Source organism: Mercenaria mercenaria, chromosome 14 (genome assembly GCF_021730395.1).
Source record: "Mercenaria mercenaria strain notata chromosome 14, MADL_Memer_1, whole genome shotgun sequence".
NCBI classification, from domain to species: domain Eukaryota; kingdom Metazoa; phylum Mollusca; class Bivalvia; order Venerida; family Veneridae; genus Mercenaria; species Mercenaria mercenaria.
The window spans coordinates 73,657,975-73,802,153 of NC_069374.1; the positions used below are offsets into that span (position 1 = coordinate 73,657,975).

Genomic DNA, 144,179 nt, shown 5'->3' on the forward strand with positions numbered 1-144,179 from the left:
TTCAAACTTGGCCTAGAAATCATCAAGATAAACATTCTGAAACATAAACATTCTGAACAAGTTTCATGAAGATAGGGTCATAAATGTGACCTGAAGAGTGTAAACAATCTTTTCCTTTGATTTGACCTTATAACCTAGTTTCTCACCCCATACAACCCAGTTTCAAACATGGCCTAGAAATCATAAAGATAAACATTCTGACCAAGTTTCATGAAGATAGGGTCATAAATGTGGCCTCTATGTTGTTGCTTTTCTTTTGATTTGACTAGTTTTTGACCCGACATGACCTAGTTTCAATCCAGGCCTAGAAATCACCAAGATAATCATTCTGTGCAAGTTTGTTTCATATTAAAGCATAAATGAAACCTCCATATGGCTGAAATGGCCAAAATAGAAAATTTTGCCGCTTTCAAGGGCAGTTACTCTAGAACCCATGATGGGATCTGGCCAGTTTTCGAAAAGAACTGAGAAATTATGCCAATACAATTAACAAAGTTAATTGCAAAATATGGTCTCTATCCTGTTCAAAAGCAAAAAATGGCAAATTTTGGCCCTTTAAGGGGCCATAACTCTGGAACCCATGACGGGATCTGGCCAGTTTTCGAAAGGAAATTGTTGATGGACGACAGACAGACGGACAACGGACAAAATTTTTTTTTATAGCTGTTAAATTAAACGCAACAAAATAAAATTAATTCAGACTTTAACAAATAGTTTTGGTCTTTTTTTATTATCTGTTAAGAAAACTACAACATAAATTGTATTGAGGGTGTTTTCACAATAAATGAATAAGTTTTTTCCAAATAATTTAGCTTTTACGATTTTTTTTCTAATCTTTTGAACAGTCCCTGTGCTGTCATTGATTATATACACACTGATTTAGTCCTTTTCAGATAGCTGTGGTTTTCATGAGATTATTGTTAAAGCAAACGCCATAAACATGCACCACAAAAGTAATGTACTTCATAATGTCAGTTCTGCAGCCAGTGTATTTTAGAGGTGCATTAAATATCACTCCATCTCTTCTACTCATAAGTCCGTTATACAAAAACAGCAGGCTTCACAAAAATCCTGGACAGACTGCCTAACATTCAGTCGGACAAACTTATTTTAGTCAGACTGAGAAAAACAAGAGGACCATGATGGTCCTGAATCGCTCACCTGTCCCCACATGACCCAGTTTTGAACTGAGTATGATGTGTTTTTTTCTATTATTTGACATAGTTTTGACCTAGTTTTTGAGCTCATGTGACCCAGTTTTGAACTTGACCTAGATATCATCAAGATAAAAATTCTAACCAATTTTCATGAAGATCCATTGAAAAATATGGCCTCTAGAGAGGTCACAAGGTTTTTTATTATTTGACGTAATGACCTAGTTTTTAAAGGCATGTGACCCAGTTTGAAACTTGACCTAGATATCATCAAGGTGAGCATTCTCATCAATTTTCATGAAGATCTCATGAAAAATATGGCCTCTAGTGAGGTCAAAAGGTTTTTCTATTTTTATACCTACTGACCTAATTTTTGACCGCACTTACCCAGTTTCAAATTTTATCTAGATATCATCAAGGTGAACATTCAGACCAACTTTCATGAAGATCCATTGAAATATATGGCCTCTAGAGAGGTCACAATGTTTTTCTATTTTTAGACCTACTGACCTAGATTTTGACCACAGTTGACCCAGTTTTGAAATTGATCTAGATATCATCAAGATGAACATTTAGACCAACTTTCATACAGATCCCATAAAAAATATGGCCTCTAGAGAGGTCACAAGGTTTTTCTTATTATTTGACCTACTGACCTAGTTTTTGATGGCATGTGAGCCAGTTTCGAACTTGACCTAGATATCATCAAGGTCAACATTCTGACCAATTTTCATGAAGATCCATTCAAAAGTATGGCCTCTAGAGAGGTCACAAGGTTTTTTTATTTTTAGACCTACTGACCTAGTTTTGGACCGCAGTTGACCCAGTTTCAAATCTGACCTAGATATCATCAAGATGAACATTCATACCAACTTTCATACAGATCCCGTAAAAAATATGGCCTCTAGAGAGGTCACAATGTTTTTTTATTATTTGACCTACTGACTTAGTTTTTGAAGGCACTCAAGATAAACATTCTGACTAACTTTCATGAAGATCCATTGAAAAGTATGGCCTCTAGAGAGGTCACAATGTTTTTCTATTTTTAGACCTACTGACCTAGTTTTAGACCGCACATGACCCAGTTTCAAACTTGACCTAGATATCATCAAGATGAACATTCTGACCAACTTTCATAAAGATCCCATGAAAAATGTGCCCTCTAGAGTGGTCACAAGCAAAAGTTTACGGACGGACGGACGACGGATGCTGCACGATCACAAAAGCTCACCTTGTCACTTTGTGACAGGTGAGCTAAAAATCGACAAAATGGGTAATGAGTTTAACCCGGGGCTAGAGGGCATGGATGGTAGCATGCATTTCCACTACCGTCCATGAACAGGCTCAATCAAACTGAGCCTGCAACATTTTCGTTTTTGTCGTGCTGAGCGACCGGTGAAGTTTCCCTTTTTTCTATTTCATCTATATGCAAGAAATTACAAAGTTATTAACAGTATTAAATAACTTTATTCTTCCACAAAACAATGACAGAATTATCCTTAGAGCAAAATATGACAAAAAAATTAAAAAGATTATAACAATTCTTAAAATGAAACAGAATGTTTTTACAAACTTTTAGCAGACTTTTAAACAAGGCAAATATCTTTGAAGACATTTAAGAACAAATGTGACTACTATTTTTCCCAAATACATTTAACCCTTACCCTGCTGAATTTCTATAATGAACTTGTCCATCTTTGTATTTGGACAGCACCATTAACTGTCAAAAGGGGTGCTAACCAAAAAGGTGCAGCCTGATCATGATCTACAGTGGTTACACAGGCAGAATCAATCGTGTCCAGCATGATAAGGGTTAAATTTCCATTGAAGCCCCCATTTATTTACAAGTATACAAAAAACCATAACCATGTTGAAAACTAAAAATATATCTGTTACATTCCCTGATCTTTTGGCCTACAACACCCACATGAACAAATATAGATAAGAAAGTTCTAAGTCTGTGTATTAAATCTATCCTTAAATCGATTCTACACTTCTTTCTTTTTTCATATTCTGATTTTATTTACTTATAAACAAACTAGATCTTTGACAAAAATCACATTTCAATGGCTTGAAAATGAACTTTGATCAACTTCAAAATATAAATGCATAATAGTAGTACACATCCAAACAACAATTATTTTATGCAAAGCAAATCACTGTTTGAGATATACTATTTCAATTCTAGCACATTCTCAAGGATTAATAAGTACATCCTTCACAAATCCCACCAAATGTTTGCCTGTTTTGTGTTGTTTTTTTTTCAACACTGATGTTTTATGCTTTTGCGTAATAATTGTGACATACAGTGCATTCTTGCATAATAACAAAAAATGTCCATAGCTGTATGCCGTCCAGTCTATTACTATTAAAATGTGATTGAAATTTGGGTCTAATATAATTATATTTAAGAGATCTGATCTGAATATATATGAAAGTATTCTACAAAATAATGATAAAAAGTAAAATAAAAATATACAATTTAAAGATTAGAAACATTAATGCTGATCAGTAAATATTCTGAAAATATTTTAAGTAGAATGAGTGAGTGAGTTGGGTTTTACAGCAAACCGACTCAAAATGGTCATATATCGCCAAAATATTTTAAGTAGAATGAAGAATGAAGACAAGTTTTAATACTGTGTTAATTGTAGGTGCTAAATTAAAATTCACAAAATCTTTTCCCATATACTTAGTATATACTAGTAATATTTAATAATGTATTCCCCATATATCTGGTGCTGTCAATCAAACTTGACTAATTTGCATATCAATGGCATGAATTGATTTTAAGTGCAAATCTCCGTCTACATATTTCTTTATATGTAGCACCTTGTAAAGTTGCTAACTAGGAATATTGATTTTCCAAAATAATAATTTCATATATGTTGTTGTCCTCCGACTACTGTATGCCATGCATCACCGATGACCATGTTAGAATGGATTTTTTTATATAAATTTGTATCAATATACAAACTGAGTGTTATGAATAAAATCTTGAAATTTTGAATCTTATTTGTCCTGCAGACTCTGAACTTGACCAGAATATGTAAAATTCACAGGTTAATATTATATTATATATAACCTGCAGAAACAGGTATCATAATACTCTTTGATATGCTTGTTCTATAAGCTGGTGATATATGTACGGTGTAAGTCTATAGAAGAAAACTATTTTGTGAACTTAAGCATGTAATTCTATTGTAAAAGCAGAAATTTTCGCGAGGGTTTAATTTTCACTATATTCGCGAGGCCCTACATCTCGGGCAAATTTATCCTCAGGTAAACATTTACAATTAGTACAACTCTATTTCAAGTATGATACCATTTTAACAATTTTGCGAAAATTAAACCTCGTGAACATACTCAAAATTTCAAATTCGCGAAACTTTGACCCAGCAAAAATATGTGCTTTTACAGAGTTTTATCATGCATAGAGACAAATAATACCCTACTTAGGTTTCTAAAGGCTAATGTTGAATGATCAACTCAAGTAATACTCATTGAAATGTTGTGATACATTTTCTGAGAATGTCAATGTTCTTAAATGAAAATGTATTAATATTTTAAGACAGCCTAACTGTATGGTGATATAACATGCAAAAAATTGTAAATAATATTAAGTACACATTTAACAAACAAACACCGGTTTCATATGTATTATTCATGTATGTAAAGTTGAGAGGTCAGTCATATAATTACAGTTTTGTTTTCTATTTCCTTCATACTGTTCAACTGACCCGATGTTACATACTTATGAAGTTGTTAACCTCTAAGCAACAAAATTATTAACTAATGGAATGGTAAACAGTCAACTAATGGAATGGTAAACAGTCAACTAATGGAATGGTAAACAGTCAACTAATGGAATGGTAAACAGTCATGTCACAACACGCTGTTAATATGGGCTAAATGTAAGATAGCATCTCACATGACATGGTGAAGTATGTAGGCAATTTGAGCCAAATGAGCAATGTGACATCTGGTATATTTCATGGGAACTGGAAAGCAATAAGAAAACATTTATGAAACAAATACATGTTTTCTTAGTACTATTTGCCTATGAAATGCACAGAGGCCAGTTATATAACTACAGTTTTCTTTTCCATTTCTGTCATATTGTTCTACATGACCCAAATGTTACATAGGTTTGAAGTTGTTAACTTCCGAAAAATGGAATGTTAATTAATGTCTGCTGTCAAAACAGCAAACTTTTTATTGTCGTGTCATAAACATATTATTTCAATAGGCAACATCTGCAAAAATGCAACTTATCAATCTCACATGACATGGTGAAGTATGTGAACCATTTGAACCAAATGAGCTTTGTGACCTCTGGCATGTTTCCCATACTGGGGTCACAGATTTCATTGGAATTTGGAATGCAGCACTAAATATAGCATAATGGAAAGAAACACATATGGAATGAAAACATAATGCTTAAAAATATAATGCTGGTGGCACAATTGTACAGAATATATATAAAGATTACATGTACAACATCTAGGTTATCTATAACTACAGTAGCATACTGTCTAGTGGAGACAAAATAAAATGAGTGTAGGTAAAAAATGAACAGTAAAATGAACATATATAAAATATCACAACATAAATAGAAACATACAAGGCCAATATGGTGGTTAAAATAAGCTGCCATTTTCTGCATGTACATGCATTTCTAGGCCAGCTTAAATATATATATACACAATCTAATGATGAAATTTGATGTGCTCCTTTGTCTAAACTCATTGAAATCATTTAATAAACTACATGTATTGTCCATGTTGCACAAACATTTCTTGCCAATGTGAACCTATTTTAGAACATGAATAAATAAATTTGAATGTGATGGCAAAGAAGGACTTCAAGTCTTTCAATAAAAATATAAGATTATTTTCATATCAAGTTCAAGTGCCACATACACATAAGTTTATATGTTGAATAGATGATGTAGGTTATGGTGTCATGTTAACCTTCAACTTAAACAATACAAGTTTAAGTGTCATGTTGAAATGTTTTATAACATTCGAGATCAGTGACAAAACAGCTACAAACCTTTGATTCTTGTTCAATTTTCTCATTACTAAACAATAAACTTTCAGTTAAAATTCCTTGTCAGGTTTAACAATTAAAATATACAAATTACTTTGTTCGCACAACATTTGGCACTAAATCTTACACTGGATTTCTCTCTAGGTTCCTCTATACAATTGGGGTTTGTAACAATAGAATAAATTAGTTTACATTTAAAAGTAATTTCTTAATACAGAACAATAACAAGAGCTCTGCAAAGCAGGACAATATAAGCTCAAATTTCTAGATCAAAAGAGGAAGCAAAATCAAAAGAAATTTTTCTAGGGTGTGTGTCTTCATGTGCTCTGTACATAGTCTCATTGCCGCTTACTTATATATTTATATACGTAAGTTTGAAGTCACTACCTTAAATCATTAAAGTTATGCTCTGGACACAAGAAATGACAGACATATTTGTCACAGGTGTGTCCTTGCTTTGACAAACAGAACTGTATAGTATTATTCCATCCTTCTTTTCTAAAATACATGTAATCTTGAACTTTTAATATTTCTCGTTATATGAACAATGAACAGTTTGTAGAGACAAGAACATTTTTATTTTGTGTTACAATATAACAGATTGTCAGTTGCTGTATTCTGTTGTGTCATGTTTTCTTGTGTAGTGAAGTATCTTGTTGTGTAGTGTAGTATCTTTTTGTGTTGTGTAGTGAAGTATCTTGTTGTGTAGTGTAGTATCTTGTTGTGTTGTGTAGTGTAGTGTAGTATCTGGTTGTGTAGTGAAGTTTCTTGTTGTGTAGTGAAGAATCCTGTTGTGTAGTGAATAATCTTGTTGTATAGAGAAACATCTTGTTGTGTAGAAAGCATCTTGTTGTGAACCATCTTCTTGTGTAGAGAAACATCTTGTTGTGTAGAGAAGCATCTTGTTGTGTAGTGAAGAATCTTGTTATGTAGAAAAGTATCTTGTTGTGAAGTATCGTGTTGTGAACCAAAGTATCATGTTGTGTAGTGTAGTATCTTGTTGTGTAGAAAAGTAATATAAAGTTGTGTTGTGACGACATCTTGTTGTATTAGGTATTATCTTGTTGTGTTGTGTTGTATCTTGTCCTTCAGTATTTTGTCATGTTGTGTAAAATATTGTTGTAATGCCTGTTGCCTTGTAGTGTTGAACATGTTCTGGCTATGGAGTGAAATATCTATGCTGTGTAGAAGTCATGTTATGCCATGTGTACTAAAATGTAAATGTTTTAGAGTATCTCCTCAACATCTTTGAACAACTTCCTGCCACCCCAGTATCTACATATATCCTCTATTGTTGTTGTTGTTGTTCTGATTTTGCTCAAAGTACATGAAGTCCTGGAAGACAATACAAATATTTATAAACACTGAACACAATTCCTTACTGGAAACAACATAAATGACAGCTTTTCTTAGCAAATACTGAATGTGCTATTCACGAAAATCTGAGAAAAAGACAGTAAAAACAATTCTATTATATACACCCATCCCTGATAAATGCTCTGCATCCTGTTTTTCCAATTATTTTTTTTAAAGTTTATTTAGGTCATAACTAACTAAATGTACCTGCAGTATGGAAGTGCTATATTTATTGTAAGTTGCATTTGTAGTTTACATTTACCTGTAAATGTACAGGTAAAAAAACAACATTTTAGAGCTCGATGTCCCCCTCCTAATGTTATGCTCCCAGGGGCATACATAAGAGAATATACGGTAATCGACTCGGTGATAATGAGGTAATGAAGTGTGCAACATTTCTCATGCCCCTTAACACTGGCTTAAGTGGAACACTAATTAATAAATGAACATTGAATGGAATCCATGATGACAAAGGACTAGAAATAATCACAAAACCATGTATGTGGTGTAAGGGTGGAGGTGTAAGGGTGGAGGACTTTTAAAGATTATATGTAACTGACATTCAGAATCTGTAATAATAAAGGCTATTAAGTAAATAATTATGCAGTTACATAGTTTCAATGTTAGCTCTAACATAACCAGGGTTTTCATCAATTATTGAAGTAAGAATGGATGTTATTGAAGGAGGTGGAAGTTGTCAAGTAGAGGTGGGGTCTGGGGGTCCTCCTGTTCAGAACTCAACTTGCTACAGGAAATACAGGAAAAGTAGCCAGGGCTCAGACGACTTGAGCAGGGTGAAAATCCCCGACACCTGCCCCTGATACCCCTGTATAAAACAAGAGCACCGCCTTGCGGGTGCTGACGCTCATCTGATTTTTTTTGTGTAATAGAAATATTGTCCTACCCATGATTTTCTAAGTCTAAAAAGGGCCATCATTCTTGCAAAAAGCAGAATAGAGTTATGTTTCTTGATGTACAGTGTCCACTTATGATGGTGAAAAACCATTGCAAGTTTCAAAGCAATAGCTTTGATAGTTTATGAGAAAAGTTGACTTAAACATAATACTTAACCAAGAAAATGATTTTCTAAGTCCAAAAGGGGCAATAATTATTGCAAAAAGCAGGATGGAGTTATGTTGCTTGCTGTACAGGGTCAGCTTATGATGGTGAACAAGTGTTGCAAGTTTCAAAGCAATAGCTTAGATAGTTTAAGAGAAAAAGTTGACCTAAACATAAAACTTAACCAAGAAATCTGATATTTTCTAAGTCCAAAAGGGGCCATAAATCTTGCAAAAAGCAGGATGGAGTTATGTTTCTTGCTGTACAGGGTCAACTTATGATGGTGAACAAGTGTTGCAAGTTTTAAAGCAATAGCTTTGATAGTTTAGGATAAAAGCTGACCTAAACATAAAACTTAACCAAGAAAACTGATTTTCTAAGTCCAAAAGGGGCAATAAATCTTGCAAAAAGCAAGATGGAGTTATGTTTCTTGATGTACAGGGTCTGCTTATGATGGTGAACAAGTATTCCAAGTTTCAAAGCAATAGCTTTGACAGTTTAGGAGAAAAGTTGACCTAAACATAAAACTTAACCAAGAAATCTGATATTTTCTAAGTACAAAAGGGGCCATAAATCTTGCAAAAAGCAAGATGGAGTTATGTTTCTTGCTAAACAGGGTCAGCTTATGATGGTGAACAAGTATTCCAAGTTTCAAAGCAATAGCTTTGATAGTTTAGGAGAAAAGCTGACCTAAACATAAAACTTAACCAGGCAACGCCGACGCCGACGCTGACGCCGACAACCGCTCAAGTGATGACAATAACTCATCATTTTTTTTCAAAAAATCAGATGAGCTAATAATCATTTTGTCAAGAGTCAGCAGCAGTCTACAAAAAGACACAAAAAAAAGACAGATGTAAAATGTGACTTACAATGAGGAAAACAGCTCCTAACATAACAGCTTTCATCTTGACGTCTAGATCCATCGGAACTGAAATTACAAAATCATAGACATCAGTAATCATGCACTGACACATTCTACATCCATCAGAGGGGAACCACAAAAACATTGGTATCATTAATTATACACTGGCACATCTAGATCAACAGAAACTGAAAATCACAAAATCACAGTTATCATGATCGGTCAAATGTATATTTTCCCTGATAGGTAGGCAAGAAAAATACATTAACTCTATGTAGACTAGACAATCTACTTCTTACAAATCTAAAATAGGATCTTATTCTCTCCTGTTCATGAAGCCAAAAGAAAGTTGGTGGCATGTTTGATACAAGAATTTTTTTTATTTTTTTGGGGTTGGGTTTAACGTCGCACCAACACAATTTAGGTCATAGGGCGACTTTCCAGCTTTGATGGTGGAGGAAGACCCCAGGTGCCCCTCCGTGCATTATTTCATCACGAGCGGGCACCTGGGTAGAACCACTAACCTTCCGTAAGCCAGCTGGATGGACAAGAAAAATAAATGATCATACAGACACACTGTAAAATGAACTATAATGTGAAACCTAAATTTAAAATGTTTCAGGAATGGCGGGCATCTATGTAAAGCCACCACCCTTCCATACACCAGATGGATTTCAAAGTTTTTAACCAATATCAGTGAGGGGAATGTGACTTAAAGTCAGCAACGTTAGCCAGTAGGCCCTGTCTGAGATAAAAAGTAAGAAATAATCTAAGGCTATGTTGCAATTCTTGCATGTAGCAAATGTTGTATTTCAGAGATAAAACATACATAACTTACATGAGATACCAAAATTGTCAGCATCAGTAAAATATTCCCTCAGTAGACCACTCCACTGTTTGCTGATCTTGCCTACTTCTGTCTGACCGTCTTTAGAATTTACCTGTCAAAAATACAATCAAATCTGCTAACAACTGGTACAATTATCTACACTTACTCCTTTACTCTAGCATAAAACTGCTGTTTTTGATGTTTTCTTCGGAGTCTGTGGTTGTTATAACACAAAACAACAGATGTGGAAATTCCCCAGAAAACAGGTTTTTCAAACACTTTCTTTTTTTATTCAACCATCAATCAAAACTTAAGTTATTGACTGGAAACTGTTTTTTTCTATTTTTATTTACAGTGACCTTCACTCCACTGACCCCAAATTCAATCCAGACCTTTGTCTTACTATAAGCTACTTATAGCCCAAGCTTCATTTCAATATCTCAAGCCAAACTAAAGTTACTGAACAAAAACCAAATCTTGACACAACCCATACATCTATCCTCCAATCCATCCATACATCCATCCTCCAATCCATCCAATCCATCCATCCATCCATCCATTCATTCATTGATCCAACCACCCAAAGACATCACCAATTTAATAAACAGGTTAGAAACATGTCTTATGTCAATTTAACCGTAGCTTAGAAATTCAACTTAAACAATTATCAAATCAACAGCAATACATTTCAATCACTGCGTTAAAGTACTGTATGAATAATACATTATTTGGTGGACGTGAAATTTCCTGTTTGATCAAAATGGGTAATTCACTGGGGTATGAATTTGTTTTGGGTTTAACGCCGTTTTTCAACAGTATTTCAGTTATGTAATGGCTGGCAGTTAACCTATCCAGAGTTCCTGGTTTCTGTACCAGTATAAACCTGTTCTTCACAAGTAACTGCAAACTTCCAAACATGAATCAGAGGAGGAGGACAAATGATTTCAGACACAAAATGTCTTTTATCAAATCGTCACGGGGAACATTCATCTTGCATGAGGGAAAAAAACTCACAACCATGCAATCCATAGGTCTGCACTCTCCCTAATGAGGTAAGCGGGGATATGAATTTGTGGATTTCAACTTTTGAACATAAAATGAATAGGAATTTTACTTGTCTGTTGAGATTTTAATTTTGCAGTAAGGCTCAACAATGAGTTAAAGTGGAAAATGCTGAGGTCGGAAATGCCTTACATATGACTGCAACATCGGTATCAACTGTAAGTACATACTAGTGTTTGTAAAATCTTACAATGAAATCCTGGTCCCAGGTACAACAAGGTCCTTGTATGATACAACATGGTCCGGTCATCGTAAACACCTCCTCATGCTCTGCATTCGTGATTATATAATATGGTTCTATACAACTCTGTCTGTAAAATACATATATCATGTATACAAAAATATAGCCACGTTAATACTTAAGAAATCAAGCAATACAGAAGGTATTTTAGTAGTTTTGTTCTAAATGTCTGCAGTTTAGACAAGTTTTATTGAAGATCCTGAATAACACATTTTTGCCCGTGAAAAAAATGTTTCTTCAGTTCCTATGTAATCGAACAGTTTACTCAAATAAAATCAAGTAGAAGAATAGAATAAACATGTAAGATTGTGCAACTGTCTGGGGAAGCAGCTTATGGAACTGCAATACTGTGATACACTCTATCTGAACAATGAAATTATATTGCAAGTCAAAATCAGAGAAAGTGTATATCGATTATATAGTAAGTGTTGAATATCATGAAACTGTAGACTCGGTCTGGTAAATAAAGTTGAACCTTCCTAAGGCGACATCTGTATAAAGCAGCCGCTTGTCTTAAGTTAGCTAACTTCTCAAACTGTCTCCATTCTTATCTTAACTTGTCTTAAGTTAGCTAACTTCTCAAACTGACTCCATTCTTATCTTAACTTGTCTTAAGGAGCCGCCTGCCCTAAGCAGCGTGACTGTATCATGATATCCCATTGGTTGGCTGCTAATTCAGGCTTAACTGTATGTAGTTTTGCAGTCAACAAAATTACCTATTGACTGAAATGTTAAGTCTAAATCTGTTACATTACATACTATGAAAACATTTTATTCCTAGACATGAAATGGTTTAGCCCAAAGTGGCTTTTTCGTGGGAATATGAATTTGTTGAGTTCAAAATTTGAAGAGAAACTGAATGGATTAAATTCTATGAACTGACTCAACCAAGAGATCCATGAAAATAGTCCCTCATGAATATTTATGATTACCTGGTACCCTTGATGTGACCAGGTTTCGACTACATAATGTATCTTTCTGTGTTGTTTCTGTTTTTACACTTTCTTTCATACCGTAATCATCTTCATATTTTTGATCAGACAAAAACAAATTATCATTAAATTTGGTAATTTCAGAGACTATTCTCTTTACTCAGTACAGCATTATATTTTCATGCCATAAAAACTACAGTGGGACAGTTGATATTTGTTTTTCCCTTAGTTTTTATTGGTTGTGATTGATGGACCCATAGGTACAGTATTCCCAGTCACTATACTGTGAAATCATTCAATTTCCCCGAGTATGGAATTTAGTGGTTTTGGGGATATGAATTTTTGGATTTCAAAATTTAAAGGGGAATGGAAAAATTATTTGTTCCTTGGGGTTAAATTTCATGGATTGAAACAACCTTGAAATTCACAAAAAATAAGTCCCTTACAAATAAACCCTTATTATTTATGACTGATTCTGCGTTTGTGACCAGTGTAGATTATGATCAGCTTGCACATCTGTGCAGTCTGACCATGATCTGCACTGTTCGCCGTTCAGTCAGTATCTTTTTGATAAGCACCCCTTTTAACAGTTAATGGTACTGTCCAAACTGAAGGATGGAAAAGTTCATTATAAAAATTTAGCAGGGTAATGGTTAAAATGATTTCACAGTATATTTGGATATAAATCAGACTACAGTCAGCCAATCTTTGAGCAAACAAATGATTTACTAAAACTTACCTTTGTTTAACATATCCAACAATTTGTCCCACAGGTGCTTCTATCTGAACAACATGAGCCCAGGAATCACTACATGCACACCATGGACATCCAACACAACATTTGAATTCACGAGTGACCCTTATCACTTCCTGATCAATAAATTCCATTTATTGTCATTTGTCAACAAAATCAAGTCATCTTAGAACAAAAATGTCTTGGATGCTTCTCTCTAATACTGAGAAAATTCAGTCTTTCAAACTGCATGTTATTATGTAGAAATAAAATACATATTATATGGACAATTACTTCAGTTAATAAGTTCTGGAAGAATAGTTAAAACTGTCTGGTAACAAAGAGCCAAAAGGCTGAGTACCAAATTTAACACAATGCCATTCCTATAATAATAACCTACTTTAATATGTTACATCTTGCCACCTAAGAAGATGTTTGGCATCCCCTATAAAAGATCACTGCAGCAAAACTAATTTAAACAGAACAGGGCTACATCCAAGTTCTCTTAATGAAATAACATGATTTCATGCTGTATTTTCTTACTTCATCTCTACATTTCAAAATATTTTCATACAGGGACATCAATACCTGCAGGTCAACTAATTCTAGCATTCTCCCTCCAACAACATAAACAACATACCTGACTTGACTAATTCTACCACTCTCCCTCCAACAACATAAACAACATACCTGACTTGACTAATTCTACCACTCTCCCTCCAACAACATAAACAACATACCTGACTTGACTAATTCTACCACTCTCCCTCCAAAACATAAACAACATACCTGACTTGACTAATTCTACCACTCTCCCTCCAACAACACATAAACAACATACCTGACTTGACTAATTCTACCACTCTCCCTCCAACAACATAAACAACATACCTGACTTGACTAATTCTACCACTCTCCCTCCAATAACATAAACAACATACCTGACTTGACTAATCCTACCACTCTCCCTCCAATAACATAAACAACATACCTGACTTGACTAATTCTACCACTCTCCCTCCAACAACATAAACAACATACCTGACTTGACTAATTCTAGCATTCTCCCTCCAACAACATAAACAACATACCTGACTTGACTAATTCTAGCATTCTCCCTCCAACAACATAAACAACATACCTGACTTGACTAATTCTACCACTCTCCCTCCAACAACATAAACAACATACCTGACTTGACTAATTCTACCACTCTCCCTCCAACAACATAAACAACATACCTGACTTGACTAATTCTACCACTCTCCCTCCAACAACATAAACAACATACCTGACTTGACTAATTCTACCACTCTCCCTCCAACAACATAAACAACATACCTGACTTGACTAATTCTACCACTCTCCCTCCAACAACATAAACAACATACCTGACTTGACTAATTCTACCACTCTCCCTCCAACAACATAAACAACATACCTGACTTGACTAATTCTACCACTCTCCCTCCAACAACATAAACAACATACCTGACTTGACTAATTCTACCACTCTCCCTCCAACAACATAAACAACATACCTGACTTGACTAATTCTACCACTCTCCCTCCAACAACATAAACAACATACCTGACTTGACTAATTCTACCACTCTCCCTCCAACAACATAAACAACATACCTGACTTGACTAATTCTACCACTCTCCCTCCAACAACATAAACAACATACCTGACTTGACTATTTCTACCACTCTCCCTCCAATAACATAAACAACTTACCTGACTTGACTACTTCTACCACTCTCCCTCCAATAACATAAACAACATACCTGACTTGACTAATTCTACCACTCTCCCTCCAACAACATAAACAACATACCTGACTTGACTAATTCTAGCATTCTCCCTCCAACAAGATAAACAACATACCTGACCAGCATTATCTGTGATGTGGATAGTGAAACCTCTCTGCGGACCACAACATTGTCTCATACACATATCAGATTCTGTAATGTTATAAAATATAGCTGGCTAAATACAAAACATTCTGGAACAGAACAAATATACTGTCTTTTCTCTTGCTTGAACAACATACAGTCAAACATCATTCGCTCGATCTCGGATAATTCGTACACCACCCTTCGCTCGAATTCACTGTCAAGTCTCGTTGATGGCTCAAACTACCAATAACTTGCACAAATTTTGCTAGTCCCGTCAAGTTAGAACGTATGAAGTTCAGCTGTTTGTGGTAGTAGTAATGTATCACTTACTCAATACATTCTCATTTATCTCATGTATACAATTTGAAATCCTAGCATTTATTTCCCAACAAACTAACAAAACTAAAAAAATTAATATGCTCATAAAATGATGTCACATTATTAATTCTGTATTTTAACTACATAATATAAGTTCTTTGACTGATACCTGTATTTCTAATTAATATCAGTTCTCATTTCAATGTTACAAAATTATGCCTAAAGGTATCAACTATAGTGTTATTAACAGAATAAATTATTAATGTAAGAGGCAAATCTGATTAAGGACTGGTGAAGAATGAATGTGCTTAAAGTGTTATCATAGTATTTCAAAGGCCAATTACACTGCCAAAAATTGTTCAACCAAAAACCTATGAAACCTATGTTACTAGGCTTGGTACAGATCAATCCTATGATGTTTTAACAGCAGTATTGGAGTAGTTCAGACAAACTTTAAACAAAATCATGAGATTGTTTTTCATGAAAAAACTTGTCTCCCACCACTTGCCATGCTGTAAAATGCCACAAATTAAGGGTCATAACTCCAGGGAAAATCACTTAACCATAACATTCATACGATATACATAACTAAGCTTAGCCTGTGAACTTTGGTGGAATTCCAACCAGCGGTAATTAGGAGAAGTAGGACAGACACTGAAGACAACTACACTTCATGCTAATCACTTGTGAGGTTTCTTGAAATTCAGTCCAATGTCATGCATTAAGTAGTGTAAATACCATAAAATATAACAAATCAAGGGCCATAACTCTGCTGAAAATCAATTAACAGGAACATGTAAATGATGTGCATATTAACATATATATACTTGGCAATGACAACTCCTTTAAAGTTTTGTGGAAATGTGCACAATGGAAGAGAAGTTGTCAAATATCATAAAATCTTACAGATAAAGGACCATAAGGCCCCTTAAAATCACAGAACAAGAACATGTAGACAATATGCATAATAAGACTTGGCATTGATCACTTCTGTAAGGTCTGGTGAAACTCTGTCCTAATCTTTAAGAGAAGTGGCCAAAACATCATAAAATTTGATGAATCAAGGGCCATAACTCTACAGAAAATCAACGATCAGGAAAATGCTGACGACATGCACAACAGTAAACAAGGCTTAGCAATGATCACTCTTGGAAAGATTGGTGTAAATCCACACAGTAAAGTTGAAGGAGTTGCATGGACAAACTTAGACATACAGAGAGACTGACAGGTGAAAAGTACTAAATCAAGTTGCTACCTCTACTATATGTGGAAGACATAATTACCTGGAAGGGGCCATAACTCTTCCAAATTTTTAGATGAAATGCAAAACTTGCCTTAATTCTGAATCTTCATATCAAGTTTGGTTGAAATCCAACCCATTGTTTCCGATGAATGGTCCAGGCAAACTTGACAGACAGACAGACAGACAGCACAAAGTCAATAAATCTGCATCGGAGGAGACAGAGTTATATAAACTTACCTTCAGCTGCAAAGTAAACCTGCTGACCCATACTGTTCTGTACTTTATACTTGTTCGATGTCTCAAAACCAGTAAAAGCTAGAAAAAAGTAATAAACCAATTTATTTATACCAAAATGATTTGTATATCTACATGTACATTTGTGTAAGTCTAGGAAGAAAAATGACAAATAACATTTGGAATAGTTTAGTGATTTCAGCCATCTCCAATTTGGGAGTTTCGTCCTTTAAAAGAGTCAATATTTAAAGTTTAGGTTTAGCAACTTTTCCATAATCAACATTATTAACTGGGCTATCAGTCATCCTTTGTATAATATATTCTGCAAATTGTGAAAAAAGGATCAGATTCTGTTTTCATGTATATCCTAAACTAAAATACAGTCTGCACTTCTTACAATAGTTTTCAAATGAGTAAATGAAAATGTACAAACAGTTTTTTCAGAGTGATCAAAATTCAGTCCCTTCAATAAAACTGAAATATTTTTCAGGCCTTGGTATGACTCAGTCATGGACTGAACCCATGACCTCCAGCACTAAAAGCAGGCACTCTACCACTACGCTACTGAGGCGGTGAACAACAAAGTCATGAATCGGGATATACCATTATGATTCTAAAATAACATCCATTGATACACTTGGCTGTTTTGTCATACTCCTTCCTTAACTGAGGGTAATGACTAAGGGTCAATTCATGGATGAGCCAATTTAATATGATGATAAAAACAAATATAAACTGAGTCATGTTAGAACCATACATAAACAAGTAAAATATCTTTGCAGGAATTGTCAACTTCTGTAAAACATGTTTCAAAGATACTGTACTGTATAAGACCTATACCCACCTTCGAGCAATTCCATTTGTTGTTTTACAAGAAGTTGATCAATCTGGCAGAGGTATTCGAGACCAGGAGGACAGCCAGGGATTCCCTGAGGTCTAGCCATCCACTGAGCAGCCACCGGTTGACCTTGCATCGGCATTCCTGTAGTAATTTAGTATTTGTCACTGATTATTTGTTGGGCAATAATTTTCATGTATTTTGACACTTTTAGATATGTGATACAAACTTTTATACCACTAATGCATATTTTGACTAAGACAAGGGCCCAACTCTTCAAATTAAATCCAAAAGAAAACTCAGGTGCACAAAGTCACATAAAGAAATAATACACTTACATGGTTTGATAAATCTAGGACAAATTTGTAAGATGTGCGTTCATGCTAAAAAACTACATAGTTACAAAGTTTGGTGAAATTCTGGCCAGTTATTTCAGAGGTAAATGTTAAACTGTATGATGCAAAATAATGGACACCAGACCTTCTATCTCGTGAACATACAGCATGTACATGTCAACTGGATGGAAACTTTAGATGGAGCTGAGTACACAATGTAGCCGTCAGTGTTTTAATAAATGGTAAAGCCTAAAAAGCATAACTCAAAAATTAATTATCTGACATCAAGCCGCCAGAAAATATGCAAATGTCCACTTGATTTTGATGACATACCGTATATAAATTTCCATTAAAATGGATAGAAACTATAGGAAAGAGTTGATTTTACAAGGATGGACGAAATGAAGGATGGACAGTTTAAACAATAAACATTTGTGTGTCTCCTGTATGTTCAACATCAAAGCCATAAAAAGAGGGTCACTGACTGTAAAACACTCACCTGTGTAAAAGGCTTCAAGTGTGTTTGTATAACACAATGGTACAGGTACAGAGTATGATTATATATATACCAAGGCTCCAGCTAATATGGATTCAGAAAAGAAGATAATCAAAGTTTCCTTTATATTAGCCTATATGATAATTATATAATACATGTAACACACACGGGCCATTTTTAACCTAGGGCAATAATTTGAACAATTACAGAAGACAGTCAATTCTTGATATCATAAGAAATTTTTGCGAAAAACTGTTTAAAGATAGGGCTGATAACTCCTTAATATGAATCAATGTAGTTGAATAAATGGCTGCAGACATGCTGTCTCTTGCAAAACTGCCTTGGACATTTCGCTTTGCCAGGATCAGCAGTCACTGGTTCATTTTAGCAAGACACCCGGTTTAACAAGACTGTGTGACAGTGTTTGTACATAAACGGTGTCTGTACATAAACAGGCAAAACAAGACTCTGTGACAGTGTCTGTACATAAACAGGCCAAACAGGACTGTGTGACAGTGTCTGTACATGAACAGGCCAAACAGGACTGTGTGACAGTGTCTGTTCATGAACAGGCCAAACAGGACTGTGTGACAGTGTCTGTACATGAACAGGCCAAACAGGACTGTGTGACAGTGTCTGTACATGAACAGGCCAAACAGGACTGTGTGACAGTGTCTGTACATAAACAGTGAGATTTTATAAACCGCATGAAAAAATTGATACAATAGCATTGCCAGACATACCTGGTGGAGCTCCATATGGTGCTTGTCCTAGAGGGGCTCCATAAGGTGCCTGGCCTGGAGGGGCTCCATAACCTGGTTGTGGCTGACCGTAGGTTGGTTGTCCATAGGCTGGCTGTCCGTAGGCTGGTTGCTGCGGAGCTCCTGTAATATAAATACAATAATAATACATATGTACTTCGAAAACAATTCATTTTGTAGAAATGAAAATTTGCTGTTTTGGCCAAAACGAAAATTTTGTGAGGCTATAAATGAATTTGTGGATATCATCTTTTGAAGATTATAATTCTGTCTGATCACTGTAGTTTCAATCAATCGTGTCCAGCATGATAAGGGTTAATATTATTTGGGGACTTATTTTCAATGATGTCATGGATGAATAAATTCACAAACTTAAATTTCAACAAAAAAGTAAAATTTCTGTTCATTTTATGTTCAAAGCTCAAAATCCACAATGTCCACATTCCCTTGAAACAGCTGTATTGTCCAGCAACAAAATTTTACACTCATGAAATTACGTGATTTCACAGTACTGTGTTATTATCACACGCTATAAAATATTTCATACTGGATTATATATAACATCCACTGACTTCTACAATTCTACAATGCTAAATTACTAAAGGCAATTTAATACCTAATTAAAAAAAAGAAAAACTTTTATAAAAACCTGAATCCATATTTAAGACAAAACAATATAACAATAACAATAAATGATGCACAGTCTAGTACTATTATGAACTTCCTGGACGGTCTTTATAATATAAAATACTATTTCAAAATCCCAATGACTCAGTCAGTTCACATGACCAAATCAATACATTGTTATCTATTACCAAGAGAGCTTTTCAATATTTTCAAACAGGGATCAGTATGATAAGATAACAGTTTAAAAGAAAATTTCAAATAAATTATGTCATTTATGTAATTCAAAACCTTTAACTGGAAGACTTGAAAATAATTCTTGAAACACTGCCAGTTAAAAGTATGTTAGACCAAACTTTCTGAAAACACGAACACTAACTACATAATTGTAGTTTATGTAAATTTATATAAAATGAACAAAAAAAGGCTATGCATTAGGTTTTAAACAGTAAACACTGTATACAAGTATAGCTAATTAAACATTGAATAAATGTGTACAGCCACTTAACACCGGAAGTTTTTTTTTAACAATCAACTGCTCAATCAACAATTAAATATGAAAGTAGCTCTACTCACACTATTAATTTACATTTTTAGTATGATAAATATACACTTGATGGTGATTTTTACATTTGAAGATACAATATTTTGTTGGATGATTGACACTGGATATCTCTAACTAAATCCGGTTCAGTACAAACATGTCCATGTTAGGTTTCTTGTAGACTTGCATCAGCCCTTATATCCTTTAAAAATAAACCTCCATTCCATAAATCCTCTCTAAGAACATTTTCTGAAAAATCTGTACAACATACCCTATGGCCATTCCATACTGATTACTAGTTCAATGGAAAATTTTCAAAATATTATGGAGCGAACATGCACAGTTATCATTTTTAATTTTTTTCATAATTTTGACTTTTTGAGGTGTGTACATTTTTAATGGAGCAAGTGGGATATTTCTTTAAAAAAAGATATTGTTATTTCAACTTTTCAAAATACCACTGTACATGACAAAGATAATACTTAACCACTTATTGTAGAGTAGCTTAGCCTTTAGCCTGCAGGCAGCATGAGATTTTGCCTTTGCAAACAGTGCAGACCAAGAACAGCCTATCCATGCAGTCTGATCATGGTCTGCACTGTTCGCTATACAGTATCAAATCTGCTGGTGCACAACTGCAATCATGTAATTTAAACTACAACATGGGTTGTGTAGTAAGCAAGTCTACAAGATAGATTAAGCTCCGCCTATGATATCATATTCCATTATTGTTTCTGTATGTAAGATATATACATATTTCTATAGAGAGAGTGTGAGTTTATACTTTGGATGCAACACACATATTAAATATATAAACCATCCTTCGGGTCTTGTTCTGTTTGTGTGTCAATAAGCCATCTCAATAAATTAATACATATATATTACAATGACGATATATATTACAATGGCGACGAGGATCGGATTATTTTAAAACTGAGGATTAAGTGATTTTGTGACAATGGAAAATTTACCTGCGTTTCCCAAATTTGATGTTTACGCTGACGAAAATTCCCTAGGTGTTCGGTGGGACAAATATGTAGATAAACTGGAGAATTTATTTGTTGGGCTAGGTATAAATACAAGGAAAAGGAAAAAGGCACTGTTACTGCACTATGCTGGAGATGATGTATATGACATTTATGATACGTTAAATCTACATGGAGAGAGTGAAAATTATGATGAAACAAAAGCTGGACTTACAAACTACTTCAAACCTAGAAAAAACACTCAGTTTGAAATTTTCGAATTCAGGAATATTAAACAGTTGCACGGTGAAACGATTGACCAATATGTGACTAGATTACGACAAAAAGCTAAAAACTGTGAATTTTCGGACACTGAGTCAGAAATTAAAAGCCAAATCATACAGGGTGTTTTTTTATTTCGCAAAAAATGAGAATGCGATGTTTGCAAGATTCAGAAAAATCACTTAATGACTTACTTACAATGATGAGAACAATGGAAATTTCGAAGACTCAAGCAACAAGTATGTCAAAGGACACTAGTAGTCAGCAGGTATTGCGTGTAAAAAGCAATCCATATTTTAGTCATATCAAAGGGATTCGTACCACAACGTTCGCAACAACGTTCTAGTTCATACCAAGGTTTACCCCAAGCAGGCTTGTCGTCGGGAAGGCGAATCAGTCCTCAACAAACTAGCAAGAAATGTCGTAACTGTGGAGGAAAATACCCACATATATCACGTTGCCCCGCGCTTGGAGCAGAATGTAATTATTGCCACAAGAAGAACCACTATATATCTGTTTGTAGAAAACGTAAGAAGCAGGTGACATTGATCGAGGATGAACAGCCGGATTTAGAAATTTTAACAGATGAATACGAGACGGATTGCAATTCGGATGAATGTGATGTGCTATTTGGATTCATATTAGATAGAAAGAAGGTGCAAAAGAAAAGAATAAAATTAAATGGTGTAGATGTGAATGTTTTGGTTGATAGCGGGTCATCGATCAATATTGTCAGTGAAATTGTCCTTAAGAAAATGAAAAAATCACCGGAAATCAAGAAAGCGACCACGAAAGCGTTCGCATTTGGACAGAAGTCTCCACTGCCATTCCAAGATAAATGTTCTTTGCTTGTTGAGTCAGACTCAAAATTCGTGACCAGAGATTTCCATATCGTTACGGGTAATAAAGAATCATTGATTAGTTATGAGCTGTCAGTAGAGCTTGGGATTTTACCGCAGATACAATCTGTTCAAACCAAAGACGAGTATGAAGGACTTATTGAGGAATACTCGCAAGTTTTCACTGGGTTAGGATGTCTGAAAAACAGAAAAGTTAAGTTTCACATTGATGAAAGTGTTGTGCCAGTAGCTCAGCCTCCTAGGAGAGTGCCATTTCATGTGCGTGAGCAAGTTGAGCAGGAACTTAAAAGTTTGGAGGATATGGATGTTATTGAAAAAGTGGAAGGTGTACCAACACCATGGGTATCGAACCTGGTAGCTGCTCCAAAACCAAATTCACCAAGAGAAGTAAGAGTGTGCATAGATATGAGGAAAGCCAACACCGCAATTAAAACAGAGAAAAATGTTAGTCCGACGGTGGATGATATAATCTTAACGTTGAACGGCGCAAAAGTGTTTTCACGTCTCGATCTGTACAAAGCATTCCATCAAATTGAACTGGATGAGTCATCACGTGCAATGACAACGTTTCAGACACATGTTGGACTTTTTCGATATAAACCATCCTTCGGGTCTTGTTCTGTTTGTGTGTCAATAAGCCATCTCAATAAATTAATACATATATATTACAATGACGATATATATTACAGGTTGTAAATGCGCAATCCAATTCCCACTGGGAATACGCTTAAAATGGGTTGCGCGACGTCCGGTGCTGGTGTTGTGCATCAATACATGTATATACAAAATTGAGGTAGGTGGTTTGGGTTTTTGTATGACACATTTACGAGTCTTTTCAAAAAAAAAGCAAAATGCTATACGACACAAAAATGAATAAAGATCATATGTGTGAAATACCAACTTATTAATTTAAGAATCAGCCCTGTTGTCACGAAAACACCACTAATCTAGCTCGAACTGTCAAAAAAGTATGGAATCATGAATAATGCGAATTTTCTAACTCTTGTGCCTTCTTTCTGGGAATGTGACGCTTCTAATGATCAAACACGTGCAAAACAGTCATGAATATTACATACTCTTTAATGAAATGTTGCTTTTGGGGGAAAGATTGGCAAAAAATAATCGGGAATGGGGTTGCGCGTATACATTATATACATTTGATGTACACGAGCAACTCCATTCCCGGTGCGCAACCCCATTCCCGATGACTTTTGTCAATTATGTCCACGTAAGCAGGATTTGAAGCAAGTAACTTTGATATTCGTTACTTTATAACAGTTGAGTTATCATAAAAAGCACCCGATGTCCTCAGATTAGGCATAAGAGGTCAAAAACTGCCATTTTGTTGATATCATACTTTCTTCACGTTTCATGTCGCCTTAGTTTTTGTGATAATACAGCCCAATCAAAAATTACAAACCAGATATTTTACATATAATTATGATGTATTATCATATTTGTGTCGAATAGCATTTTGCTTTTTTTTGAGGAAAATTATTCTTGTCTCATACTAAGCAAAATCATAACCTCACATACCGGGGTACCTCAATTTCGTCTTTTTTTTACGTGCAACACCAGCACCGGACGTCATGCATCCCATTTTAAGCATGTTCCCAGCGGGAATTGGATTGCGCGTTTACGATCCGTGTACAATAAAACTTCATCATGTTTGTTCGAATGTATCAGTATATTTTTTATTGGATGTAACAATTAAATTACAACAATTTCAACAAAGCCCTCACCTGTAACTTTGCTCTTAACTATTACCCTGCTAAATTTCTATGATGAACTTGTCCATCTTTCAACTTGGACAGTACCATTAACTGCAAAAAGGGTGCTGATAAAAAGGTACAGACTGAATGGCGAACAGTGCAGATCATGATCAGACTGCATGGATATGCAGGCTGATCATGATCTACCATGGCCACAAAGGCAGTGTCCAGCATTATAAGGGTTAAGATGTAATCTTAGGCTAAATATTTAGGTGCACTTATTCTTTCCTAACAAATATTTTCATTAAGTTCTGTTGTTACTTTTTGGATATACATTTGTGTTTTTCTAGAAATGTCTAAACAGAGTTGCAGTTACGTCAGCAGACATAAAACCTGTAAGCCTGTATGTGAATGGGAGAGCTAGTCAAAGTCAATTGCTTTAATCACCTGTTTGGCCATACAAAGTTTTGACATTATCCAGTGTAGTCTGATTGTAATTTGTATGCATTCGCCCTTTTTTCAAGTAACAAGTTTATCAATAAGGCCTAAAAAAAAAATTCTTTGTTTCCGGTAACATGCTAAAAAAATTAGGGTAGGTAGGTCAGAAAAATGTTTTTTTTTTATTAAGGGAGACTTTTCGAAAATTATTTTTGTGTAAAAAAATGAATACAAATAAGGGGGTTATGCCTTTAGAGCATCAGTTAGTTTATTTCTAACATCACTGACCATGTTTAAAGCATAAAAAGTGCAGTTTTATAACTTTTTGTCAAAAAGTTGAAAAAATTATCCTCCAAGGCCATAAAAACATTTAGGGTCGGGCCAAAAATTTAGGGTAGGTCGGGATACCGGAAACAAACAATTTTTTTTTAAGCCTAAACTTCAATTCTGTAAAATTATGATATCAAATGGGTACTAGTTTGCGCATAACATACCGTCTCATTATGGTAATATTTATGCCAAGTTATTTAAAAATCCCTTCATGGATGGCAGAGTTATGGACAGAACCCAAAACAGACCCTGTCAACGTATGACCTTGACCTTGGTGCTAGGGGTCTGGGTTATGCGCTTGACACGTCATCTCTTATGGTGAACATTTATCATGATTTATGCCAGTTTTTTTCAAAATTCCTTTATGGATGGCAAAGTTACAGCCCAGACAAGAATTTACATGGACACACGGATGGACAGTGCTATTTTAATATGCCCACCTTAGGGACCATAAAAAATAATATAACTCAAGGCTCTGTCATATTCAGTAAGTTTAATGTGGAAAGACTCAAAATCAGTATGAAAAATTTCAATCCAGATCAAAAATTCATAGCAATATAGGAAATATTGAAATTTTAAAGTTCTAGGATAAAACCTTACCATAAGCTGGTGGTTGTTGAGACATTTTTATCTTCTTTTACACACAATCTACGTATCTGAAAATACAGATGCTTCCAATTAAAACAAAGATATGAAAGAAACAGTTTTGGAAGTTTGCAGCATGCTGTAAATTTAGATTTTGATATTAATTATAAATGAACCCATTGATCCTGGCTTCTGTTAAAAACACGTACATATATCACCCGGGATCTGTAACCAGAGGCCAACAGCCAGTAATCTGTAATTTAAGTCATATAGGCTAAAATCTGTAAATGGAGGCATATTTCTAGATATCTCAATAAAAATTTGGAATGCTGCAAGATAAATCTATGCTGCATACGTCTGTGTTTTTTCTGTCAAATTCACTAACTATTGCCATACATAGATCAACAACACCTATTAACAGTGACATTCATTTTATTTCATTTTTTTTTTGGCCGAATGGACAAATGGATTGGACGCAATCATTAACAAGAGGCTGAGCTGTCACTAATGGTGACAAATGCCCCGCAGCGCCTTGACCTGGTGATCTTGACCTTTGACCTGGTGACCACAAAGTCAGTAGGGGTCGTGTACTCAATAAGTACTATCAGCATGTGAAGTTTGAAGGTCCTGGGTGCAGTGGTTTGCGAGTAAAGTGCCTTCATGTAAAAAGTTAACGTTGTGACGAACAAACGAACGAACTAACGAATGGATGGACAGTTGAAAACTAACATGCCTCCCTTCGGGGGCTTAAAAACCCTACAGGTGAAACTTTGATACAAGAAAAGTAAAATGTAGTGATTTTGATCGTTGAATGTAACCACAGACAGTGAGCTGAAATGTAAGGGGAGCAGTGTTCTATTGGTTAACCGTTAAGGTATCGCCCGCTCAACCCGGAGGTCAATAATGGATTCAAGCCCCACTGGGGTTACGACCATGCCTTTTCATATGACACTTAAGTACTGGTTTTTCCAAGAAGTGAACACAAGAGTGGTTCAAATAAGCTTGAATCTTTCATCATAATCGATCTAAAATAAATTAGTATAAACTAAACTAAAAGGAAGGCTAGGAGTCCAGTCAATAACGGCTAGATGCTTCCTTGAAGCTCAGGAGATCTTGGACTGTAGCTGGGTTGGTGGAAAGTAGTAGTTCTTGAGCACTGGTCACGTGTTCAGGTTGTGTAGAATCTGACAGGTTGTAGAGGAAATCAATTTTGACAGTCATGTTATTGTCTCTATCCCTGTCCACGACTGTCCTTTGCCCTCTGTCAAGGGCCCATGAAGAAACATCTTGAAACTTGTTGTTTTAACAATTTTTACCATAATTATGATGTTGTTAATTACAAGCATTGCAAGTGTCAAAGGCCAAGTGCATAGGTAGATTTTACCTGTAATTTCTCACATTTATTCACAGAGTATTGTTTTGCTAAGAGGTTAAAGTAAATAATAACTATTCTGTTCATGTGCCCTGTAAATATCTTTTCACTTCAGCTCACACTGAATAACAGTGAAACACTGTTTTTCACTTCAAACATAGTCTAATGTTCAAAATTTTACAAGACAAGCCCGATGGGCCTGCCTTAACAAATATACCTTCTGTTCTCTCTACATCTATGTTAATAAAAATCAATTTCAAATCCAAATTGAAATTTTCCTTCATCTTTAAATTGCCTTTTCAACCTAATACCAATAACTTTTCATCTTGTAGACTTGTGACACTTATCTACCAAATTCAAAAAGTGGCATCAAAAATGTATGAGCATCCTTATATAAACAACTCTAGCCAATAATATTTTTTTCATCAAACAACTAATCAGCGGTCGGGGTTCAAGAAGTTCGCTAAAAAACTTAATGACTGAAAGAAGAGTTGAGACTCGAGTCATACTTTCTGGTTCAGTTAATACCGGGGGTGGAATTTACCACTCAACCTTGCATGTAGCAGAAAAACACCCATGAAAATTGGCAGTGGCTAGGGATCCGGTGACCAGACCTCTAGACAATGCGTGAGGTCCGGTAATCAATATGAATACAGAGAATGGTATTTACAAAGAGAAGACATATTTTATCTTTAAAAACAGGAGATGATTTCTTAAGTTTGCTTTCGTATCCTCGTCGTTTACATTATAAGTGACAGGAAACATAAGTATTTTTAACTCTTTAGCTTCAAGGAAAATACGATCGCAAATTCGATCAATAATAAATAGCAATTTGTAATTAAAATAATAAACTTCATGTTTTCTTTAGTATGTGCTCGTGAATTGTTGAAATTGTTTTACTGCTTGATCGAGTAAATAAGTAACGGTGACTACCAGAAATCGCTGTTAAAATTTCACATTCTAATATATGCCTCGAACCAGAGTGAGAGCTAATTATAATATTTATAAAATATTTACAAAGAACGTGAGAACAGCTACTTTATGACAACTAATCATAATTTTTACCAGGAATTACTTTATAAACTTGCAATACAGTCTATAATACGTACACGTATATTAATTACTGGAAATAAATAATAAGACTCTGGGTCTAGGGGCGGCAAATTCAATTGTCGATATTGCCCAGGTTCTCCCAAAGCATGTACGGACAGGTGAAATTTGACCAGAATTTACTATATAACTATCATACAGACAAGTAAAAAATAGCAAATGACAAAAACAGACAAGCACACGTCTAAATCAGATTTCGCTGCCCCTGGTCTAGAGGTCCGGTTACCAGACCCCTAGCTACTTTCATGAAAATGTATCAGTAGATCCTAGTATGTTCAAAAAGTTAAAAACACAATTGCTTTGTCATTCATACATATAATCATCAGACTATTTCACGGTGTAGTGCGTAACATATGTCTGAAGGGAATGTCGAAGCTGAGGACGTGTCATATTTTTAAAAAAATGTCGGAACACTTCGCTCTTCACCGATTTACAGTCACCTTCCCTCGATGTCAAGAATGTCTACATATTGGATGTTGTCGAGTATCCCTATTGAAGTTGAAGATAATCAAGTCCAAAAGCATGATTTTCATCATATAATCAAAACTAAAAAAGTGGTGTCAGTTGCCAGCTGCAGGTTGGAAGCTAAAATTATAGGAAGTGGCTAGGGGTCCGGTAATCAAAATATATATACTGTTATATACTGTATTCCTTGTGTATAAGGTAATTGCTGGTAAAAGTTATGATTAGATATCATAAAGCTGCCATTATTACTTTTTTTTGTTTTTGCTTTTTTGTGTAAATATTTTATTTATAATTAATCTCAATTGGGTTCGAGGCTATTGAGATGGAATTCTAAAACAGCGATTTCAGGTAATCACCGTTATTTATTTACTCAAAACAATAAAACGAACTCATGAGCAAAATCCATGTCTTAAAAAAAAGAAGAAAACATTACTGTATAAGTTTATTATTTCATTTATCAGTCCCGAGAAAAACAATGAAAGCTTAATTAATTCCTACCACGGCGTACAAACTGCCATTGATTATTTTGCCAATTAGCGATCTTATTTTCTCGGAATTAAAGGATTATAAATACTTCTGTTTCCCGTGATTTACCATATTTAAAACAACAGGAAATATTATATGAGAACAAACCTTTGAAATCATCTCCCGTTTTTAAAATATAGTCTGCTGTTTGTAAATACAATTCTCGGTATTCATATTGATTACCGGAACTCTAGCCTGCCTCCGTGTCTAGAGGTCCGGTTACCGGACCCCTAGCCACTGCCAAAATTATACCAGGGTCCTGGGCGTAGCGCTGCAGTGACTAAGTGAGCACCCTGTTGAATTGCTTGAAATATAAGTTAGGCTTATACATTATTTATTTAATGGGATCATTCTATACCTTCCGTTTCGGTCTACTACCCTTCTGCTCAATAACCTAAATTACTGTAATAATATCCATTATCCCAACCGGCCTGCTTTCTAAAATAAATCTGACAATTTTAAGGCTTAAAATAAAATTAAGTTTGTTTGACCTTTACCTACCGACCCGATAAAATTGCCCCGACTCAAATAATTTTATTGCATTCCAGAGAAAAAAATTATTTTTATTTTCTTATCAGAGGGAAAACTGATTTTGGTGCTTGAAACAGGCGATTATTTTATTTAACAAATGCATAAATATTTATGGCAAGTGAGAAAGTAACCCGTGGTCAGCTAGTAGAAAACAGATAAAGCGGACTGTTTATTATCTCGTGTATTCCGAAAACGTGTCAACTTTGCCGATAACGTTGCCTAAGGCCATAGGATGCAGACGACAATCAAACCGCTTATAACCGGAAGGCAATCTGACAAAAGGACACAATTTTACAAATCTAGTATCTAATTTACCCACGAAACGTAAAGTATACCAAAACGTCATGCCGGTAATTTTCCATTCCACGAGCACGTGCGACCTATCGTAATATCTAATTTCCATAGCTCGACGTTACTTTTGTTTACACATACACAAAAAACGCGCGTAGTGCATTCATTTTTTAGCTCGACTATTCATAGAATAGTAGAGCTATTGGACTCGCCCATGCGTCGGCGTCCGCGTCCCGATTTGGTTAAGTTTTTGTATGTAAGCTGGTATCTCAGCAACCACTTGTGGGAATGGATTGAAACTTCACACACTTATTCACTGTGATAAACTAACTTACATTGCACAGGTTCAATAACTCTGTTTTGCTCTTTTACAAAATTATGCCCCTTTTTTGACTTAGAAATTTTTGGTTAAGGTTTTGTATGTAAGCTGGTAGCTCAGTAACCACTTGTGGGAATGTATTTAAACTTCACACACTTATTTACTGTGATAAACTGACTTACATTGCACAGGTTCCATAACTCTATTTTGCTTTTTTACAAAATTATGCCCCTTTTTCGACTTAGAATTTTTTGGTTAAGGTTTTGTATGTAAGCTGGTATCTCAGTACTCACTAATGGGAATGGATTGAAACTTCACACACTTGTTCACTGTCATGATCTGACATGCACAAAGCAGGTCCCATAACTTTATTTTGCTTTTTTACAAAATTATGCCCCTTTTTCAACATAGAAATTTTTGGTTAAGTTTTTGTATGTAAGCTGGTATCTCAGTATCCACTAATGGGAAAGGATTGAAACTTCACACACTAGTTCACTGTCATGATATGACATGCAGTGCAAAGGATCAATAACTCAACTTTGCATTTTACAAAATTATGCCCCTTTTTCAACTTAGGAGTTTTTGGGTTAAATTCTTATATGTAAGCTGGTATCTCAGTACCCACTAATGGGAATGGATTGAAACTTCATACACTTGTCCACTGTCATGAGCTGATAAGCACTTTGCAGGTTCCATAACCCTATTTTACTTTTTTACTAAATTATGCCCCTTTTTCGACTTTCTTATTCATTCAAGCGACAAGGCTGTTAAATAGTCGAGCGTTGCTGTCCTCCGACAGCTCTTGTTGTTATTATCGCATCAATATTTTCAGCACCGTTTAAGAAGTAATATAGTTTGAATTCTATAACGATTTTAATAAGATATCGACAGGAATGTAGGCAAAATTCTACAAAAACGGTCAAATTTAAATTTAGTTCTTTGTAAAATTTCAAACAGTGCGATCTTAATTATTTATTTCTTTCTAAGGGTTAATAAATGATAAATTCTATGGGCATAAAGTTCAGACTTTTGACCAGAAAGTACAAAAAAAAAACAGAATAAAAAAATCTTGAATAATGAAAAAGCGTCAGCAATTTAAATACATGGCGTAAAACGATTTTTGGCAAACAGATTTATGTTAGTGCGGCAAAATAGCTCACAGAGGTAGGATATCCACAATTATCGTTTGACACATTTACCTGTCAATTTATACAGGATATTGAATTCGCTTTAACAAATTAAAGAAGAAACTTTTTTATTGATTAATTTAAAGAACCGAGGCGGTACGATCAAACAGTGATGTGTCATATGGCGCGAAAATATGACGTAATTCCATGACAATCTCGGGCTACTATACCGCTTTGATCTCCACTTCAGATGCCATGATACCGACACACTTCTTTTAGCTCTCCGAAGGGGGTGTTAATTAATGATGAAAACAAGGACAATGACTAAGTTTATGAACAGAATAATTACCGATAATCGTTTACGCTTTTTATTTCGCTTTCAACATTGGGTGGATTATGATTATTGTGACCATATTTTTGGGACACTTTACAAAATAATCATTTTTCGGGAAATAAGTCTTGAGAAAGTGAAAATAACTAGTCCTAACACTTTTGGAAAATATGGTAGGGGCTAGACTTTGATTATTAATACTATCGATGCAGTCATTATGGAGAGCAACTAGATGGTGATTGTGGAGATTGCAAAAATACAGTGAAAAAATGTCTGCTGTGAAAAGGAAATTTAAGAAAAACAAATATGATTGATTACAAAGGAAACATAGTGTACATGAGAATATTATTTGTCTACTATGTGTTAAATTATATTTGAAATTTGCTGTACATTATACTGCTTTCATAACAGTGACAGTATTGCGGCAATTGACAGGCGAGTGGTGGGAAGTTTAATTATCTGTGAAAATATATTATAAACTGACTTGTTGATTTCAAAATGTCTTTAATCAGAAATCGTTTTGAAATGCATTTGTTCGAAGTGAGAAAATCTCAGTTTTCGAATTTCAAGAAATTGACAAGAGCGTAAATGTGTTGAAATATTACAGGCTACTTAGTTTAAATATTTTAATTTTGTTATGCCAGAACAAAGAGCTATAAAAATCTTATACTTCTTTTGCCAGGACAATGGCATAATAAATGTCTGATGTCGGAAAACCCAATCTTGTTTCTGTTCTTAGTAACATGACCAATACGTGCAAGTAGCTTGAAGCTAAAAAATCATCACTTCTGCTTGGATACTGCCATAACCATTGTAAAAGCCTTTTAAAACTCATAAAAAGTTATTATCTATTGAATTAAGCATCAAACACTTGTTGAAAATAAGCTTAATTTAATAGTGTGTTTAGATGCCAAATATCGCGTATTTTCGTGACTATATTGTTTTGTACTTTTAATTAATTTATTTATTTGGGTTTTACGGCGCACCAACACAGTATAGGTTAAATGGCGCCAAACAGGACTACAAATTTTGGTTCCACATCTCATTTACATCGAAATAAAAACATGAGGTATGGAATCAAAATTTGCATACCTGCTGGAATCACAGAGTTACTGCAAAACCAAGTGTTAAGACCCTATTAGTCGCCTCTTACGATCATGCAAGGGTAAGGCAGTGGTTCCAATTCTTTTCATACACAGGTCGTCCCAGAACCACATGGGGCTTGTACATTTAAGCGCAGATGTAGTGAAAACAACATAAAAACACTTTTGATATATAGATCTATATAAAGAAAAAGTGTAGACATGAAAGATACTCAAAGACTTGGTGAACTTTGCCTTATGTGCAGATTAAGTCTGTGCCCATATTGTGTGTGCATGAATAGGGCTATAGGGGTTTATATATTGCAAGCATACATTTAATAGAGCATCTTCAGAGATTATCTATAAGCAATAGGTATTAATAAATAGACTTTATTACTGAGACAACAAACATTTAGAAAAATAAAATATAATAAAATTATTTACCTACCTACCTACCCACTGTAAAAATACTGGGTCGGTAAAGGTCAAACAAACTTAATTTTAATTTAGGCCTAACAAGTTCTATTTTTTTTTTGTTCTAGATCTATAAGCAAGTTTGCTTCTGCTTCGATACGGTGTAGGGTCTTTTACAGCGTAGGGCACCAAGTTGTATAAATTGAGAAATAGTAAAGATGTACGTTTAAATGATTTACATCAGGTACAACGTGTCCTTTGACAAAAGAAAAAGAGTTTCAAAATAACCATTTTTACCTGTGTACTTTGTTTACACTTCACTCTCGGGTAATTCCGGCCGAGTTCGGAAATTCGTTTAGTGAGCGACTCAAAATATTATACGGGTTCATACATGAAGCCACTTTCACGTTCTAGAATATGTAGCAGGCACGTAGGAAGCATTTTCAGATTGGGGGCACACATTTTGTAAATCAGTCGACCTAAATTAAATTACAGAACGTGTTTTTTTTTTTTTTTTTTTTTTTTTTCAAGTTTAAGATGGGCTAAGCACTAGTCTAAATAATGAGACCTCGGGTAGACCGATTTTACATTTTGATATTTTACGTTGTCTACCTAGAGGAGGCGGATATCGACAAGTCAAAAAAATATTAACGATATTCAACTCTCGAGTACAATTATTTGGACTAGGGGCACCCCCCCCCCCCCCCACCCCACCCCCGTGTAGTATTTGTATAAACGCGTGGGTAGATAATCTTCAGCAAATGGTCACCATCCCCACTGGAGGAAATAATATCTTGGACCTCTTTCTCCCAAGTCCATAACACCAGAACTTTACCCCCATTAGGTCCTTCAGATCGCGACATTGTCAGGTTAATACAGGTCAGAGAAATTAAATGCTACAAGAAAGCAAACTGGAATGGCCTCAAAAAATACTTTGAAACGTTTTCAAAGCACTTTCTTGAAGCAAATCATACAGATCCCAATACTGCCTGGTCATCATCAATTTAAGGATGAGCTAAACCGTCTTAGCTCTATCCACATCCCAACTAGATGCACTAAAGTCCGTCGAGATCTCCCATAGGTTACTCCTGCCATCATTAGGCAAATTAGGAAACGGGACCGTCTATTCTCCAAAATAAAAAGGTCAAATTCCCACTCCCACTCCAAAAACCTGGTCAAAGAATATAATTAAACACTTAAAGGGTAAGATACAAAAAGATATTAGGAACATATAGCTATTGGCAGTATTTAGACACCATTTACTGCTGGCTCCAAACCAGGCCAAAACAAAATTTAGTTTATTACTTGTTTGTTAAATAAAAAAGGACAGAAAATTGTGGTGTGAAGGTCAAACATTTGTAGATCCGACAGCTAAAGCCAATATACCAATCGGCAATTTCAATCAGTTTTCTCTCGGCCTCAGCCCCTTAGCCTCGCCCAGCCATGCAAACAGTTGCTGACTCCTGCAAATCAGCCAGTCATGCCCAAGGTCAACATATCCCAGGACGTGTATGAAAAGCTCCTTTAAAACCTAGATCCAAGCAAAGCCTCTGCCCAGGTGAACTAGCTATCACTAGGTTATTAAAAGAATTGCACTTATAAATAACCCCTGTCCTTACTCACATATTCCAAATCTCCCTCAATACTGGTAATGTCCCCAATAGTCATTGCCCCTGCATATAAAAAAGGTCCGAAGTGTAAACCCTCCAATTATCGCCCCATATCCCTCACATGTATCACCACGAAGTTAATGGAACACATCCTGGTCTCCAACATTATGTCCTTCTATGATCAGTTTAATATCCTTAACCCTTATCAACATGGTTTTAGGTCAAAGCACATCTGTGAAACCCAACTAATAAGTTCCTTCTAAGAAGACAGTGACAACTTAGAACTAGCTAGGTCAACAAACAGATATCATAGTCATGGATTTCAGCAAAGCTTTTGATAAGGTAGATCTTCATAAGGGGCCTCCGTGGCCGAGTGGTTAAGGTCACTGACTTCAAATCACTTGCCCCTCATCGATGTTGGTTCGAGCCTCACTCGGGGCGTTGAATTCTTCATGTGAGGAAGCCATCCAGCTGGCTTACGGAAGGTCGGTGGTTCTACCCAGGTGCCCGCTCGTGATGAAATAATGCACGGAGGGGCACCTGGGGTCTTCCTCCACCTTTAAAAGCTGGAAAGTCGCCATATGACCTACCATGTGTCGGTGCGACGTTAAATCCAACAAAGATCTTCATAAACTAGTCCATAAGAAACAAAGATTACGTGTCAACCCACAGGTCACTTTTGGGTCAAGTCCTTCCTTCATTGTCGCACCCAGCAGGTTGTCCTCGAAGGTCACAATTCAGACAATCGCTCCGTCCTCTCTTGTGTCCCTCAAGGCTCGGTCCTTGGACCTTGCCTTTTCCTTTCCTACATAAATGATCTGCCTGAAAGTGTTAAGGGCAAAGTGAGGCTGTTCGCAGATGATACAATAGTCTATGTTACGGTCAAAACCATCAGTGATGCCCAAGCTCTACAGAAAGACCTTTTAAGCCTCGAAACCTGGGAGTCTGATTGGTCCATGGAATTCAATCCAGACAAGTGTAAAGTCCTCAGAATCAGTCGCAAAAGAAACGCTTTAATCTTCCCTTATAAGCTGCATGACATCGAGTTAAAATCGACTTATTCTGCCAAATATCTAAGTGTAACCATCAGCAAAGACCTATCATGGACCAATCATATCAACAACATAACATCCCAAGCAAAACATTCCCTAAGATTCCTCAAACGAAATGTCGAAACCCCAAATAAAAGAGTCAAAGAGGTTGCATATAAAACTTATGTTAGACACCAGTTAGAGTACTTTTCCACCATATGGCATCCATAGCAAAATACCTAACCCTCAAAAGAGAGCAAGTTCAAAGATCTGCAGCAAGATATGTTTATAATGACTACAGTTACACCAGTAGTGTTTCCAAAATGTTAACTTAACTAAACTGGCAAACCATAGAACAACGCCGTAAGATCAGTGCAGTTACAATGTTGTATAAGATTCAACAACACCTTGTTTTTGTTGACCACAGTCACCTTAGAAGATATTTTAATACCGTATTCAAAGACACACTATCATGCAAACTCCTTTTCTCTGCAGAAGTATACGTCTGTGAAACAGCCTCCCTGTGTCTTGCGAGCTAGTCCCTGCTTAGAGATATTTGCTGGGCAGCTGCCACCCTTCTGTCAGTTCTAATTTCAACTTCCTACTTTTACTTTCAACCTGGTCTGTAAAATAGTTCTTTTACTTTATCTTCATGATGCACATAATTTGTGTTTTTTTACTATTTTAACAACTATCCATGACAACGCGCCTGCTAGTCATAATCGTTAATGATTACTAAGCAGCAGAACATAGACATAGACATAGAAGCTGCAGGAAATTAAACTTACAAGTACATATAGCTTATGATGTATCACTAAGCATTAAATATGTTACATGCGAACTACTAACAAGATGGTAACTACAGTATCGCGTAAAAAAAATGCTTATAATATACCATACAAAGCACCGTACGTGGCGACCAACATACTGGTAGTTTAAACAAGTATATACAATTAAAATGACATTGACGTCTATGTTGTACGTTATACTGTCAACCTTGACCATGATATAACGGCGCGCAAGAAAATTCATACATTGTAGTAAAAGTAAGAAAAGAAAAGAAATACGGTCAAGAAATCGGTTGCAGATAGTTAAAAGAAAGATTAAAAGCAGTGCTCCAAACCACTACATCCCAGCAGAGAGACCCATTCGGCTTGCATGGCGCTACCAGGACACAAGGTCCCGCCGACACAGCCCACTCGTCATTTGGAAGTGTAGAAGTAAGGTATCAGATCCACTTAGAAGGGTTGGGACGACTTAAAACTGTAATAGAAAAACAGAATGTTTAAAATTACACATAATAAGAATTTTCACGAATTCCATTTTATCCACCAAATACTGTTTAAAGCTCAAAAGCAAAATTTAATTATTTATACTCCCATGCAGGAAGGTCATTTCAGTCCTGAATTCAGTTGCAGTAAGAAGTGTTCTTAGCAAAACAATTTAGTTGTGAACCATACAAGTTATTTTCTCCTGACTACATAAAATATACTAAGTAGTACTGTCTACATGATGTGCATCACCATTAACGTATTCTACAATGATTTTTTCAATATCTAACAGAATTTCTCATACACCACGAGTACTAATTGGAGTCTCATTTTCAGCTGAGTTTACAGTGTGTTTGTTCCACTGAAAATATTTTTCTTGCATCAAACAAGACTCCCGGTTTTCTTTTTTATTTTATTTAGCACTGACAATATCCTTCAAGAAAATGTAAGTTACAGATATCTCAAATAGGCTCTGGTGGTGCTGCAGACATTGGAACTGTCTAAATTTTGTATAAAAAGGCATAATATTGTTCATGCTTTAACAGGAAAATTAATCAAGTCGCGTAGAATTGCTATTTCTGAAATTTTCAATTAATTATATAATCAATTTAAGTACCATCGTAATTTTTGTATGCCATTAGTATAAAATTTTACTTTCTTTGCAATTTTTGTTGATAATTTAAACTCCATAATGGATCCTAATGGCAAGCTAAAAATATGCCAAACGTCGCATTATTATGACCTCTTATTAACATTTTCGTTATTATTTTGTCTATAAAGAATATTAAAATATTGTATATTTTATTGTAGATAACAATGAAATTTAAACGGTATCCCTATTAAAAGAATTTTCATTTAAAAAATATATTGATTACGTTCATTGAAATCATCACAAATGGTATACTAAGTATATAGTTCTAGCAAATCAAGTTAACTTTAAAATACATGTATAGATCCCATAATTTAAGATACGTGCTCCTAGATTAGTAAACTGAAAAATGACAGAGAGACTCTTTAACCACCATTTGTTATTATTCAAACATGCGAAGCCTTGTTTTTCATAACATGTGCATTTGTTTAACTAAAACTGCTTTCGATGAACAGCATTGGGGGAGGTTCCGTGACCAGATGCTAAAGGTCACTTCGCCGGAGGGGCACTAGGGATCTTCCTTGGAAAGTCGTCGCAGAATTACTTCCGTCCGAATGAACATGGCAAAGATACAAAATTATTACAATGTATTTACATCTTAATTAGTACATCACATACAAATTACCATAACGGTGTTCATCGATGTCATCAGAACACACACGAACAAATCTTCATCATCTGTTTGTAATTAAGGTTAGTTTAAACAAAATTATTTAATCCTATTAGTGGTCTACAGATTTCTTGATCAAAAACTTATGACTGTTGATTCACATTACATTAGACTGTAAGGCCTGTACTGGATCTTTCCAGGAAAGCGGCTTCGCGTGTATTGGTGCTGTACACCGGGCAAGTTAGAGAACCAGACGAGCTAGGCTATGTTTGCCGGACAGGCCTGTATCTAAAAAGGATATTTCTCTCTGACAAAGCCAGAGTTCAGATCAAATCTTTAAAAGGTTCAGTTAAATAAAAGTATACTTGTTTAGTTTTGACTGATTCCACATGTCACACTTCTTACACACTCGCAGTTTTGTGATTGTTTTGTTGTCCAAAACTCTTTCAGTAAAAATATGGATAGAGCTGTATTTGACAGGTAGATTTAAACGGTAAAACCCCTGTCCTCCTCTTAGTGACAGACCTGTCAGAAACAGCTTTCTTTTGTCCTGTATATTCCCATGATTATATTTGGAATTACGGATGTGGTTCTGTGTAAAAACATTTTTTCTAAATGCTTTTCTCTGTTAAAACTCTCTTACGCTAGAATGACGTCACGTCAACGTGCCGTGAGGTCAATGTTTTTGTTGCGACCAAGAAAGAGCGCTACTATATTTTATCTACTGTTTTAGAGTAAGGGAATATTAGAATCGAAATAATGTATACCAAAACCGTATTTTAATACTATTTCTTCACTCAGGCGGTAATACGTCGTACAAATAATTTCACTCGGGCTGCACACTCGTGAAATCATTACGCCCGACGTATAACCGCGCATCGTGCATAAATAAGTGTTAAAACACTCTTTTGCTATAAATTATTTCTTAAATAAAATTAGCTGTGCATTTTATGTAAAGAGGTATGTATTTTGAAACAAAATATCAATATAATTACGTATAATTATATAGTTTTTAGTTTTATAGTTTTATAGTTTATTTACGTCTCATTCATTTACAAACATATTAATTTACATACAGCATAAAACAATTGTATTGTAAAAGACCGTTCTTCCTAGAACTACAAGAGACAATATACATATTCAAATGTGCTTTTATAATACCAGTATGAATAAAACTTCTGTTCAAGGTGAAACTAGCTAAAAGCTGAGAGTTGCAAATCAAATGAGTAATTTAAGAGAGTACATGAATGTATGAATGTGGTGCAACTGACATAATACATAATACATGTACTGCTGTTGAGTGAGTACATGAATTAACTGAGCAAGTGAGTACATGAATACATGTACAGATGTTGAGTTAGTACATGAATGCACGAAGTTGAGTAACTGACCGATTAAGTACATGAATGTACGAAAATTGAGTAAGTGACCGAGTGGGAACAGGAGTGTACAGATGTTGAGTAAGTGACCGAGTAAGTACATAATATATGTACGGGTGTTGAGTGAGTACATGAATGCACGAATGTTGAGTAACTGAGCGAGTGAGTACATACTGGTGTTGCGTGAGTACATGAATGTTGAGTAACTGACCGAGTGACTATAACGTGCATGTATTGGATGTTTTATGAATGTTATATAAGATTGGTGTAAAGTGACGCTATACTTTTAGAACATGAATGAAATGTTTGAAATGGTGTATAATGAAAGAAATGTTGGACTATCCGGGGCTGAAGAGACACACATTTCCCAGAAATAGCCACTTATTGTGTCGAGAATCTATTGTTGAAAAGAAATCATGAGAGATGTTGCACTCATCAGCAAAGTTATTGCGCTCTTTGCTAATCATTCTGGATATATCATCTAGCAATGCATGAATTTTAAATGTGTGTATTCGTGTCTTTTTGGGTACTGTAAATAACATCTCCATAAAAAGTGTAACTGGGAAATAACTTGAGGCAGAAGTGATGTCGTCAGGCGAATTGGTGAAGGGACTATGCCACTTCAATATATACTATTATCAATTAAGGTACACAGTGAGCCATTCTCATGGTAAAGATAAAGGTATAAAGGTAAAGGTTAATTTTATTTACCGTCGCTTTGTGAAACAATGAACGTAACCTCTGTAGAGGTTTTGAGCGAGCGTATTTTAAGAACAGTTAAAACCAATTATACCTTACCCCAGCAATTTGCTGGTACCCATTTACAGCTTGGTCGACTGAAGCAATCGTTGTAAAGTACCTTGCCCAAGGACACACCGCAATGGGAGCAGCCATCGAACCCGGGGCCTTCACCTCCGTAAGAAAACGCCTTAGCCCACTCGGCCAATGCGTCCACATGGTTCAACGCAGTGATATATTAAACGAGATATTGTGAAAAGTGGCTATTACTTAACTCTGGATATTCTAGTATTTCATTTAATAATAAGAGAACAAAGCTTGCACACAATAATATTTGTAACCAGATCATCATTTCAGCAAGCCACTCAGCTGGCTGGCGTTAGGCCAGTATACCTAAAATACGACACAGAAAAGCATCTCATGTCCTCCGTAACCAATAATGAAGGTCTCGATCCAAGGTAAGTAAATTGTAAGTGGAAATAGTTTAGCTGTTTTTGATCCGTACATAAACGTTATGAAAAATAACTTATGAAATACGGTAAGAGAAATAATCTACCATGGGTAGTAAATGCAGATGAGAATAACCGGCACTTGGGTAACTGTTTTGGTTTGGTTGCAACTCGGCAAACTGAGAAAACAGTTACCCTCGAGCTTCATCTACAAACAGTGACAACAGCCTACCCAAAGCGCTACGCACAGCCGCACTGTCTATATAAATTCAAAGCGTGCGTACACTAGAATGCGGGGGGAAATAATGTTGACCTACGCAGGGCATGCGAACGCGCACAAGACAAGCGCACACTCAGACATCTAAAGGCACGAGACAAGCATGCCGGTCCAAGCAGATATTAAAATGGGGGGTAAAAAGACATTTAAAACTAGAGCTATCACTAAAGGTGATTAATAGACCCAGTCGGCGCTGCTTTGAAATAGGTAAATTAAAATGTCTTTGATTTTCAAATGTGACATTGACCTTGAACCTTAGTGACCTGGGCTGTGCACTCTGCATACCTTTTTCATGAGGCTAGTAACTGATGTCGTTTTGTGAAACACTTCTATAGTAGTTAAGAAGGTATAGAGTGGACATCAATTTGAGTTATTTGATTTTTAACCTATTTGATCTATGGCTTCTATTAGCCTAGTTACCCGGGTCACGGGCTCTGCACATCCTCTGGATGAGGTGAACAATTGATACTAGCTTTATGCAATTCTTCCAAGCGGTTTAGAAGATGTGGAGCAAACAAGATGTTATTAAAGAGAGTTTCTAAAAAAAGCTTAAAGCTTCCTACTCAATCCTCTATGTTTGTATATTTGTTAAATTGTAACATTTGTAACTATATCAATAAATACTGTTTAAACCAAGATGTTATTAAAGCTATTCAACATTTGGCCTGGTATACGTGTGACCTTGTCCTTGGATCTATATAGTGGCCTATGATGCAAGCTCTGTACGTCGTCCTGATAACACTTGTTTGTTGAAGATCCTCTTAGCGGTTTAGAAGATATGGAGCGGCAACAAAGTTAAGCTATTTGATATTTGGCCTTCAAGTGTGACCGTGACCTTGAACTAAATGATTCGAGTCATGGGCTCTGCGTGTCGTTTTGATGAAGTCAACAGTTGATACTAGTTTTATGAGAATCTTCCGAACGGTTTAGAAGAAAAAGCGGGCTCGATGTCAAACTGTTTGACCTTTGACCTGTAATTGTGGCATTGTCCTTTGATCTAATGACTTTGGGTGCATGCCCTGCACGTCGTCTTGGTGAAATGAATTTTCGACGCAAATTTCATGAAATCTTCCATGCAAGCGGTTTGGAGGATAACGGACAAAAAGTTATGCTTTTTTTTTAAAGTGTGACCTAGTAACTTAGGATGTGCGCTCTTCACGTCGTCTTCATAAGGTTAAGAATTGGTCTAGGTTTTTATGACAAATTTTCCCAGTGGTTATAATATGAAGACATAGAGGGGACACCAATTATGGGCGTAAGTACGGAAGGACAGACGGACATGCGTGACTCCAATATCACCGTGGCCCTGTGGTTAAGGCGTCCGCCTCGGGATCGGGAGGTCGAAGGTTCGAGCCGTATGGGGAGAGTTCGTCCGGGGATGTTTGTCATGGGACTCGATCCGAAAAGGCCGGTTTGTGAGCCGCGAGTTAGTTAAATGAATGGGTACCGACTTCTATCCGCCTGGGTAGGAGTTGGGGGGTAATTGGTACGCACAATAAAGGTGTCTCATAAGCCAAATTGGCTGGCCCTTTCAATAGGGTGACACTATAATAAACAATACCTTTACCTTTTATATTCCCCATTTACTTTGTGCCTGGGGTATAATAATAACAGGTACACAACCATGACAACGGTTTTCATAGCAATGTAATGTATGGAATGGTATTCATGAAAGGTCGAGGGTGACAGTAATACGACTGAATTAAGGTGGCGTACGCAACAATTATAGGTGGTTAATCAGACGAGCTAATTTTTAATTTTTACTAGATAGATTTGAAATAAATGAATTCTGAAGCTACACGCAATTTCAAATCTTGCCTTGTGGTTCAGACAGGTAAATTAACAAATAATCAAGGCCTTCGAGTTGTTTATCGTCTGATTTAACACGGTTCAGAGTTCAGATGCGTAGGAATTGAATCACGAGGGCGTTAGCCCGAGTGGTTAAATACTGAAGCATCTGAACGATGAACCGTGGTAAATTAAACGATAAATAACAAGGAGGCCTTGATTGTTTTCATTCTGACATGCTCATTGATATATTTTAATAGATATTATACTGGACTTCGTTTACGCGAGGAGTAATGTATCGAACGTCATGCGGCAATAATCATAATTGACGTCATAATGCTCTCTTACCGGTCCGCGCGTCAACCGTTGTTTATCGCAGAATATATAGAGCTTGATTTTCTTCTTTGTTTAACTGGAAATCAAATCGAGCCATGTTTAGAAGGTAAATTTTATTTATTTACCGTCACTTTATAAAACAATGAACATAATATATATGCTCTGTAGAGCTTTTGAACAACCCTAATTTAAGAGCAATTAAAACCAATTATACATTATCCCCAGCAATTTGCGGGTAACCATTTACAGTTGGGTCGACTGCGGCAATGGTGATAAAGTACCTTTCCCAAGCTAGGGTACATCGCAATGGGAGTAGCCGGAATCGAACCCGGGACATTCACTTCGATCCGTATGAAAGCGTCTTAATCCGCTCGACCAATACTTCCATTAACAGACACAGACCTGTGGCAGTAGCGTACATAGAATACAGTATGGGCCCATGAGCCATATACACTTAAATTTATTACAATTAGGCCTATGTTTTCTGAGAAAAAAAAATGACAAAAAGTCATTTTGAAAAAAAAATGCACCTGTGACAATAAGCCACAGGGGCAAAAAAAATCAAAATGACTTTTTGGCATTTCTTTCCTTAGAAAACATAATTAAAATCCTGGTGGTGTAAATTTAGTTTAGAATATATACGACTGAAGCTATATTCATTTTGTTTCTTAGTAACTTTTCAATTTTTGATGAGGATCTTAACTTGAGCTGGGAATATTGCAGTTCTAAAAGCGTTCAAGGTTAAATTTATTTTTTTTTCTAAATCGGCCTAAGTTAGGCAGGCAGGCCTACATTCCTTTTCAGGTAGGTCTAGTTCATAATTAGAAATTACGCGATTTCTGAAATTTTGATCTAAGATTTTAAGTATTTCAGGATATTAATAGATTCTTTATTTAAAAAAAAAAAGACTTAAAAACACGGTCTAAATTGAGAGTTATTTTAAAGCAGAATTTCCCCTATACAGATACATGTAATATATATACAACATGCATGCAGTTAGCTTTCAGGATCAATACAATATTAATAATAATTGATGCGACTTTTAATTTTCTCTGCAATAATATTTTTGTCTGTATCCGAATATGATATTACTTTTATCCTGTATCTATTTTAATGCAAATCGCGCATAATTTGCAAAATCGATACCACGTGACCGCTCATTAATTCGTACTACTATGGGATAGAAATCCAATCAGTGACGTCACGCGCTTCTTGATCGGGATGCGGTGAAAAAGTTGATTACACAAACTAATCAAAGATTATCTTTACTTATTTATTTCAAATCGTTACAAGACTTTGCAGATTTGTGACTGAATATAAGATCAGTCTAACATGGCTGCTGTGGAGAGAAGTGATGAAGAGTTTGAGGAAGGAATGGAACTAGAAGAAGGCGTTGAAGGTAAATCCATTGTTGTGTTAATTTTCGGCAAACTAATTACACCGGTTGACACATTTAAACTACACCATGCAAGTGTTTTACTTGTTGTAAGCTAACATATTTAGTGACATCTAACTTTTCAGAGTTTTGAATGTGAGATGAATGTAAAATATTTGGATTCTGAAGCTTAAAAGTCTGTCACATGTGGTTTTCATGTCGAGGTATACTCGAGATTGTCTTTTGTTCATTTGCATATTTTCTTTGATGTGTGTTCTATTTTTAGAAACAGTGGGATTTTCTGCAACAAAGAGGCAATCGCCATATATTTTCCTTGTACTAGTTTTTCATGATAATTGTTAGGTTGGTCAGTCTTAATTAGTTCATAGTGCCATCGTATTGTCTTAACTGAACAATAAATTGGACGAGTTTTGGAAATTGTTGACAGTACTGCGCATGCGCGAAGTGAAACTAAAGTAGGTCGACTTGCCGGCAGCTCTAGCGATTACATCTATTTAATGCTAAATGAAGATTACATTATAAAGAAATATTGAATGACAAGGAATGAAAATGATAAATAATTGAAAAGATTATTTTTTTAGTTACATCATGATACATGCTTCTTTCATTTTCTTGTGTAAAGAAACATCTTACCTACTTTCACTTTCAGTTTAATGGGTAGATAAGCATTCCGTTTTGGTAATAGGGTTAGTTAGGTATAACTGTGTTCACGGAATTAAATGTTTGGTTAATTTACAGAGTATGATGACACAACCCAATCGTCTTTACCTGCTGGTCATGGTGACGAGCACGTTAGGGTGCCTCGTAAGTACAGCTCGTGCTATTAAAGTATCCATGCTTTATCATAGATATATTTGGTATATTTGTTTAGCTGGCAGTTAGGCCAATCACCCTGTATATATACCTGGTTTTGTCATTGGTTCATCGTTTGCTACCCACACTTTGTTCACTGTAAAATGTTATTGTCTGGCTAATTAACCATTCATCTTTCCAACATAATTTTGCAAATTGTTGCTTAAATTTATAACAGTGCTGTTTTAATTGACGAGTACGCAAAAGCATTTAAAAGTTATCATTTTAGCAAATCGAGACATATCTCTCCTTTTTTTAAACAAATATGTCTGAATGTTTGTATCACATGACTTAATTGAAATTTCCAGTTCTGTACTATGGCATGGTTCTTAATGCTGTGTTCACACACAGATTTAAGACTAAATTAGTTTCTGTCTGTGACCAGTCACACTTAAGATAAATAAATCTAACTGACATCTTTATTTGTCTTCACTCACAAATAGAGCTTCAAGCAAATAATCAGAATAAAAGTGGCAGTTTTATTACTTTTAGAGTTTATCAGTGTGGTTTGAATTGTTGTGCAACAGATCATATTTTAACCTTGCAGCTTCACGTTTGTATTTCATTTTCATCTCGGGGGATGGAGTCATTTTGCATCAACAGATTTTAACACACTTTCTTTGGCATGAATTTTTAACTTGGTTCAGTCCCAGGATTCACATTTTATATTTCTTCTATTCAAAGACATCAATTTTAAATCCTGCATGTTAAATATACTATATTAGCTTCATATGTAGCCCTTTGCATGTCTTCTTGCATGTAGATAAAAACAAGACTGACAACTTGTATCTTAGAAAATGCCTAGACCTGTTTGGTGATGTCTTTAATTTAAGGCTTTTGTGCAGTAGATAAAGCCTAATAATGGTAATGAATGAGTGCTGATGTGCAAAAAGCTTTGCCAAAAACCAATGTTAGGACTTTGTGAAAGGCCTGGGATTTTTCAGGACTGGCCCTGATTTCAGGCTTTTGATTGTCAGAATTTCTCTATATAACTCTATTGATAAAAAGGCATTTTAGGATTTAGAAAGTAGGTTTTCAGACAGAATCCCACTGTTGTGACCAGTATGGATCCAGATCAGCTTGCACATCCTTGAAGTCTGATCTGGATTCATACTGTTCCATTATCAGTTGCATACAAAAGCTGGAATCGATAAATGCACAGTATGGATGTGCACTGATCTAGATGTTACCTTGGAGAGTGATCCTACCCTGTCTGTGAAGGTGACAGTTACATTGATGTCCGCATCCAAAGCTTGGAACTTTAAAGTTTTGTGGCACTTCATTTATCTCTGATTACTTGTTAGAACTGTGTCAAACTTGAAAATGATATTTTAGTTACGTAGTTTTCTTTGATATGAAAACTGTGTGTTGTTGGGTCAGTCTACACTGATACTTTTAGTTCTTTTACCTAATGTCTCTCTTACCACTAACATACTACTTAGTGAGGTTTGCATACATTTACTTGGTTATAAAATGGCGGCTGAGGACCATACTCTGAACTCAAGCATTTGATTGGTTGTTGCTGAGAACAGACTTAAAATTGACCAATGATATAATTGTGTTCTGAGACTGGTGTTCAAACCCAGTTGTGTAACCTTGAACCCAGGCATAGGGATATATGGATCTATGACAAGTGTCTGGATGACTCCATAATTGTATAAGTAAAGTTCAACTTTATTTTGATAACTAGCAATGGACAGACAATCAGAAAAAAGCTACGTCGTACGATCTTAGGGTCAAAATTTTACAAACAGTTACTAGCTGAAAAGCCTGGTGATAATCTTACACAATCATTGGATATTTTTAGACAGGACTTTTGTTGACAGACAGACTGGTATATATTTGATTGTGTTGGCAGAATGGCAAGAAATTTAATCACATTGACATAATGGTATATATATTTGATTAGTGGACAGACTGGTAAATATTTGATTGTGTGCTTCTTACAGAAGAGGAAGTTGATGGAGAGGAAGATGCAGGGGAGAAGAAAGGAAAGAAGAGGAAGAAGAAAGATGGGAGTGGAAAGAAGAAGAAAAAGAAAAAGAAGCATCATCATGATGATGACGTAAGTAATTTAGGCATATTTTTGTTTGAAGATGTTTGTAGTTGATGTAATGAAGATGTAAGCAATCAGTGTAATGAGGATTCAGGTAGCCAGTGTAAGGAAGATGTTAGTAGTCAGTGTAAGGAAAATATAAATAGTCAGTGTAAGGAAGATGTTAGTAGTCAGTGTAAGGAAAATATAAATAGTCAGTGTAAGGAAGATGTTAGTAGTCAGTGTAAGGAAAATATAAATAGTCAGTGTAATGAAGATGTTAGTAGTCAGTGTAAGGAAAATATAAATAGTCAGTGTAATGAAGATGTTAGTAGTCAGTGTAAGGAAAATATAAATAGTCAGTGTAATGAAGATGTTAGTAGTCAGTGTAATGAAGATGTGAGTAGTCAGTGTAATGAAGATGTAGGTAGTCAATGTAATGAAGATATAAGTAGTCTACGTAATGAAAATACAAGTAGTCAATTTAATGAAAATATAAGTCGTCAGTGTAATGAAGATGTAAGTAATCAATGTAATAAAGATATAAGTAGACACTGTAATGAAAATATAAGTAGTTGGTGTAATGAGGATGTAAGTAGTCAATGTAATGAAGATGTGAGTAGTCAATGTAATGAAAGTATAAGTAGCAGGGGTGTAGAAATGTTTTGGAGTAGCAGGAAAATCAAGCAAAGTAGAAGGAAGGGGGGTCTGGGGGTCCTCCCCCAGTAGGGGTCAAGGGGACAACGTCCCTTGTGGGGGGATCAGGGGGGCGAAGCACCCCGAGCCGACAGTGATTTTTACCTCTCTGGAAGACAAAACTCGAGTCATCTGAGGCAGGTTTTTCATCATTTATTTGGCTTGTTGATGAATTTAATTATGTAAAAGGAAATTCAAAAAACATTTATAATTGGCACATATAATATTGACTAGTAGACACAATTTTACATTGACTAGAAAATGGCAGTATTTGGAACATCACCAACTGTTCTATCATTAGTCATCACTATCATAATCAGACTGAGAATCAGATTCATTCATTTCAAGTCTACATGATTTGTCATAAGCCAACAACTCTGCTCTAATAATATCAGAAATTTCTTCCCTGCTAATGACATTTTCAGCCACTGAATCAGTTTGAACCTCTGCTTCTGAAAAACATTTCACTACACTTGCAGTGGCTGTGCTTTTAGAAATTTTACCTGTAGGCAGTTTCTTTCTTTTTTTCTTTGATAACCAAAGCATGACAGAAGCCTTACAGACCTCATCACACTCATTACTTGAGACCTCTGGACCATTTATGCTAACATTCATTAGTACCTGAAGCATATCATTTTTCAGACTTGACCTCAGCCTAGTTTTAATTCGTTTTACTGCACTAGCTCCACGTTCAGGCCATGCATTTGAGACAGGGAGTGACAGTAAAATATCAGCAAGGTCACTAAGAATGGGGTAGAAATAGTTCAAACTCACTAACCTTTTCAGGCACTCATTTTGAGGTTTGACTTCATCCTCAGAGTTCCACCTTAACAAGTCATATTTTAACTTGCCCCATTCAGCAGTGAGCTCATCTTTGTCAAGATCAAAGTACTCTGCAATTACCTGTATATCCTTAACACCATAACTTTTGAATGCTGGATCATTTTTACCAGGAACCTTGTTTGCATCAATGACAGCCAAAGATGACAAAATTGGCAGAGTGTTGCCAAATCTGGCTTCAATATTCTTTTTTAATGCATCTATATATTTTCTACACAGATACTTCATGCCTGTAATGTCATGGTCCGAGGGTTGTAATTCTAGCATGCTCAAACAACCATCAGTTTCAAGATCTTTACACAGTTTTTCAACTGGGGACAAGCTGTCTGCTATTTCATCAAGCTTGTCATTCGTGTATTGGATGGAAGGGAGTACTTGACAAAGGCCTATGGTTCCTAGCTGAAAGGTCTTGCTAAGCTGATCAAGATGGGGCAAAACTTCTGCCAAGATATAAACAGCACTGACAAACTTGAAACTTCTGATTTTAATGAGTAAGCCAAGTGCAGCTGAATCACTGCTTTGCAGTTTGTTTAGAGTCTGCAACACAGTAGGATATTCCTTGAGGATAGCTTGTACTGAGCTATTAAAAGACAGCCACCTAGTCTGACAAGCTTTTTTCAGCCTATGCATAGCTACATTCTTACTTTTATCTACTGTAAACAGTAATGACTTCATTTCAGTTTGGACTTTGAAATACACAGCTAACTTTTTAGGAGAATTTTCAAATAATTTCCACAACTGAACTAGCCACAACTTAACTTGTTTAAAGTAGGTTGCATCTTCTAATGTGTCAGTACAAGCTAAAGCTAGCCTATGACAAATGCAGTGAATGCTAATCAGTTTAGGATTCACCTCTTTCTTAAGTCTGGCTGCAACCCCATTTTGCTTGCCAGTCATAACAGATGCACCATCTGAAACAAAAGATGACAGTTTTCCAATTTCAAGCTCAAAGTCTGTTAAAGTTTTAACAATCATCTGTGTTATAGTCTGAGCATTAGCAGAATCAGACTCTTCCAGCAAATTATCTATGGACAGAAATACTGTTTTAATATCTTTCTCAGCTCTGTCATAAAACTGTACAAATGTAACCATTTGCTCATAAACAGAAACATCAGTGACATCATCAACAAGTATACCAAAGTGTGGTGCTTTCTTTAGTTTTTCTAAAACAGAACACTCAAGAGCTTCACCCAATACCAAAAACATCTCTCTTAATGATGGCCTTGACTTATGGTCAAAATATTTCATTTCTTCTAACCCTAACTTTTCTATCAGTTGTATCAATGACTCGGCTTTTTTGTTAGGTATTTCCTCTTTAACAAGCCAGTAAATTGTTCTAAAAACCTTCAACAAAACTGTATCTGAGACTTTATCATGTTCATCTATTTCTTTTTGGAAATAGGAGACTCGTTGTAAAAGTTCAGTAGTTACAGCAGTTTTGTGCTGCTGGGTCATAACATGGTCATCCAATGCCTGTAAACGTAATCTTGAGCTGGCTTCCTTGTTAAATGTCTTGGATTTGTTCTGGGGATTGAAGCAGTCATGTTTCTTACACAATAAACAGTATATGCCCTCTCCTTCAACATAAGTAGCCCACCAAATACCTGTTTTGTCACAGTATGACACTTTTTTGTCCAACCAACTATGCTGAAACTTATATTTCATAGAAAGCATACGACTTTCTTCATTCTTAGAAAGGCTGCAACAACCCGCGAAACATTTATCATGATGGTGAGTAACTTTCTGTGCAAATAGATCATCCACTAAAGATACAACTTCAATGGCCTTAGGTACATCTGAGCTATCCTGTGACTTTGATACTTTAGATGATTCTGCATCAGGTCTTGCTTCACTTGCTTCATGACTTTGCGACTTTTTCTGCTCTGTATCATCAGAACCTTGAACATTAAAATATATGCATTCAGTCTTTGCTGATATAGGTTACCATATTACAGAGTAGCAGAAAAGAATATATATTTGTTGAACTGGTTTAATTCTTGATTATTTCTGCATGTAAGCAAACTTAATTATAAAATGTGTTGAAAACATTTTTGGACAGGTTCAGTCTTTGTACCTACCAGTACACTTGGGCATCTGACAGTTTTCTGCAGACTCTTTCAGTTTACTATCATCAGGAATGGAAGTGGCTTGACCTGGTTGATCAGAACCTGAAATTATTGACAAATTTAATTTTATTAACTGATTAAATATTGAATCTGAAACACACTTACAAAACTTATAATTCATTTATAAATTAAAAAGTACGTAATCTATCATTTCAGTTTCACACTGCCAAATATAGACTATAGTTATGACAAACAGAATCAAAGTCAATTTATTATATATTTTTACTGTCAAAATCAGTATTAGAAAAATTCTATTTCAAAACAAATATCGTACATTTAGTTTTCTTAGCTATCTCTGGGGTATTCTCTGGGTCAGAATCATTGGGTTCTTCTGAAACAAAAAAAAGCAAACATTTATGAAAATCTGAACAATGTCCAATCATAATATTACAGATTAAATATTTAAATGAAATCTAAGTCAATATTTTGAGGTTCAACACTCGTAACAATTCCTCAAGACTCAAAGAATATTCTGCTTATCCATTTCAAGCCCCTCCCCCCTTAAAACAAAACAAAAATGCAAAATGAATGGTAATTAGTGGTCAAAAGTTCATACGAAAACAAAGCATATGACTGACCCACCAAACTTCTTCAAGAGAGTTGCTGTAAACCAGTGTCATATAATTACAACAGAGATTCACAACAGTCAACACGCAAATTCTAGATCTGGTTCTAATACACAAACGAGTTGTGTTTTGTGTACTTTATTAAATAAAAACTTAAATATCTTTGATTAAAAGTCAGATCTAGTTAATAAATAACGTGTGTGTGTGTATGTGTTTTTTGTTTTTGTTTATTTGTTTGTTTTTCGTTTAGTGACACGCTTGCGAGCCGCATTATGCGGCACATATATATGTACTTTCGTATTGTGTATTCCAGGTTTCCCGCGACAACAAATCAGTCTGTGAAAACAAAAACTTGTAGATTCAGTTGCATAAAACAAAAATATCGGTCTATCACGCTGGTATAAACTTGTAGATTCAGTTGCATGATATACGTTTTACTTACTACGCTTCCTCTGTGGTTGAAAAAAACAATCAAGTGTTTTTTGCTTGACCTTGTCACCCTCCATTGCGGTGTACACACCGTAAAATTTCACTAGAGGGATGCGACTAATGACGTCACGCACCGAGCTAATGCTGCAAGTGCGTGTTTAAAAATAGCAACGGGTTTTTCAGCGGAAGTAAACAAATTATTTACTCACCAGGTGGGTACAACTATAGATTGAGCCAATGCAGCTTCGTATACCATCAAGTTTCCGCGGATTTGAACACAAAATTGACAAAATTTATTTTCGATGTTGCGGAAAAAGTAGCCGGTGAGAATGCTCAAATAGCCGGTTGATTTTTCCGGCTTCCGGCCCATTTCTACACCCCTGAGTAGTCAGTGTAATGAAGCTGTAAGTAGTCAGTGTAATGAAGATGTGAGTAGTCAATGTAATGAAAATACAAGTAGTCAATTTAATGAAAATATAAGTTGTCAGTGTAATGAAGATGTAAGTAATCAATGTAATAAAGATATAGGTAGTCAATGTAATGAAAATATAAGTAGTCAATGTAATGAACATGTAAGTAGTCATTGTAATGAAGATGTAAGAAGTCAATGTAATGAAGATGTGAGAAGTCATTGTAATGATGATGTAAGTAGTCAATGTAATGAAGGTGTGAGAAATCATTGTAGTGAAGATATAAGTAGTCAATGTAATGAAGATGTGAGAAGTCATTGTAATGAAGATATAAGTAGTTAGTGTAATGAAGATGTGACAAGTCAGTGTAATGAAGATATAAGTAGTCAGTGTAATGAAGATGTGACAAGTCATTATAATGAAGATATAAGTAGTCAATGTACTGAAGATGTGAGAAGTCATTGTAATGAAGACGCAAGTAGTCAGTGTAATGAAGATGTGAGAAGTCATTGTAATGAAGATATAAGTAGTCAAGGTAATGACGATGTGAGAAATCACTGTAATGAAGATATAAGTAGTCAATGTAATGAAGATGTGAGAAGTCATTATAATGAAGATATAAGTAGCCAATGTAATGAAGATGTGAGAAGTCAGTGTAATGAAGATATAAGTAGTCAGTGTAATGAAGATGTGACAAGTCATTATAATGAAGATATAAGTAGTCAATGTACTGAAGATGTGAGAAGTCATTGTAATGAAGACGCAAGTAGTCAATGTAATGAAGATGTGAGAAGTCATTGTAATGAAGATATAAGTAGTCAGTGTAATGAAGATGTGAGAAGTCACTGTAATGAAGATATAAGTAGTCAATGTAATGAAGATGTGAGTAGTCAATGTAATGAAAGTATAAGTAGTCAGTATAATGACGCTGTAAGAAGTCAATGTAATGAAGATGTGAGTAGTCAATGTAATGAAAATACAAGTAGTCAGTTTAATGAAAATATAAGTCGTCAGTGTAATGAAGATGTAAGTAATCAATGTAATAAATAGGGCTGTCATCAATAGAAACGATATCGATGTATCAACGATATTTTTTGGTCGATCGATTATCGATTCCCATTTTCAAAAATCGATATTTTACAGAGAGAAAAAACAACTGTCTAGATAAACACTCAGACCCTCTAAAACAACTTTTTCTGCCTGCAAAAATGTGCCGAAAGTAACGGAAGTTGTCAAAAAAGGTCATGTCTAACTTGTACCGTAGCAGTCTTTTCAGACTTTGCAGTGTAATGAAGATGTGAGAAGTCAGTGTAATGAAGATATAAGTAGTCAGTGTAATGAAGATGTAACAAGTCATTATAATGAAGATATAAGTAGTCAATATACTGAAGATGTGAGAAGTCATTGTAATGAAGACGCAAGTAGTCAATGTAATGAAGATGTGAGAAGTCATTGTAATGAAGATATAAGTAGTCAAGGTAATGAAGATGTGAGAAGTCACTGTAATGAAGATATAAGTAGTCAAGGTAATGAAGATGTGAGAAGTCATTGTAGTGAAGATATAAGTAGTCAATGTAATGAAGATGTGAGAAGTCATTGTAATGAAGATATAAGTAGTCAATATAATGAAGATGTGAGAAGTCAGTGTAATGAAGATATAAGTAGTCAGTGTAATGAAGATGTGAGAAGTCATTATAATGAAGATATAAGTGGTCAGTGTACTGAAGATGTGAGAAGTCATTGTAATGAAGACGCAAGTAGTCAATGTAATGAAGATGTGAGAAGTCATTGTAATGAAGATATAAGTAGTCAAGGTAATGAAGATGTGAGAAGTCATTGTAATGAAGACGCAAGTAGTCAGTGTAATGAAGATGTTAGAAGTCATTGTCATGAAGATATAAGTAGTCAAGGTAATGAAGATGTGAGAAGTCTCTGTAATGAAGATATAAGTAGTTAGTGTAATGAAGATATAAGTAAGTGTAATGAAGATGTGAGAAGTCATTGTTATGAAGACATATGTAGTCAATGTAATGAAGATGTGAGAAGTCATTGTAATGAAGACACAAGTAGTCAATGTAATGAACATGTGAGAAGTCATTGTAATGAAGATATAAGTAGTCAAGGTAATGAAGATGTGAGAAGTCACTGTAATGAAGATATAAGTAGTCAGTGTAATGAAAATATAAATAGTCAATTTAATGAAGATATCAGTAGTCAATGTAACTAATGAAGATGTTAATAGTCAGTGTAATGAAGATGTAAGTAGTTGATCTATGTAAGATTATCAGTTTCTGTAAAAATATGACAGGTAGGAGTATTGCATGCTCATTTAAAGGAAATAGTGATTAGTGACAACTATGTTGTATAAGGTTTTACTAATTTAGACTATCAGTCTGAGCAATTGGAAAAGGTTACATTAATTTGAAGATTAACATAAATTAATAATAAAGAATTGGGAATAGTAGAAAGTAAAATTGGTTAAGGAAAGTATTTAATTGTATTTTCAGGGTTCTGATGAAGAGAAACATAAGAAAAAGAAGAAAGATAAGGCCATGCTTGACCTGGGCACACCTCGTGATAGACCTAGGGTACGTTCCTCATCATCTTCTAATATATTGCCAAAGTATTCTCTTAATTGATCTCATAACTGGCATTTTTAAGTTTGATTTTAGTTGAAATCTTTTGTAAATGGGTTTATAGAAGAGTTTGAAGAAAATCAGTCGCTTATGTAGGTTGTTAGATAAAAGTATGGGCTATTAGACAAGAAAAGGAGTTATATAACTATTGCTGTGCATAATATTGTTGCTTAAAGAATCTACCAACTTATTGTTTTGTGTGTAAATACAATGTAATTGTTTCCATATGAATTATTCTATTGTGACAGCCTGGTCCCGAAACATCAGAGGATATAGCCAGAAAGAATGGTCTAGCAAATATTGAACTGGAGTACACTGATGAAGACTTTGAGGCCCTGACAAACTACAAACTGTTCAGAGAGCATATCCAGCCTTTACTTGCAGAACAAAATCCAAAGGTATCTAAAACAAGAAATACTTGCACCAGCTTGTAATTGGAGCAAGGTTGCTATACTTACTGGGAACACTTCTATTTTCATTAGAAGAAAGAAATTGTGAATTTTTGGACTGTTATACATGCTGCTTCTTGGTTTGGAGTCAAGCATTTATAAGTTACGGCAAGTTAGACAATTTTATCATTGTCATGGTTGATTCATAACATTCAAACAACATTTCTGTTTGTTTTAACTAGTGCTCAAGTTTTTTTAAAAAAAAAGAGAAGATATATGTGATTATATCTTTAACAGTATTTTCAGTATTACAACAAACTTGCTTTCCAACAGGTTCCCCAGGCAAAACTAGTCACACTTATTGCTGCAAAATGGAGAGAATTTGCTGCTGCAGCTGGTCAGTACAAGAAATCCAAGGTGGGACTTGTCAGTCCAACCACAGAGGCCCCGCCCACAGAGAAACTCACAGAGACCCCAACACCTGCTGTTAAACCAGAATCTGGTAAGTAAGTTTAGTAGGGTATTTGTTTGACAAACAAAAACAAAAAAATCTCTACTTTCAGTTTTAGTCTGAAGTTTTTCATATAAATATTTTTGCCTTCGAGGTTAACAGTACAAGATTACAAATCTTTAACTTCTCAGATTTATTCTGAAAATAGTTCTGAAATAAATGAAAAATCAAAACAGGTTGAAGGAGAAAACTGTAAAGTAGGCTTGGAAACAAAACATACATTCTGCCATATTTAGATTAAATATAAAGTTCTTAAAATGTGTCACAAACACTGTGTTTACAAGGTCAGTGAATATGTTGTAACATTGGTTTGTTTTGATAACAGTAACAAATGGAACTATTTCTTTTAGATGAAGATACAGCAGAAGATTACTACACTGAAGAAAAAGCGTCCACTGGTAAGAAGAAGCGAGGACGGAAACCAAAGAATGTGGAACCGGAGGAGGTTGAGGAGGAGGAGCCAGTGGAGGAAGAATACATTGAGGAGAAACCAACAAAACGTCGACGAGCTACAAAAAAATCAAAGAAAGCTCTTGATGCTATGGATGGTAATAAGTGTATACTTTCAGATATAAAGTTTATAGAAATAATTATACGGGTGAACTATAGTTGAAACTGGATATCTTGAACTTGCTTATCTGGAAATTCTGACTATCACGAAGACATTCGATCCGTTGGAACTTGAGATGCAAAGTTTCAACTGTATATAGAAAGGTCCATTTACACTTAGAACATTCAGAAATATACATTGCAGATTTTCTTAAATTTACAAGAAAAGAACTTTAGTAGATAGTTTTGTTAGTCACAGTATTTTCATGTGTGAAACAAAGATGTATGACCCCTAGGCAGATAAATTCACAAATATACTTGCTTTGTAATAATATAATGCATAATAGATATGTTGCAGGTCAAAATCTGTGTTTAATGTACTAATTGTATTTTATGAAAATCAGAGTTGAACAGCTTGTGAAATCTGCTGACATGCATAAGATGGGCATTGTATATATACATTTGTATAAATGATGCATTTTCACTGAATAAAATTGTTGTTTATATTCTTTTCTACTATAGAATCTTTAGTGTGTGGTTATGTAGTAAAGTTTAAAGGTACTTACCCATACATTTTAGATGAAAAATAATTTCTCTCAAAAATTCATAAAAAGTGAGTACCCTGAAAGTGACTAGTGGTACAAACTTACTGACACAAAATGTTTGCAAGACATTCTTATAAATAACCAGAAATATTGTGTAGAAGGTAGAAAACCATTGCAACTGCCTTTTAAATAATGCAAAAAATTTGCATTCTTGAATTTTACGAATATCTAACTCTTATTTTCATCCACTTTATAATTTTTAAGTGTCATATATACATTCTATGCTAAACTTGGCAACAAGAACATGTTGAAAAATCTCTCCTAAACTGGATGAGCAGCTTTAAAAGTACACATTCTTACAAGAATAGTTTGACATGTTGAAATTTCATACATCTAATATTTCTAACATTTGAACATGATTTGCCTTGTTTCTTATACTAAAAGGAACAATGCTTTCAGATGAGGAATATGATGATGAAGAATTCGTAGAAGAAAAGCCGAAGAAGAAACGAGGACCAAAGAAAAAGAAAGGGGCAGATTACGATGATGTCATTGAAGAGGAGGAGGATGAAGAATCTTTTCAGGTAAATTTACGAGAAAATATTTGGAAAAAATTTTGTGATCTTGGAAGATTTTCTGTATATGATAGTGTTTGTTTTGCAGGTTTTTGTGTGGCGTTTTCTTGTAAGCTGTTCACCAAGTGACAACAAGATAGGTGAAAATTTTCCAGCTTATTCCAGAATTCAAATTTTTGCTTGCTGCTTGTTAAGAAATATTATATCTCACTTTGATATTTGTCGCTGAATAGAATCATTGGAGTTCAGTTGTTAGGGAATTATATCATGAGGGTGCAGCCCGAGTGATATAATAATACGCATCTGAACTACAAACAATTATTTTATAGAAGAGAATATCACAAAATGAGTATATTATTTCGATTCTAACATGTTTTCAAGGATTTTAAAGTACATCTTTGATGACATCTATTAAATATTTGCCAGTTTTCTGTCGGTTTCTTTTCCAGCGCGCTGCTATGCCAGTTGATGCTATGACGTTATAATTGACATCAGAAAAATCTGCCTTTTTTGTGTAATAGGAAAATGAATAGGGTCATATTAGAATGTTCTGCAAAACTTGTGAATCCATTGAAAAATTGTGGAGGTTGGTAGATGGGTAGCGGGGAAATAGGGATTTCATAGTCCTCCTCATCATGAAACTTTTCAGTACTGAATGTGTTAAAGTTGAATTTTTCCACCAAAATAAACCCATTTGGATCAAATATTAGAAGCGCTGAAAATTGGCTTAGAAAATAAGGTCAGGTAAGGGAAGTAGAAGTGCCAAATGACACTTCTTTGTTATATGTCTGAAGGGACGTGTTATGTTATGATGCTGGTGTCCGTCCGTCCATAGCAATTTCATGTCTGCTCCATAACTCCTGAACTGCTTGAATGATTTTAAAGAAACTTTGCACAAACGTTCACCACATCAAGACGACATGCAGAGAGCATGTTTCAGATGGCTCACTACAAGGTCAAAGTCACACTTAGGGGTCAAAGGTTATACCTTCGGGCATATTTTGCTCCGCATTGCGGTATTTTTGTTCGACATTTGTACTTAACCATTTCATGGCTAAATGATTTTGTCAATGAATTATAATTTATAGTGATTGTTATAGTAAAAAGGGCAGTGAAATAAATATGATTATAAACATTTGCTAATTTTAGGAGGGTAAATCATCTGGAAAGAAGAAAAGAGGCAAGAAATCTGTGGCTCCTCTCAAAATAAAACTGTCAACAAAGAAAAAGAGAAAGAAGAAGGGCAGCTCAGTAAGTTGTTTAAATATTACTGTTACAACAAATACAATGAATATTGTACTGTAAAATCATTTAGTTTCATAAGCATGGAAATTAGTAGTTTCTACAGAGATAGCAGATTTTGGAGGCATCAGTTCAAGGTTCAAGTAGTAAAGATAAAATATATTGAATATTCCTGTGTTGTGTTGGATTTAATTTCTGACATGTATTAACCATGAATGACATGAATTAACCATGAATGACATGAAAATTTGTCACCTACAAATGTTAATGTTCTCACAGTGACATACTAGTTTTACAGACTTGGAAATTACTTTCCACTTACACTGTAGGTTTGATCCCAACTTCAGTCATCACGTAATGAAGGTGACCAACTTGATTGTTGGAGGTTGCTGTTTCTACCCAGGGGTGTGAATTACGACCAACTTGATTGTTGGAGGTTGCTGTTTCTACTCAAGGGTTGTGAAATAACACCCAGAGAGACGTCCTAGGTATTCCTCCACAATGAAGGCTGGAAAGTTGCCACATTACCTGAATTGTGTTGGTGTGACTTAAAGCTGATCAGTGCCATTTGAATTGTTTAATGTTTATCAATAATGGTTAGTCAAGGCACACAGCTTTTACTGTAGAAATGTAAAATATGATGATAACTTTTAGATCACATTACGTTTTGGACTTGGAAATTGAAAAAAAATCTTTGCTGTTGTCAAAGGTATATGACCTGATACTACTGTTGTGCTGTTGCAGGATGAAGGAGAGGGTAACAATACAAGTGACGAGGAGTTTGAGCGCCAGCTGGAGGAGGCAAGCATGATTGCCGAGCAGGAACGCGAGGAGAAACCTAAACGTCAGAAGAAAAGTGCCAAGGGGAAGAAAGGCAAGAAGAGGCTGAAGTTGGGAAGATCATTTGGTGGTGATCCTGATGCTGATGGTTATGAGGTATTTCATCATGTACATTCTACATGTATTATACTGTGACAGATCAATATTGATCTGTTATAATTCCAGAAAACAAATAAAGACTATATGGAGATGGATCTATTGTCCTATATGTAGACTTTGAGAAGGCTTATGTGTAAGTCTTTTGTCCACTAGTAGCAAAGATACGGTTTGAATAAGCCCGCCCACTTAGCTCAGTAGGGAGAGCGTTGGTCTACAGATCGCGGGGTCACGAGTTTGATCCCCAGGCAGGGCATATGTTCTCCATGAGGATTTGATAAAAGACATTGTGTCTGAAATCATTCGTCCTCCACCTCTGATTATTCATGTGGGGAAGTTGGCAGTTACTTGCGGAGAACAGGTTAGTACTGGTACACAATGCAGGAACACTGGTTAGGTTAACTGCCTGCCGTTACATGACTGAAATACTGTTGAAAAAGGGCGTTAAACCTAAAACAAACAAACAAACGGTTTGAATAAAATTTCACACTTCATATTGTTAAGTTTTTCTTTGTTGAGAAAGTATTTTACATGTGTAAATTGTACATGTATAATCTATTGAATGCCCAGCTGGTAGCAGTTTATGTGTTTAAAACATGCCTGTTTGTCTCCAGGATAAAATTTTGTAATGCCTCTGACTGTATCTTGTATTTATTTTACAGACTGATCACCAAGATTATTGTGAGGTTTGTCAACAAGGAGGGGAGATTATCCTGTGTGACACCTGTCCACGTGCTTACCATCTTGTCTGTCTCGAGCCGGAGCTAGAGGAGGCACCAGAAGGAAAGTGGTCATGTCCACATTGTGTATGTAACTTGTTTCTAAATTCTTACCAAATCTTCAGTGTCATCATTAGGACAGCTTGCTTTTGTCAGTGTTGTGTATAAAATGTTTGTTTAACCTTTACCCTGCTAAATTTCTAAAATGGACTGGTCTGTTCAATTTGGGCAATACAATTTCTTATTTGAAGGGATGTTCATTGAAAATATACTGACTGAATAGATAGAATAGACTGGATGTGCAGGCTGATCTTGGTCTGTACTGGTCGCAAAGGCAGAATCGCTCACCAGCAGTAGGCTAAAGGTTCAATGTCCCATCTATTTGGAATCATAATTAAATGTTTAAATACCCCTTCTCTTTGGAGTTCATAAACAGAGCTCTCCTCAGCATTTTTTTTCCAAGTGCTAGGTCGAAGGGTTGTTAATAGTAATAGAAGAGGCAAGTGAGGTTGAATACCATATTTGTTTGATACTCTCTGAAATAAAGAAATCTACTTGATTGTAATTCATATCAATCCGAAATTAACTGGTGGTATTCTAAATTAAATTTGTGAGCCATACTAGTGATGAACATCATTTAATGGAATTGAGGGTCATAAATTATAATTCCTTAACATTGTTACACCTGACAAAGCAGCAACATGTTTCTGACAGATCTAGAGCTGGCAAGGCAATTGGCATGATGTAACTATTGACTGATAATGCACATACTACTTGTAAAGTAAGGAAGCTGTGGTTGTAATCTAAGCACTTTTGTAAAATTTAAGCCATGTGCTGACTGGGGAGAAACCTAATAAATGATTTGTAACTAGTGTTGGCATGCTTTTAACTTGACATTTTATAACTGTTACAGTAATATAAATTTGCTGCATTGCTGATTGTTTTAACAGTTATTTTTTCATAAATTCGATTCAGCCAGTGCTTTATAATGTTGCTTGTTTGCCCTTAATTGGATAACTTTTTTTTTTTTTGACAGGAGAGTGAAGGTGCTGACACTAAAGAACAACAAGAACAAGATGATGACCATAATGAGTTTTGTCGTGTTTGTAAGGACGGTGGTGAATTGATGTGTTGTGACACTTGTCCTTCATCATACCATCCACGCTGTCTTAATCCACCTGTTAAAGCTGTTCCTGATGGGCACTGGATCTGTCCTAGGTAAGTTACACTTCACCTGTCCTAGGTATGTTACACTTCACCTGTCCTAGGTATGTTGTACTTCATCTGTCCTAGGTAAGTTATACTTCATCTGTCCTAGGTATGTTACACTTCATCTGCCCTAGATATGTTACACTTCATCTGCCCTAGGTATGTTACGCTTCATCTGTCCTAGGTTAGTAACACTTCATCTGTCCTAGGTATGTGGCACTTCATCTGCCCTAGGTATGTTACACTTCATCTGTCCTAGGTTAGTAACACTTCATCTGTCCTAGGTATGCTACACTTCATCTGCCCTGGGTATGTTACACTTTGCCTGTCCTAGATATGTTAAACATCATCTGCCCTAGGTATGTTACACTTCATCTGCACTGGGTATGTTCCACTTCACCTGTCCTAGGTATGTTACACTTCATCTGTCCTAGGTATGTTACACTTCACCTGTCCTAGGTATGCTACACTTCACCTGTCCTAGGTATGTTACTCTTTACCTGTCTTAGATATGTTAAACATCATCTGCCCTAGGTATGTTAAACTTCATCTGCACTGGGTATGTTACACTTCACCTGTCCTAGGTATGTTACACTTCACCTGTCCTAGGTATGCTACACTTCACCTGTCCTAGGTATGTTACTCTTTACCTGTCTTAGATATGTTAAACATCATCTGCCCTAGGTATGTTAAACTTCATCTGCACTGGGTATGTTCCACTTCACCTGTCCTAGGTATGTTACACTTCACCTGTCCTAGGTATGCTACACTTCACCTGTCCTAGGTATGTTACTCTTTACCTGTCTTAGATATGTTAAACATCATCTGCCCTAGGTATGTTAAACTTCATCTGCACTGGGTATGTTACACTTCACCTGTCCTAGGTATGCTACACTTCACCTGTCCTAGGTATGCTACACTTCACCTGTCCTAGGTATGTTACACTTTACCTGTCCTAGATATGTTAAACATCATCTGTCCTAGGTATGTTACACTTCATCTGCCCTGGGTATGTTACACTTCACCTGTCCTAGGTATGTTGCACTTCACCTGTCCTAGGTATGTTACACTTCATCTGCGCTAGGTATGTTTTAGTTTGGTTACAGATATAATATTTTACCAGGCTTAGGGATATTTGTAGTTTGTGCCTATAATTATGGATAATACTTGGCTTTTTATACGCCCATCTCTGAAAGAGCGTGGGGTATGATATGAACACCCGTGGCAGGCATGCGGACAGCGTCTAAAGCATGTTTGCTCACTAAGTTGAACAGTTTTCATCCAATCTTAACAAAACTTGCTGACATTGTTTATTGGCATAATAATCTCAGCCAAGTTTGATAACCACCCAATTCGCCCCAGGCACTCTTTGATTATGGTCCTTGAATTACTCAAGAAACTGTGAATTTAGCCTTGTACGCTCTCAGAGTCGAACAGTTTTCATTCGATCTTCACCAAACTTGGTGACAGTGTTTGTTGGCATAATATCTCAGCCAAGTCCGATAACCGCCCAAATCGCCTGAGGCACTCTTGGATAATGGCCCTTGAATTACTCGAGAAACTGTGAATTTAGCCTTGTATGCTCTAAGTCGAACAGTTTTCATCAGACAGACGTATTTTATGACAGTCTTGTACCCTTGTTGATATATATTGTAACACTTGAGCTTGGTTTAGTTTTCAAATTGTTTTTCTTTTGTTTCCTTCTTCAGTGTTTTATAATTGAAAGTTAATGTAGATAAGAATGAATAAAAGCTATTTATGTGACATGTTACAGGTGTTCTTGTCCACCAATGAAGGGGAAGGTAGCAAAGGTATTAACATGGAGATGGACGGAGCCACCAACACCACACAAAAAGATGGAAGAAATGGATCATACACATGAACATCATCTAGAACCTCAGTCTACTTCCGTATGTTGTTAAGTCTCATTCTTGGTTGTGAGAGTGGTGGGTGGGGTAAGGGAAAAGGATAAGCAGTAGAAATTATCTTATGTAAAGCAGACTTTAAACAGAACTTGTTATAAGTCTAAGCTAGGTGAAGACAATCACATGATGTAGTCTTGTTGAGTTTAGGCTTTTAAGTTAGGCTTGCTGAAACTGGAATAAACAACAAAGTCATATTGATATGAAAAGTTGCAAAGGTTTCAAGTTGTTACATTTTTATGCAAAATCATAAGTGTATGAAGTTGGCTGTTGGAGGTTTGAATGTTTAATCTTCCTTTCATAGTGATAAGTGTGAGTGGTATATAAAAATATACCTTTCCTGCAAAAGTTACATGCTTAAAAATTGTAAATAGACTGTAAGTATTATATAAATAGATTGTAATATATTGCAGGATCATCGGGCAGAGAGAGAATATTTTGTACGTTTTCATGGATTGTCAATGTGGCACTGTGACTGGGTGTCGGAGCTTCAGGTACGATACAGGCTGCATGATGTATCACATTGTTTTGATTGGTTTGGTCTAAAATTTTGTTTGTGGTTGCTCCGATGCACTCATCCCTTCTTAACATTTGACAAAGCAATTTACAGTATATTTCCTAATTAACGCCTTCCCCTTAATAAATGCTTACCTCTACCCTCACATTAAAAAAGGTGTTAATTTAGATCATAAGTGAATACATACACCTAAATAGTATTAAAATTATTTATAAAATTCATGCATAGAAGTTGGATTTATAGTTTTTATTTACTACAGAAATTTAACAAGCATTTTTTAGGGCCTCATTTAACATATCCCTTTGCAAAATGTTATGTTCCTGTCTAGTGGTGATAAGGGAATATAAAATGCTCTGCCAGTATTTAACTTCAAACTGTGCAGTAATTCTGCCTTGATACATAATTTCAGACGTAGAAAGCATCATGATTTGCAGTTGCTATATTTTGACCACAATAAATTAACTGAACTGTCAACATAACCACTTCATCAAACAAAACCTATATTATCTTTTACTCCAGTATAGAATATAAAGGTAACATGTTTGTCTGAAAAATGTTGTTAAACTGCTTTCCATCTTCAGGAGAATTATATCTCAGAATTGCCTTACTGCAATCTGCTTAGAATTTATAGGAAACAATTTTATTTTATTATTATGTAATGAAATTGATTGTGTTTCAGTTGGATGTATACCAGACGGCCTTGTTACGTATGTACATCAGGAAGAATGATATGGATGAACCCCCACCCCTAGAGGACGGTTCAAGTTGGGGCGGTAAAGACCGGAAGAAGAACGAGGATGATAATCTGGAGGACCGGTTCTATAAATACGGTGTACGACCGGAATGGCTGCAGATAAATAGAATCATAAACCATAGGTAAACTCACTAACCCACTGAAATAACTGCCTGTATTATATACCTATATAAATTCTGTAAAAGATTCGTCTTGTACTTCACAAGTAAATCATGAACAGACAGAAAAAAAACCCATATGGTTCTTTTTGTATTGTATGTTGCCAGACTACTTTCATTAATAATTGCATGACCTGACACAGTTCTATGAATAGCTCTCATAAAAACTTCACTAAGTTCCATTTTAACATCGATGAACATTGAAAAATTCATTAATTAATGAAACAAGAAAACAAAATGGTGGAGGTATATAATAAAAGGGTCATTATAACAGTAGCTAGATCTTGGATTTAAAGACACATCTGATAGTTTCCTATATGTATATAGGCAAACATTTTCTTACAGACAGAATTTCTTTGAACTTTGTGTACTGACTGAGAATCAAGTTTAAAACGGAAATATGTATTAAAAATCATAGATATGGTGCTTGATCTTCCCCTAAAATTTTTGCCTATATACACATAGGAAACTGTGTCTTCCCCTAAAATTTTCGCCTATATACACACAGGAAACTGTGTCTTCCCCTAAAATTTTCGCCTGTATACACACAGGAAACTGTATCTTCCCCTAAAATTTTCGCCTGTATACACATAGGAAACTGTATCTTCCCCTAAAATTTTCGCCTGTATACACATAGGAAACTGTATCTTCCCCTAAAATGTTTGCCTATATACACATAGGAAACTGTCAGTCAGATGAGTCTTTAACGTTAGAATACAGCATTCCAGGTTGAGCTACTATTATAATAACCATTTTGTATTACTTTTAAATGGTGATAAATTAAGGAAGCACAGATTCAGGGCGAATATTCATCAACGTTTTATGTCTGAAATTTAGACCTTGAACATTAAGAATTGCTGCAATTTTCTTCCTAATAAATCTATATTGCTGAAACATTTCATAGCATTTTGTTGTAGCATTAGCCATATTTGTGCTAGGTTTCATAAAAATCTGTTCAAGATTTACATACAAAGGGGAAAAAAGCAATTTCAGCATTTCAGAGTCTCAGGTTGCAGACTTTATTCAATAAATATGGGCAAATGTGTTCAATAATTCCTGATTTTGTATAACTCTGATAGGCCTTACTAGGTAAAACACATTAAAGATATGGTAAGGGTGAATTTCATGGACTTACTGTAAAGACATTGTTTCTTGAAGCAGTTTGTGCCAGCTGTCACCTCTGAACATAACATTTCCTTTGGTAGACTTATTGCCATGCAACAGGGACTCGAGGGTGATATTATACATATCTTATGGAAAGTTAAATTTTAATTCAAATTAAGACAATAATCTCCATGCAATTTATTACTTGTTCTCAGCAGTTCTTACAGTTCCGGTGTTCTTTTGCCTTAGCTTATAGCTATTTGCACATGTCATGTCTTTCTGTGACAACAGTGTAGATTGAAATAACATACAGTGAGTTGATAATCAAATAGAATTTGCCCTTTATCACTATGGATACTCTGCCTTAAAAGCAGGTCAGTGGAACAGTAACCATGACAGTCCAGTTTTCACATTATGTGAGAAAAACTTTGCTACTATAAAGTGAAATTCCACTAGCTTGGGCATTGATGACACAGACTCTCGTGCTTACTGGAGCAATTTATCTGGTGTCTTATTGTGTGCCTTATACTTTCAATATTTGCATCACACGACACCCTGAATAACTTGATCATTTTTGCTCCGCCCCTTGTGATTTTATGCAATTGTTGTCCAACCGTCACTTCTTTCAAAAGAGGGAGAGATACAACACTCTGGTTTAAAAAATAAATATGCAAGATGCATTGGAAAATGAGTTATGTTTTATCTATTTGTATTGTAGAACGGAACGTGGAGTTACCTACTACCTGGTGAAATGGCGAGATTTGAACTACGATATGGCAACCTGGGAACCCGAGGATAGTGAAGTACCAGAGTTTAAAACTTACGTGGAGTACTACGATAATCTCAGGTTTGTTTTCATCCACAGTTCTGTTTCTCTTTTCATTTAAGAAATGATATATTCCATATTGTGATTTGTTGTTCAATAAAATCATAGTTTGGAGTTCAGTTGCGAAGAAATTATATCACGAGGGCGCAGCAGGAGTGATATAATAATACACATCTGAACGACAAGCAATGATTTTACTCGAGAGCAAATCTCTAAATCAGATATATTATTTTGATTCTAACACATTACCTAGTACTTTTTAATTCATCCTTGACAACATCTGTCAAATATTTGCCTGTTTCTGTTGGTTTCTTTTCCAGGGTGCAGCTGTGCAGTTTGACGCTGTGATGTAAAAAAATCGGACATTATGAATGTGTATTGTTACTTAATAGAACACAACTTTCAGCTTTTTTCTAGTGAATGAAACTCGTAAAAGTCGTGTTCAGTATGCAAGATAATTTATGTAAATGGTATAGTTGTATATTTTCAGACGTATTATGTTTGGAGGGTATGAGGAGAAGCGAAGCAAGCCGGGTAAGAAGGGAAAGAAACGTAAAGACGATGATGCTGCAGACTCTCCCCGACCTCCCGGTATGCCCCCATCGTATCCGATCACTGATGTAAGTTGTTGGCAGTGAATTTTGATATTACATTGAAGTATACAGTCAGTTCACATACTGATTGATTATTGTAACAAGTACTGCAAAATTATTACTATTTGTCGGGGACTGATTTTATTGAAATTCATCCATACTTAGATCTATGAGGTTAAATCCCAATAAACAAATGAATAACCATAAATTAAATGATTTCATACTTGTTTTATTTTGCAATAATGTATGCAGCAAGATAAAAAATTTGTGAAGGTAATTGGAAAGAGTTTAACATACATATATATAGTCGTTGCATCAAATCACCCCAAGTAAAGACATCAGCCTGTTTGTACAGACAATTTACTGTATATAAATTCCAGTTATGTGTTATGTTTACAGTTCTTTTTATTACACTATAACTGTTTAGCAGATACAACAGTATAGGTTACACTAGAAATATGGCGTACTTGCCAAGCAGTCATCTGCTCAACCCTCGTGTTGGAACCCCACAGAGATCTAGACCAGTTTAAGGGTCAAGTGTAGAATGTACTTTCTGATATTGTTTTGGTAATATATTTCACAATTACAAGGTTTATGCTGAAATTTTGTTTACAGTTCAAGAAACAGCATGCAGCTGACCCAGATTACATTCAGAGCACTGGCGGCACTTTGCATCCCTATCAGCTAGAGGGATTGAACTGGTTACGGTATTCCTGGGCTAACGGTACAGACACAATTCTAGCTGATGAGATGGGTTTGGGTAAAACTATACAGACAATTTCCTTCCTGTCCTCTCTCTATAATGAGGTATGTTCACTGTTCATTGGGCATTCATTATTTAGTACATGTAATAGGAGGTAGTCTGACAGAGAAAATATAATTAAAGACAGTTTTTTGATTGATTGTTCAGATGGAGTATTTGTAAGTATGAAATGAATCTGTCTACTGTAAAGCCTGTGCCACATGCACCAAAATCACCATTTTGTGTTGCACTATGGACAGTAAAAAAATAGTCACCTAATTATACTAATAAGATATACATCACTGTCTGATTGGAAATATGTAACTTTCGATAAAGGAATATACAATGGGTCCGACTTGACATTGTACACGATGTATACAATTATCATGAGATATAGTTTCAAACACCTTTCAGACAGTCTGCTGTAGTATGTTTTTCTGTTAACATGGTATGTAAAGTCATCTTTGCTACGATAATAGTCTATTGTGATCTGGAATATGTTGCATGTACTTTATTTTAGATTTTACTGACTGTAAAGATAGGCTGAGGTGCTGCACAGCAGTTACAAACACTTGTTCTGAGGCATTTTTGTTTCATAATAAAATCAATATAATTATATAAAAGTTTTACATAGTATAACAGCAATAATGTAATAGTAAAACACTGTATATCTACAGGGTCATTGTAAAGGACCATTCCTGGTGGGAGCACCTTTATCTACCATTATCAACTGGGAGAGAGAGTTTGAGTTCTGGGCACCAAACTTGTACGTAGTGACCTACACTGGGGACAAAGATTGCAGAGCTGTCATAAGGTAACAAAAATTAAACATTACCCTGCTATATTTCTAAAAAGGACTGGTCTATCATTCAATTTGGGCAGCACCATTTATTATGTCTCCCCCAGGAGACATATTGTTTTTGCCCTGTCCTTCCGTCCGTCCATCCGTTTGTCACACTTCATTTCCGAGCAATAACTGGAGAACCATTTGACCTAGAACCTTCAAACTTCATAGGGTTGTAGGGCTGCTGGAGTAGACGACCCCTATTGTTTTTGGGGTCACTCCTTCAAAGGTCAAGGTCACAGGGGCCTGATCATTGAAAACCATTTCCGATCAATAACTAGAGAACCACTTGACCCAGAATGTTGAAACTTCATAGGATGATTGGCCATAAAGAGTAGATGACCCCTATTGATTTTGGGGTCACTCCGTCAAAGGTCAAGGTCACAGGGGCCTGAACATTGAAAACCATTTCCAATCAATAACTAGAGAACCACTTGACCCAGAATGTTGAAACTTCATAGGATGATTGGTCATGAAGAGTAGATGACCCCTATTGATTTTGGGGTCACTCCGTCAAAGGTCAAGGTCACAGGGGCCTGAACATTGAAAACCATTTCCGATCAATAACTAGAGAACCACTTGACCCAGAATGTTGAAACTTCATAGGATGATTGGTCATGAAGAGTAGATGACCCCTATTGATTTTGGGGTCACTCCATCAAAGGTCAAGGTCACAGGGGCCTGAACATTGAAAACCATTTCCGATCAATAACTAGAGAACCACTTGACCCAGAATGTTGAAACTTCATAGGATGATTGTACATGCAAAGTAGATGACCCCTATTGATTTTGGGGTCACTCGATTAAAGGTCAAGGTCACAGGGGCCTGAACATTGAAAACCATTTCCGGTCAGTAACTTGAGAACCACCTGACCCAGAATGTTGAAACTTAATAGGATGATTGGTCATGCAGAGTAAATGACCCCTAACGATTTTGGGGTCACTCTGTGAAAGGTCAAGGTCACAGGGGCCTGAACATGGAAAACCATTTCCAATCAATAACTTGAGAACCTCTCGACCAAGAATGTTGAAACTTCATAGGATGATTGTTCATGCAGAGCAAATGACCCCTATTGTTTTTGGGGTCACTCCGTTAAAGGTCAAGGTCACAGAGGCCTGAACATTGATAACCAGTTCCGATCAATAACTTGAGAACCACTTGACCCAGAATGTTGAAACTTCATAGGATGATTGAACATGCAGAGTAGATGACCCCTATTTATTTTGAGGTCACTTGATCAAAGGTCAAGGTCACAGGAGCCTGAACAGTGACTTGAGAACCACTAGGCCAAGAGTGTTGAAATTAAGCGGGTTGACTGGACATGCCAAGTAGATGATCCCTATTGCAGCCAACCATCAGTGTCTCTTTGACTTTCGCTCCTGACCCCTATTGACTTCTTGCCTATAGGACTTTGCATTGGGGGAGACATGCGCTTTTTTACAAAAGCATTTTCTAGTTATTCAAAGGGGTGATCCCTGAAAATTTACTGATTGAACAGTGCAAACCAAGATCAGCCTGCACATCACTGGTCACAAAGGCAGAATCACTTGCTGCCAGCAAGCTAAAGGTTAATGTTTTTAATTTTTTTAGAGAAAAAGAGCACCTTCTAGATAGAATTAATTACCTGTGAAAATTTATCAAGGTTGGAAATGACTTGTAATTTACAGAGAGTCTGATATGAACTAGGAATTTGCTTTTTAGCTCGACTTTTCGAAAGAATAGGGGAGCTATCCTACTTGCCCCGGCGTCGATGTGAGCATCACACAAATGTTAAAGTTTGCGTACCACCCCAAATATTTTCAAAGTCCATTGAGATATTGCTTTCATATTTTGCATACTTGTTTACCATCATGACCCCAGTCTGTAAAAAGGAGAAGGCAACTCTATCAAGCATTTTGACTGAATTATGGCCCCTTTTCGACTTAGAATATGCTTTTTGTAATGTTAAAGTTTTACTGATAGCTTATATTATACTATCAAGCGCTGAGAATAGTCGAGCACGCTGTCCACTGACAGCTCTTGTTGTTCTACTTTTTCTGTTACAAGGTTTTCTTAAATATAAGACAGTACCATTGATATTATACATCATCCTAAAGAGACTTTAACTGCTTTGGTAGTCTAATGGTAGAATGCCAGCTTCGAGTGTGAGAGGTTGTAAGCTTGACTTTGTAACCAAACAGGTAATCACGGTTGATAACAGAGTTGTGTTATAATTAAGAGGTTATGGTTATTCTACAGAGAACATGAGTTTTCCTTTGAGGAGGGTGCTATACGTGGAGGTACAAAATCCTGGAAGATGAAGCAGGGAAGTCAGGTGAAATTCCACGTTCTCCTCACATCATACGAGTTGATCAGTATAGATGCTGCGACACTAGGATCTATAGACTGGGCAGTGTTGGTGGTAGACGAGGCTCACAGACTGAAAAACAACCAGTCCAAGGTAAAATACTGATCCATTGAAACTTTAAACAAATAACCTAATTAAAACAAAAACATTCAGACTCTGATGTGATACTAAATGGTATGGCTGTGGAGATAACAGTTAATAGTTTTTGATGTGACAGTGACATTCTCATTTAGTTAGTGAATCTTCTGCATACTATAGGATAAGTATTCCTGTAAGTTTTGTTAATGTTCATGAAATATTTATTCTAAATGATAGTTTGCCCTCAAAAGCTTCTAGTAACTGATTAACCTACAGACCATTTATTTATCAGTTATTGTATATTCCAAGGTTCAACAGAAGTCATATATAGATTCAGGTTTATTATTTAACATTTGACATGTACATATTTCAGTTTTTCCGTATCCTAAGTAACTACAAACTGGGTTACAAATTGTTGTTGACTGGTACCCCACTACAGAATAATCTTGAGGAATTGTTTCATCTGCTCAATTTTATGTCTCCAGATATTTTCAGGTAAGTAGTTTTATTGTGAAGTTTGTCTATTCTGAAAGAGTAAAGATAATCAGTATTTTGTGCTGTGTGTGGTTAGAGCACAAAGTGCTTGTGTAGAGAAGTTACCATGTTTATAACCAGGTAGTTCTATAAATAGGCACAAGTGATCAGTACATTTCATATCGAGACAAATTTTCACATCTGCCTCGTAACTTAATACACCTTGATTATAAACCAATTTCATGTCTAACTGTAACCTTAATTTGACTTTTTATTGGCTTTACTAAAATATATTAGCATAATGGAATACATGCACCAAAGTGTTTTTATAAATTTAAGCTTGAAGTCTGAACTGGACTTTAACAATAATTGTTTTTATTTTCCAGTGATTTACAGACATTCCAGAATGAGTTTGCAGATATTGCTAAAGACGATCAGGTTAGGAAGCTACATGATATGTTAGGACCTCATCTTCTACGTAGATTGAAAGCTGATGTGTTGAAGGGAATGCCTAGCAAGAGTGAATTTATTGTACGTGTCGAGCTTAGTCCCATGCAGAAGTAAGTAGATTATCCATCTACTTCAGATTCAAAAGTAATTTCAAAGCAAAATGTTCCATCAAGTAACCTTGATCTGTCTGGGAATTTTCCTGTATATGGCTATATGGAAAGTTTTGATATTAATCCTCTGAAACAGCTGGCCTGCTTTTAAAATGATTTCACGACATGTCCATTTGATCATCCTTTACCAGCTTGCTGTAAGCAATTTATATTTGTTAAAAAAATACCTCTGAAAAGTATGGAAATCGCCATATCATTTTGTTACACTAAGTGTGATGTTGAACCCAGTAAAAGCAAAACTAAACTTGCATTGTTATAAGGTATGTATCACTTAAACTTGATATTTATTGTACATTCCAGGAAATACTACAAGTACATTTTGACAAGAAATTTCAGTGCTTTAAATATAAGGGGAGGTAATCAAGTATCCCTTCTTAACATCATGATGGACCTGAAGAAATGCTGTAATCACCCTTATCTGTTCCCAACTGCTCAATCAGTATGTGTTTTACAGAAAAATTGACATTTTTTGATAGTATATACATGTATATCCTGGATAAATAAGAATATTCTTTACCGAATAAATATACAAGCACTTTAATATCTAATATTTAAATTAAATACTTTGTTTTTATTAAGGTCAACCAAACCAAAGCTGCCTTCGCTAATATTTTGTTTTCAAGTTTTATTAGTTTAAAGTCAACTCTGATATAAATGTTGTCTTACATTTGTCATTTCTGCATATAATATTATCTTGCATTTTCTGTATCACTGGCAGTTCTAGTTTCTGACCTATGTCACAGTGACATTCCTGATGTCCTGTCAAAAACAAAAATAAAAGTTATCTACAATACCTAATGATGAAAGGGAGGTTACTCTGCAGAAACTTACCTCGTCTTGCACAGAATATTTTATTACTTAGAAATGTTTAAATAGAAGTTATATAAGTTATCTAAGATACTGGATTTGAAGTGTTACTTCTCAGGAATATCTTTCACCTTTTATACATAAAAAGCAAATACTGATTTTAGAACATGGTTTAAATATAATAGCTTAGGGATTCCAGTATTTCAAGTAAAAAAGTAAATTTTCAACTTTCAGGAAGCGCCAAGATTACCAAACAATGCATATGAAGGTACAGCATTAACAAAGGCATCGGGAAAACTGACACTACTCTCTAAAATGCTCCGTAAACTGAAGGAGGATGGACATAGAGTCCTGATTTTCTCACAGGTTAGTGTTGTTTTTAGGACACTAGAAGTCTAGATATTCTTGTTCAAACATACTGCTGTCATGCTAAACTTAGTATAAAGGTTTCTGAAACTTTAGGGTAGTGATTATTATGGGTTAATAAGATTTCATGATTTAAACTCGTCATTCTGTTACTGCAAAAACCATTAATATTTATACGTGTGGGGGTTATATTTCTAGACTTTGTGCTTGAATCTGAACAAAGTTACAAAATTTCTGTTTGTTTTATTTTTGAAATTTGAAATGCTATCAGTTTATGTCCCCATGAAATAGTCGTTTTGGGATGAAACAACACAATTTGATGCCAGAGAAATGGAATAATTATTAGTATGGAGTTCAATATAATTGCAAAAAAATATATATGTCTGTAGATGTTTGAAAAAATAAGTATACAGTTACTGAATTATACGACAAAAAAATCTCTTTCTGTTGTAGATGACAAAGATGTTGGATATATTAGAAGATTTTTTGGAACATGAATCGTACAAGTATGAACGTATAGATGGTGCTATAACTGGCTCTATGAGACAGGATGCTATAGACAGATTTAATGGTTTGTTATTTGCCTCAGTTTAGTTTATTTTACAATATTGTTTCACTTACTTATTTTTACGTGACTTGTAGAGAAATTTCTTACACATGGGGTTTAGTATGTTTTGTGAATTTCCAGGCAGTACATGCACACATTTCACTAGTTGTAGAGCCTGTGCTCAACTTACACTGAGATTTCAACATGCTGCTTATGGGTAAGAGATAGGTCCTGTACCAATACATGACTGTGGTTCACTACTGTTGCCATTCATAAAGTGTTACTGATATAAAAGCATATAATACAGATGAAGCTGTTTTCACTGCTGAGCAAAGGTTACTGTTAACTGATTTGGAAATGAAAGTTTTATAGGGTATTTTGAATTAGTTTTCTTTCAAAACGATAGATTTTATGAGCTGAGATAGAGTTTATGTAACATAATTGAAAGATAGTGTCATAGATGTTCATCACAATTTTGTCCTGGAATGTAGATGAGAGATTTATTTATATTACAGCACCAGGAGCAGAACAGTTTTGTTTCTTACTGTCAACAAGATCTGGAGGTCTGGGAATCAACCTGGCTACAGCTGATACAGTTATTATCTATGACTCAGACTGGAACCCACATAATGACATTCAGGTTACTGATTTCTTATCACCTTGATATTCTCCTGAACGTTTTTTTGGTAGTTTTCAAATTCATTAATGTTGGAAATGCGCATGACCATATTGTGACATGGGAAATACTTAATTAAACCTGAATTTATTATTCTTTTCTTTCTACTTATAGAGCTGTAAAATGTTAATATTTTCAATCCTTTAATAAGAAAAACTCTGGTGTTTGCTTTTGATTTAAGTGTTTGGCAATAAACTATATACACTATCAACATTTTCTGTTTGTAAATATATTTTTTTTTCATTTGCAGGCATTTAGCAGAGCTCACAGGATAGGCCAGGCAAACCGAGTGTTGATTTATCGTTTTGTAACCAGAAACTCGGTAGAGGAACGTATTACACAGGTAGCAAAGAAGAAAATGATGTTACAGCATTTGGTTGTACGTCCTGGTGTCGGTAACAAAACAACCTCCATGTCTAAACAAGAACTGGATGATATCCTCAAGTTTGGAACAGAGGAACTGTTCAAGGAAGTTGAAGGTATAACAAATACTCTACAAGTTTAACTTTCGGGTATATTTGTTGCCTTTAACTTGAATCCAGTTCAGCATGATGAAATTATTCACTTGCTTAGAAGTAAAAGCCATGAGGATATTGCTGGAAGTATTTTTTTGTCACTTTTTGAAATGAAGCTGTTGTAAGACTTTGGAAGAAATTCGGTTTGTTTGAGTTGGGGAGATGATTGGTTTCTATTCAGTTAACTTGCTTTTGTTATATGTCAACATGATTAAGGGAGCAGATGACCCTAACAAGATGTCAACATGATTAAGGGAGCAGATGACCCTAACAAGATGTCAACATGATTAAGGGAGCAGATGACCCTAACAAGATGTCAACATGATTAAGGGAGCAGATGACCCTAACAAGATGTCAACATGATTAAGGGAGCAGATGACCCTAACAAGATGTCAACATGATTAAGGGAGCAGATGACCCTATCAAGATGTCAACTGCTCAGATAGGAAGTTTGTCAGTTTGTATCATGTTTGGGTCAAGATTGACCCCTGTACATAGGACTGCAAGGGAGACAACTTAAAGCCACTGTCAAGCTTTTTTTTTTGTCATTGAGCATAAGAAATTTTCAAAAATGTTAACATTGTGTACTTTTGTTACAAGGTGAGGGAGAAGGAGAGGGTGAAGACAAGAGGATTGTATATGATGACGAGGCAATTGCACAGTTACTGGACAGATCCAAGGAAGGACAGGAGGAGAAGGAAGTGGCTATGAATGATTATTTCAGTTCCTTCAAGGTGGCCAGTTACGCGGTCAAGGAAGGAGAATCTGATGTAAGTTTTTCTGAAGTTTTTCAAAATTTGTCCAAGAGTATAGTGATGTGCAAACCAGATATAAAGGTTGCCTTTAAATGAACATATTTTGGATTGTAGTATTTTAATCACCAAATTGTAATAATTGGTTAATGGAGCAGTCAGTAGCAACTAATTCTTCATCTTATGTATGTTTAATAAATATTCAGAGGGGGCCTCGATGGCTGATAAATATTCAGAGGGGGCCTCTATGGCTGAGTGGTTAAGTCGCTGATTTAGAATGACTTGCCCAGCACCAACGTGTGTTTGAAACCTCGGGGCCCCAATGCTATAGAATATTTTATGTGCGGAAACCATCCAGCTGGCTTACAGAAGGTCATTGGTTTTAGCCAGGTGCCCTTCCATACATGAAGAAATACTGAGAGGAGCACCTTGGGTCCAAAATCACTTGCTGGGAAAATCATCATATGACTAAAATTAGAGAAAAAACAATGTTAAAATATTACTCCTACATATTGTTACAAAGTAAATGCTCATTGCAGTTATGTATATTGATAAGCAATTGTTTGGGATATGCCATTGTTTGGTAAAGTTCCGAGTCCAACCTCAGTATTTGGAGCTGTGGGATTCTTCACTTTTAAGATATTTTTTGTCATAGTTGTTATCTAATTAATAGTGGAAAAGACTGTATGAATATGTATAGTTGTCATGACGAATTTCATTTAATTTTGTTCAGGATGAAGAGCCAGAAACGGAGGTATTGAAGCAGGAGGCGGAGCATGCTGACCCCGCCTACTGGGAGAAATTATTGCGACATCACTATGAACAGCAACAAGAAGATCTGGCCCGAACTCTCGGGAAGGGTAAACGTGTAAGGAAGCAGGTGAACTACAACGATGCAGCAATGGGCAGCACGGCAGATGATGCAGCATGGAAGGAATCACTGTCAGACTATGACTCAGACTTCAGTCATAACGGTAAATGTCCCAACATTCTAGTTGAAACTGTCTTTGCAGCCCCGCACCTACAGTTATAATTGAACGTGTAGATTTAAACTTTGCCGGAGGTGTGTTGTGCTGTGCGAATTGTTAATATTATGAGTAAGTCAATTTTGACTTTGTATTTAATTCATGTATGGGGCAGTAAAACACAAGGATAATGAACTGTGATAAATTAATTATTGAAAAATATTTTAATCAGCCATAAAGATACAGATATATTTACAAGGTGTATTCAGTCATAAAGATGCAGATATACAATGTATTTACAAGTTGTATGTGTGATATTCCAGGTGAAAATGAGGATGATGATGATGACGACTTCAATGAACAGAAAGAAGGAATGTCTTGTAAGTTAAACTTTATATTTGATTATATTGATTTTTGAGGTACTGTTGAAAAGTATGTTAGATTTTCTGAAATCATTATCCGATGCTCAAGCTTGGGGGCTCCACTGTGGTTCTACCCTGATACTACCCAGGGGCCTGTCTTCTAAAAGTTGTGTTGATCTGCACCTAAAATCTGCCTCCAGCATTAAAGCTGGGAAGTTTCTGTTTGACCTAAATTGTTTCTGTACTCGTTTAAAGTTCAATGAAATAATCATGCTTCTGCTGGATTTAATAACATTAGCAAGATTGATAAAGGGGCCTCCGTGGCCGAGTGGTTAGAGTCGTTGACTTCAAACCATTTGCCCCTCATCGATGTAGGTTCGAAACCTCATTTGGGGCGTAGAATTCTTCACGTGAGGAAGCCATCCAGCTGGCTTACGGAAGGTCGGTGGTTCTACCCAGGTGCCCGCTTGTGATGAAATAGTGCACAGAGGGGCACCTGGGGTCTTCCTCCACCATTAAAGCTGGAAAGTCGCCATATGACCTAAAATTGTGTCGGTGCCACGTTAAACCCAACAAAATAAATAAATAAAAGATTGATAAAAAGTTGTGTATTTGTTAGAAGTACTATATTAAGCATTATAGCAGAATATATTTAACAAGATATGCATCATTTTTGACTGTATTTGTGTTTACAGCACGTAACAAGAGGAATGAGAGACGAGAGAGAGATCGACCATTACCTCCCCTGCTTGCTAGAGTTAATGGACAGATTGAGGTGTTGGGCTTCAATGCTAGACAGAGGAAGGCCTTCCTCAATGCTGTTATGAGATACGGTATGCCACCACAAGATGCTTTCAACTCACAATGGTAAGATTTGCACTTAGAATTATAATACCGAGTTTGGAAACCAGTCTTGAAACAAAAATTTTCCATTAGTCAGTTTCAAAATTGTAAATAGAAACAACCAGTCAAATTTCTTTTTTGAATCTGATCTCCAAATTCAATTTTGTAACAATGCTGTAAAGTCTTTTTATTTCCAGTTCTTGCTATTTTCTAAACATTTTGCAGATTCAAAAACAAGTAGGTCTATGTTTTAAGCTTCTTCACTAGAAAGTGATCAATTTGAGTATGTCACTTTAAATTCAGTCTTTGTTATAGAAGGACTGAAAGCGCTGCTAGCACCTCAGAACTAGAGTCCCTATAGTTACAGCTTAAGTTTGCAGTTATTACTAGAAATTCAATTCTTTCTACTTGCCTCAATATAGAATTTTTAGAAATAACACCACCTTGCATCAACATGTTACTTAAGAAAATGAAAATATTGCCACAAGTAATAGCCTGTAAAACTGATATTTATGTGTTTCCCTTTGTAGGTTAGTGAGAGACTTGAGAGGGAAGACAGAGAAAGTGTTCCGAGCTTATGTATCTCTGTTTATGCGCCACCTGTGTGAACCAGGGGCAGATAATGCTGAAACTTTTGCTGATGGTGTACCTAGGGAAGGTCTGTCTAGACAGCATGTGCTAACTAGAATTGGAATAATGTCTTTAGTCAGGAAAAAGGTAAAAATTATATTGGACAGGTGTATGTAGAAAGTATTTCATTTGAAGTCTTTCTGTATAAAGTTCTTTACAGAAACTTGCCAAAACAATATTAATTGCATTTTAGTCAGAATAAAATGTTATGAGTTAGAGAGTTGAAATCGACGATCAGTGTTTAGGCAGTTTCATTTGTCAGCTTTGTTTTCTTATTCTTAATGTATTTGATTATAGTTTTATATGCAAAAATGTAATTGACTACAAATGCATTGTTCAGATTTGTTTGTTCCTGTTTGTATAGGTGCAGGAATTTGAAGCTATTAATGGTGAGAACAGTATGCCATACACCAAGGCTATAGAAGCTGTGGAGAAACTGAAGAAAGAAAAAGATACACCAGCATCACCTGCATCAAAAGACACTAGTGAAAAGGGGGCGGGAGATAAGGTGGAGCCAAAGACAGAGAAAGGGGCAGAGTCTAAAGAGGAGGAGGGAGATAAGAAAGTAGAGGAGGAGTCAAAAGAAGAAGGCAAGGGTGAGGAAGTGAAAGAAGAAAAAACAGAAGAAAACACTGAAGAAAAAAAGGAAGAAACAGAAAAAATGGAAACTGAACCTTCTGAAAAGGTAAAAAAAAAAAATTGCTAGCAGATTTTATGAAATATTTTGCTCTGATAAATTTAATTCAGTTAGATTGATGGCTGGGTGTAGTTGCCCTTAAGAGGTTAATTCACCAAGACTGGTGTTTTATGGGAAAGAAGAGAATGTGCCTTTGTAGAGTGGTATTTACTTATTAAAGCTGTCATTATGAAGGTTTAAAAGTAAATACTATATACTGTGTTTGGTTTTATGTCAACTATTCGAAGAATGGGTAGAGCTGTTGGATTCACATTAGTGTCTGCGTCCCAATTTGGTTAAGTATTTGTATGTAAGTTTGTATCTCAAAAAACCACTTGTGGGAATGGATTGAAACTTCACACACTTACTTACTGTGATAAACTGACGTACACTGCATATTTTCCTTTTTTGACTTGACAGTTTCTGGTTAAGTTTTTGTGTGTAGATGGTATCTCAGTACCCACTAATGGGACTGGATTGAAACTTCAAACACTTACTCACTGATGACCTGGCATTGTATAGGTTCCATAATACTGATATGCATTTTTGCAAAATAATGCCCCTGTTTTGACTTCTATATTCATTCAGTTAACAAGGTTTTTGAATAGCTGAACTCTGCTGTCCTCTGACAGCTCTTGTTATTTTAGGTAGTTTATTCAGAAGGGTTTATTTATTTGATGAAATAAGTTTTGCTTGTAAGTAATTGTGTCTGAACTTAAGTGAAAGTTTTATGCAAGTTTGTATCATTTTGAAATCAATTGAAAAGTATCAGCAATTTTTACATAATAAATTGTGCAATGTCTGTTCAAATTTTTCTACAGACAAAAGATGAAGACAAGAAAGAAAATGAAGAAGAAAAGAAAGAGGAAGATGGAGAGAAAGAAGAGAAGAAGGAAGCCATGGAAACTGAAACAACAGAAGAGAAAAAGGAAGAAACTGGAGAGAAAGCTGAAGCCATGGAAACGGACGAGAAAAAAGATGAAAGCAATAAAGGTGAATTCTTTAATCTTCATACCAGAGATTGAGATAGTTCCCTGACTTTTTTTAAAGTAAGAAAAAAACTTGACATAAACTTTTGTCTGTGTTTAAACAATAACTTTCTTTTGATCACATAGAACCTCAACTCTTGTCTTGGGTATTTATAAGGTATATGTCAGATGTCAAAAATGCATCTATATTTTTGCAATGCAAGTCTTGTAATACCTAAAAAAGAATAGAAAACAACATAGTTAAAATCAACCAAGATTTTATTTTGAACTAGATACAGTTTTTTGCCACCCTTTAAAGTTGTCTTGACTATGTTTGAAAAACAGGCAGGCCAAACTTAAATAGCATCTGTATATATAAAAAGTTAAATATCTTCTGGAAGTATTGCTTCAACTTTATGTATCATTCTATTTCAAGAAGAGAAGACAGAAGTTAAGGAAGAAGTTAAAGAAGAAGTGACAGAAGAGAAAAAGGAAGAACAAGGGGAAAAGGGTGCTGAAAAGAAGGAGAAATCAGAGGACCAGAAAGGTAAAGTTTTTTTCTACAAAATTGACTGTAACACTTCAATTTGTTTGTCTTTTTTAAAACTTACTGTTTAGGAGTAAATGCCACTTTTACACAGATGCCTACTCTGTATAGGGTATGGACCTTTAATTGTGGTGATAGGAAATGATCAGATATTAGGGGCTCAAACTGAAGACAAAGTTTGAGTCTAAAAGGCACTGATCTACACATTTGTGCCCCCCTCCCTCACCTTTCATCCCATTATTTAGGGGAACACCAGTTATCATAGCTCTCTTTATTGGTACAGATAAGTAGCTCAACATGACAGCTTTGTCTGCAGGTATTATTTAAACTTTTACGATTACAAAATATATGGTTCACACCTATTGATTATAAGGTTAAACACGCGACAAGTTCTATAATGCACAAAGCCCAATCTTTTTATTGTCTGAATATCCTTTTCATGATATGATCCTTTGATAAAATATGGTTTAGTAAGATTCTGTTTGTAGGAAAAAATTTGTTTCAAACGTGCAGAACTACCTTTAGGTTTGAATATTGTTAGGATTTCTTGAACTTTGTGTATAATTAGCATATAAGTTTATCACACAATTGTATAATTTTCGGTAATGAATACAAGAACTGTTAAATTTTACAGAGGAGAAAAAAGATGAAGAGAAGAAAGAAGATGGTGAAGTGAAAGAGGAAGTTAAAGAAGAAAAGACCAAGGATGGAGAGACGAAACCAGAGAAAGAAGGAGAGGTGGAGGAAGTGAAGAAGAAGGAAGAGACAAGTCAAAAGTTTATGTTTAATATAGCTGATGGAGGCTTTACTGAGCTTCATACACTCTGGCAAAATGAACAGAGAGCTCTTGTTAAGGTAGGAATAACCCACACACCCTCCATATTTATATGAAATGGAACCTTCTGTTTGATTATATTGTAATCATAAGATTTTGAGATTGACAGAAATGTTTCAAATGACCTTGAACTTGTACTCTATTGCTACTTGAAAATCAGTGTTGACATGGGATATATATTTCAAATACAGCCATGTTAATACATTAGGAGTTTGGTTTCCCAAACAAAAAATCACTTATAATTAGTAATGTAATAATTTTTCTAGTAAAAATTATAATGTTTTGTGGCAGATTTTGTTACATGTAATAAAATTTTGGTATTCAGTGAAGTGAGTAAGTTGATCACTTAGTTTCACAAACTGATACGTAATAATGTCACATATGATTAGAAATATTTTAATCTATTTCTCTATTTCTTTCAAAATTTTTATTTTCTCAAATTTTATTTCCTATTCTGTAAAATTGCAAACGTTTTCTGTAACAGTATTTCAGGTCTTTCCAGAAAGACATATAAAACTAAATATTTGTTTTATTATACCCTACAGGGCCGTGAACAGGAAGTTTGGCACCGTCGTCATGACTACTGGTTACTAGCTGGTCTTGTTACGTATCCTTTCACACTGAACTCCCCATTAAATGTCACATTTAAATGCATTACAAAATTATAAATTGACAGAAGAAAAATATGCATTGACTTCCTCCATCTGTTGGGAGCTAATGGAAATAATTATGTTACTAGACAAAGTTTTATTGGATAAGAAAAAAACTGCATTTTCTCCATGATTCCTGCTGAAATTTTACTGAGTTTGTGTAGCTGTTCAAAGTTCTGTAACAATACTCCTCATGTGTATCAGCGATGGAGACAAAACAAAATTTTGCCTTTTAAATATCAGTCTTAATTTCAAAGTGTTGATGAATATTGGTCCTGGTTTTTACCTTGACAATCTGTAGTTAATTATCGAGGCCATTGTGATTCAATTTAAAAGCAGATTGTGTAATTAACAGAGATTTTGTATTTAGGTGGCATCAAGGCAATTATAACTTTCTTTTACTTGAATATAAAAATTATGTAGTTTTATAGTTTATTTACATCTCATTCATTTACAAACATAAATTTACATACAGCATAAAACAATTTTATTGTAAATGACCGTTCTAACTAGAACTACAAGAGACAATATACATATTCAAATGTGTTTTTATAAAACCAGTATGAATAAAATCTCTGTTCAAGGTGAAACTAGCTAAAAGCTGAGAGTTGCAAATCAAATGAGTAAGTTAAGAGAGTACATGAATGTATGAATGTGGTGCAGCTGACTGAGTGAGTACATAATACATGTACTGCTGTTGAGTGAGTACATGAATTAACTGACCAAGTGAGTACATGAATACATGTACAGATGCTGAGTGAGTACATGAATGCACGAAGTTGAGTAACTGACCGATTAAGTACATGAATGTACGAAAATTGAGTAAGTGAGTGAGTGGGAACAGGAATGTACAGATGAGTATGTGACCGAGTAAGTACATAATATATGTACGGGTGTTGAGTGAGTACATGAATGCACGAATGTTGAGTGAATGAGTACATGGATACATGCACAGGTGTTGCATGTGTACATGAATGTTGAGTAACTGACCGAGTAGCTACGTGCATGTATGGATGTTGAGAAGTGACCCAGTGAGTGCATGTGTATACGGATGTTGAGTTAGTGACCGAGTAAGTACAAAGTGAATATACAGATGTTGAGTGAGTACATGAATGTATGAATGCTGAATAACTGGCCAAGTGAGTACATGAATGTACGGCTGCTGAGTAAGTGACCGAATGAATGCATGGTGTTTAGTAAGCGACCTCGTAAGTGCATAATACATGTACAGATGTTGAGTGAGTGCATGAATATACAAACGTTGAGTAACTGACCAAGTGAAAAAGTTAAATTAATAAAATTCTTTAACTGGTGTGTAGTCATGGTTATGGAAGATGGCAGGATATACAGAATGATGCCAGGTTCCAGATTATAAATGAGCCATTCCTCTCAGAGCAGGGGAAAGGAAACTTCCTTGAGATCAAGAATAAATTCTTAGCCAGGAGATTTAAGGTATGATTGTAATAATTCTTAGCCTGAAGATTTAAGGTATGAGTGTAATAGTTCTTAGCCTGTGTTTTAAGGTAAGAAAATAGCAATTTTTAACCACAATATTTAAGGTAAGAATTAGTGATTCTTAGCCAGCAGGTTTAAGGTATGCGTATAGTAATTCTTGGCCAGGCAGTTTAAGGTATGAGTGTAGTAATTCTTAGCCTGAAGAGTTTAGGTATCCCTATAGTAATTCTTAGCCAGCAGATTTAAGGTACGGGTATAGTAACTCTTGCTCAGGCAATTTAAGGTATGAGTATAGAAATTAGAGAGTTAAGGTATCAGTGAAGTGATTCATAGGAAATTGAAAGTATAGCAAAATGCTTTCCATCATTAATTGTAACAAGGAATGTATAATGTCATATTTGCCTGTAATTCTGTTGTTTTTCAGTTTTTGACCTTTTTATTACTTTCCTAATGTAATGTCAATAGTATATTCATTCTGGTTTTCATAATATTTATACAAATGTTTTGGAAAGTGTACCAAACTTTTATGATAATTTACTTTTGAACTTGGAAAACATTTAAAGCTTAAATGATTATGAAAAGAAAGAATTGATTTTCTGCGATTTTCAAATTACATACTTATATTTGCCAAGTTTTAAGTGATAACATCTACTTCATTGATTGATATAATAGTACAAATGTATACAAACTTATAATTTTCAGTTGTTAGAACAAGCTCTAGTCATTGAGGAGCAGTTGAGGAGAGCGGCATACCTGAATCTCACCCAGGATCCGGTGCACCCTGCAATGGCTCTCAACACACGGTTTGCTGAACTCGAATGTCTCGCTGAAAGTCATCAGCATTTATCCAAAGAATCTCTGGCAGGCAATAAACCTGCTAATGCAGTGCTACACAAAGGTCAGTGGCAGACATTGAAATGTTGACTAGTTACGGAAATATTTGTTTTTGGATGTTTAGATAAGTTTGTAAGCCAGATTAAAGTCGAAATACTAAGAGGAGTCCATGAAAGCACTGAGCACAGCAACCTCAACCAGAGTTATACACCATTAAAGAAGCCACAAGTTATTGATGATAAAGCAGTCATTTGAAGGCATATTTTGACTGAATTTTTCTATATTTTTTTTAACAGGTAGAATTTTGTTTTAAAACTGATGGTCTTCAGGTTCTAGTATATGGTGTATCTGTTTCGAGATTTATAGAATGTCATTTCAGATTTTCAAAGTTATGAAGAAGAAATGTGTACATTTTATTCTGCCATATTGGTTTTGTAGTGTTTTTGGATAATATTAATATAATGAATTAGTATTGTTTTGTTTGCACTCACTTCTACAGTATCATTATATTCCAGTGTTGAATCAGTTAGAAGAATTACTCAGTGATATGAAACAAGATGTAAGTCGGTTACCTGCCACCCTGGCTAGAGTACCGCCAGTCAGTCAGAGACTCCAGATGTCGGAGCGCAGCATCCTTGGCCGCCTTGTGAACCCCGCACAACAAGCTGCAGCAGCAGCAGCCGCCGCCGCAGCCCCGACACCAAGCACTTCTGCTGGGCCAGCTAACATGGTCCCATCAACATCAGGTATGTCAACTCTTTCATTGTCTAATATTCTATGAGAGGCTATATTTTAATTTCTGAACCCAATGCTAGTATATTGCAAGTTTATACCCAGTACAAAATAATTTCTTTCTTTAATGTACCCAAAAATTCATTCCAAAATGTTTGAGAACTTAGATACATGAATGAAAATGACCTGTGAAATAATTTCTTTTCATTGCCTTCAAACCTCCCTGTAATATAAACTAAAAAATCTTATAGGCTTTCACACAGTATCAGATCAAGTGTCTCCCATTTTATTCTATCCAGTAAAAAGTAGAACTTATAAGTGGCATTTACTGGTAGTAACAAAAATATTCAGACACTTTATAAAACTGTTCTCGGTGTTACTTTCTTTGAAACCTCCAGAAATCGTGAATAAGATTATAATGAATATGTTACAGGTCAGAAGTCAGCAGTACAAGTTACACCTAGTCCGACAACTCACAGATCACCGGCTCCTACACCAGGTACATTAACATTTTGTTTGAAACCCAGGTGACAATTATCTCTGTTAAATTTTTCAGGCCTGGGATTTTTCAGGACATATTTTGAGTTCTGGCTTCTGGCTGCATAAATTTCCCTATATAACTATGGAAAAAAGAACATTTCAGGTTTTAGAATGTAGATTTTCAGGCTTTTGATTTTTGACTGAATCCCAGGCCTGTTTATATTAATGTGAAATACTATGTTATCAAAATCTGTTACCTTGGTAACTACTGTTAAGCTAACTTCTCAAAAATTACTGTTCAGCTAATATTGTTCATCTATGCATTATTTCATCCATTCATTCGCATTTTACCATCCTTACCTTCATACTTCTAGCATATAACTAACTGGTCAGTTTAATGGCAAAGTTGTTCCTGCTTACTGTTCTTACTGTTAAATCTTGATGGTAGAGTGGTACATGTTTAATGTCAAACAATGATTGGTCCTTAACAGATAAAGGACAAAATACATTATGTTTAGGTATAGGAGACTCTTTACAAATAAAACACCATGCAAGGATAGATCATGATTCATACACTTGTACATGTAATATGAAACTTATTTTGATTGCTGAAAATGACAATGACAAAAATTTAAGTGAGCTCTATGTAGCAATGATTTGTTTATACAGTATAAAAGATTAAGAAATTTGAATTGTCAAAGATCATGAATCGCACTTTCATTTTCATCCATCACTGTTCATTGGTCAGTCATCATTACTTCTCACCATAGTAATACAATTTCCTGTTCTATTTTTATCACTGTGAACAGTTACATTTGAACAAGGCGTTTTACCTCCTCCCCCTACATTCTTTGGTCCGATCCCCGGCCCGGGCGGGGAGGTACCAGCTTACTGGACATCGCCAGAGGTTGCCCGATCTCTTGGGCTTGAGAAATTTGGCTTGCCATCTGCATCCTCGCATCAATAGGGGTATATACCTGACAATTTACTATCTGTATGCTTTTGGAAAGCATGCAACAATTAGCTTTTTGGTGCTTTCTTGTGAACTAAGTGCTGCCTTCTTTTTTTGTGCGTGTGATTCCAGTTTTGTACATTTTATTTTTGTTAGTGTACATTTTAAATAGTATCCAGTTGGTCCACAACTTCGTTTGTTAAAACATACAAGCAGCAGTTTATGAAAAATGTTTTACACAAATAATTAAATCTACTGAAACAGTATTTGAGGGCTGTCCAAGCAGGTCATAGACAAAACCACACATTATGCAACCTTGTGAATGGTATTCAGGGTAATTTGTTTTAACAGCCTAGTTAGCTCAATAGGTAGAATATGAGATTGCTAACCCTTACCATGCTGGACACGATTAATTCTGTCTTTGTGACCAGTGTAGATCATGATCAGCCTGCACATTCATGCAGTCTGATCAAGATCTGCACTGTTCACCTTTCAGTCAGCATGGTAAGGGTTAAGAATGTTGGGCAGTGTCAGTGGTTGCTGTGACAGAAGACAATATTCTGCTATATTTCTATAATGAACTTGCCCATCCTTCAATTTGGACAGCACCATTAACTGTTAAAAGTGGTGATTACCAAAAATATATTGACTGAATGACAAACAGTGCAGATCATGATCAGACTGCATGGATGTGCAGACTGATCATGATTTACACTGGTCGCAAAGGCAGAATCAATCATGCACAGCATGGTAAGGGTTAAACTTCAACCTTTGATGTAGAGAAGTTGTCAGTTAATTGGCACTTAACATGTCTGTACTGGTAAAAATCTCGGGAACATTGGTTCATTTTTAATACTGTGGAGGTAAAAAATGCACTAGCAAGGTAAAGAGAGAATATGTTGTAAGAATATATATATAAATTATACCTTTTTTTTACCAGATTCACACTACATATTGTGAACACGTAATTTGTTTTGTCTATGACAGTTATGGACAGCCTGATAGTAAAATCTTTTCTGCTGTTTTAAGCTTTGCATGCTTCTGTTGCTCTTTTTGCTTAAAAGTTCAAAGGTCAGTCTGCAGTTTTGTGTCCCCCAAAATGTTTGAGTAGGACACTTAGATTTGCTCTAGTTTGGATATCCATCCATTTCATATTTTTGTCACACATATCTCAAACAGTGTTTGACCTGGAGTTATTACATATTTTAGGACTCATTCAGCATGTAAATTTAAGCACCTAAGGTTTTGTTTCTGGTTTCATTCAAAAAGACAAGAGTTATGGCCCTTGACTTAGTAAGAAAATATATATATGCATGAAGAACCCTAAAAGTTTTTTGTCGCACATATCTCAATAAGTATTTGACCGAGTGTAGTGAAACTAAGGACTGTTGGTCAGTATTTGATATTATGCATTTTGTGAGTTTCTTAGGAAGACCAGAGTTATTACCCTTGAGAGTAAGAAAATGCTTAAGGGACATATAAAGTTGATGCTGTCTTGTTATCCCTACCCATACTTTTAACTTAAAATTTCTTTACTTTTATTTCACTGTTTATATCATCCTACAAGCATAATATTTCGAGTTTTGGTTTCTTAACTGTGAACACAATATATAAGTTTTCTCAATCTTGGATTGCTAACAATTAATGTATGACTATATAGTGACTGTAAATGGGAGCACCTGTGTACTATGGACACACATCTAGTTTGTACACACTTTTTGTAGATCAATATAAGTATTGGGGTTTTGGATAACCAGTGCCATTACTATTACTAAATTGTTCAGCATGTTATCAATTTATCCTTCTAAATTCAAACTTAATCATGCACTTTAAAATTTGCTTTATCATTGTAAATATATATTTGCTACATTACAAGGAAAGGCTTTAGTATATTGTGTACAGTGACCAATAATTTTGTCTTTAGAAACAATATTAAACAAATCCATAAGAAGGGATCCTTTAAGAAACCAAGCAGAATAGTAGCAGACTAGGTTTGATTTGGTCAGTTCATAGGAGGAAATAAAGAATACAAATCACTCACGCCCCGCAAGCATCACCTTAAATATTGGCATTTTGAGGGAACTCAATGATTCCAAAAGGTACAAAATGATAAACAACATAGAGTGCAAGTATGTAGAGACATTACCGTCTCTACATGGCCTGCCTGCTTAGCTCAGTAGGGAGAGTGCAGATCTACGGATTGCGGGGTTGTGAGTTCAAGCCCTGCGTGCGAGGCTTATGTTCTCCATGATGATTAGATAAAAGACATGTCTGAAATCATTCATCCTCCACCTCTGTTTCATGTGGAGAAGTTGTCATTTACTTAAAGAGTACAGGTTTGTACTGGAACAGAATCCAGGAACACTGGTTAGGTTAACTGCCTGCCGTTACATGACTGAAATATTGTTGAAAAACGGTGTTATACCCAAAACTAACAAACAAAACAGACTCTATATTACCTTAAACTGTTGCCATAGTAAATAGACTGTTAACAGTGGTGTGTAATATTTGAAGCATTTATAGAAATATACTAGGAAGTAATCTTGTTGATACTGACTTATAGTGACTGGATTGACTGTGTACAGTGTGATGAAAATGTAACATTAAGTACCGCATACCAGATATACAGTAGAATAAATACGACAAAAATATTCGAATGCCCATTAACAATTTTAACATGTTGTATTGTAGCAAATGGTCAGTAATTGACATATGTGGAAATGGTATGTATTCTTTGCTTGGTGGATGTGAAAACCTATACTTTACCTTATTACCAGTAAACCTATACCCTACCTTATAACCAGTAAACCTATACCTTACCTTAAACCAGTATAGTACTACTAGATGGATGTTGTAGCATAGCAGTTATATAAAAATGAAATATTACTTATTTCCCACTGCTGCTGTCTAGTTCAGATTTTCATATTTTGATAGTGGAACAGTCCAGGAAAGATAAATAGAATGTTACATTACATTTAATCCAGGACCGTCTTATACACATATAAAACCATTAAATGTCTTGACATTCGTTTCCTTATTAAGTGTTTTATTAGATGTTGTCCAAAAATAAATTTTCACAGATTTTTTCTCTAAAGTTTTGATGTTTGTTCAGCAAATGTGTTGAATACAGACTCGCCATTTTGCACGTACTGTGGACTGGTGATATATTTAAGGAGTTGTGTAAATGTTTGTATTCGGAAAAGTCACATCTGGGGAAATAAATGTTTCGTTTTTGATTATAAATAGATGTAGTGTTTTACTCCCTGTTAGATACTATTAGCTATATATCTTTACTTACACTTGGATACCTTTACAGCTCATTACTTTATTGGAGTTATCTTACCTGTGTAAGAGACAGGCTTCCATACTCTTTTACTAAAATGTGTTTCATTCTATGTAAGCCATTGCTTACACTGTACAAATTTGTGTCTATGAAGTTAGTTTGTTTGATGTGTTCTTTTGCCAAAGGTATCCATAGATAACATTTTAGAAGTAAAATATTATGAACCATTAAAATATACAATCTCGGTGTAAACCAGATACCCGGTATATATTGTGGTTGTTTTATATATTGAAAGGAATTTAAACCACTGTGATAAATAGTGAACACATCTCCAATAAGAAATAATGAATTCTGAATGATGAATTTATATATTAAATTCTGAAAAATAACTTGTGAATAATACATTAGACGTGAGTGAGCAGCATACATTTACTTATATCAGCTAGTATCAGCTTCAGTGTGAGCTGCTTATTAATTAGAAGATTATTTACAAAATTTGACACTTTATTTTCTGCTACCTCATTCTACAGAAAGAAACCAGCATTGCACATTATGTTCTGCCCGATATTTTATGTCAAAAAGTTTCAAATCTTCAGTATTATAGTAACTTGAGGTTCTGGCTGGTTTGTACATAGTCATTTGTATTTGTAAGACATTCTAAACTTTAAACTATTAGACAATCTAGGCTTTAGAATTTTCAAACTAATTTTAAAGGTAGTGCCAGTGTGAGGTGGCATGATGAAGTTACAGTGTGCATTTAAATACACAGCTCTATAACCTTTCCTACAAACTGTGTTTTTCAGATAAAACAGGAAAAGGTGAAAGCAAGAAGGAGGCTATCTGTATAGAATGATTGACAAGAGGAAGACAACAGTTCATTCCCATACATCAGCTGTACATATTCTAGTAGATATATCTGGGAACATTTCATCATTTTACATAGAGAGCTTTATAATAGGAAGTGACAAATGATGGAACAGCAGGCATACTGCACCTGCTATACTGTGTTAGGGTGCAGAGTTTCACAACATTTGTTACGAATATAGACAGATTGGGCAATTTTATATCAAATTATGTGTGAATTGAATAGTTCTGCTTCGTGTGTTTGTAAATTATTTATTTTGTATGAATATTTGGGTACCTTTGTACATACATGTAATTGTGTCTGGGGATTCTGTTTTGACAATTTGTTACATTTATTGAATGAAAATATATTATGTTTGCAATAGTTTCAGACCTAAAAAGCATGCCAGACAAGTCACTTTTTCAGTCATGGATATATAGTAATGCAGTGGAATAGAATGCCACATACATGTCTATTTACCAACATTTATGAATGGTTAAATACTGTCTACAGTATTTTTGTTTGATATTGATACTGAACTTTTGTCAAGATAGTTAGTACAGTTTTGGTATAAGAGCAGTTAATGGAATTTCACTCTGTATTTGCCCAGTTGTTTGAATAGACATTTTTGTAACATTGATATCCAAGTGTAACATATGACAGCCAGATGTAACATACCACAGGAAAGTGTAACATATGAGATCCAAAGTTGTTTAGAATTGTTATTGAATGCTCATATTTTGAATTCATTGAAGGATGCTCATTTATCATAGTCATGTTAGAAGGTTTATGAATATCATTGATGTCCATAAGGACCTAGAAAGTGTTTTCATTTGTTAAAAACTTTTGTTTTAAAATAGCAGAATTTAGCATTGAATGCTTTTGTGACAGATTATTTATTTTGTGAAGTAATGTTAGTAACGATCTTCAGATTTCATTCATGACGTCATTAAACGTTAGTCAGAATCTACGAAACTCATTAAATAAATTAGGCCATGTTTATCATCACCATATGTCAGTTATCACCATCAGTTAATTATCTCTGTCTGTCAGTTATCACCCCTGGCTAATTATCAACATATGTTAGACATCACCATCAAACAGTGGATGTTTCATATGAACATTAATCACAATGCTTAAAGCATTCCATATACATGTTTACCTGTTTGTTCTGTAGGCCATTTTTGAAATTATGTAGAAGTATCCTGTATAACAGTTTCTGGTTAATTTGAATCTGTTTCTATTCTTTAGATACAAATAAATATTCAGCATAAACTTGCTAGGGTTCAGATAACTCAAATTAGTTTTAATCTGTAACTGGCAGTTTTACTCCCTACATAAAGTTGTTTAAAAATCTAGTTTAAGTGGATAAAAACACATTGAATTTTCTTATATTAAACGATAACTTACAAAACAACAATAGTATTTTAGTCTTGTGACATTCTGTACAAGGGTATTTGTGCAGTATAGGGCAGACCTTTTGATCAAATGCATGCGATAATGTTTCTATATTGTTGGGTTGTAAACAATTTTATGACATGTATGGTAAAGTTTAAAGGTCATTTGTTGTTATAACTTTAGAAATGCAATAAAAATAAAATGTAAAGATGTGTTTTGTGTTTTTCATAGAGTAAGGACAGCATGCAGCCAAACAGGGACTGTAACTCGGATACTTAGTTCCATCTCTCTATATATCCTTATATCTGAAACTTGCGATGGAATGGTAACAGAAAATGGTAGAGCCAAATTTCTCACTTATTGGACAGAAAAATCTCTATTTTTAGAAATGCTGGAAAATCTTATCTCACGTGGGTTATCCCACACTCCTGTGACGGACTACTTCATGCACTGAATATACATATTATTCTAACACGATCCGATTCATTTTCCTATTAAACAAAGAAGGCTGGAGACAGTGATTTATTAAACAACAATTCACTGTTCTGACGTCACAACTATTGCGTCAAGCGGCGTAACGGCGCGCTGGAAAAGAACCCGATTGAAAACGGGCAAATATTTAATGCATGCCGACAAGGTGTACTTTAAAGTCCTTGATAACGTGTTAGAATCGAAATAATATATCTCATTTAGTGATTTGCTCTTGGATAAATCACTGTTTGTCGTTCAGATGCGTAGCATTATACCACTCGGGCTACGCCCTCGTGATATAATTCCTTCGCATCTGAACTCCAAGCAGTGATTTATTCAGCGACAAATCACCGATGAGATATATTATTTCTTAATTCTAACACGACCCGATTCATTTTCCTATTAAACAAAGAAGGCTGGAAACAGTGAATTATTAAACAACAATTCACTGTTCTGACGTCACAATTATTACGTCATAGCGGCGTAGCGGCGCGCTGGAAAAGAACCCGATTGAAAACGGGCAAATATTTTATGCATGCCGACAAGGTCATTCCATAACTCTTCATGTCCGCTGCATTTATTTGTTTGTTTTAGGTTTAACACCGTTTTTCAACAGTATTTCAGTCGTATAACTGCGGGCAGTAAACCTAACCAGTGTTACCAGTACAAACCTGTTCTCCGCAAGTAACTGCCAACTTCCCCACATGATTCAGAGGTGTAGGACGAATGATTTCAGACACAATGTCTTTTATCAAGTCGTCACGGAGAACATACGCCCCTCCCAGGGATCGAAATCACGACCCCGCGATCCGTAGACCAACGCTCTACCTACTGAACTAAGCGGGCGGGCTGTCCGCTGCATATCTTCAAAATGGCTGGGACGATACGTAATTAAACTCCTCATGACGATGTGCAAAGCGCACACCATATGTTACATGGTCCAAGGCAAAGGTCAATACACTTCTCTGCTCTATCTCAACAGCTGGGAAGAATTTAATAAAACTTGCATCAATTATTTAACCAATGAAGTTGACATGCAGAGCGCTCAACCAAGTCAAAGCAACACATGTAGGTCAAAAAGCTTCACGTCCGCTCCATATCTTTGTAACTCCATCAACATGGAGTTACAAATGACCCGAGCCTTTAAGCTTAAGGTCAAAAGTTAAAGAGTTTAGATTCGTGGCCACTCCGTAATAATGAGTTCGTAAGATTTAATTAGCATCTATTGGTAACCTCATCCAGACACCATGTCAAGAACATAACCCAGGTCACCAGATCAGTGTCACACTTGGTGGTCAAAGATCAAATAGCTTAAATTTATGACCGCTCTATCTTCTTAACTACTAGAAAAATGTTCATAAAACTATCATCGGATAGTAACCTCGTCGTGATGACTAACAGCGTGCTAATCTCAGGACACTGGTCCAAGGTGGATGTCGCATTTGTAGGCGAACTATCCCGAACACAACATTTTGCTTTTCCTAAATCAAAGCGGCGTCTTTGGGTATTAATTACCTTTAGTAATAGCTCTAGTTTCCAACGGCGAGTAAGTCTTCAGTACTCAACTATTGTTTAATTGTTACGAAAACGCCGATTATTTTATTTTGCTGCAAGGTTCGGTTTATGCGCATGCGAATCGAAAGAAGAAGTAAATTTCTGAAGGACAAAATGGCGACAGGTGGGAGTGAAGTAACCTCTGATGAAATATTTAACTTCAAATGTTCTGCTTGCGATAAGCTGAATAAGAACAGGGAGGCTGTGAAGTACTGTGTGGAATGTCAGGGATATTGTTGCCAGTCGTGTGTGGACATGCACCGTGCTTTCCCGGCTTTAATTGGTCATAGCCTGTTGGACAAGACAAGTTTTAATTCCGCTACTTTCACCACAGATCTACCAGAGGTACCGACAGTTAGATGTGACTACCACGAGACAAAGATTGTGGATATGTACTGTGAAAACCATGACGTGGTCGGATGTACAACTTGCATGGCGTTAAACCACAGGTAAAACGTCAGAAATAATTGTAATAATCAATAGTATTTATAGCTTTGTTGGTGAAATGTGGGTCAGGTTTACTCTTACAATTAATTGAGATCGTATCGCAGTTGTGTATATATACATAAATGTTGCATAATGTTTTTTAATGCACCTTTATGTTAATGCACCTTTATGTTTAAATTAATTCAGTAGGTGGAGCGTTTACTTTGACAATATAAACCCCAATGCGCCTTTATCTTATAAAGCGAGATATAGGTTAAAATGATAATACATGCGAATTTATCGACAATGTGTGTTGTACCAAAAAATACTATCAAACAAATAATACAGCTTTGAAATTATCCTTACCGGCTAAATGATTTTGTGAGGCTCAAAGTCTGACACTGAATTTCGTAAAATATGATCTCTTGGCTAATATAAAGCACAGTTTATAAATCATAAATTATAAATCAAGTGATATTCCCCGAGATTTCCTCTTTCCATCAAAAATTTAATTTTGATAAACATGGGTCAAACATTTTAGCAGTGTATCATAAATAAAACCCTCTCGTCGTTTCAGAAGCTGCAAAGACGTCCACTCTATACCTGATGTTATTGAGACGACATTTCAGAGATTGGATGTTGATACAACGGTTCAAAAGTTGTTAGATACGAAGACCACGATGACCAAAATGAAGGAATCTAAAAAAATCTTTTTACAAGAGTTACTGAAATCTAAGACAAAAGCTATAAATGCCATCAAGAAATACCGACGAGAAATGGAAATACTGCTTGAAAATATGGAAAAAGAGTCAATAATGGAAGTCGAGAAGAAATTTGGTGAAATAGAATGTATTCTGAACCAAGAGAAAAACAAAGCAGAAAAGGAAGAAGATACATTGAAACGAGATGCTGGTAACTTACAGAAGTCAGACGGAAATCGAGCTCAACAATTCGTCTATATGAAAACTGCCCAGACGAAATTTGCTGAAACTGAGACTGTGTTGCGTTCACTTGAGGAGCGCAATGATACAACGTTATCTTTTGTAGAAAGTCCTGATATACGGAAGTTCTTGCAAAACGTAAAGACCTTAGGTACCGTCAAAAGTCCTCGTCCCACTCCTTGCCAACCAAAAACGACCTTATACACAGTCAATAACAGCCGGTCAATCAATGTTAAAACATCAAGTGACACACCCCGTTGTGATGTCCGTGGTTCTTGTTTCACAGAGAATGGTTTTCTTCTTCTTGCTGACTACAGCAATAAAAAACTCAAACGAGTAGACATTGTAAAAATGTCAGTTGTCGACCAATGTGACCTTTCATCTGGACCGAATGGCGTCTGCAGTATAAATAAGCAGGAAGTAGCAGTAAGTTTATACAACAAGAGCATCCAGTTCGTGTCATTGGATAACCAAATGTACTGTACACGGCAGATTAAACTAGACCATGCAGCTTTCGGAGTTGCTTACAAAGAGAAAATACTGTACATTACTGACAACTTTAATTCACATTCACTTTTCATACATGATATGACGGGCAACCTGCTGCAGACAGTATCCAGTGACGGTTACAGGAATATATTTAAAAACTGTTGGCACCTTGCGTTCTCTGATGATGGTGATACTTTGTTTGTAACTACCTATGATGGTATAGTAACTCTTAACGCAAAGGGACAGGTAAAATCATATTATGATGCAAAGTTAAACAACGTTATTGGAGTTTGTACAGACAAAAGAGGAAATATCTTTGCAAGTGCATATGGTTCAAGCAAAATCAAACAGGTAGAACAAGGGGGAATGAAGGAGCTTGGCGTGATCGCTCAAGGTTCTGACGGAGTGAATAAACCATATTCCGTTTGTTTCGATCCATGTCAGAATTTATTAGTTGTTACCCAATACGATACTGACAATATTGTACTCTTTGAATTGCAGTGATTAAAAATAACTGAGTGTCAACATGGAAGTTAAATTCAAATGTCATTACCTTTCTAGATATAAAGTGTTTTGTGGTGTTTAAGTGTGCGGTAGCCGAAGGGAATTACATATCCAGATACTAGTAACTATAAATAGTTCAGTTTTTTAAAACTGACACAAGGGAATATTTACACTTCTTTTTCTTTTATTTTCACTTATTTGATACGCTGTTTAATACTTTTAAAGTAATACATGTAGTTCTCATAAACGACAAATCGTCAACTAACGACGGTTATTGGGATAGCAAACGCTTTATGACACATCGCAACGCACATTGTCTTCGTGTAAATTGGTCGGGGGATGCATGTTTTTCATAAGACGTCGTGAAACTTGAAGACCGAGAGCGATGTGTCCTCAGGAATGCTCCATCCTAACTCTCTAAAACAATCAAGGGAATTAGTATACATCAGATGCATATAGTTTCATTTATAGAAACACGTTTCGATTTTGGTTATTAAACAAAGATAGCAACTAAATATATATTATATTCACACTTACTGGGATTTTATTGATAAGAATCTAGTCCATAATGTGACAGAAAAATTTCAAAAATGTTAATGCCAGTTGAAAATTGCATAATCTAGACAGGCTGAAAATGCAAAACAAGTATTTTATGAAATGATGGATAGTCTACGAATATAAATTTTGGAGATTTTCAGCGATAACGAAAAATATCTATGAAAGAAATACGTTGCTTTTTCAATAAATGATCATTTTCATTTAGGAGTTGTTTTTCTTTCAAACAGGAAGTACAGAAACTGTATTAACAGTAAGATTGACAAGGAAATTAATTTAAACGAAGTTGAGAGAGGACTTGAATGCTACAGACCAAGCTGGTGATGATCTATAAATGCGTTCATAATATAACGTTTCTTTCTCTTTTTCCTAAAACAGTCAATTGAAACTATCTAATAAAAACAACTGAGAGGAGAGAGAACTTTACAAGAATGCTGCTATATACCAAGTTTGGTGATATTCTTTCAACTGGTCTTTGTACTGTTCGCTATTTAGTGTGTACATTTTGAGTAAACATTCAGTCTATTTTAAAATATTAGCAGGGTAAAGGTTAATCTTCCTGTAAAATGATCGAGTATATCTCTAAGTGACTGCATTTATTCCCGTAGTCCATATTTTGTGTAAACTGACATATGGATTTGTTACTTTTATCACTTGTTTATTATAGCAGTCTCTACCTGTAGGCAAGCGAACATAACTCTGTAAAGTATCAAAGTGAATTATGGCCCTTTTTGGACTTTTTGGAGTTTGTTCAGTTTTCTTACAAGTTCATGTTTTGTCAAAATTATTTGACATATGGCTTTGACACTTTGACCACTTATTTACTATCATCTTCTCCATATGTAGGCAATACTCTATAACTAGGACAAAGGTTTTGGCTTAGTTATGGACCTTTGTGACATAGAAATTGGTTAATAATAATAATAATAAATTACACATTGCCATATAGTGCAAGACTTATTCAGTTCAACAAATATAGGTACATTGTTTTATCTATTTCCTTCTTTTCTCTGAAAATATCTGGTTATATTTTGACCCCACACTTATATCAGTTATTCAAATAGTCGAGCGCGCTGTCAACAGACAGCTCTTGTTCTTCTCTTCTAATATGTTATTATAATTGTGATCATTGAGGATCCGAGTATATTTGTTTCATGCTTCATGCAGTAATATAAATTAATCATAAATTATATTGAAATAGAGCTTTTTTCATAAATGTATTCATACTATCCTCCCGTTATGGCAAAACGAGCTATAATGTAATGGCGCGTGCGTCTGACTGTCCGTCTTAATTTCGTCGGGAGCGTAACTTAATAACCATTCAAGGTATTGACTTTGAACTTGATATATTGGTAGTTGGCGAAAAGGCGATGTGCAGAACGCAATAAACAGGTTGGTGGATCAAAGATTAAGGTAACAAATGGAGCTCAAAGGACAAATTGGTCCCTATTTCTTTTCCGAAGCATAACTTAATAATCACTCAAGGTATTGACTTTAACCTTAGATTATAGGTAGGAAAATGAAGTAGGTCGGTATGTCAAATGTCAAGGTCACAGCAAGATCAAATTTTTCTTTTAATATTTTATGTCATAACTTAATATTAATTATTCATGGTATTGATTTCAAACTTGGCATATAGGTAGGTGGCGACGAGACGATGTGCAGAGCTGCATGAAACTGATCAGTAGATCAAGTGTCAAGGTGACAAACTAGGTTAAAATGTCAAATCTGACTGTCATATTTTGAGTATAGCGCACAATTTAAAAACTATTCAAGGTTATTCCTTAAAAACTTGGTATATAGTTGTGTGGTGATGATACGATTTGAACAGTGCGCCATTTCCCCGCCCCAACCCCAACCTTCACACACTTAAAAAAAGAAAAGAAAAAAAATCCCAGTTACTTTCCTGTGTCGACGCCGCCGCACAGGTCAACCACCACCTACCGCTATATTACACCCCATCCCCTACGACACCCCACCCCATTTTTAGCTCGACTTTTCGAAGAAAAAGTAGAGCTATTGTACTCGCCCCGGCGTCGGCGTCGCCGTTGGTTAAAGTTTTTGATCAAGTCAAATATCTCTGTTACTATCAAAGCTATTGACTTGAAACTTAAAATAGTTATTTACTATCAAAGTCTACACCAGGAAAAACAATCCCCATAACTCTGATTGAATTTTGGCAGAATTATGCCCTTTTTTAACTTAGAATTTTTGGTTAAAGTTTTTGATCAAGTCAGATATCTCTGTTACTATCAAAGCTATTGACTTGAAACTTAAAATACTTATTTGCCATAGAACTCTACTCCAGGAGAGACAATCCCCATAACTCTGATTTGAATTTTGACAGAATTCTGCCCCTTTTTAACTTAGAATTTTTTGCTAAAATTTTTGATAACGTCAAATATCTCTGTTACTATTAAAGCTTTTGACTCGAAACTCAAAGAAGTTATTTACTATCAAAGTCTTCACCAGGAGACACAATTCCCATAACTCTGATTTGAATTTTGACAGAATTATGCCCCTTTTTAACTTAGAATTTTTGGTTAAAGTTTTTGATAAAGTCAAATATCTCTGTTATTATCAAAGCTTTTGACTTGAAACTTAAAATACTTGTTTACCGTCAAAGTCTACACCAGGAGAAACAGTCCCCATAACTCTGATTTGAATTTTGGCAGAGTTATGTCCCTTTTTAACTTGGATTTTTTTTACTGGCAAAGCTCTAATTCAGAGTCAAGCACTGAGAAAAGTCGAGCGCGCTGTCTTACGGACAGCTCTTGTTTTTCTTCAAACCACTTCCTTCTCTGATCTAGAACTTCGGCATATATTACCCCGCCATGCGGAACTTTTGTTAATATACTCCAGATGCAAAGTCTATCGGGTCTATATCAATATTTAATCGAGGGAAGATTTTCGCAAAACTTGCATAAATTATTAACGTCTTCAAGACGATGTACAGGGCGCATAACCCAGATCACGCGGTCCAAGGTGTCAAAAGTGAGATAATTTTTATAATCGCCGGAAAGTTTTTTTTCATAGGACTTGAATAATAATATATTAACAACGTCAACAAGACGATGTTCAGAGCGCATATTTCAGGCCATGACATTCAAGGTCAAGGTCACACTTGGAGATCAGTAGTCAAACAGCTTAACATTATGTCCGATCCATAATGGAAATATTTTCATAAAGCTAGCCTCAATTATTTACCTCATCAAGTACGTACAGAGTGCATAACGCAGGCCACTAAGTCCAAGGACAAGGTCAAAGGTTAGATAGATTAACTTCGTTGCAGCCCCATATCTTCTAAACTGCTTGGAAGATTTTAATAAATCTAGGATACATCGTCAGCCTCATCAAGGCGAAATTCAGAGCATATGACGCGGGTGACTGCGTTCGGTGTACAAGTGCACAATTAGAGGTCAAAGGTCGATTAGCTTAAACTTAATTAGCTTCCGCGCCATATTTTCTAAATCAGAATGAATTCATGTAATTAGCAATACATGGTCAAATATCAAATAGCTTCACTTTGTGTCCGCTCAAAACCTGCTTAACTTCTGGAAGGATTTTCATAAAGCTTACACAATTATTAACATCAACAAGACGACATGGAGCGTACAAATTCCAGGTAACTAGGTCCAGGGTAAGTGTAACACTTGAAGGTCAAAGGTCATGAAAACAATATATTACTTTCCTTGAATCAAAGCGGCGTCTGGGGATATTAATCGCCTTAGTGGTAGCTCAAGTTTCTCATGGACAGTATGTCTACATGATGACGACATAATGACTCTACCACAATAAAAATTTAATTGTTTCATTGTAACGAAAACGCCGTTCGCAAATTAGTAAAGGATTATTTTATTTTGCAGAGATATCATTTTACAAGTTAAGGCTCGGTTAATGCGCATGCGAATCGAAAGAGGAAGTAAATATAGGACAAAAATGGCGACAGGTGGGAGTGAAGTTACCTCTGATGAAATATTTAACTTCAAATGCTCTACTTGTGTTAATTTGAATAAGAACAGGGAAGCTGTGAAATACTGTGTTGAATGCCAGGGATATTGTTGTCAGTCATGTGTAGACATGCACAGTGTCTTTCCAACTTTAAAAGGTCATAGCCTCTTAGATAAGTCAAGTTTTAAGTCTACCACTTTCACAACAGATCTACCAGAGATACCGACAGTTAGATGTAACTACCATGAGACAAAGGTTGTGGATATGTACTGTGAAAACCATGACGTGGTCGGATGTACAACTTGCATGGCGTTAAACCACAGGTAAAACGTCAGAAATTTATTATCAATAGCATAATAGTATTTAACAGCAATATATATATAGCTATATAACTTGGTTGGTGAAATTTGGGTCAGGTTTATATTTACAATTTATTGAGATCGTATTGCAGTATTGAATATATAAATACATGTTGCATAATGTTTTTGAATGCACCTTTATGTTTAAATGAATTCAGTTGGTGGAGCGATTACTTTGACAACATTAACTCCAATGCGCCTTTATCTTATAAAGCGAGATATAGGTTAAACTGATAATACATAGGAAGCTATCGACTGTTGTAAGAAAGTACGAATATCATCAATCAGCTTTGAAATTATCCTTTCCACTAAATAATTTAGTGAGACTCAAAATATGACACTAAATTTCGTAAAATATGATTCCTGGCTAATAAAAAGCACAGTTTATAAATCATGAATAATAAATCAAGTGATATTCCCCAAGATTTCCTCTTTCTATCAACAATTTAATTTGGATAAACATGCGACAAACATTTAAGCAGTGTACCATAAATAAAATACTTTCGTCGTTTCAGAAGCTGCAAAGACGTCCAGTCGATACCTGATGTTATTGATACGAAATTTCAGAGATTGGATGTGGACACAACGGTTCAAAGGTTGTTAGATACGAAGATTACAATGACCAAAATGAAGGAATCCAGAGAAATCTTTTTACAAAAATTACTAAAATCTAAGAGTACAACTATAAATGCCATCAAGAAATACCGACAAGAAATGGAAATGCTGCTTGAAAATATGGAAAAAGAATCAATAAAGGAAGTCGAGAAGAAATTTAGTGAAATAGAATATATTCTGCACCAAGAGAAAAACAAAGCAGAAAAGGAAGAGGATACATTGAAACGAGATGCTGATAACCTACAGAAGTCAGACGGAAATCGAGCTCAACAATTCGTCTATATGAAAACTGCCCAGACGAAATTTGCTGAAGCTGAAATTGTTTTGCGTTCACTGAAGGAGCGCAATGACACAACGTTATCTTTTGTAGAAAATCCTGAAATGCGAAAGTTCTTGCAACAAATAAAGACATTGGGTACCGTCAAAAGTCCTCGTCCCGCTCCTTCCCAGCCAAGGACTACCTTGTACACAGTCACGAATACCCGGTCATTGAATGTTAAAACATCAAGTGACACATCCCGTTGTAGTGTGCATGGTTCTTGTTTCACAGACAATGGTTTTCTTCTTGCTGACTTTAACAATAAAAATCTCAAACGAGTAGACATTGTAAAAATGTCAGTTGTCGACCAATGCGACCTCCCATCTCAGCCGAATGGAGTCTGCTGTATAAGTAAACAAGAGGCAGCAGTAAGTTTATGCAACAATAGCATGCAGTTCATGTCATTGGATACTCGAATGTCATGCACACGGCATATTAAACTAGACCATGGAGCCTATGGAATTGCTTACAAAGATAAAAGATTGTACATTACTGACTACAATAAATCACTTTACATACATGATATGACGGGCAACCTGCTACAGACCGTATTAAATGGCAGTTCCGACAATGATTTATTCCGTTTATGTTGGCACCTTACGTTCAATGATAATGATGATGATGATGATACTTTGTCTGTAACTACTTATAATGGTTTGGTAATTTTTAACGCCGAGGGACAGCATGTACAAACATATTATGAAGCAAAGTTAAAGGACGTTATTGGAGTTTGTACAGACAAAAGAGGAAATATTTTTGCAAGTGCGTATGGTTCAAACAAAGTCATACAGGTAGAACAAGGGGGAATGAAGGAGCTTGGTGTGGTCGCTCAAGGTTCTGACGGAGTGAAACGGCCATATTCTGTTTGTTTCGATCCGTGTCAAAATGTATTAATTGTTACTCAGTCCAGTGCCGACAATATTGTACTCTTTGAATTGCAATGATTAAAAATAACTGAGTGATGTCAACACGGAAGTTAAATTATTCAAAGTATTGATTGATTGATTTATTTTTCAGTATATAAAACACATGAAATGGTACAACACAAAATTAAAACAAATTTCAAATATCACATATACAATGACTAGGAATTAAAACATATTGAAAGACAATTAAGAAACATTACTAATTTAAAATACCAAAAACTGCAGAAAAAAATGTACCAGGACATGTATTCATATACCCAGGATGACACAAAAAAGGGGAATGTGAAACCCCTTATTTCCATTGTGGTCCTAGATGAATGATGACATGTCCTAGCAAGGCACAACAACTTGTAATAAATGGTGGTAACTTGAGCAAGTTTTTAGCAGTTTAAAAAAAATATCACAGTAAAACAATCACAGTATAATTAGAAAAGACAAATGTAACTACAAGCTATGTAGGAGATGATTTTTTACTGAAACCTTGAACTGCTGCATGTTTGCAGAATTTTTAACATTATGTGGCAAATTATTCCACAAAGAACAACCATTATAGCTGAATGACTTTTTACCAAATCCTTTGACTTTAGGAATGCTGAAGCATGACCATTTACTAAACCTGGTATTGTGACTATGTACAGAACTGGCTTGAGTAAAATACTCATTCATGTAAGAAGGGGCAGAACCTGAATGTATTTTAAAAACGTGATTTAGAGTTATTTGTTCTACTCTTCTTGTGACAGGTAACCAGCCCAACTGTAAGAAGTGTTCTGTATCAATATGACTTCTTTGATCAAGTCTAAGGACAAACCTAATGATCTTGTTTTGAGTAACCTGGAGCCTATTCTTCAGACTCTGAGAAATGCCATATATTTCATATATGTCCACTGACATGCTTCAGTTATTTATTTAAGTTATAGTCTATGATTATGTCATTTCCTGTCTAGATATGAAGTGTTTTGTGGTGTTTAAGTGTGTGGGTATTTCATATATCCAGTTATTAACTATAAATACATGTAGTTCAATTTTTTAACTGACACAAGGGAAGACATTTCTTTTTCTTCATCTTGATTTATTTGATCCGCTGTTTAATACTATTAAAGTAATAGTTTTCAACGACACGACGGTTATTGGGATATCAAATCACATGTGTAAATTCGAGGGTTAATGCGTGTTTTCCATAAGACGTCGATCGTGGAAATAAATGTTCGTAGCCTACCAAGCGATGTGCCCTTGGAATATACATCAGGGGTATAAAAACAAAGACAAATATCAAACAGGGAATGCCACGCACCAAAAACGCAGCCTCCTCAAAACGAAACCCACAGCACGCAGACGCGTGCACCACACACACACACACACACACACACACACACACACACCCAAACACACACACACACACACACACACACAAAGCAAGTTTCATCCATAGAAACGTGTTTTAATAAACAAAGATAAGCAACTAAACGTATGATCACACTTCTGACGATTTTATTGATAAGAATCTAGTCCATAATGTGAAAGAAGAAAAATTAAAAAAAAGTAAATGCCACTTGAAAATTGTAAAATCTAGACAGGCTGAAAATGCGAAACAAGTATTTATGGATAGTCTACGAATACAAAGGTAGGGGAATTTCAGCATTAATAAAAAACATTTTTCTATGAAAACAAATACGTTGCTTTTTCAATAGATGATCATTTTTATTTAGGAGTTGTTTTTCTTTCCAACAGGAAATACAGTAATGTTGATCTTGTGAAATCATTTAAACGAATTTGAGAGAGAACTTACAAGGATGCCACAGACCAGTTTTGGTGATAATCTATAAAGAGCTTTTTAAATAAATATTAAAAACTCTCCTTTCATATTTTAAGTCCTAGCAGTCCCTAAAAATCAGTTAAATAAAACTACTAGTATCTGGAAAACAAACCTGAAAAAAAAGACCTTACAAGAATGCAACAGACCAAATTTGGTGATGATCCTTCGACTGCTTCAAGACAATATGTTGTATAAATGCATATTTTTTACTGCTCTGGCAACTCCTAAAATCAGTTATCTATTATGACTAGCTAGGCTAAATATACTTCAACATCCTGGGTAAATTTTGAACTTGAGCAATTTTGTGTTATTTTTTACTCCTGTCATCACGATTACGACGCAAAAATACTCGTATTCATCACATTGTACATGTATTTTTGCGATCAAGAAATACAGTCGTCTATTTAGAAAGACTAGATGTTTTCTTCTGTTAAACATGTACGTTGTTTGTTGGTAAAATGAATATACGGAATGCTTGGGTGAAGTTCGGGACATTATATTACTTATTATTGGTCCCATTAAAAAAGAACAACTTGGTTGAAGTTTTGCAAATTTGGTGTTTGTATAAATTGAAGTGGCTTTCTGAAAAGAATCCTTATAATTTTAACGATCATTTGCTGCTTTTGACTGAATAAATGTTTAATGCAAGAATAAGTACGAATTACAAATAATAGATAATAAGCGTCTGCTTCAGCCTTTTTAGCCTGCTGGCGGGCAAGAGATTCAGCCTTTGCGACAAGGGAAGACCAAGTTCAGCCTGCACATCCTTAGTCTGCACTGTTCGCTATTCAGTTAAAATTTTTTAAGTAATTCGAAGGGATGTTTACTTAAAATTTTTAACTGAATAGCACCAGAATGGAGACTGTACTACCATTACAGCATATTTCCGATGGCGATAACTTCGTAATGTCTTCTTTTATCCGGTTCCGACAACTGTAGTTTAGTCTTCATATTTCCGGTTGCGATAACTGTAGTAAAGTGTTCATATTTTTGGTTTCGATAACTGTTGTTATTTTCGGTTTCTATAACTGTCGTAATGTCTTCATATTTCCGGTTGTGATTACAGAAGTAAAGTCTTTATAATTCCGGTTGCTATAACTGTCATAATGTCTTCATATTTCCGGTTGCGATAACTAGTAACGTGTTCATAATTTTCGGTTGCGACAATTGTTATAATGTCTTCATATTTCCGGTTGCAATAATTGACGTAATGTTTTCATCAAGTAAACATAACATAAACAGCATTGTAACAAACACAGTTAGGATTAGGAAAAAGTTACAAAGTAACTTACTAGTATCTGAATCCTTTTCCTAAACATTTTGTGTACATACAATTAGACTTTTATTGTTATGATAGGTTGCAAAAAAGATATACACTGTTGAATGATTAAAAAAGTAAAAACGAAAAGTAAATAATAAAATGAGAGGGAAAAAAAGAAAAATGAGTTTTTCTTCAACTGCCTAATTTCGACAGATAAAAAATGTACGAACAAATGGAAAACAATTCTGTAAAAAACATATTTAGCTACTCGGGGACCCCCACCCATCAAACGTTGTGACTCGACTCAAAACGACCTGTCGCTGCTAGGAATTGTTGAGCTTTGAATAATCATGATATGCTTATTTTGTTCGAAAGACGAACAGAAGGTTGTCCATTGTACCTGGACAGGAGAGGTTAGTCAAAAGATTTTGTATTTGCTGGGTGTAGTTTGGACAGAATAAATTGTAGGTGAAGGTCACACTTAAAGGTCAGATAGCTTTACGTGTGTCCGCTCCAGATCTTCTAAAACTATAGCCTCAATTATTTAAAGAGGCACCACAAAATAACTGTATTCTTTTGTATTTCTATGATGGTAATAATACATGATTTGCATAAAAAAATGTGAGATATACAAGAATTTAGTTTCAAATTGACAGTGACATATTAGGTCAAGACAATGTGTTTTGTCTTAACATTTTATTGATTTAGTGTAGTAATAGTACATTATTCGGTGTATTTAGTTAAATTTCAATCACATTTTGTTTAGTCAGTGTAAGACAGTTATTCATCTATATTCTTGAAACAATGCCAAAAAGAGATTGACTGAATAAGTTTGCAGGTAAAGTTGTGAAAACACATTTATTCAGAAAGGGCCTAAATTGTCCACCTGAAAACTTATAGTTTAGCTGTATATTACCTGTATTATCAGAATGGTTTTCATGAAGATTTTGTGGGCAAAAAAATAGATCACTAGGTCGTGGTGGGTCTTTAACCCATTAAACTCACATGTAGGGTGCTCAGCAAAGCTCATTAGGTCCAAGGACAAAGATACATGTAGGCCAAAGGTCAAATAGCTTAAATTTGTGTCCCATCCATGACTTCTAAACCATTTGGAACATTTCCATAAAACTAACACCAATTGTTAACCTCATGAAAACGACGTGCATAGCAAATTATTCCGAGCCCTTAAGGTCAAGATCATAGATATCAAAGGTTAGAAAGCTTAAATTCATGACCACTTCATGTATTTTAAACCAGTAGAATGACTTCGTAAAATTAATTAGCATCAATTGGTAACCTCATCCAAACGACATGTAGAGTACATAATCCAAGTCTTCTGATCCAAGTCAATGTCAGAATCCATGTTCAAAGGTCAAATAGCTTAAATTTGTGTCTAAACCTCTGGAAGAATTTTTATAAAACTACCGTCAGTTATTAACCTCATCATGACGAAATGCACCGTTCAAATCCAAGATCACTAAGTCCACGATCAATGTCACATGAAAGTCATGCTGACAACATTTTAGTTCTCTTAATAAAACGGCGTCTAGTGATGGGTGTAGGGGGTATTAATCGCCTTTAGTGGTAGCTCAAGTTTTTCATGGACAGTAAGTCTGCGTGATGACGACATGATGACTCTACCACATTAAAATTGATTTATTGTAACGAAAACGCCGTTCTCAAAAATAAAGAATTATCTTATTTTGCCAAGATATCATTTTTACAAGTTAAGCTTCGGTCAATTATAATGCGCATGCGAATCTAAAGAGGAAGTACATTTAGGTCAAAAATGGCGACAGGTGGGAAGGAAGTATCTATATTTAACTTTAAATGTTCAACCTGTGTTAAACTGAATAAGAACAGGGAAGCTGTGAAATACTGCGTGGAATGTCAGGGGTATTGTTGCCAGTCATGTGTAGACTTACACAGTGTATTTCCAACTTTAGAAGGTCATAGCCTCTTAGATAAGTCAAGTTTTAAGTCTACCACTTTCACAACAGATCTACCAGTGATACCGACAGTTAAATGCAGCTACCACGAGGCAAAGGTTGTGGATATGTACTGTGAAAACCATGACGTGGTCGGATGTACCACTTGCATGGCGTTAAACCACAGGTAAAATATTTAATTGAGCGGGCACGGAATATTGATTACACTATTTCAATAGATATCTAGGTTGGGGAAATGTGAGTCATTTAATTATTTGTCGTTTTATTTAAATCTTATCGCTTGTTTGTATTAAAAATAGATGTCGCATTTATTTTTGAATAAACAAATTCAGTAGACGCATCGTTTACTTTGACAATACAGACCCCAAACTATTTACTTGCGAGATAGAGTTAAAGAAATGATGATACAAGTGAAACCAAGGGGTACTATCAAGACGTTTTATCTTTGAAAAAGATGTTTGCAGTATTTATAAAGAAAATAAGCATGCAGTCAGGTAGCCAGACTAAATATTCAGTAAACTATATAATTTGTGTATTTTATCTGAATGACGAATTTATACATATTTGTTTATTACCATTATCTTTTACTTTATAAGTGCGATTGGTTTTGTATAAAGCCTCCTTCTTATCAAGTGATTACCACACTGTAACAGTCAATGTCAGATCAGGCCTACACCTTCACTTTTGGTTACACAATAACTTGATAATAGATGCTCGTTTTTTTTAATAGAAAATATGACATGTCACATTTTTCAATAGAAAATTTGACATAATTATTTGAATATTTTTTTAATTTTCAAAAGAAAGGTATACATTTCAAATGTGCCAATAAAAACAGAGCACTTTTCTTGTCTATCTCTCCTTTTTTATGAGTATTCAATGAACCATATTTTACTATTCACCACAACACTTCATATCCGCTGATAACATAATCAGATTCACATACTGAGATACAAAATTGTTTAATATAGAAAAGATTAAGATACACAATTGTTTAACATAGAAAAGATTAACTGTTGTACAAAAGTCAAATAATTTATCAAGCATGTACTAATACATTGTATGTTTAAGTTATTTTCACCAAACCAGTCTGTAAAAATAAATATTAATTTTGCCTTTTAGTCCTTGTTTTAATTGAAAACAATATTTTGTGATTAACTACTGCTTATTAATTTTAGTTAAAATGGAACTGACTGGCAGCACTGATAGTATCTATGTATACTATATGTACTTTTATAAATGTCCATGTTTCTACTGAAAAACATTACCTGGCCTCAATTCTACTAAAAGAAAACGAGCGAAATTTCCTCTTTTCAGTAGTTGTTCAATTCGGATAAACATGGAACAAAAAGTTTAGCAGAATACCATTAATAAAACCCTCTGATCGTTTCAGAAGCTGCAAAGACGTCCAGTCAATACCTGATGTTATTGAGACGACATATCAGAGAGCGGATGTGGATACAACGGTTCAAAGGTTGTTAGATACGAAGACCACGATGGCCAAAATGAAGGAATCCAGAGAAACTTTACTAAAATCTAAGACAAAAGCTATAAATGCCATCAAGAAATACCGACAAGAAATGGAAATGCTGCTTGAAAATATGGAAAAAGAATCAATAATGGAAGTCGAGAAGAAATTTAGTGAAATAGAATGTAATCTGAACCAAGAGAAAAACAAAGCAGAAAAGGAAGAGGATGGCTTGAGACGAGATGCTGATAACCTACAGAAGTCAGACGGAAACCGAGCTCAACAATTCGTCTATATGAAAACTGCCCAGACGAAATGTGCTGAAACTGAAATTGTTTTGCGTTCACTGGAGGAGCGCAATGACACAACGTTATCTTTTGTAGAAAATCCCGATATACGGAAGTTCTTACAAAATATAAAGACATTAGGTACTGTCAAAAGTCCTCATCCCGTTTCTTTCCAGCCAAGGACTACCTTGTACACAATCACTAATAGCCGGTCAGTTAATGTTAAAACATCAAGTGACCTATACCCCTGCAACCTGCATGGTTCTTGTTTAACAGACAATAGTTTTCTTCTTCTTGCTGACTATAGCAACATAAATCTTAAACGTGTAGACATTGTAAAAATGTTAGTTGTCGACCAATGTGACCTCCCATCTAAACCTAATGGCGTCTGCTGTATAAGTAAACAAGAAGCAGCGGTAAGTTTATGCAACAAGAGCATCCAGTTCATGTCATTGGATAACCAAATGTCATGCACACGGCAGATTAAATTAGACCATGCAGCTTACGGAGTTGCTTACAAAGACAAAAGATTGTACATTACTGACTACAGTAAGTCACTTTACATACATGATATGGCGGGCAACCTGCTGCACACAGTGTCCAAGGACAGTTCCGGCAATGATTTATTCAGTCTGTGTTGGCACCTTACGTTCAGTAATGATACTTTGTCTGTAACTAGCCGTAATGGTTTAGTAACTCTTACCGCAGACGGACAGCATGTAAAAACATTTCATCGTGCAACGTTAAGAAGCGTTACTGGAGTTTGTACAGACAAAAAAGGAAATATCTTTGCAAGTGCATATTATTCAAACAAGGTCATACAGGTAGAACAAGGGGGAATGAAGGAGCTTGGTGTGGTCGCTCAAGGTTCTGATGGAGTGAATCAACCATATTCTGTTTGTTTCGATCCGTGTCAAAATTTATTAGTTGTCACCCAATACAGCACTGACAATATTGTACTCTTTGAATTGCAATGATTAAAAATAACTGAGGGATGTCAATATGGAAGTTAAATTATTCAAAGTATATTTTACATATGTTTCTTTGTGTGTAATGACTGACTTGCTGGATTTATTTATTTAAGGTATAGACTTGTGTCATTACCTGTCTAGATAGGCATATGAAGTGCTTTGTGGTGTTTAAGTGTGCGATTTTCGAAAGGTATTCATTCATATCTAGATAGTAACTATAACTCAAAACTAACACAAGGGAAGACACTTCTTTCGTCTTGATTTATTTAATACTTTTAAAATTATAGATCTCTTCAACGACAACACGTCAACTAACGATGGTTATTGGCATTGCTAACGTTTTATGACGCATCACAACGAACATTTTTCATGTGTAAATTCAGGGGTACGCATGTTTTCCATGAGACGTGGCGATGTGTCCTTGGTATAAGCATACAGCAGGGGAAAATATTTTCATCTATGGAAACGCGTTTGGATTTTGGATATTATTAAATAAAGATAAGCAACTATATGTATATTATATTCACACTTTCGTGGATTTTATTAGTAAGAATCTAGTCCATAATGTGAAAGAAAAAATTCAAAACCAAACAGATGGAATGCTTAGGTGAAATTGGGACGTAATATTATTTATTATCCACAGATATTTATCACATTGCTCATGTATTTTTACCATCAAGAAATAAAGAGATCTATTTAGTAAGACTAGGTATTTTCTTCTGTTACTTTTGACACTGATTAATAAAGCTTACATGTGATAAATAGAATATTACATTTGTGACTTTCCATATTCCTCGCATTTTATTATTTATTCAGCTCGTTTAATAAATTCAATATAAAAAGACACCCATGTAATATCTTCAATTAAGTGCATGAATAAGTAGGATTAACAAAATAATAAATAGAAAAATCTTCTGCTTTAATCGTACTGTAAAATGATCGAGTATATCTCTATGTGACTGTATTTATGTCTCTTTATTATGGTGGCATATTTCTGCATACGATGATAATTTTATAAATTTCGAGGTTCGCGAAAAATTGAATAAACTCGTGAATTTATGAGAACGTTATCGTGAAATTATTTTCTGGTTATCGAGCTTATATGTCACAATAGTGCCCAGTACTGCATAAAGATAACTCTCTGTTTTCGTGAAAAAAAGAAAGTTTCGCGAAAACCTTTTATTTTCAATGAAAACAAACGTTTTCTTGCCATATTTCTGCATACATTTAAGTAGATAATTTTCGAGTAAAGTTTAATTTTTTCGCGATATTCTTTTTTTTCTTTAAAGTTTATAAGAGTTTCATGACATTTTTAAGATTATCGTAAAAAAAACATTTTTCAAGATACATGTAGGCCTTAATTTATTTTTCACCAAAACAAGTATGGTTTCGCAAAAAAAAATATCTTAATTTATTATCGTGTGTTGTAGTTGGCACAATCGTGTTTTTTTCACTTAGAACAAGAGTTTCTTTTCATGAAAGGTTTTTTAATATTCGTGAAAACTATCTGTTAAGTGGATGCAGAAAATATGCCATACTTTATTACATAAAAATCACAGCATTGCGTGAACTGTCGTAAAGTATGCATATTTCCGCTTGTGATGGCTTAAGTAAAGTCTTCATATCTGTGGTTGCGATGACTTGATATTTCCGCTTGCAATGATTGTCGTAAAGTCTCCATACTTCCGGTTTCGACGACTCGTAAAGTCTTCATATTTCCGGTTGCGATAGCTGACGTGAAATCTTCATAATTTTGAATAAGGCAGTGGCTAGGGTTACGGTACCGTAATCCTAGCCTCCGATTCTAGGATTACGGAAGTTCCGTATTCCTAGACAACCCTATGAGAATAAGCTAGGGTTACGGAAGTATTTTAGAGGAATCAAATATATATGTTAGGACATGCATAAATGATGTTGTAAACTTAATTGTCCAACTACATCCGGGCCACACCACGAGGAGGCGCTCACTTCATGGCTCAGTTCTTTTTCTTTTCAATCTCCATAAAAAGTAATCGTGTTTGTTTTTTTATTTTTTTAAATATTGTAATTTTGTTTTTTGTTTAGAGTAGTCATAATTTTGCATTTTTTTTCTTTCATTTTTAATCGTTCTTCTTTTTTCTTTTCTCTTTCTTCTTTTACTAACCCACCAAACTGGCGGATCAATAACACAAAATAATACGACAGGCATGAAAAGTGGCTATTTTAAGTGAAATAAGTAAGTTTACAACATCATTTATGCATGTCCTAACATATATTTGATGCCTCTTAAATACTTCCGTAATCCTAGCCTATCCCTATAGGGTTGTCTAGAAATACGGAACTTCCGTAATCCTAGAATCGGAGGCTAGGATTACGGTACCGTAATAATGGAAAAAAGGTAGATCTATAAAAATATTTTTTACAGGTGTTTGTGTGTTAACTAATGATGACTCCTTATTAAAATGATGCTTATTTGTAATAAAAAACATTCCTGACTTTTTTAATTGATAAGTATTGTACACATTAGAAAACATAGCCTAGATTTTTTCAATGTCAGTTCAAGGAAATCCTGTTCCTTTAAACTTTCACATATTGGAATATTTTGACTTTCTTTCCAAACTTTCATAAAGTGTTACAAAGTTTGCCTGTTTCTGTTAGACTGTCAAGAACACATGATGTCAGGACATAGAGTGCAAACAGAAGTATTGAAGAAATTGAAATACATTGTATAGCTTTATCTTTTTCATTTTATCAAACCAGGCAATTTTGTTTGTCGATGAACAACTGCTATTGAACAAGACTAGATTTTTTAGCTTTACCTTTTGAACAAACTATAGAAGTGTATTGAACACAAAGTTGATAAATTTTATTGTTGTTGTGACCACTCCATTTCTTGCCACACACAAGTGCATTACATAATGCCTGCATGTACTTCCCTGACATGAATGGGTTACATCAAGTGTTGAAACTGCAAAGCATTGCCCCCATCAGTCCGTGATCCTAGCCTATTCTCATAGGGTTGCCTAGAAATACGGAACTTCCGTAATCCTAGAATCAGAGGCTAGGATTACGGTACCGTAACCCTAGCCACTGCCTTTGAATAAACCTTCCGACAGATTAAAACAGAATGCTCGAAAAGTTGGTACTAAGGCAGTACAAAGTAAGGCCTATATAGGCGTTTAGTAAGTTTTCATCAGTTTTGTAAGTCTCACTTAAATTGAACAGAGAAATACCGTCTTCTGCCGATTTCAAACCAGATCACAATTTTACAGAAATTACCTGCATTATTTCACGTAGTTTGCGCCCTTCTTTCTTTATGGGCGTTATTGCTTTTTTTCTTTAAATATTTTCCAAAAACACTTTTGTTTTTTATTCCCCACCAGAGATAAATTTCAGTTTTATTTGCTGAAAATATATGGAAACTGCCTTTAAGTACGCAATTATTCCTTTTTAAGGTTTGGGTAATTTAACTGTATGTAAATCAAGTTAAAAATGCATCACTTGAGAATTTTATAATCCCACTGCGACGAATAATTATAAACACTGTATACAGTTAAAATGTTTAAGCTTTAACCATACAAGTACAGCCCTCATAGATTGAAAATACCCTGAAGGAACGAGTTTGTATTCTGTAATTTTGTAAATACTTTGTTTTGCTTTAAGTGCCGAAGAGAAAACAAGAAAAGGTTACATTTAAGATATATGTGAATCATCATTATCCCAGGGTAAATCACTAAATGTGTTCTGTTCACAGAACGTCTAAAGTTCGGCATTCAGTTCACGTTTATTTCTCGTCACCGTTCAAAGACGGCAACTCATTTTACGGCACCATTCACAGAGAACCTGAAGCTTGACGTTCATATCACGGCACCATTCAGAGGGAGCCAAACCTGTTCTCCGCAAATAACTGCCAACTTGGAGGACGAATGATTTCAGACACAACGTCTTTTATCACGTCGTCACGGAGAACATACGCCCCGCCTGTGGATCGAATTCACGACGCCGCGATCCGTAGACCAACGCTCTACCTACTGAACTAAGCGGGCGGGCTGTCCGCTGCATATCTTCAAAATGGTTGGGAAGATACGTAATTAAACTCATCATGACGATGTGCAGAGCGCACACCATATGTTACATAGTCCAAGGCAAAGGTCAAAGGTCAAATAGAATTACTTTTGTCTGCTCTGTCTCAACAGCTGGAAAGATTTTCATAAAACTAGCATCAATTATTTAACCAATGAAGTTGACATGCAGAGCGCTCAACCAAGAGGTCATAATATCCAAGGTCAAAGTCACACATGTAGGTCAAAAAGCTTCATGTCCCCTCCATATCTTTGTAACTCCATCAAAATGAAGTGCATTACAAATAACCCGAGCCTTTAAGTTTAAGGTCAAGGTCACAGAGGTCAAAAGTTAAATAGTTTAGATTCGTGACCACTCCGTAATAATGGGTTCGGAAGATTTAATTATCATCAATTGGTAACCTCATCCAGATGCAATGTCAAGAACATAACCCAGGTCACCAGATCCAAGTCAATGTCACACTTGGTGGTCAAAGATAAAATAGCTTAAATTTATGACCACTCTATCTTCTTAGCTGCTAGAAGAATGTTCATAAAACTGTCATCAGATAGTAACCTCGTCGTGACGACTAACAGCGTGCTAATCTCAGGTCCATGGTGAACGTAGCATTTGTAGGCGAAATATCCCGAACACAACATTTTGCTTTTCCTAAATCAAAGCGGCGTCTTTTGGTATTAATTACCTTTAGTAATAGCTCTAGTTTCCAACGGGAGTAAGTCTTCATGACTCAACTATTGTTTAATTGTTACGAAAACGCCGATTATTTTATTCTGCTGAAAGGTTCGGTTTATGCGCATGCGAATCGAAAGAGGAAGTAAATTTCTGAAGGACAAAATGGCGACAGGTGGGAGTGAAGTAACCTCTGATGAAATATTTAACTTCAAATGTTCAACCTGTGTTAAACTGAATAAGAACAGGGAGGCTGTGAAATACTGTGTTGAATGCCAGGGATATTGTTGTCAGTCATGTGTAGACATGCACAGTGTCTTTCCAACTTTAGAAGGTCATAGCCTCTTAGATAAGTCAAGTTTTAAGACTACCACTTTCACAACAGATCTACCAGAGATACCGACAGTTAGATGCAGCTACCATGAGACAAAGGTTGTGGATATGTTCTGTGAAAACCATGACGTGGTCGGATGTACAACTTGCATGGCGTTAAACCACAGGTAAAACGTCAGAAATATGAATCAGGTTTATTTTTACAATTTATTGAGATCGTATTGCAGTACTGAATATATAAATAAATCTACAAGTTTCCTATGTTTTCGAATGCACCTTTATATTTAAATTAATTCAGTTGGTGGAGCGTTTACTTTGACAATATAAACTCCAATGCGCCTTTATCTTATAAAGCGAGATATAGGTTAAACTGATAATACATAGGAACTTATCGTGTGTTGTAACAAAGAATACTATCAAACAAATAATACTGCTTTGAAATTATCATTTCCGGCTAAATAATTTAGTGAGACTCAAAATCTGACAAACAATGTCATAAAATATGATCTCTTGGCTAATAAAAAGCACAGATTATAAATCATAAATTATAAATGAAGTGATATTCCTCAAGATTTCCTCTTTCCATCAACAATTTAGTTTGGATAAACATGGGACAAACATTTTAGCAGTGTACCATAAATAAAACCCTCCCGTCGTTTCAGAAGCTGCAAAGACGTTCAGTCGATACCTGATATTATTGAGACGGCATTTCAGAGAGCGGATGTGGATACAACGGTTCAAAAGTTGTTAGATATGAAGACCGCGATGACAAAAATGAAGGAATCTAGAGAAACCTTTTTACAAACATTAGTCAGATCTAAGACAAAAGCTATTAATGCTATCAAGAAACACCGACAAGAAATGGAAATGCTGCTTGAAAATATGGAAAAAGAATCAATAAAGGAAGTCGAGAAGAAATTTAGTGAAATAGAATATATTCTGCACCAAGAGAAAAACAATGCAGAAAAGGAAGAGGATACATTGAAACGAGATGCTGATAACATACAGAAGTCAGACGGAAATCGAGCTCAACAATTTGTCTATATGAAAACTGCCCAGACGAAATTTGCTGAAACTGAAATTGTTTTGCGTTCACTGAAGGAGCGCAATGACACAACGTTATCTTTTGTAGAAAATCCAGATATACGGAAGTTCTTGCAAAATATAAAGACATTAGGCACTGTCAAAAATCCTCGTCCCGTTCTTTCCCAGCCAGGGACTACCCTGTACACAGTCACTAATACCCGATCATTGAATGTTAGAACATCAAGTGACACAATCCGTTGTCAGGTGCGCGGTTCTTGTTTCACAGACAATGGTTTTCTTCTTGTTGCTGATCATGACAATAAAAAGCTGAAAAGAGTAGACATATTAAAAATGTCAGTTGTCGACCAATGTGACCTTCCGGACGGACCGAATGGCGTCTGCTGTATAAGTAAGCAAGAAGCAGTGGTATGTTTAGACAACAACAGAATCCAGTTCGTGTCATTGGATAACCAAATGTCGTGCACAGTTCCGGGAAGTATATATTTCAGAACTGTTGGCACCTTGTGTTCTCTGATGATGGTGATACTTTGTTCGTAACTACCAGTAATGGTTTAGTAACTCTTAACTTAGCGGGACAGGTAAAATCATATTATGATGCAAAGTTAAAGAACGTTTTTGGAGTTTGTACAGACAAAAGGGGAAATATCTTTGCAAGTGCATTTACTTCAAACAAAATCATACAGGTAGGACAAGGGGGAATGAAGGAGCTTGGCGTGGTCGCTGAAGGTTCTGATGGAGTGAATCAACCATATTCCGTTTGTTTCGATCCGTGTCAGAATTTATTAGTTGTCACCCAATACAACACTGACAATATTGTACTCTTTGAATTGCAATTAATAAAATAACTTAGTGATGTCAACACGGAAGTTAAATTATTCAAAGTACATTTTATACATGTTTCTTTGAGTGTAATCACTGATTTGCTGAATTTATTTATTTAAGGTATAGACTTGTGTCATTACCTGTCTATATGTGAAGTGCTTTGTGGTGTTTAAGTGTGTGATTTTCGATCATTTGATCCGATGTTTAATACTTTTAAAATTATAGTTCTCTTCTACGACAACTCGTCAACTAACGATGGTTACTGGCATTGCAAACGTTTTATGACGCATCACAACGCACATTTTTCATGTGTAAATTGGCCGGGGAATGCATGTTTTCCATGAGACGTGGCGATGTGTCCTTGGTATAAGATACAACAGAGGCAAATATTTTCATCTATGGAAATGCGTTTGGATTTTGAATATTATTAAAAAAAGATAAGCAACAAAATATATATTATATTCACACTTTCGTGGTTTTTATTGGTATAAATCTAGTCCATAATGTAAAAGAAAAAAATCCAAACTAAACAGATAGAATGCTTATAGGTAACGCACAGGCGCTTTGAAAAATGGCGGCGATATTAAGCGATGACATAACATTTTGCCGTCAGCTACACGTTCAAAGATTCTTTTTTTAGCTTTGGTGTCCCCTAAAAGGGTCCAAGCGGAATGAAAGCATTTGAATAAGCTTAAGAGGGGACAATGGATTCTACAGTCAAAGTTTGATGAAGATCCATAAAGTGTTTCATGTAAAGAAGTCGTTTAAAGATTTTTTTCTGTTGCTTAGCTGTGGCGGCCGTAAAAAGGGCAGAGCAGAACCAGTTAAACAAACCTGAGAGGACCTTAAAAGAAGGTAAAATTTGGTGAAGATCTAACAAGTGATTCGTGAGAAGAAGTCATTTAAATGTGTTTGTATTTTAGTTCTCTCAGCCCCTGAAAGAGGCCAAGCGAAACAATGTGAACAAAATTGAGAGAGGTCTGAGCCTGGTTGAGACAGGTCCTGAGAATTTGGTACATGGTAGTGTTTGCAGTTAGTTTAAACATATTTATTCCAAAAAATAGAGTACATATATTTATACGTATGACATACTGCAGTGAAGACAAAACAGGAAAGGATAAGAATGAAAGACAAGTCTTATAGAATTCTTCTCCTTCTCGTCTTTGCAGTTGAGGTCTGGTGCGCACCACAAACCAGTTTAAACCCGGTGGTGTTTATCTACTATTTGTTCTGAGGCAATGTTCCCAATGTAGTCTTTTATTATCATTTTTGGTTGCGGGTTTATCCCGCAAACAAAGTTAAGTGTATTTCCGACAGTCATGTAGTATCTTTATTTGATTCCAAATCACAACTAAAGCAATTTGTTCATGTGCTACACAAAGTAGTCCCATTCATGAACAATGCGGATGAATTATCAATGATCAAGCATTTCTTATTCATCCTCTTTCCATTCACACTGGCCATTTAGATTATATAAGATTTGTCAATGATTAGGTATTCCAGCCTTTGGTTACATCACTGACTTCCAGCTGTTCATGTAAGGTCAGGCAGAGTTTATCTTAGATCAAGGCATATTAGTATTTGTTTCTTATACATGTATATTTATAGATTGGCATTTCAAATGAAAATAAACCTAGCGAAACCCGCAACCACCAGACATCTCAAGGCTTTGATTTGTTTAACGCTTCCTTAAAATGAAAAATTCAAATCGTTTAAATGATCGTACATACATGCTCCAGGTTTCGTTTCTGCGAAGCTTCGTTCTTGAAACGTGAATATCATATTGTATATTTGTCCTTGTTTGATGCATAAAATGAATATTGCAACACCCATAGTATATGAAAATGTTTGCAATAGAAGAAATTTGCATATTCATTGTTTTGTGTGAACTATCTTATCTAAGATTATGAATTAACTTGATCAGTGACGTTTGGTGGTCACAAATTGTAAATATTTTCTGTCTTGCTTGATAAAGCAATCATGGCAGAGAATAGTTTCACTCCTATGCTACCGGAATCTCTCAAAACAAATATTATGGGAAACATGTCTCAACAGTTGTTAGTATCATTGTCATTGGTTTTATAAAAAACATGTTTTATATTGACATTTTGCAGATGAACATGTGGTTTACTGTTAAAGTACTGAAACGAAATTCATTTGATATTTATTGTTCGAGCTAAATATAATCTAAGTATTTGAAAATTTTACATTACATATATCAATAGTAATTTAATTTGGTCATGAAAACAGAAAAGCTGATAGGTATTATAGTGTAATTGTAGTTCGAGACAGTTACAGTGCCAAAAGGGTAAGTAGTATACTTATCATAAGATAGTTATATTCATCCTGATTTCCACAAAAAAGGAATGCAACTGGATTAGACCCATCCCCTTTTGTATCACTGAAGACATTAAATTCATCGTCAGTGCTCGTAACGTCTTTATCAATATCCTCTGATGTCCGACTGGATTTATAAATGTCAAAAGAAGTGCCAGTCAGAATTAATACGCCGGAAACGGATAACGCGGAGCTAGATAATCGACATTTATTGACATGTTGACTCTATCTTATCCTAGTTATTCCAAATAACCACACTGAAAATTAATCATACACGTGTATTATTAAATTATCGCGAATTCTGGTACAGAGGTTTGTAGATTGCAAACATTCATATACTCACCGAAATGTGGTTAGATCGAAAATTTAAAAAAAATGTATACATAATATACAACATGATTTTACATTTGAAGAAACGTTGAATTCCCGACGTTAGAACCAACTTCTTGCCAAGGTTCACAAATAGTGAGCAGTTTTTTTTTCGAAAAGTATCAATTAACTACCTGCTGGCCTACAACAAAAAAGTGTATGTATTCCTAAAACTGCTGACTGGTAAACAAATTGTAACTGTCAGTACGTAACCCCAAAACATTTACTTTTAAACTCAGTTTTATGTGTGTTAGGAATTTTGGAATAATTGGGAGATTGTATCTGAAAATATCAAGAAAGTCCCTTTGCAAGGAAATGACTTTAACCTTTAGCCTGCCGCTGGCAAGTGCCTTTGCGACCAGTGCAGACCAAGATCAGCTTCAGGCTGATCATGGTCTGCACTGTTCGCTATTCAGTCAGTAAATTTTCATTGAACACCCCTTCGAATAATAAATGGTATTACCCAAATTGAATGATGGACCAGTCCATTTTAGAAATTTAGCGGGCTAAGGGTTAATGAATAATGTCGGGAATAGCTCCATTTGTGACAATTTATAGAAACATTAGAACAAATTAAGTTTATACAATACTGTTACCGGTATTTTTCGTGACGTTTGTGGTTTGTGGGAGTTTGTTTGGTGTTAGGTGTAATTTGGCAATATAGTTAAACGATTTGGTGGTACATAAAATAATCCAGGTTATACAAACGTGGTATAAGAAAGCCGTTTGTCTGGTTTTATTTTTTACGTTTATGCGTTGAATATTGCATGCAAGAAAAATATTCTATCTCTGGTTGTAGGTGCAAATGGGAACATCCTGCTCTCGGGCAACTGCATGGTTACCCTCCTGTCCAATATTCTTACTACGATGTAAACAATATTTCTTTTCTTAAAGAGTTTGAAAGGTAGTTATTTTACAACCATCAAACGAGAATCTTCTAAATCACACAAGAGACTGATGTTATATTTCTTCTGATCGCCAAAATGAATGAGATTCGCTGTAAATTTATTTAACTTAACAACTAAATGTTTTGAGTCGTAAACATCAAATCTGTTCTGTTTAAACATTAATTTTGCAGCTTTCTCAGACAGTAACTGTTACATCCTAGCAGATTAATCACATTCAGCATTTCTCCATGGAAATCAAAATTGATTGGACACCGTTAATTCCCGAGAAAGAGAGAAAAGTAATTGTGTTAGCTCCTCTTATGTATAATTGAGTGATTTCAGAATGGGAACTTGATTGAATAGAACAAAGTTCAGTAAAACTCGAACTAAAAATTGACAATAATGCAGATTTCATCTATGTGTTATTGTCTTATAGTTGGTTTACCAAAATCTGTGATGAAGATGTCCAAATGTAACGATGAAACATTTACGTAAGCGTGGTACAAAAATGATGATACTACACTAAAGGTTTCATTGTTATTCAGACAGAAGTTCAGTTCAAAATAATAGAATTACCGCTAAGAGACATTTACAATACCCTGGGATTGCATTAATGAACGAACATAAATTCATTTAACACAATCTGTTCAGCGTTACTGCTGATTTTTCACACCCTAAACGTAATTTCATATTCTAAACAGTGATGTTTAAGTAGTAATTTTTCAAGAATCTGGGACAATCGTCACGCCACAATAATGAGATCTAACTTTGCACCAAGGAAATTAGACCTTAATGAAGCAATTGAAATTGTTAATTGAACAAGCATTCTTTGTAAGAGCTCCATATTGAAAGCATCATGGAAGATTTCAGCACTTTCAAAAGTAAAAAGAACATTTTGGAAAAAAAAACCAAATAACTCAGACTTTAAAATAATGTTAACACCTTTTTGGTGTAATATTCTAGAAAACCATAGAATTCAGATAACTTATTGACAGACGTGATATAGGCTAAAGCAGCCGTTCGATTGATCAATTACCAATGTGCGTCAGTACAAGTTTGTGGTGTAATACACATTATTAACATTGAGTGTTGCGTTTAGAATCTCACTGACAGAAGTTAAGTCATTTCACTACCTTTTCCACCTTTTGATGGTGGAAGACAATGCCGCTGAAGGCATGGGCAGATATTTGAATAGAACCAGCTGGGTGGAGCATTATTTGTATACTGGGCGTCATTGAAAAGTTACCACTTAATATAAACCCCTTTATTTTTATACAATATCGACGTCACTTTTTCATGGTCTGTGCGCGGTCTGTTACTCATAGACCCTGTCTCATCATGTCTCCTAACCCATTTCATGACTGTCAGGTGAGAACAGCCCATACGACGTGCAATTTCACGACATGAAAGTTCGGCGTCAACCATACCAATAGCCTGATGGCGTTGATCGTGCCTTAAACGTGGCATTCTTGGCAAATATATTCTGTTTTTAACGTATTCCTCTTAGTCTGTCGACTAACTTTCAAGTGCGATGAATGATTTGCGACAGAATTTTCGTACATGTTGACATTGCTTGAAAAAGTCATTTTGCACGTGCAGCCCGTGCCTCAAATGGAGTTCATCGAATTTGACAAATCCTTACACCAGTGTCGTCTCAGCTGCGTCAAAAATGTAGTTGTGTTATGCTTTCAACACAGACCAATGCAATTTTTAAAATATAAGGGCCATTAGGGTGGTAACTTTTCAGTGACGCTGAGTATACATACCGTACGCTTTCATTGTCCTTTACTTTCTAACATGGAGGCGATTTAATCTAAACTCACAGTGGTGCTTTATCACCTGTAAACACCCACCTGTGTCCCTAATATTGTTTAAGTTACGTCGTCAATATATTTTTCTGTATATTTAATAGATGCATGGTTTTGGTTTGCAGGGCCTACATTGATTTTTAGGTTTCGTGTAAACAAAAATGATATCAATGACTGTTGAGTGAATTCGGATTTGTGTTGGGCTGCTTATATTGCCGTAGCAAAAATAGTTCGTTGAAATTTAATGTTATTTCATGTTCCCTACCTGATCGCACTCTAATCTTAGTACTAAGTAAACATTTTTTCTGCATACAAAACGACCAGCTTCTTACATGTACAAGGATGACTTGTAAAGTCTTTTAATATCTTATTTATTGACAGAATGTAAGAATACAAATATGTAAAACTGGCCATTTTCCAAAACTCCCCTGATCCAGTATTCTACAGAAATACTTGTTCAGTCTTGATGACAAATTAACATTAAACGTGGAAACGAATCTGAAACAAATCGCAAATGTAAGCAAACATTAATTGTATTTGTTTTAGGAGATGAGAAATGAATCCACGTAGCTGCTTTCAAATATAAACACATGACATGCTTAGGATTAGATTTCACATTACTTACAGTTTTACGGCCTATCTATCAATAACAATTCCGAATAGACTGATTCCAAACATTTATAGAAATTAGAGACCGTTCTATGTCGCATTATTACAAGGAAACATCCATTATCGTATATATTGTGTTATTTACTGAGTTTTCTGTAATAAATTCTAAAGTATACAGTCAATCCTGTTTTTACTGTTTTTTTGCCAAGTTGAGATAACTAATATCTTATATCAGCAATTTCTTGCAGTTGTCAGCAGATTTTTTTGCAGTTGTCAGCAATTTCTGGCAGTTGTCAGCAGTTTTTTGCAGTTGTCAGCAATTTCTTGCAGTTGTCGGCCATTTTCGTGGTTTTACGTAGTCTCCGGAACCGGCAGTTACAAGCTCGTGGACTTACGTACCGAATCGCGTACAGACATGACGTAATCAAATATCAGTACGAGTCCTCTACTTGAAGACTGTCGCTTAATTTCTCTTTATAGTGACAAACAAGTACATTTTTTGAACTATAAGTAGGAAATACATTTTTCATGTAAATTTCTTTGTAAATGTGTTTGTAAATTGCCTGCGACTCTAGAACAAAATATAGCAACTTTTGGTGTTGCAACAGCCTTGTATGGATCTTTGTTTTACAAACACAATAAAATATTAAAGCAAATACTTTATCCAAAATTAAAGAAATCTTTTTTTCTCCTATGATATATACATATGTTTTCTTAATTCTTCAAAAACACTCTGAAATTGGATACTTTTATGAAGTTTTTCAGTACATAGGATTTACAAAAGTTCTCTCTACCCTCCTACCCCCGCCCCCATCCCCACATACCACTTTCTTGCCGCTACTTGGAAGTCTTTAGTAAATAAATGTCTGAAAATTTGATTTGTTTGTAATTTGTACATTTCTTCTTCCAAAACATACTTTATGATGTCTTATATAGAGGAATAAGCCTTCCTCGTTTCTGTGTGAGTTTGGTCAATATTACATTCGGAATCGCATCTGAGTCGGCATTTTCCTTCTTCATGCGGTATGCCACCAATTCGCAGACTTGTTTCTGAAGATAGAAAAAAAGCACAGACACCAGACCTCAAACATTCGTTTCATGCTCGTCCCTAGCGTTTCCCTGGCGTATCTATGAAATTCATTTCCAGAAACATTGTACATCGCTTATTTATAAACCGAACTGGTACAGAAAATGACCATGTCTATGTACAGTTTAAATATCTGAGAAATACACTGCAGCTATATTCTTTGAGAATAAATAACAAAATTATCTCTCGTGGTAAGGAAAATGTGGTGGTATTTTGTCTCATTGTATCAATTTAACTTTTCACTTGTTACAGACTTGCCTCAGGTGAACGATCCAGGATCATCATGAATGATAGTGAGGGATTCGATTGTGATGTGGCAGGCATTTAGTACTTACATCATTATTTGAGTTCTTAGACAGAACTTGCGGACCGACTGTGTGAATAAGTGCTGCGTACCAAAATTATGCTGTGATGTAAACGTTATCAATGATATATGACACGTGCAATAACCGCGTGCATCAGAATGTAAGCTAGACTAGCTCCTATTTATTTTTTAATTGTGTGTAGTGGGTGTAGCCAGTCTATATTCTATGTCTAAAACCATAAATAATTCAAATATTTAAACATTATAAAAGACTGGTTATTGTCTGTATGAATTGAAATAACACAGAATTAAAAAAGAATATTATAATCAGTCTAGTAGCTAGTCGACATGTGTTATTAATACTCATTCTTGATCTGGTAGATTAAAAAACAAGAGGGCCAAGATGGCCCTAGGTCGCTCACCCGAGAAACACACTATAACAGTGTAAACATGTTTGACCTAGGGATTTCATCGAAACAAATATTCTGGCCAATTTTCTTTAGAATCGGACCAAAAATGTGGTCTCTTAAGTTTAAACAAGTATTTTATTTGATATAATCTAATGACCTAGTTTTTGAAGCCAGATGACCCATATTCAAATTTGACTTAGATTTCATCAAGGCAATCATTCTGACCAAATTTTATGAAGATCAATTGAAAAATACAGCCTCTATCGCATACATAGGGTTTTTCTTTGAGTGGACCTAGTGACCTAGTTTTTAACCACAGATGATCCACATTCAAACTTGACCTAGATTTCATCAAGGCAATTATACTGACAAAATTTCATGAAGATCAATTGAAAAATATAGCCTCTATCGCATACACAAGGTTTTTCTTTGAGTTGTCTTAGTGACCTAGTTTTTGAACCCAGATGATCCATTTTCGAACTCGGCCTAGATTTTATCAAGGTTATTATTCTGACCAAAATTCATGAAGATCAATTGAAAAATACAGCCTCTATCGCATACACAAGGGTTTTCCTTGATTTGACCTAGTGACCTAGTTTTTGACTCCAGGTGACCCATTTTCGAACTCGGCCTAGATTTCATCAAGATTATCATTCTGATCAAAATTCATGAAGATCAATTGAAAAATACAGCCTCTATCGCATACACAAGGTTTTCCCTTGATTTGACCTAGTGACCTAGTTTTTGACCCCCGATGACACATTTTCGAACTCGGCCTAGGTAATCATTCTGACCAAATTTCATGAAGATCAGTTGAAAAATACAGCCTCTATCGCATACACAAGCTAAATGTTGACGGACGACAGACGACCGACGCCAGACAGACGACAGACGCCGGACATCGAGCGATCAGAAAAACTCACATCAGGTGAGCTAAAAACTGTGCGGCATTATTTAAATATATATTTATATCAATGAGATGGTATAGTCCCTACAAGTTACATCCTTTCAGATTTTATTTGAATTTTAGCGCCTTCTTGTAACTCAAAAAAATCTTGGAAACATTGGAGAGTGAGACCAGTTTACCGGGTTATGATGGAATATCATAATAACTCCAGTACGCATTAAATTATCATCCCTTATGAAGTGGTATTGCTATTCATTGACCACCAACAGAGGTGGTACTTCAAAATTACTGCGTCCGGGTGTTAACCACAGACGGGCGTATATTGTGATTAGGGCGGGCGGTAGGCGTCCATGAGTATTGTGATAAAAAAGTTTTATTTTATATAACTAGTATAATTGCAAACGCATGAGGGATTCCTTTCTTTAAATAAATCTAGTTGTTGTACATAATAAATTATTATTAATAAAATTTTATTATATGAAAGATATAAAAAAAATCTTTTATTACATTGTATGTGAACAAGCCATTGATTCCGTATTTCGTACATAAAGGGAAGTTATAGAATTGCAATATTTAATACAGTCAAAATCGACGAAATTTATAACATTGAAACACAAAAAATGCGGTTTTTTATTACTTCCCTTTATGCATGAAATACGGAATTAATTGCTTATTCATATGAAAAAATAGTAAAAGAATAATTCTATATCGTTCATGTTTAATAAATTTAATATTAATAATATATTTTATGTATTAATTTGATTTATTAAAAGAAACGAACATCTTGTGGGTGTGCATTTATACTAGTTGTATAAAATAAAACTTTTAACGCGAAATGGTGACAGACACCGGTATTATAACATTAGCAATATACGCTCGACTGAGATTTATATCTCAGCTTAGGGATTTTGAAGTACCACCTCCCCTAAAGGTGGACAATAAAACCAAATAGAAAGAAAACAATCTATGACAAAATGCTTTAACGCTTACTGGCTTTATTGTGATATTCAGTCATAATCCAGTAAGTTCATTAGACTTATTCTGACTTAGTCTTAACCTAGGTATATCTAGCCACAACATTTTTTAAAAGTTTGTCTTATTTCAATTTATCCAGACAAAAGTCAGGTCTATTCTAATGTTTAAATTATCCATGATATTAGACATAGGATATAGACTGGCTACATACAATTATATAAAATACACTTCAAGCCAAAAGATATATTGAAAATTATGACGTTCATTTCGTATGAACAGCAAAAGTAAAGGCGCGAAAGTAACGTCATCGCTGCTTAGTGATAACCGGCCGCTGTTTTGACGACTTCCGCGTATAGTCAGGGAGAACGTTCCGTCTGGTGAACAAAATGGCCGTGAAGTTGATTTTAATGTTGAATGCCACAAAGTATGTGCAATTTATAATATTATCTTGTTTATAAATGGAAAGGAAATGTAATGTAAATATTAGAAATGAAACTATTTCTTTCGGTGTTCATGCGAAATGAACGACAGAATAGGATCGGCAAATTAAACATGAATCACTAGCGCGATTCATGGATTTGCCGATCCTATTCTGTCGTTCATTTCGCATGAACACCGAAAAAATCATTTAATTTCTTAAGTAATAGAACGAGATGTGTATATTGAGGATTTTGAAGTTGTAGACCTGCTGTGAAAGTTAAATTTGATAGCACATACTCGCCCTAATAGAAACTACTGCATTCCATGGTTTTACAATACGATTGTTATGTAAGAGATTCTACCTTTTGCGATTTTCCAGTGCTTAAATGCCAACATTTTTACTAACTGTTTTACGGGAGATTTGTAAAATAATTTGAGTCGAGGGGTTGGGGTGGGGGAGGGTGCAAATAAAAATAAAACTTTGAGCAGTCGACCAAATAAACGAAAAACGTCCAAAAGGGTACAATTGTACACATTTGTACTCAGTATATTGTTTTCTGTATGTGTAGCTTGTTTGCATAATGCCATTTTCGGTTGATGAAAGGAGAATCTTCACACCTAAGATGTTACTGGTAATAAAATTCCCACAGTTGTTAGTGCTTTATACTTTAAAGATTTAGGGTCAATTTTTTCCACAATTAAGATTTTTTTTTCATACTCTGTGAGCTTGAAAACATTAGCCTAGTTTGTAAGACATTTAAGAGCAGAAAAAAGCATTTCTGAAATTAAGTAATATTGAAAATAAATAATAATAAAAAAACAACAAAAAAAACTAGGGGTACTTTATAAAACATAACATTAGATACATTGACAGCTACTCTTTCAGACATAAAATGGAGCCAAAAACAGAATGAAACAGATATGATGCAAAATGTAAGGTGCGCCACCTACGTGATAAGACGTACAGTAAAGTGCGCCACCTACGTGATGAGATATCGACAGTAATGTGCTCCACCTACGTGATGAGATGTCGACAGTAAGGTGCGCCACCTACGTGATGAGATGTCGACAGTAAGGTGCGCCACCTACGTGATGAGATGTCGACAGTAAGGTGCGCCACCTACGTGATGAGATATCGACAGTAAGGTGCGCCACCTACGTGATGAGATGTCGACAGTAAGGTGCGCCACCTACGTGATGAGATGACGACAGTAAGATGCGCCACCTACGTGATGAGATGTCGACAGTAAGGTGCGCCACCTACGTGATGAGATGTCGACAGTAAGGTGCGCCACCTACGTGATGAGATGTCGACAGTAAGGTGCGCGACCTACGTGATGAGATGTCGACAGTAAGGTGCGCCACCTACGTGATGAGATATCGACAGTAAGGTGCGCCACCTACGTGATGAGATATCGACAGTAAGGTGCGCCACCTACGTGATGAGATATCGACAGTAAGGTGCGCGACCTACATGATGAAATGTCGACAGTAAGGTGCGCCACCTACGTGATGAGATGTCGACAGTAAGGTGCGCCACCTACGTGATGAGATGTCGACAGTAAGGTGCGCCACCTACGTGATGAGAATAGTCGAAGTAAGGTGCGCGACCTAAGTGATGAGATGTCGAACAGTAAGGTGCGCCACCTACGTAATGAGATATCGACAGTAAGGTGCGCCACCTATGTGATGAGATATCGACGGTAAGGTGCGCCACCTACGTGATATGATGTCAACAGTAAGGTGCGCGACCTAAGTGATGAGATGTCGACAGTAAGGTGCGCCACCTAAGTGATGAGATGTCATACCAAGTAGATAGTAGTGCGCCACCTACGTGATGAGATGTCGACAGTAAGGTGCGCCACCTAAGTGATGAGATGTCGAAAGTAAGGTGCGCCACCTACGTGATGAGATATCGATAGTAAGGTGCGCCACCTACGTGATGAGATGTCGACAGTAAGGTGCGCGACCTACATGATGAAATGTTGACAGTAAGGTGCGCCACCTACGTGATGAGATGTCGACAGTAAGGTGCGCCACCTACGTGATGAGATGTCGACAGTAAGGTGCGCCACCTACGTGATGAGACATTGACAGTAAGGTGCGCGACCTAAGTGATGAGATGTCGAAAGTAAGGTGCGCCACCTACGTAATGAGATATCGACAGTAAGGTGCGCCACCTACGTGATGAGATATCGACGGTAAGGTGCGCGACCTACATGATGAGATGTCAACAGTAAGGTGCGCCACCTACGTGATATGATGTCAACAGTAAGGTGCGCGACCTAAGTGATGAGATGTCGACAGTAAGGTGCGCCACCTAAGTGATGAGATGTCAACAGTAAGGTGCGCCACCTACGTGATGAGATGTCGACAGTAAGGTGCGCCACCTAAGTGATGAGATGTCGAAAGTAAGGTGCGCCACCTACGTGATGAGATATCGATAGTAAGGTGCGCGACCTACATGATGAGATGTCAACAGTAAGGTGCGCCACCTACGTGATGAGATGTCGACAGTAAGGTGCGCCACCGACGTGATGAGATGTCGACAGTAAGGTGCGCGACCTACGTGATGAGATGTCGACAGTAAGGTGCGCCACCTACGTGATGAGATGTCGACAGTAAGGTGCGCCACCTACGTGATGAGATGCGAAGTAAGGTGCGCACCTACGTGATGAGATGTCGACAGTAGGTGCGCCACCTACGTGATGAGATGTCGACAGTAAGTGCGCACCTACGTGATGAGATGTCGAAGTAAGGTGCGCCACCTACGTGATGAGATGTCGACAGTAAGGTCGCCACCTACGTGATGAGATGTCGACAGTAAGGTGCGCACCTACGTGATGAGATTCGACAGTAAGGTGCGCTACCTACGTGATGAGATGTCGAAAGTAAGGTGCGCGACCTACGTGATGAGATGTCGACAGTAAGGTGCGCCACCTACGTGATGAGATGTCGACAGTAAGGATGCGCCCATCTACGTAGTCGATGTATGATATCGACAGTAAGGTGCGCCACCTACGTGATGAGATGTCGACAGTAAGGTGCGCCACCTACGTGATGAGATGTCGACAGTAAGGTGCGCGACCTACGTGATGAGATGTCGACAGTAAGGTGCGCCACCTACGTGATGAGATTCGACAGTAAGGTGCGCACCTACGTGAGAGTTACAGTAAGGTCCGACCTACGTGATGAGATGTCGACAGTAAGGTGCGCCACTACGTGAATAATGTCGACATGTCGACTAGTTAGATGATTGACGGTCCCACCTACGTGATGAGATATCGTACAGTAAGGTTTCGCCACTACGTGATGACGACATATCGATCGACAGTATAGTTGCACCACCTACTGATGAGATGTCGACCAGTAAGGTGGCACCTACGGTGATGAGATATCGACAGTAAGTCCGACTACATGATGAACTACAGTAGGTTACACATACCTGATAATATGTCAATGAATATAAATCACGAGCATATTTGCTGTTACAATGTCAGTACAAGCAATTAGTTGAAATAAATGAAAATATCACCACACTATATACCCTAGGGGCAAAATAGTGCAAGATCATCGTCACTGTAGGTTCCATGGAAACCCGTTAGATGTCCCCGTTATTACGATTATCGCAACAGACATACCTATGACCAAAGGCGATGAATTACGCCAGACGGCTGGACAAATTATAACGGAGCTCGGGGAGGATGTTTCGTCACATGTAACAGTCACGGCGGCAGCTCGTTTGAAAACCAGGCTTACCAATATAACTGATCTTGTAAAAATCTATAAAAAAAATCTGTAGTTAAGATTTTCAAGATATTTTGCTGCTTCAATGACAGATAAAAAAATGCTTGAAAATAAAATGAAAAAGTTGGGATCACCATGCATCTAAGAGATATTTAAAAAAAAAAAAGTCCTAAATATAAGAGAAGGACACGATAAGTTACACTGTAACTTTTTCCTAATCCTTATTTTATCTGTAGAAATGTTATATCATGTTATGCATAATTATCTGAATAAAAATACTGTTTGTTTCTATTTATACTTTCTAGATACTTTAGTAGATTATCTCAATCCATTGTGCATTTTACACCAAATTTTTCGCAGCAAGTAGAATTTTTTAGGTTAAATGGTACATTATTAGCCATATATAAAATTTGATGAATTAGCATCTGTTTTCGGCATGAATTTTGTTAAGAAGAAATATTCAAGAAACATTTTTTTTCAAAATGGCGGATATCCTGAAAAAAAAATCGCTGTCAGGTCCTTGGATTGAAATGTACCAAATTCTGTTATCAGTACAACGTTCTCTCACCGCGGGAAGTAAGTATAATAGGGTGTAATATATATCGTCGTTGTAATATATATGTATTAATTTATTGAGATGGCTTATTGACACACAAACAGAACAAGACCCGAAGGATGGTTTATATATTTAATATGTGTGTTGCATCCAAAGTATAAACTCACACTCTCTCTATCTTACATACAGAAACAATAATGGAATATGATATCATAGGCGGAGCTTAATCTATCTTGTAGACTTGCTTGCTTACTACATCCTCCTTTACCTTTAGATTAGAAATCATCAATAATCAGAATACATAAATTGTTTAAAATAATCAAAGTTCAAATATATACTCAAAACAAGAAAATTCTTTCTAATGAAATAAGCTAGTTAGCAAGTCTATTATCATAATATCTCCTCTTTTTTTTCAGCAAAGTTCATTAACCCTTGTTATCAACATAATCAGTTTATAGAGCATCTGCTTTAGCTAATTACTTTTACAATGTCACTGTAAATTGAAATATCCTGGGAAAGTCCTCGGAATGTTCCGTCGTTATCTAACAGTTTCGTGTTTTATCTCAAAACCCTAAAATGTGTACAATCAACTGTTATTTTTATCAAAATTATAAATTAAGTTTTGAGTTCTACCGCCCAAGAACTAATTATAATGTAATTGTGAAACAGACAAGTAATAATTCCCAAGAGTAACATAATATTTTCACACACTGATCATTTGTCCAAAGAATAATAAATCCAACAAGCGAATATAAAATGACTACGCTGCTATGGTAGCAAATAGGGCATTATTATGGCCCACACAACACGTTATGTCACTGATTAATCCAATCATTCATTGACAAAACGTCTAGGCGGTCGTCGTTTCCTTTGCGACCTTTGACGTGGTGCAAATACAGTATCTGCAGGTTTCGTCTGCGCCAGCTCATGACCACCTTGAACTACCCTGAACTTTGACACGTCTCGTGTAATTTCCTTTCCTCTGTGCTTGATTGTTAGCATTGAACCTTTCCTAGCAATGACAATGCCAGGTGTAGGGTCAAACACTGTCTCAAATTTGTTACGTTGTTCTCGTTTTAGTAACACACGGTCTCTAATTTTCAATGCACTTGGCTGTGCTGTTCTGTTTTTGTCCGCATAAAGTTTGTTTTTCGATTTTGACAGACTGTCCCTGTCGCGAACATCTGTATCTTGCTTTTCAAATGTCATTGATGGTAATTTCGTTTTTACTTTCCGATTGTACATTAATTCACTAGGAGCTTTTTGTGTTGAAGATTGTGGCGAATTGCGAAAATTCATTAGATATCTATTCAACGCTCTCTTATAATCCTGACCTGATGCTATTGCGGTTTTGACTGATTTTTGCAATGGTGCCATGAATCGCTCGACTATTGCATTTCCTTGTGGGTGCAATGGAGTAATTCGTTTATGTTTAAATCCCGACTTATCAGCATATTCTCTGAAAGTACGACTCTGAAATGGAGGTCCATTGTCCGTTCTCAATACGTCTGGATATCCAAATATCGAAAATATTGATTCCAAACGCGGTATGACAGTTTCTGCGGATGTTGACCTGACTCTCTCAACTATTGGAAAACGACTATAATCGCATATTACCACTAATAACAGGTACCCGTCCGGGAATGGTCCACAAAAGTCACAACTGACTTCAGAAAACACATCTCGTGGCAGAGGTGTTGGTTTTATCGGATCTGGAGTACATCCTGGTGATGCAGCTTGGCACACAATGCATGATTTGCATGCTTCTTCAACCATTTTATCCATATGCGGGAACCAACAATATTCCCGAAGTAATCCTTTGCACTTTGATTGGCCTTGGTGACCCTCGTGCGAAAGTAACACTGTTTGTTTTTGCAAAGTTTCTGGTATACAAAGCTGTGTACCCCGTAACAACACATATCCTTCATCGGTATATGCAACTGCAAGTTCTTGATTCTTGTTTAAATTTTCGTATAAACGAAAACTTTCATCGGATTGGCATTTCTGATTTTTCCAGTCATTTGTTTCTATTGCATTCTTGGCACAACTTAATACACAGTCTGATTTAGTAGCTTTAGCTACGTCTGATAGTTTCAATGCATCTGGCAAAGTGTTATCAGTGATAAAACTGATATATTGTTCGGCTACTGTGTTTGTCGCGTGTCTCGCGTGCGGATGTCTGGAAAGATAATCTGAGATCATTAGACTACCTGGTCTATAAATCGTCTGGAATTCATACGTTAACAACTTCAAACGCTAACGTTCTAATCTTGGTGACTGTATATTCTTTACGTTGTTGAAAATTGATTGAAGTGCAGCGTGATCCGTTATCAGTTTGAATTGCTTGCCGAATAAGTACAAATGAAAATGTTGAATCATGATAACAGCACTTAAAGCTTCTCTCTCTGTTTGCGAATAGCGCGCTTGTACTGAATTGTAAGCTTTGCTTCCATACGACACTATTTTTCCTTTCTGAATAAGTATTCCTGAACAGCCTACTGGGCTGCCGTCTACCCAGAGTTCAGTTTCTTTCCTCGGGTCAAAATACGTCATGACTTTGTCACTAGTCAATGCCTCTTTTAGTGAAGTGAACGATTTTTCCTGATCGTCATTCCATTCGAATTTTACATCCTGATGAGTAAGTCGCCGTAATGGTTCCGTTAGGACTGAATAGCCATCTATGAACTTAGACAAATAGTTTGTGAGACCAAGAAATGAACGGATTTCGGATACAGATTTTGGTCTGTCCATGTTTTTTACTGCATCTACCTTGTCAGGATCAGGTGAAATTCCAGATTCCGAAAACACGTATCCGTAGAATTTGATTTTTGATTGTCCGAACGAACATTTTTTCTTGTTCAATGTCAGGTTCCGTTCTTGAAGACGCTGAAGTAATGCTCGCAGATTGATATCATGTTCTTCACGCGTTTTGCCGTAGCATACGATATCGTCAGCAATGTTTAACACGCCTGTTAGACCCTGGAGTGCTTGACGAAGCTCATTTTGGAACAGAATCGGTGCTGCTGACACTCCAAAATTTAAACGTTTATATCGAAAAAGTCCAACATGTGTCTGAAACGTTGTCATTGCACGTGATGACTCATCCAGTTCAATTTGATGGAAAGCTTTGTACAGATCGAGACGCGAAAACACTTTTGCGCCGTTCAACGTTAAGATTATATCATCCACCGTTGGACTAACATTTTTCTCTGTTTTAATTGCGGTGTTGGCTTTCCTCATATCTATGCACACTCTTACTTCTCTCGGTGAATTTGGTTTTGGAGCAGCTACCAGGTTCGATACCCATGGTGTTGGCACACCTTGCACTTTTTCAATAACATCCATATCCTCCAAACTTTTAAGTTCCTGCTCAACTTGCTCACGCACATGAAATGGCACTCTCCTAGGAGGCTGAGCTACTGGCACAACACTTTCATCAATGTGAAACTTAACTTTTCTGTTTTTCAGACATCCTAACCCAGTGAATACTTGCGAGTATTCTTCGGTAAGTCCTTCATATTCGTCTTTGGTTTGAACAGATTGTATCTGCGGTAAAATCCCAAGCTCTACTGACAGCTCATAACTAATCAATGATTCTTTATTACCCGTAACGATATGGAAATCTCTGGTCACAAATTTTGAGTCCGACTCAACAAGCAAAGAACATTTACCTTGGAATGGCAGTGGAGACTTCTGTCCAAATGCGAACGCTTTCGTGGTCGCTTTCTTGATTTCCGGTGATTTTTTCATTTTCTTAAGGACAATTTCACTGACAATATTGATCGATGACCCGCTATCAACCAAAACATTCACATCTACACCATTTAATTTTATTCTTTTCTTTGGCACTTTCTTTCTATCTAACATGAATCCAAATAGCACATCACATTCATCCGAATTGCAATCCGTCTCGTATTCATCTGTTAAAATTTCTAAATCCGGCTGTTCATCCTCGATCAATGTCACCTGCTTCTTACGTTTTCTACAAACAGATATATAATGGTTCTTCTTGTGGCAATAATTACATTCTGCTCCAAGCGCAGGGCAACGTGATATATGTGGGTATTTTCCTCCACAGTTACGACATTTCTTGCTAGTTTGTTGAGGACTGATTCGCCTTCCCGACGACAAGCCTTCTTGCGGTAAACCTTGATATGAACTAGAACGTTGTTGCGAACGTTGTGGTACGAATCCCTTTGATTTCCGACTAAAATATGGATTGCTTTTTACCCGCACTACCTGCTGACTACTAGTGTCCTTTGACATACTTGTTGCTTGAGTCTTCGAAATTTCCATTGTTCTCATCATTGTAAGTAAGTCATTAAGTGATTTTTCTGAATCTTGCAAACATCGCATTCTCATTTTTTGCGAAATAACACCCTGTATGATTTGGCTTTTAATTTCTGACTCAGTGTCCGAAAATTCACAGTTTTTAGCTTTTTGTCGTAATCTAGTCACATATTGGTCAATCGTTTCACCGTGCAACTGTTTAATATTCCTGAATTCGAAAATTTCAAACTGAGTGTTTTTTCTAGGTTTGAAGTAGTTTGTAAGTCCAGCTTTTGTTTCATCGTAATTTTCACTCTCTCCGTGTAGATTTAACGTATCATAAATGTCATATACATCATCTCCAGCATAGTGCAGTAACAGTGCCTTTTTCCTTTTCCTTGTATTTATACCTAGCCCAACAAATAAATTCTCCAGTTTATCTACATATTTGTCCCACCGAACACCTAGGGAATTTTCGTCAGCGTAAACATCAAATTTGGGAAACGCAGGTAAATTTTCCATTGTCACAAAATCACTTAATCCTCAGTTTTAAAATAATCCCATCCTCGTCGCCATTGTAATATATATCGTCGTTGTAATATATATGTATTAATTTATTGAGATGGCTTATTGACACACAAACAGAACAAGACCCGAAGGATGGTTTATATATTTAATATGTGTGTTGCATCCAAAGTATAAACTCACACTCTCTCTATCTTACATACAGAAACAATAATGGAATATGATATCATAGGCGGAGCTTAATCTATCTTGTAGACTTGCTTGCTTACTACATAGGGTTATTATCATATAGCTCGATCTGGGATTCTGTATTCGGCTCGAGTGGATTATTGCCAGATCGGATCTCACGAGATGCGCAAGCGCCGAGTGTGATCCGATCTTACAAAAACCAGGAGAGCCGAATACAAAATCCCAGATCTAGCTACTGTTATAATGACCCTGTTTTACAGAATGTATACAGGTACATAATATAAAAGCATTCTTTACTTTACTTTGCCTTTTTTGCATATGGTCCGAGTGTAGTGCTGCATTATAAGCTAAATTTATCAGTTAATTGAACATAGGAAGTCAACAGTTTTGTTTGCATTAAACTTTAGGTGATATTTTTTATCTGCATGAATTTGGCATTTTAACAATGGCGAATGTATTCATAATTTTGGTAAGACCAAAAACCATATCAGGATGAATGATAGTGAGGGACTGGATTGTGATGTGGCAGACATTTAGTACTTACATCATTATTTGAGTTCTTAGTAAGCTAGACTAGCTCCTAGATATATCTTTTGGCTTTAAGTGTATTTTTTATATAATTGTAAGTAGTAAATGTAGCCAGTCTATATCCTATATCTAATATCATTAGATAATTTAAACATTAGAATAGACTGACTTTTGTCTGTGTCAATTGAAATAAAATAAACTTTATAAACAAAATGTTGTATTTGGGGGTAAGACCAAGTCAGCAGAAGTCTAAATGAATTTACTGGATTATGACTGTATATCACACTAAAGCCGGTAAGCGTCACCTGTTTGTTTTCTTTCTGATTCGGTAAGACTATTGCCCACCGTTAGGGGAGGTGGTACTTCAAAATCCCCTACTGAGATTTTAACCTCAGTCGAGCGTATATTGCTATAATGTGATGACGCGGGCGTCTGTCCCCAACCGTAAGTACAAGCTTTATTATATACAACTAGTATAAATGCAAATACATAAGGTGTTCTTTTCTTTCAATAAATCTAGTTATTACACAAAATAAATTACTATTTGTTTAAGTTTTAAAACATAACAGATATAAAAATATTTTATTATTATTTATATATATAAACAAGCAACTAATTCCGTATTTTATCATAAAGGGAAGTAATGAATTTATAAGTATGCAAAATTTATAAGTTTCCCGTTTCCAGTCAGAATATATAAGAAACTGATGACAAAAAAAAGAAAAAAGATTAGGCCTAAACAAAATTCTTTGTTTCCGGTAACATGCTCAAAAAAATTAGGGTAGGTAGACGTTGGAATTTTTTTGGACTTTTTTTTATTAAGGGAGACTTTTCGGAAATTATTTTTGTGTCAAAAGTGAATACAAACAAGGGGGTTATGCCTTTAGAGCATCAGTAAGTTGATTTTTAACATCACTGAGCATGTTTAAAGCACAAAAGTGCAGTTTTACAATTTTTTTTGTTAAAAAGTTGAACAAATATTCTCCAAGGCCATAAAACATTTAGAGTCGGACCAAAAATTTAGGGTAGGTCAGGATACCGGAAACAAACATTTATTTACGCCTTATCTAGTCGGAAGCCAGACTATCAATACTGAGGTCAATGTAAAATTTATACGTAGATCTTAGAAATGCGCGGTGTCAAAAAGAAATGTTCAATGTAATAACCGTTGTAAGTCAATAGATTCTATATACATGTTATGTTCTCTATAAAGTATCAATGAGACACTTAAGGCGTAAAAAAAAAACTGTTTGTTTCTTGTATCCCAACATAGCCTAAATTTTTGGCCTGACCCTAAATGTTTTTATAGCCTGGGAGAATATTTTCTTTCAACCGTTTAACAAAGAGTTGCAAAACTGCACTTTTTATGCTTTAAACATGGTCAGTGATGTTAGAAATCAACTTACTGATGCCCTAAAAGCATAACCCCTTATTTGTATTCATTTTTTTGACAAAAAAAAAAAATTCCGAAAAGTCTCGCTTGATAAAAAAAAATAATAATGAAAAAAGAAATCCGACCTGCCTATATCCTAACTTTTTTAAACATGTTACCGGAAACAAAGATTTTCTTTAGGCCTAAGCCATATTTTAGTCGATGTTTTTGTGATTCATTGTGTCGCATTTTTAGCCACCTAACTGTGACTTTCAGTAAGAAGGCGCTCGATTCCTGATAGGTTTTTATATCAACGGGAAGGGCTGAGACTTGAGTCGGTCTCATTTTTGTACGTGATATAGTGATGGATAGTTTATGTAACTTTCTGAAAGATTTATCTTAAAACGGCGTGGGAAGTGAACCCATTGCTGGCAGGTTCAATTTCACCGGTTTCTACCCTTGTGTAGATTGTATATATTATTTGAAAGGGGCTCATATTTCACCACATACCGGTATTTTTCAGTTTGGATTGACATGGGATTTTATCAGCCATATTTTTCTTTCATCCCAGTTCAGATACTCGTGCCTGCATGTGGACGTAGTGTCCAGTGCTGACTCTGTCTGACAACTAAAATACTTTCATTGCGACAAAGTGATTTAAATCTACAACGTATAAAAGAAGCAGGAAAGCTTCTGGAATTGGAGCCGCGGTTTTCTCCATGTTACACTATTCTCCCACTAACATTATAAATTACCCGGAAGATTCACGCATCTACATCCTACAACTTAGTGAAATTTAATGGACAAAATGTCAGAAGTGGAACGTTTGAGTAAAAAAAATGGTCATTTGATCAAATCATGAAAAATTTGCAATCACTCTAGGTGCCAAATTTTCTACATGAAACTTCTTAATTGTAGGATAAATGTGAACTTCTGTTATGGAATTAACCAGGTCAATTCGTAGTAACATAAATGACGAATGCAGTTGTCTTCTAATCTAAAAGAACCCTTATAGTAATATTTGTCTTTCTGTAAATGGAGACACAGTTTAGAAACGGGCTCATATGGATAACAAGCTAAGTCACTACGTCCTAGTATTCTGGCCAGGTTTCATGTTAAAGTAGATGAGCAAAAAGATGTAACGAGATGTACTCTCTGAAGTGACCTAGTGATCTTATTTTCTTTATTTTACAGATATTACTGTTTCTAACCCGAACTAGATGAAGTCTTGTACCAAGCTCGATCTAGTGTATGTCTAAAGTGCAGCACCTACAGTGTTTACACGGTTTTACATAATTTGGTCAAACGACTTTAGTTTTTACACTAATTACCCATTAACGACATAGATTTCATTTACTGTGAAGTCATTAATATTCGTGGGGGACTAATTTTCATTTACTAGTACCAACATTCAAACCAAATTTCGTGTAGGCCTAAATCAAGTATTTTTTTTTGCCTCTATGCAGTTTAGTTTTTAATAATTTGATCTAGCAAACCTATTTTTTTTTACCTAGATGATGGAGTTCCCTTAATTGTCATAGATCTTCTAGAGACAAACAGTCAGTCAGGTTTCGAGTAGCTCAAGTAAACATATGGGACCCCTACAGTGTTGATATTACTTCAATTATTTTTTTTTCTATGTATGAACCTATAGACCTAATGATCCAGATTCTATGGAGACAAACATATTGACCTATTTTACCTAGATCTGGTAGTAAAAGTTACCTGTCGAAAAATGTTTTCCAAGAGTTAACATAGTGACCTATTTTCGGCCAAAGATAATTCAGTTTCAAACTTTTCGAGATTTTATTTTGGCCAAACATTCAGACACTGGGAAAAATGACCTCCTCACTGAAGTTCAGTGTAAACAAGTCAATTGATGACGACATCGGCGACGACAACGGACACACCGGTCTCACTGACGGTCGCAATACGACAAGAACCCAAAAGAACAATAATAGACATTGCGAAAGAACATTTATTTGTCGATTTATTTTGAAGATATCCCCACTTTTATTGAATATCAACTGTCCATCTATCATCTGTCTATCGCGTGTACATCTTCGTGTGTACATCTCAGATATCGTGAAGATTTATGCTGACGCTTATTCATATATTATGTTTTCGGAACTAACAGTATATATGTTCAAGTCCAGGGATCGTGGGTTCGAGTCCCACTTGGGTGTGGACCATGACATGATACGTTCAATTTCTTTGGACAGATTTATTTTTGTTACCCACCCTTGTTAGGGCGGAGCTTCAAAATTTCACTAAGTATAATAACTCAGGTGAGCGTAATTCTAATTGTGATCACTCAACGTCCGTGACTAGATTAGTGGAAAAAAGTGATTTATAGCAATTTCTTATTAACAGTTCAAAAGGTTTCTTTTGTTTCCAAAATTTTATCATTTTTGCAAATAATATAACAAAAATAAAACATATTTCAAAATTTTTTATTTAAGTATATATAAATGCCAGTCTACATAAAAAATCATTTTATTTGCTACTTTTGTAAATAAAGGGAGGTAACAAGATGATGTAAGTAATCTGTTGTACTGATAAACGGTGTATATCAAGTAAAACTGAGGTTTATACTTGTAAAAGATTACTGAAAGAATATCATGCAGATGAAAACAAAGTGTTTTTATGCACGGAAAGATTTTTGAAGTGTTAAACAAAGAGAAACAAACAATGTCAGTAATTCTAGAACATTTTGAAATAGGCCTACAAAAGCTACATCAAGAAAATTTAGTATAATTCTAAGTGTAAATCGAATAAGACTCAAAGTTGTGTTGATTTAAATGATTTTGTAGAGTAGGCCTATTTTCTCAATGTGTCTAATATACAACATGAGAACATTATCAACCAGAATCAAATTTATGATTCCTTGCGGCCATACGTGGCAACCCGTCGTGATTTGATCGTTATTTCTCATATTTGAAATTCTAAACTCTGGCTACCGACTAGATAATCTTTTTATTTAGAACTTATGTTTGTTTTAAATGTACGAGAATATTTTGTCATATCTTTGCCATCCATTTTTTTATTTGTAAATGACCGAAGGTATATTGTTTATACCAATAAATCTGAAAGTGAAACTATTATGTCCCAGGAAGTATCAGAACGTATTTTGTCCTATTAGAACATATTTCTTAACATTCCAGCTATTATGTTGCCCACCTATATCAGGTGGAACTTCAAAATTTTCACTAAGTATAATAACTCAGGTGAGCGTAATTCTAATTGTGATCACTCAATGTCCGTACTGCTATAGTATTCAAAATTGATTTTATAGCATTATTTTATTGACAATTCAAAAGTTTTCTATTGTTGCCAAAGTTTTGTCATTTTACTATTTGTATAATGAAAATTATACATACTTAATTAAATATACATTATAATATTATATAAAAGCTAATCTGCATAAAAATGTCAGCTAATATGCTACTTTTGTAAATAAAGGGAAGTAATAAGTAATAAATAATTTAAGTACTGTTTGTACTGATGAACTCCCCTATCATGGAAAAGTTTTAAATTCACTGCCGAAAAAGCATTTTCATTAGGTATTCTCTTTGGTAAATTTTTGGATGTATATATTTAAAAAGTTAAATAAAAACGCTTAAATCAGTAGCCGGAGCTTTCGACCCATATATAAATATATAGAATCTACCCTGAAGCCAGAATTGATTGCATTTGATCGATGTCTGAATATTTCAAGAATCTGTTTTAACTCTGCCACGCGTTTATACTACATAACGTATTGCAAGACAGACCAGTGTAACAGACTAAACTGCGTTCATTTATTTTTAATTGTATCTTGGATGCGCAACAAAGGGAGGTAATAATAATACGTTTCTAGATAATTATCATATATA

At 35.5% G+C, this 144,179-nt stretch overlaps 7 protein-coding genes across 15 annotated transcripts; 5 read left to right on the plus strand and 2 right to left on the minus strand.

The window, feature by feature from the left end:
- Positions 1–2,598: 2,598 nt before the first annotated feature.
- Positions 2,599–33,688, minus strand: LOC123527701 (phospholipid scramblase 2-like). 3 transcript variants are annotated; one of them, XM_053523889.1, is made up of 11 exons: positions 33,615–33,688; positions 25,766–25,821; positions 19,393–19,533; positions 17,825–17,962; positions 16,984–17,061; positions 15,175–15,251; positions 13,290–13,420; positions 11,568–11,688; positions 10,325–10,427; positions 9,494–9,552; positions 2,599–7,541 (listed from the first exon to the last, which is right to left on the minus strand). In XM_053523889.1, the coding sequence occupies exons 2-11, from the start codon at positions 25,788–25,790 to the stop codon at positions 7,482–7,484; spliced, it is 933 nt and encodes a 310-aa protein (XP_053379864.1). In that variant the 5' UTR covers positions 25,791–25,821; positions 33,615–33,688; the 3' UTR covers positions 2,599–7,481. The 3 variants fall into 3 exon arrangements, with proteins under 3 accessions (XP_053379864.1, XP_053379865.1, XP_053379866.1); XM_053523890.1 differs by lacking the exon at positions 33,615–33,688 and adding an exon at positions 33,352–33,481; XM_053523891.1 differs by lacking the exons at positions 25,766–25,821; positions 33,615–33,688 and adding an exon at positions 20,060–20,198.
- Positions 33,689–44,641: 10,953 nt separating this feature from the next.
- LOC123527702 (chromodomain-helicase-DNA-binding protein Mi-2 homolog) lies at positions 44,642–93,421 on the plus strand. Of its 7 annotated transcripts, XM_053523893.1 has the most exons (44): positions 44,642–44,854; positions 45,590–45,655; positions 47,653–47,768; positions 55,313–55,393; positions 55,690–55,839; positions 56,164–56,332; positions 56,692–56,889; positions 57,880–58,019; positions 59,160–59,261; positions 59,997–60,188; positions 60,851–60,994; positions 61,944–62,125; positions 63,891–64,026; positions 64,452–64,532; positions 65,235–65,431; positions 67,290–67,418; positions 67,888–68,017; positions 68,606–68,797; positions 69,410–69,546; positions 71,816–72,017; positions 72,376–72,497; positions 72,863–73,036; positions 73,397–73,535; positions 74,138–74,269; positions 74,723–74,840; positions 75,332–75,456; positions 75,743–75,971; positions 76,608–76,777; positions 77,493–77,733; positions 78,048–78,104; positions 78,782–78,953; positions 79,460–79,646; positions 79,924–80,244; positions 81,057–81,228; positions 81,640–81,750; positions 82,385–82,605; positions 83,131–83,192; positions 84,555–84,687; positions 85,393–85,588; positions 86,040–86,270; positions 86,690–86,755; positions 87,546–87,705; positions 90,380–90,411; positions 91,775–93,421. In XM_053523893.1, exons 1-42 carry the CDS (start codon positions 44,788–44,790, stop codon positions 87,701–87,703), a joined length of 6,348 nt encoding a protein of 2,115 aa, XP_053379868.1. In that variant the 5' UTR covers positions 44,642–44,787; the 3' UTR covers positions 87,704–87,705; positions 90,380–90,411; positions 91,775–93,421. The 7 variants fall into 7 exon arrangements, with proteins under 7 accessions (XP_053379868.1, XP_053379867.1, XP_053379869.1 ...); XM_053523892.1 differs by lacking the exon at positions 90,380–90,411; XM_053523894.1 differs by lacking the exon at positions 90,380–90,411 and having other exon boundaries at positions 81,643–81,750.
- A 1,880-nt stretch (positions 93,422–95,301) lies between these two features.
- LOC123527703 (uncharacterized) lies at positions 95,302–98,356 on the plus strand. The gene is made up of 2 exons (XM_045307332.2): positions 95,302–95,687; positions 96,242–98,356. The coding sequence occupies exons 1-2, from the start codon at positions 95,308–95,310 to the stop codon at positions 97,596–97,598; spliced, it is 1,737 nt and encodes a 578-aa protein (XP_045163267.2). The 5' UTR covers positions 95,302–95,307; the 3' UTR covers positions 97,599–98,356.
- A 3,707-nt stretch (positions 98,357–102,063) lies between these two features.
- LOC123527704 (uncharacterized) lies at positions 102,064–105,735 on the plus strand. Its single transcript, XM_045307333.2, has 2 exons — positions 102,064–102,427; positions 102,979–105,735. The coding sequence occupies exons 1-2, from the start codon at positions 102,093–102,095 to the stop codon at positions 104,339–104,341; spliced, it is 1,698 nt and encodes a 565-aa protein (XP_045163268.2). The 5' UTR covers positions 102,064–102,092; the 3' UTR covers positions 104,342–105,735.
- Positions 105,736–109,186: 3,451 nt separating this feature from the next.
- Positions 109,187–112,777, plus strand: LOC128546142 (uncharacterized). The gene is made up of 2 exons (XM_053523899.1): positions 109,187–109,512; positions 110,740–112,777. Exons 1-2 carry the CDS (start codon positions 109,187–109,189, stop codon positions 112,076–112,078), a joined length of 1,665 nt encoding a protein of 554 aa, XP_053379874.1. The 3' UTR covers positions 112,079–112,777.
- Positions 112,778–116,914: 4,137 nt separating this feature from the next.
- Positions 116,915–118,720, plus strand: LOC123527705 (uncharacterized). Its single transcript, XM_045307335.2, has 2 exons — positions 116,915–117,303; positions 117,799–118,720. Exons 1-2 carry the CDS (start codon positions 116,924–116,926, stop codon positions 118,718–118,720), a joined length of 1,302 nt encoding a protein of 433 aa, XP_045163270.2. The 5' UTR covers positions 116,915–116,923.
- Positions 118,721–134,252: 15,532 nt separating this feature from the next.
- On the minus strand, positions 134,253–135,623 carry LOC123526934 (uncharacterized protein K02A2.6-like). The gene has a single exon (XM_045306185.2). It carries the CDS (start codon positions 135,621–135,623, stop codon positions 134,253–134,255), a length of 1,371 nt encoding a protein of 456 aa, XP_045162120.2.
- Between the last annotated feature and the right edge of the window lie 8,556 nt (positions 135,624–144,179).

Excerpts from the sequence above, each read along its gene's own strand:
- LOC123527701 (XM_053523889.1), bottom strand. The coding sequence starts at position 25,790 with ATGTCTCAACAACCACCAGCTTATG. Across the intron at positions 17,963-19,392 it reads ACCATATGGAGCTCCACCAG|GAATGCCGATGCAAGGTCAA; the intron begins GTATGTCTGGCA and ends AAATTACTACAG. Across the intron at positions 15,252-16,983 it reads GGTTTACTTTGCAGCTGAAG|AATCTGATATGTGTATGAGA; the intron begins GTAAGTTTATAT and ends ATAACATTACAG.
- LOC123527702 (XM_053523893.1), top strand. The coding sequence starts at position 44,788 with ATGGCTGCTGTGGAGAGAAGTGATGAAGAGTTTGAGGAAGGAATGGAA. Across the intron at positions 68,798-69,409 it reads TGTCCTCTCTCTATAATGAG|GGTCATTGTAAAGGACCATT; the intron begins GTATGTTCACTG and ends GTATATCTACAG. Across the intron at positions 69,547-71,815 it reads GATTGCAGAGCTGTCATAAG|AGAACATGAGTTTTCCTTTG; the intron begins GTAACAAAAATT and ends GTTATTCTACAG.
- LOC123527703 (XM_045307332.2), top strand. The coding sequence starts at position 95,308 with ATGCGCATGCGAATCGAAAGAAGAAGTAAATTTCTGAAGGACAAAATG. Across the intron at positions 95,688-96,241 it reads TGCATGGCGTTAAACCACAG|AAGCTGCAAAGACGTCCACT; the intron begins GTAAAACGTCAG and ends TCGTCGTTTCAG.
- LOC123527704 (XM_045307333.2), top strand. The coding sequence starts at position 102,093 with ATGGCGACAGGTGGGAGTGAAGTTACCTCTGATGAAATATTTAACTTC. Across the intron at positions 102,428-102,978 it reads TGCATGGCGTTAAACCACAG|AAGCTGCAAAGACGTCCAGT; the intron begins GTAAAACGTCAG and ends TCGTCGTTTCAG.
- LOC128546142 (XM_053523899.1), top strand. The coding sequence starts at position 109,187 with ATGGCGACAGGTGGGAAGGAAGTATCTATATTTAACTTTAAATGTTCA. Across the intron at positions 109,513-110,739 it reads TGCATGGCGTTAAACCACAG|AAGCTGCAAAGACGTCCAGT; the intron begins GTAAAATATTTA and ends TGATCGTTTCAG.
- LOC123527705 (XM_045307335.2), top strand. The coding sequence starts at position 116,924 with ATGCGCATGCGAATCGAAAGAGGAAGTAAATTTCTGAAGGACAAAATG. Across the intron at positions 117,304-117,798 it reads TGCATGGCGTTAAACCACAG|AAGCTGCAAAGACGTTCAGT; the intron begins GTAAAACGTCAG and ends CCGTCGTTTCAG.
- LOC123526934 (XM_045306185.2), bottom strand. The coding sequence starts at position 135,623 with ATGATCTCAGATTATCTTTCCAGACATCCGCACGCGAGACACGCGACA.